The sequence below is a fragment of the Choloepus didactylus genome, chromosome 6 (assembly GCF_015220235.1).
Source record: "Choloepus didactylus isolate mChoDid1 chromosome 6, mChoDid1.pri, whole genome shotgun sequence".
Taxonomy (NCBI): Eukaryota; Metazoa; Chordata; class Mammalia; order Pilosa; family Megalonychidae; genus Choloepus; species Choloepus didactylus.
This window is the reverse complement of record NC_051312.1, coordinates 133,236,463-133,354,959: the sequence shown is the minus strand read 5'-3', so window position 1 is coordinate 133,354,959 and position 118,497 is coordinate 133,236,463. Positions and strand designations below refer to the sequence as shown.

The window sequence follows — 118,497 nt, the reverse complement described above, 5'->3', positions numbered from 1 at the left end:
GGTAGTGTTCCATTTTTTTCAATGTTTTGAAAGAGTTTGAGTAAGATTGGTGTCAGTTCTTTCTGGAAAGTTTGGTAGAATTCCCCTGTGAAGCCATCTGGCCCTGGGCATTTATTTGTGGGAAGATTTTTGATGACTGATTGGATCTCTTTGCTTGTGATGGGTTGGTTGAGGTCTTCTATTTCTTCTCTGGTCAGTCTAGGTTGTTCATATGTTTCCAGGAAATTGTCCATTTCTTCTACATTATCCAGTTTGTTGCCATACAGTTGTTCATAATATCCTCTTATAATTTTTTTAATTTCTTCAGGATCTGCAGTTATGTCACCTTTTTCATTCATTATTTTGTTGATATGGGTCTTCTCTCTTTTTGATTTTGTCAGTCTAGCTAGGGGCTTGTCAATCTTGTTGATCTTCTCAAAGAACCAACTTTTGGTGATATTTATCCTCTCTGTTGTTTTTTTGTTCTCTATGTCATTTATTTCTGCTTTAATCCTTGTTATTTCTTTTCTTGTACTTGGTTTAGGATTGGTTTGCTGTTCATTTTCTAGCTTCTTCAGTTGATCCATTAGTTCTTTGATTTTGGCTCTTTCTTCCTTTTTAATATATGCGTTTAGTGCTATAAATTTCCCCCTTAGCACTGCTTTTGCTGCATCCCATAGGTTTTGGTATGTTGTGTTCTCATTTTCATTCGTCTCTATATATTTAGCAATTTCTCTTGCTATTTCTTCTTTAACCCACTGATTGTTTAGGAGTGTGTTGTTTAACCTCCAGGTATTTGTGAATTTTCTAAGTCTCTGATGGTTATTGACTTCTAATTGTATTCCATTGTGGTCAGAGAATGTGCTTTGAATAATTTCAATCTTTTTAAATTTATTGAGGCTTGTTTTATGTCCCAGCATATGATCTATTCTGGAGAAAGTTCCGTGAGCACTAGAAAAGTATGTGTATCCTGTTGATTTGGGATGTAATGTCCTGTAGATGTCTGTTAAATCTAATTCATTTATCAGATTGTTTAGGTTTTCAATTTCCTTATTGGTCTTCTGTCTGGTTGATCTATCTATAGGAGAGAGTGATGTGTTGAAGTCTCCCACAATTATTGTGGAAACATCAATTGCTTCCTTTAGTTTTGCCAATGTTTCTCTCATGTATTTTGTGGCACCTTGATTGGGTGCATAGACATTTACGATTGTTATTTCTTCTTGCTGAATTGCCCCTTTTATTAGTATGTAGTGGCCTTCTTTGTCTCTCAAAACATCCCTGCATTTGAAGTCTATTTTATCTGAGATTAATATTGCTACACCTGCTTTCTTTTGGCTGTAGCTTGCATGAAATATTTTTTTCCATCCTTTCACTTTCAGTTTCTTTGTGTCCCTGTGTCTAAGATGAGTCTCTTGTATGCAACATATTGATGGTTCATTTTTTTTGATCCATTCTGCGAATCTATATCTTTTAATTGGGGAGTTTAATCCATTTACATTCAACGTTAAAACCGTGAAGGCATTTCTTGAATCGGCCATCATATCCTTTGGATTATGTTTGCCATATTTTTCCCTCTCTCTATTAATATCCTTTATTGTACCCATACCGAATCTCTTTAGTACTGAACCTTTCTCCAAGTCTCTCTGTCCTGTCTTTGTTTCTCTGTCTGTAGGGCTCCCTTTAGTATCTCCAGTAGGGCAGGTCTCTTGTTAGCAAATTCTCTCAGCATTTCTTTGTCTGTGAAAATTTAAGCTCTCCCTCAAATTTGAAGGAGAGCTTTGCTGGATAAAGTATTCTTGGCTGGAAATTCCTCTCACTCAGAATTTTAAATATATCGTGCCACTGCCTTCTCGCCTCCATGGTGGCTGCTGAGTAGTCACTACTTAGTCTTATGCTGTTTCCTTTGTATGTGGTGAATTGCTTTTCTCTTGCTGCTTTCAGAACTTGCTCCTTCTCTTCTATGTTTGACAGTGTGATCAGTATATGTCTCGGAGTGGGTTTTTTTGGATTTATTCTATTTGGAGTTCGCTGAGCATTTATGATTTGTGTATTTATGTTGTTTAGAAGATTTGGGAAGTTTTCCCCAACAATTTCTTTGAATACCCTTCCTAGACCTTTACCCTTTTCTTCCCCTTCTGGGACACCAATGAGTCTTATATTCGGACGTTTCATATTATCTATCATATCCCAGAGGTCCATTTCGAGTTTTTCAATTTTTTTCCCCATTCTTTCTTTTATGTTTTCATTTTCCATTCTGTCATCTTCCAGGTCACTGATTCGTTGTTCAACTTCCTCTAGTCTTGTACTATGAGTGTCCAGAATCTTTTTAATTTGGTCAACAGTTTCTTTAATTTCCATAAGATCATCCATTTTTTTATTTAGTCTTGCAATGTCTTCTTTATGCTCTTCTAGGGTCTTCTTGATTTCCTTCATATCCCGTACTAGGGTCTCATTGTTCATCTTTAGTTCTTTGAGTAGCTGCTCTAGGTGTGTCTCTTCTGGTCTTTTGATTTGGGTGCTTGGGCTTGGGTTATCCATATCGTCTGGTTTTTTCATATGCTTTATAATTTTCTGTTGTTTTTGGCCTCGTGGCATTTGCTGACCTTGATAGGGTTCTTTTAGGGTTTGTAGACCAGTTGAAGTCCTTATCTCTAATTTATCAGATCTACAGCTTCGTGGAGTACACTTTCTCTAACTAACCAGCAGGTGGCGTCCACGAGACACCTGTTCTCCACAAGCCAGATCTCCCCTGCTTAGCCTTTTTGGTGAGTGGGGGAGTGAGTCTTGTGGGGCCCAATTGGTGTCCCAAGCTTGCGTGTGTAGTTGGTGTTGCCTGCCCTGTATGTGGGGCGTGTTTCTGGGCAGTCGGGGAGGGGGGGTGGCCCTAACAATCAAATCTCCCTGATGATCCTAGAGTTTTAAAGCTACTGCAATAGTCTAATCCTTCAGTTCAGTCCTGCCACAGTTTGTCTCTGCCACTGACCCACAAGTCTTTGGTATTGGCGTATGGCTCCTGAGACTTGCAAGTGGGCCCCTCTTCCAGGCTGTGCACCCCGGGTCCTCTGTTGAGGGATGACTGTGCTATGTCGCAGGTGAGTGCCGTCCCCCCAGGGCAGTTCTGGGCTGCTGGGCTGTGTTGGGAGGCTCCCAGTCTGCTCAAATGATGGCTGAATGGGGCTCTGTTAATTCACACTGCTCCCCCTTCCCAGCTCTGGGACATTCAGCTGAGGTTGCAGGGAAGGCTCATGTCCACGCCCAGTTTTGTGGTGTGTGCCTGTTATTTGAAGCACTTCCGTCACACTGGGTTGTCTGGGGCAGCTCTGGGCTATGGGGCTGGCGATGGGCAGGAGTGTTTCCTGTCCACCAGGATGGTGGCTGTGAGCGGACACCCCCCTTTTCTTGGGAAGTTGTGTTGTTTAGTGAATTTTCTCAGCCACTGGATTATTGCCTTTTGTCTCAGAGCTCTCTTAGTTCTGCTCTTGACTTGACGTGCCCAAATTTCAATTCTTTGAAGCTTTCTGTATTGAGCTTCTTAGAGTAATTGTTTTAGAAAAAGCAAAAAGGATTTAAAAACAAAAAAAAAACAAAAAAAAAAACGGCCCTCCTCAGAGATCTAATGGGTTATTGAAATGCTAATAGACAAAGCAACCAGGGCCATTAAGGAAAAGTGCCCAGGGCAGAGAGATCAGCCTTGCTTCGGGATTTGCATATGCGCCTCAAGGCCTGATCTCCGCCCTTCCCCTTTCTGTGTTCACCAGAACTCCAAAAATCCTCTGCTTTTATTTTGGAGTTTTTCGTGTTGTTTTTTTTTCTATGCCTGTCTCCTCTCTGCTGGGCTGGCTGCTCTCAGAGTCTCTGGTGTCTGGCCTCAGTCTATCTATGGTTGGAGTTTGAATCAGTAGAATGAGTTTCCGGTAAGAGCAGCCACTGCAATTCTCCCTTCTCCTTCCTGGAGCTGACAGCCCCTCCTCCCCCGGGACTGAGCCTGGCAGGGAGGGGCGCGGGTCCCCTGGCCGCAAAAACTTACAGATTTCGCTGATCTCAGCAGTTCCACGTTTTCATGAGTGTTGTATGAAGTATGCCCAAAGACAGATTGCTCTGTGGTGTCCAGTCCACGCAGTTCCTGGCTTTTTACCTACTTTCCTGGAGGAGTAACTAAAACATACAGCTCACCAGTCTGCCATCTTGCCCCGCTTCCCCCCATTCTTTTTAACGGTTACATAGGATTCCATTGAAAGACGGTCTCATTCCCCTATTGATGGTTATTCATTTCGTTTCGAAAGTTTTGATATTATACATAAAGTGAGATCCTGTTGTTTTTGTTGGATAGGAATCTAGAAGTGATATTTCTCAAAGAACTTGCACTTTTTTACATTTAAATAGATATTGCTAAATTACTTTCCAAAAATGGAACAATTTACAGTTCAACCAATACCAGATATCACTAATCTTTTTAATTATTACTAGAGAGCAAAAACAAAACGATTATCTAAATATTGTTTTAATTTATATTCTCCACTACTAATGAAGTTGAACTTTTTTTTTGAATATTTATTTGCCATTTGAATATCTTCTATCAATTACCTGCTCATATTCTTTGTTTATTTTTCAATCAGGTTGTTTGGGGTTTTTATTGATCTGTAGAAGCTCTTTGTATATTATAGACATTAACCCTTTGTCTATTATGTGGCAAATGTCATCTCCTATTTAATGTGACTTATCTTTTAACTGTGTTTTAGTAGTAATAATACTAATAGTTAAACTTTATTGAGCAGCTATAATGTGCCAGGCACCATTCTAAGTGCTTTGCATGGATGATCTCATTTAATTCTTAGATTATGAGGTAAGTACTATCGTTATCCCAATTTTACCAATGAGAAGATTGAGACCAGAAAAGTTAAGTAACTAGCCTGGGATCTCCTAATTACTAAGTGGCAGAACCAGAAGCAGAATACTGGCAGTCTCATTCTGGAGAAGTTTTGAATATTTAATTAGTCAAATCTGTCCTTTTTAATATCTACATATCTTCTGGGTTTTGTTAGTGGGGCTTCTTCACCGTAAGATTATTCCAATATTTTTCTTTTTTCTGGAGTTTTATTTTTAACACTAAGCTTTTTATTAAATTTAAAAAATTTTTAAATAATGTTTAGATGAGATGGGGATTTAGTTTTCTACCTTTCCAGATAGATAGCCAATTGTCCCAATAACAGTTACTGAATAATGCATCTATTTCCCTCTGATATGAATGCCACCATTGTCATGTACGAAATTCTCATACATATATGTATCTACTGATTTTCTTATTTTTTACTTATATCTAATCACCTTGTTGGTTAGTATTTTGCCAATAATGATTCCTTTGCTTTCCAATATTTGTAGCACCTGTTCTATTTTCTTGTCTTGAGTTAGCACTACTCACTTGTCTTTTTGAGCTTAGCTATCATGTCTTATAAGAGTGGTGTTAATGACCCTTGCTTTCCTGAGCCTGACTTTAGTGGGGATAACGTTAGCCTGATACTCATGATTTCTATGATTTTCTATCTTGTTTAAGATGTTGCTCCTTAGATTTTATCAGAATTTCTACTGAATTTTACCCACAGTGCTCCCCATTTGATAAATATGTTGATATAATCACTTGGCTTTTCTCCCTTAAGTTATTGTTAAGCTTTTCATTTCATTTTAGGCTCTTACTAATTCATATACAGTTACTTCTTGGAGAGATGACACTTAAAACCTGCCAACAGCCATTTACCCTTCTGTCAGAAGGCACAGACATAAGGAGTGTTGAGAGGATTTGCAGCATCTTGGGTGGAGGTAAGATCAGTACAGCATCAAAGGCAGAAAAAGTTTCAGACTGAAGAAGATCCAACTGGCTCTTAACTGCCCCCAGTTTGCAGGCTCTATTGAAATGACTGCTCCTGCACTTTGCCCATTGGGGCTTTGCTTATGCTTCTGCTGCCTACAAAACTCTTTTATCCCCCTTATTCTTGCTCCTCCAATCTCTGCTCACAGAAATCCACCTCTCCCACTGAGTCTTCCAGGCACCCCAGATGCAACCCTCTCCCTAACCCCTACTTCTCAAAGCCACATCATTTTGTATGCAACCCCCCTATATTAGGAATCACTTAATTCTACTGCGTACAACCATTTACGATGTAAGTGTATTTTATCTATGTCTGTAGTCTTATGCCTGGCAAAGCGCTTTGCATACAGTGGGTGCTCAACAGTGCTGAATGAAAGACTGATAGAATGAAGGGTCTGCCACCCCTCTTTATCCCGATGGCACTTCCTGCCCTGCCAGGGCTGAGGAAACCTGTCCAGCCAGGGTCCTGCAGGGTGGACTCCATCTCGGCAGAGGGCATCCAAGACCCTCACCAACGCCGGAAGCTGGGCTGCCTGCAATGGGAAGACTACACTTCCCAGTGATCCTAGGGAAAAGCGAAAATCCTTTGGCTTTGACAGCCGCCGCCACAAGTCTTTCCGCCTCCCCAGGCTGCCTGGGAGCTGGGAGCTGGATTATGGTGGCCTGAGCAGCAAACGCAGCCGCAGGAGCCCGGAGCCCCCGGCCCCTTCCCCACACTGCCGACCCCGCCAGGAGGCCAAAGAAAGGAGCAGCTGCCGACCTGCCATGCCCACTTCTCCCAGCCTCCCGTGGGACCCAAGCCACCCTCTCCCAGGTGACTGCTGAGGCTGGACGCCGCCGACTAGATGTAGCCAAAGGCTCCCGCAACTTCTCTCTCCCTTCTCTCCTTCTCTGCGGATTTCTCCAGCCTGATCACCACAGCCCGGACCAGGGACTGGCTGAGGGGCCTGCAGGCTCCGGACTCCTGATGCCTCAAAGCTCACCTTCCTGAGGAGTCGCCACCACCACCACCCAGAGTTGGGAGGAGACAACAAGGACAGACGTGGGCCAGCGTGAGCCCAGAGGGCCTGCAGGCCAGGGCCCACCATGGCTCGGGTCCTGCCCTGGCTCCTGCTGTGGGTGGGCTCAGGGGTGCTGCCTGCCCACTGCACCCAGCACGGCATCCGTCTGCCCCTGCGAAGCGGGCTGGGGGTGGCACCCCTGGGGCTCCGGCTGCCCCGGGAGACCGACGAGGAGCCAGAGGAGCCCAGCCAGAGGGGCAGCTTCGTGGAGATGGTGGACAACCTGAGGGGCAAGTCGGGTCAGGGCTACTATGTGGAGATGACCGTGGGCAGCCCCCCGCAGACGGTAAGGATGCCAGCCCAGCCCTGCCCCTCCTTCCTGCATGGGCAGAGGGGAGACAGGCTGGGCATGCAGCATAGGGTCCCTGCTGAAATGGGCCCAACAGTGTCAGCAGGAATCTTCTCCAGGAGGGGCATCCAGACCCCCTCCCAAGCCATTCTCCTGGGGTCATGTTGGCAGGACTCATCCTCAAAACTCCCCTCTCCCACTTCTCTTCTCCCAGGCCTCCTAATCCCCCTTGTCTGGCTGCCCTTCCCCCACCCCCAGTCTTACACACATACCCCTTTCAGTAAGTATTTCGGGGAAGAAAAATACCTCAATGGTGGGAGGTTGACCTGGGGGAAGGGTCCAGGACAAAACGGTGCTATGAACAGATATCATCCCCTCTGGTGCTGGCCAAGTCTGAGCCTCCTAAACCCCACCACCCTGGATCTTGGCCACCCAACCTTCACCCCTCCTCAGGGCTTCCAGGGAATCTGGGGTTCCGATCATCATTCGAAGTACCTTAAGGACCAAGGAATTCCGAGCACAAGTTGGATCAGCCCCTTTCTCTCACTATCTGGGCTGCAGGCAGAGGCACAGCAAAGCGAGGTTGCCGAGCTCCCCGGACCTCCACTGAGCCCAGAAGTCCTGGGCAGATTCTTGCCTTCCCCTAGCCCCCACCAGCGACCCCGCACTCTGCATTCCAGCCCCTCCCCCACGGGTGTCCTCCAAGCACCAGCACAGGCCAGAGGGGACTGAACTGAGCCTGGGAAAGGAAGGTGTAGGGATGGAGCCAGAGCCCCTTTCTATGAACGGGACCCCTTCCAGGAGTGGCTAGGTGCTGTGCGTGAGGAAGAGGAAGGAGAGATAGAGACAGCACTGCCAGCTTTCCTGGCAATTCCCCATCCTTCCTGGCAATTCTCCAAGGTACCTCCAAGGTGGCTGGTGGAGGGTGTGCCCTCTTGGCCTCTGGGGGTTGTGGAAGTGAGGGCGTGAGCAGCCCTCCTGGAGGAGTGCTGTATCTGACCTCTGCATGCATTTGCCTCCTTGTGAGTGATCTGGGCACGGGTAGCAGCATGGTTCTGTATATGTTGGTGCATGTCACCTTGAATCTGAGCCTGCCACCCCTCCCCTCCCCCAGATCTGTGTCTGGGAAGCCTGTCCTTGGGAGGGTCTGTGAAGGTGGGAGTGTGTTTATGTGCTGGGGGAACAGCCACACTTCCCTGAACTTCTCAGCTAGATCCTTCACTGGATCTGGGAGAAACAGAAACCTCCACCTCCCAATGACCTGACAGAAGTGAGCCTTCCTAGGTCCATGCCACCCAGACAACCTTAGCTGATCCAAGGCCCTGGTCTCCCTGCCACTTACCCCTCCTCTTTCCTATGCACCATGACTTCCCCAGAAATAGTCTCTGATCAGTGTATGGAGCCCAGGACAGAGCCTGGAGCCAGCCCCTAGCCGCCTGAGCCAACTGAATGGCAGGTATTTTGGGGGAGCAAGGTGAGGCAGGGACCTGGGATCTACTCCCATGCCTACTGATGTGCCATGCAGAATAGGGCTGTGGAACCAACAAGGGCTTTGGGGTCAGGCAGACCAGGAATCCTAGCTCTTCCATCCACAGCTTTTCATTTTCCCAGCTGTGTGGCCTTGGGTAAATTATATAACCTCTCTGAGTCCCTTTTCTTGTCTTTAAGACAGGTGTCATTTGCAAGGTTCTGAGACTATGTAGTTGAAAGCACCTACAACAATGTATCTGGACACATTATTGACCTCCAGTAACTATGAAGTCACTTTCCCTGTAACTTATCTAGCCACATCTGCCTCTTTGGCATAAAACTTGGGTGTTCTGGATCTCCATGTCTTACACATGTGGAACTTGGGACCGATGATGGTACTTCCCTGACCACTAGGTCATGTGTACATCATCCAGCCCAGAACTTGGCTTAAAGTAATTGCTCAGTAAATGTCAGTTCCTTCCCTGCTCCTTCCTAAGAGAAGAGGAGCCCCCTGCTGGGGAGACTACAGAGCAACTCTGTGGATCGCCCTACAGCTCCTAACCCAAGCCAGCACCAGCCAGAGTCTCTGCTGTGTATAACTTTGATTCTCTCCTCAACAGCCTGAGAGAAGGATGCTCTTTCTCCCTCTGGTGGGGCTGCTATAAGCATCCAAACAAGTAAAAGTGAAATCTGGGGAGCGTTTTCTATGTGCCAGGTAATTGCTGGGCTATAGGGGCTGATCTACATAGATATTTATATATCTATAAAGATATATTTTCTGTCTATAAAGAGCTTAGAGTAGGGAGAGACTGGGAGTGGAAGCATAAGTACTAGGACAAGATAACCCATGGCAGGGGTACTCAAAGTGAGGCTTGCAGACCCTTGTCATTGAAGCCCGTTAGAAACGTCAATTCACTGGCCCCACTCCAGACCTACTGATCAGAATCTCTGGGAGTGGGGCCCAGCGGTTTGGGTCTCAAGTCTGATAGCATAAGTTTGAGGAATGCAAAGAATAAGTGTTCTTGGTGTTCGAAGGTTGGTAAAACCAGAGAAGGCCTTACAGAGGAGGTGTGACCAGAACATTGTATTGAAGGATGGAGAGGAGCAGGAAGGCCATCCTGGTGGGGAAATGGCACCTACCCCACCATACTGTAATTACATGTTACTTATATGTCCATTCCTTCCCACACTATACCCTATGGACCAGGAGAGGCCAGAGTGAGAAAATGAGTTATATCTGCTTGGGCTTATATATATCATTCAGCAGACAGTTAATGCTGCAGGTTTGCATGGAGACACGATAAGTTTGGATACATAAGATAGAGCCAAGTTGCCAAAAGTCTTAAATGTCAAACCATAGGTTTAGACTTTGTTCTGCAGATTCTGATCAGTAGGTCTGGAGTGGGGCCAGATATACAGGAAAATTGGAATTTATTTGTGTGATGGAATGACATTAGAAAAAAGACCTCTGAATTTTAGAAAGGATGTTGCTGAGTGATGCAGGCAGCAGGAGGCTCTGTCACAGCAGTCCAGGTGTCAGGTGCTATGACAAGGATGGCCCGAGGCTGTGATAAGATGGAAAAGGAAAGGAAGACCATGCAAAGGATGTTGCAAGGCAGCTGGATGGGTCTCAGTGACATTAGTGTGAAGGGTGAGGAGGAAGGCATCAAACATGATTTGAGGATTCTGATCCAAGGTGAACTGGAGGATAACGGAGCCACTGGTGGGAAAGGGAGAGTCAGCAGGAGGGGATGGTTTGGTAGTACTAATAAACAAATACATATGTATATTTATGATTGCAGGTTCTAAGGCTTTTTAAAATACTTTCTACATAAATTATTTTGTTCTTTACAGCAATTCCTGCAATACATATAAAAGGTCTTATCATTCACAGCTTCTCGCGGAAGAAACGGGGTCTGAAAGGTTACCCAGGTAAACAGGTGGCAGGCCAGTGAGCTGAGACCTTGTCTCAACCTGGTTCTTTCTATTATGCTGTGCTGCCAATTTGTCTGTTTGGGGGGAAGGGGGAGAAGAAAGAGTTCATCATCAGCATCCCTATTCCATTCTTCATAATACCTACTCATCTTTCTCTTACTATACTTATCATATTATAACTGTTTTTGTGTTTGTTTCCATCATAAAATTCCCAGCTCTTGAGGACAATGTCGTTTTTATTTATTTTTTCGGTGCCTTGCTTCTCTTTGTATTCTACTATCTATCACAGTACCAGGCTCAGAACATGCACCTAAAAATGTTAAGTGAATGAATAAATAAACTCTAAGATATCTAAACAGAAAGGCTTATGGGCAGTTATAAAGGCAGAACTGGAGCTGCTGGAGAATGTATTTTTATTCTCTTCCTTTCTATGAAAGACTATACTCTCAATGTAATAGTGTGAGCATCACTGATCAGACAGAATAATATTTTAATTGTTAGGACTGAAATCTGGTGATAGTCAATTCAGTTGAACAGATATTTCTTAAGCACCTATAGGGTGCAGAAGAGAAAAATAATGTCAGAGTCTTGGTGCTTGAAGAGCTCACAGTTTGGTGTGAGATACAGACATATAAACTAAATCTCATACAAGTAGGAGGATAATGGATCTTGGAAGCATAGAGAAAGAAGTGGCTAATTCTGACCGGGCATGAGGAAAGGTTTGGAAAAGTCATATGTAAATATGGCTTTGGAAGAGGAGAAAGCTTTGCTATGTGCAGACTGGTGGGCAGAACACTTCATGAAGAGAAACAAGAGTTATAGTAAGAAGCTGGAAGTTATGGCAGGGAAGTTGTACAGCACATGAGGTTTGGATTTTATTCTGGAGGCAGTAGGGAGCTCTTGTAGGTACAGGAGAAGAGGGATAGTCTAGTCCAATTTTGGTTCTAGGAAAACGACTTCAGTGTGGAGAATGACTTGCCACTCTACAGCCTGAGATGAGAATATCAGTTAGGATACTACACCAGCCCTACAAGGGCCGGAGGAGGGTGGTGGCAGTGAGGCTGGAAAGCAGGAGAGGTCCTCGGGGAGCCAGCATTCTCAGGTCACTTCTACCACTTGTTCTCTGCTCCTGCTCAGACATGAGGGGTGAGGGAGAGGGAAGAAGAGAAAGGCGGTTTCTCTCCTTTTGGCCTCTCTGACTTTATTCGTGACGGGGAATATGGCAAAAGGAACAAGTTTTTATGGCACAATATAGTTGACCAAAGTTCCACATTTATTATTCTGCTTTAATCATGAGGGATTAGCACGTCCATTTTGGGGATGAGGAAACTGAGGCTCAGTGAGATTAAGTGGTTTGTGCAAAGTTACTCAGCGAGGAAGAACAGAGCTGCGGTTCAAATCCAGGTCTCTGGAGTCCAAATCCAAATACTGTGTTCTGTTTGATATTTACAATCTCAAATATGTTGGTTGACTTTGAGATGCCAGTGGACCATCCTTGGGGACATATCCAGCAACCAGCTGAGAACTGGGATCTGGAAACTAGAAGGGAAGTCTGAACAGAACATGTTGACTTGGGAGTCACCTGCAGACCGGGCTTGTAAAAGCCAAGTTAGCAAGTGGGCTTGCTCTTTGAAAGAATAGAGAGAAAAGAGGAAAATGATTAGGGAAAGAATATTGGGTGTAGTCTAGGGATCAATGGGACAAGAGAAAATGATCAGGAAAGTAGAAAACTGTAAGGATTCAGGATCAGAATCCAAGAAGGACCAAGTGGTTGTGCCCTCCCACCCCCACCCCACCAAGTGGGTTTCAAACTGTGCCTTGCAGAGTTCTGTAAAGGAACCTCAAGGATGAGGGAGAAGGTCAGGAGAAAGGAAGGCAGGCAAGCCCCTGGACTTTCCACCCTCCTCATGACCAAGTCCTCCTCCCTCCCACCTGCCCCCAAATCTTCCAGTCCTCCCAGAATGGCTCTGCTTTTATTGCTTTTGTATAGCGGACTTCTGGGTTATATTTCTATTTAAAAAAGAATTCTGATTGATTGTACACTGTGGATGATTGCAGGGTATGTAAATATATCTCAGTGAAACTGAATTGGGAAAAAAAAAAGAATTATGATACTAAAAGTGTTGGAATCCATTCACCTCAAAGAACCAAGGAATTAGACAGAGAAGTCAAGGTCCCAGTTCCCTTATGCTGTTTACCCATTCCCTGAGATCACAAATGGCTTTATGGGGTTGGGCTTCAGGTTGCCTCTAGGCCTTTGCTAGAATCCTCATGCTGCCATTTCAAACGCTTCTCCTCCTCCATCTCCCCAGGTCAGAAAGAAATCACTGAGCTGAGGCAGGAGGAGGCACTGAGAACAACTGTCCCCTCTCACTAAGGTAGAAGGTCAGGAACTCTTCTTGGGCATCTCCAATAAAGAGAAACATTTCTCTGGTTGAAAATACAGGAAGAGAAACATCTTCCAGGGAAGCACCCATACTTGGTAGCTAACTTCCATCTCTGCTGGGAGCTTTCTCTCTTGGGGACCTGGGCAGTGGAGAGGTCTGGGAAGGAGCCAGACCATTTTCCTGGTCCTAGGGCTCCCCCAGATTCCCCTGGCAGGATGGCTCAGAGGGTTGGGAAGCATTCACTGATGGAGCTTGTCTGCCACATCCTCAGGTACTGTAGCCAAGTGGTTCTTGAGAGAGGGGAGGTGGGGTCTTCTGAAAATGATGGATCAATAGTCCTGGGGAGTTCCTAACATGAGGGAGCCAGGACTCCTACGTTCTCTTCCTTACAGTCTCTGACAAAGCCAGAGAGCAAACTGGCCGAGCTCCCTGCTTCTCCCACCCCAGCCTATCCTCTAGATTCAATAATCTTCTGAACTGTTGGTACTCTGTGGCCACCCTCTCTGCTGGCCACTGTACCCTCACCATGTCCAGGCTGAATGTCTCCTTGATTGGCCTTTTTGGGGCCAGTGATCTCACCAATTATTCTTTTCCAGTGCCTGTGGCGTTTTTGCCAACTAGGACAAGGAGTAAACCCTGGCATCTCCCCATGGCTCAAATAAACAAGCCTGTGCATTAAGAATGCCCCAGGTGCCATGGGGGAGATGGGTTTATGCCAGAGATCAGCTTCATTTTCAACTGAGGACAGAGCAATAGAAGATTAAAGCTATTGCAACTTGTGAATGGGACAGGGTTAGGCAACAGGAAGGACTTACTGTCTGACAATAAAAAGCAAGCAGCTGATAGCTGCTGTGGGTTCAAGGAAGCTGAAGATGCTAAAGAGATGCCTCAAGAGCCACCATGGGGAAGGATGGAGGGAGACAAGCCACATGGCTGAGCCCAGAGTCAATGTCAGAGGGGATCTCCCAAGGTCATGGATTTGGGGAGGTGTGGGTCATTAGTGGAACAATTTACTACATATTTCTTCAAAGGCAGGAGATAGGAAGGCCAAGGGAATGAAAGACTAGACTTGGGGACTGGTCAGCACCAATGGGTTCTTGTCCTAAACTTTGTGGCTTATTGTATATGATGGGTTAAGCTGCTTACTCTCTCTAGGTCTCAGTTTCCTCCTCTATAAAATGGAAGATAGGCCCCTATATCGTAGCTTTGGCTGAAAGGATTTATTATACAAGAGTGACTAGCTCTTCCCCAGTTACTTTGAAGCCCACACAAAAGGAAAATAGACCTCCTCTTTAGTAGGAAGAATTAGTTAGATGCCCACACCCGCTTGCAAAAGTGGTAAGACCTTGGGAGAGGCTACAAGAAAGGTTTTGGAGACTTAATAACTAGAGATCTTTCAGGATTGGAAAGATCTCTCTAGGCTACCTATGGTTAAGGATGGACAGGTGACTCCCAAAGGCTCCTTGCATCCAGAAAAATTTGACCTGTCCCTGTCTGTTGGTGAGATCTGTGGCTGACACAGTTGAGATATGGAGAACAAAGAGCTCATCCTAGACTCACCAGCTCCATACCCACCTCATCCTCCCAGAGGTACTGCCGAAGACTCCTCTAGGGCAGCCTTGCCTGTGGAATGAAATTGGGCAGGTGTGTCTCTCCCTGTGGTGCTTGTTAGCACTTCCCAAGAAGCTGTCTTCCCCCAGGGGCCCCCAAGGGTACATCTGTTTGTTAAGTGATTGGCGCTAACCTAGCCCTGACCCCGGTTTGCAGCCCCTGGGCATCCAAAGGCAATAGCTTAAGGAGACTCCTGGGTGTTCCTGGCCACTGATGGACCAAGGAAAAAGTAAGATGTCTCCTGGGCTGCAGGTTGCCTGAAGACTCGCATCACAGGGTCCTGGGTCAGGCCAGGAGGCCAGGTCTGAAGAAGGGTGCCGGGGGGCAGGTCTGAGCTAGGGCCAGGCCTAAAACCTAGAAACAGTTTGGGAGCCACTGAGGGAACCCTCCCCTCACCCACCACCCAAAAAAAGTTAAATTAGCTCTTTCCCCCTTTCTTTCCTTTAACCATTCATTCATTCATTCATTCATTCATTCATTCAAGAAATATTTATTGTCAGGCACTGGGATACCCACTAGGACACAACAGGGATTTTTAAAAAAATTAGATACAGACCCTTCTCTAACAGAATTTGTAGTCTAGAAAGGGAGACAAGATTCAAGGTGAAATTACAGAAGTTGCAAGTCCTATGGAAGCATTTTAGTAAAAGAATATGACATGGTCTTTCTCTCTAAGGAAGTCCCTTCTGAGCTCACACCTGAAGAATGAGCAGGAGGTAAGTAGATGAAACTGCACGTGGAAAGGAGGATGGTCTGAGCAAAACGAATGACATATGCAACAGTCTTTGGAGGGAGGCTGGTTTGAGGAATTGAAATGAGGCCAGTATGGCTGGTGGGCGGAGGGCTTGTTGGAGTCTGGGACAAGCTTAGGCTGGACATGTGGCAGGGCCAGGCCAGGAAGGACCTGCAGGAAATGTTAAAGCTTTAGATTTTTATTTTAAGAGTGAAGAGAAACATTGACATAGGACATTAACATGGCAAGTTTGCACTTTGAAAAACCTCTCTAGCCACAGTGCAGGAGACAGACTGGAGGGGTCCAGGGTGGATGAGGCAAGATCAGTGAAGGAGCTTTTGCGATATTCCAGGGTGAGATAACAGCATGGCCTTATAATAGCTTTGGCTGCAAAGGAGATGGTGAGAAATGAATCAATTCAAGAGACTTTTAAGGAGGCTAACTCCACAGTTAATGGATTGGAAAGGGAAGAAAAGCAAGGTCTTAAGGATGTCTCCTAGGTTGCTTGCTGACTTACGGAACAGATGGCGGGAGATGCCATTTGCTAATATAGGGAACACCAGAAGGAAACCAGATGCAGGGGACAGTGCAAGGTCAGCTTCAGACCTTCTGAATTTGAGAGCTCACTGAATAGTTTAATATGTGCATCTGGAGCTCAAGGGGAGAAACAGACTAAAGCTATAAGCTTAGGAGTCTTCAGGCCATACGTGACTTTTGCAGCCATGGGAATGGACAAGATTGCTCAGGGAGAGAGTATAGTCAGAGAGGAAGAGGGCCAAAGTCCCCAGAGAAGACAGGAACAGCTCTAGAGGTACAAGGAAAATCGCAAGACACAGTGACAGGGAAGAGTGCTTCAAGGAGGAAGAGGTGCACAGCGTAGAATGCTCCTGAGAAGTTGAGGACTGATTTTTAAAATGTCTTTTGTATTTGTGACATGAAAGAATTGGTAACTGTAGTAGGGCTGTTTTATAGTGGAGGGATAGAGGCAAAACCCAGTTTTAGAATGGGTTGAGGAGTGAGTGGGAGGTGAAGAAATGCAGACAGCTTGGCTGAGAGCTTTGGTTGTGAAGGGGGAGGAGAGAGGAAAGAGAAGGTAGCTGGAGGCGGATGTGAGATTGAGGAAGTTTTTCTGTTTTGTTTTGTTTTTTAATGAAAAGACTCAGGCATTTGTAAATGCCAATATGAAGAATACAGACTGTGGAGGCAGGGCATGGTGGATGGTGGAAAGCACTTGGGGGAAAAGGGTTAATTAATGAGAAAGGAGTTGGGAATGGGCTCCAAGTCCAGGTGGGAGCTTGTACCTGCGCCAGGAGAAGGGCCAGCGGATAATGAATTGGCCGGTGCAGTGGCTGGCAGGCTGGAGTGACTGGCTGCTGGGGGGTGAGGGCATTCCCACCTGCTGGCCTCCCTTTTCTTTGTGAGATCAGAGGTGACTTCTGGGAGGGTTTGGGCTTCACACAACACCTTCACCTCCTATTTTCCTCGTTCAGGCTGCCCTTAACTGCCCTGTTTCATAATGAGTGCATTGGCTTGGTTCGTTTTACCTCGCCTCTGCCCTGTAAAAGGCCTGGCAGGGAGCAGAAAGAGGGGAAAGGCGGGTGGTAGGCTGCCCAGTAAGGACACCCCATGTAGATGCATTGAAGGACGGGACCAGAAATTACTTATCTCAGAAGCAGGATCGCACTGCAAAGGGCAGTGGGACATTTGCTGAGAAGGAAATCTCAATGGTTTTTGTTGCTGTTGTTTTGTATGTGGACGGTGGGGAGGGGGAGACAGAGAAACCAATGGTGGCCTGAATTCCATACCAGGAATTCCATACCAAGTAGAAGGATGGGTGGGGTAAAGGGAAATGAGAGTGGACCTTCCCGGTATGGGAGGAGTGAGGGGGTAGGAAAAGGGGGATGAGAGTGGAGGGGTCCTCCCTGGGCTTGGCCCCCTTGGAGGTGGAAGGGGGAAGACTTCCTTCAGATGGAAGAGAAGGGCTGGGACTGGAAGAGCAACAAAATGGCCAGGATCTCCTGGCTAGGGAGGGAGTGGCCTGCAGAGAGAGCCCTCCTGTCCCCGCTGGAGAGGAGTGGGGAGGCAGGGGCCTAGGACAGCAGGACCACCAGGTGTAATCTCCATTCCAGAGTAGAGAAGTGTTCTGCTTTTCCTATAGCCGGCCAGGCACCTATAGCTGGCCAGGCACATACATTCTGGGTAGTCCTCCCTTGCACAGATTACAGGTGTGAAGGAGACTCTCTTTCTTTGGGGTCCAGTGATAGCAGGGATCCCCAGAAATACAAAGCCAGTCCCCAGAGCTGGTAGCTGATCCTAGAAAGGTGGGGGAGGGAGGTTCTGGGGAGTGGATGAGTGTAGAAGCCTTTTCAATCATTAACCTGGTTGATTGAAATCTGAACTGCTGAGCTTCTCAGCTCTATTGATTTTCTCTGAAAGCACATCATCCAGCATCTGGAGCTGGTGGCTGCTCAGAGACCAGGGAGAGGGATGAGGTAGAAGGGAAGAGGGAGGCAGGGCTGGAAATGGGAACCAGGCCAGGAGTAGGGGACTGAGAAGGAGGGAAGAGGCAGGATAGGATCAGGGGTTGGGGAGACAGTGGGGAGGAATCTTTGGGGACATGGGGGAGTTGGGAAGGGATACAGCCGTCACAGTGCCAGAGGTCACTGAGAGCAGAAGGGAGCCTTGGCGAGAAAGTGGCAGAGAAGAGGAAACTGAAGCCCAGAGAAGCATAGTGACCTGCTCAAGGTGAAATGAAGAGCCTGCACCAAAATCCAGGTCTGCTGACTCTCCTGGCACTGAGCAAGGATACAGAAATGAAGGACCTTGAGGTCAGGGGAGAGGCCAAGGTCATGGACATGGAAAACGGACAGGAGAGGGGATTCAATTTATAGAAGACCATTTTTCTCAGGCCAAGGACCTTTCCTCTTTTTGTCTATGATTATAGGAGGCATCCAAAAACTGGCTCTGGGCTGCCTTAGGGATGCGTCAGACCAACATAGGAGGCAGGAGGGACAAAGTAGAAGAGATGCTAGGAGAAGGAGCTGTGTGTGCAGCAAGGAAAGTAAAAAAGACACCTGTCTGTATTCACTCAGCCCAAAATCACGGCCCTGGCTAGATGAGTTTTCAGCAGATCATCATCCTGAGCTCCTGACTGCCCACTATTTCTGACGGTGAGGCTCAAAGGTCTGTGTCACCTGAAACCGTAGGGGAGCACATTCTGGCAGGCAGGGTTGGAGGCACACATGTGGGCCCCAACATGCCATCTTGGTCCCCACTGCTTCCCCTGTCAGTGCCAGCTCCCAGAATAGCTCTTGTCAGAGCTGGAGGGAGATGAGCCAGGCTGCCTGTTGAGTGATATGTTTCTTGGGAGAACCAGGAGAGGAGACAGAGAATCAGTGAGAGACACAAAGGGAGCAGAAGGCAATCTGATGGAAGAAACAGGAATGGGGACAAAACACACACACACACATGTACACCCACACATGCACACACACACACAGAGGCTCTGATGACATAGGAAATGTTACGATTGTATAGACAGGCAGAAGCAGACACACAGTCTCTGAGGTCTGCTGAGGACGCCGGATGCCTCCAGGTTCTGTCTGTGGTCGTGGTACCATGGGTGCTAACTTGTCCCATCCTGCATCAGGGAAGCTTCACCCTAGACATTCCAAAGGGAGACTGTGTGGCTGGTGGGGTGAGGCCCGATAAAGGTGGTGAGTCCAGAGCCTCCTGTCCTTAGGCAAGGTGGTGAGTCCAGAGCCTCCTGTCCTTAACGTCTTTTCCCTTCCCTTTCTCTGACAGCTCAACATCCTAGTGGACACTGGCAGCAGTAACTTTGCAGTGGGGGCTGCCCCCCACCCTTTCCTGCATCGCTACTACCAGAGGCAGCTGTGAGTCCTGGGGACAGCGAGGGGGAAGAGACCTTTGCAAGGATCCAAAGCCAAGAAGGGTCAAGGAAGGGATTCAAGGAGAAAGACTAGATCCTCAGAGCCTTTCTTCCTGCTGGGTAAAGGGAAGGGCAAGAAGGGGGCAGTGGCCAGAAGAGGATGAAGAAGGGGGGAATGTGAGGAGATATACTATGGGAAAGAGTAAGCTGAGGGCAGCCAGGGAATGCTTCAGAAGTGAGACAGGGCAGCTTCCTGTGGGAGGGAAAGGAGAGAGAGCAGCCCCAGAGCACCCAGCACCATCTCCGGGGTCTTTCCCAGCCCTCGTTGTTGGCCTCAACAGGGAGGGAGGGAAGAGTTCATCCCACATCCCCTCAGTGCCTCTCAGTTTTCATGGCCATACTAGCAGTCTAGGCTGACAGCTACAGTGATAGCCCCCTTTGCTATCTCAACCCTAGGGCCCAGGGGCTCCAGCTGGCTTTGCACTCTTCAAGGAAAGAACCTTCCATAAACTCCACTGCCTGGACCAATGTCAGGGGCTGAAAGCTAAAATACCTCCCCTCTGTACCACAGAGTTTCACCAGCTAGATTTAACTTACTGGTGGAGGAGAGAGTTGAGTGGGTTTTTAAGGTCAGAGAGAAAGTGAAGGATGACCCGGGAGCCCCCTTAGCATAGATGCAGGAAGAGGAAGTGATGAGAAGACACCTAATATCTGAGCCATCTCTGTGAAAACATTTAAGTAGAGGTGTAAATCCCCTTCGTGGACTTTTAGGCAGGTGCAAAACCCACCTTCCCCATTTCCTGCCTTTTTTTAGCCCCTTTTTTTCTCCTAATGAAAGCAGTCAGGGACCGGGCATGGTCAGGATCCATGAAATGGAATTCATTCCAATTCCTTGTTATCCTCATCACTGCCCCACCACACACACAAGCCTGGGTTAGTGGTGTGATTAAACATAGGTGGGGGTGGGGGCCACATGTTCAGGAGCATGTTTCACACAGGTGGTGCATAATACCTATCTGCCCTGCTGAGATGTTTGTGCAAATCTCCTTTGGAAGAACTAGCTGCAGAAGCTCCACGTTTACCCTGCCTGGCACTTTCTCTACCACTCAGATGGTACTACCAGGTCCCAAGGCAGCCAGAGAGTCAATGGCTCCTTTTCTCTGGGAGCCTGATGGAGCTGGGGGAAGGAAGAGATGCCTGCTAGCCATCCCTTCAGCAGCAGCAAACACAATACACAAAGCCTAGGCTTGTTCTTCCCAGGGCCTGAGTGCAAGATCTAGGAATATGAGCTAGGGAGGGAGGAGAGAGAGCCCCAGCAATAGCCCCCCTCATCTATTTGCAAGGTCCCTTTACCATTCAGTTCTGGGTGATTGTTCCAGGGAAGTTCTGCTGAGGAGCCTGAAAGGCAGACTCTAGGATGCCACTTAGCTCAAGTTAGGCATTTGGGAGTAGGTTTGATGCTGGATCCCTCTACCAGTTGTTGTGGCTATGCATCCACAGATCTCTGTTTCCTTTCCACAGGTCCAGCACGTATCGGGACCTCCGGAAGGGCGTGTATGTGCCCTACACACAGGGCAAGTGGGAGGGAGAGCTGGGCACTGACCTGGTGAGCATCCCCCATGGCCCCAACGTCACTGTGCGTGCCAACATTGCTGCCATCACTGAATCAGACAAGTTCTTCATCAATGGCTCCAACTGGGAGGGCATCCTGGGACTGGCCTATGCTGAGATTGCCAGGGTGAGAGGAACACTACCTCTACACACTGAGCACTGCATGCCACACAGGAAAGGAGTTGGGAGAGAGCAGAGGAGAGAACTGACCAAGGGAGGGAAACCAATCAGTTTAAAGAAAGATTATTTAACAGGGGATGGTGGCAGTCTGAATTTCATCCTTTTAGAGAGCGGAACTATAATGATAGGGACAGGAATAGGCTGTGGTTTCTACTTACTCCAAGATCTTTAAGAATAAGAGAGGCCCCCATCAATCTGAAACAATTAGGCATGTGGGGATCAAAAATCCTATAGAAGTGTGGTCCCACGAGTAGTTTCCTGTTTACATTGCCAGCATCTTTTGCTAACCCTCTTGATGTCAAATCTCAGTACCTCAATACTTTTCCCAAGGATGCTTCCCCCAAGTTTTTGCTTTTGCCTTCCAGTTTAGGCAGGAAGCACCCTCTTCCTGTTAGGGCCCCTGGGTGGGAGTTCACTCCTTGTCTCTCTCTCTCTGTCACAGCCTGACGACTCCCTGGAGCCCTTCTTTGACTCCCTGGTAAAGCAGACCCACGTTCCCAACCTCTTCTCTCTGCAGCTCTGTGGCACTGGCTTCCCCCTCAATCAGTCAGAAGTGCTGGCGTCGGTTGGAGGGAGCATGGTGAGTAGGTCCTGGGAGAAGGGAGGGACTGGCAGTGGTCAGGGAGATGGGGACCACCTGCTTCCTCTCTAAGGCTACATCACAGTCTTGGGCTCCACTATTTAGAATCAAGAGAAACCACTTTATCTTTCCCACCCCCACTTTTTCCGTTCTTTTCTTCTGTGCACTGTTTAAGAAAGGCTCTGAGGCACCTGTGGCAAATTTGGAAAGGATCAGAGATGATTATGAGGAAATGAAAAAAAAAAGCCTATCAAATTATTATTCAGTCCGATGATCAGAAGGCAAAGATGTAAGGAGTTTAAGTCTATTTATTAATTAATTAGAACAGTAGTGAATGATTCTATGTCACCAACAAGCAGAGAAAATAAAACTTATTAACAGAAGCAAATAATCACTCATTCAACATTTATTGGGCCAGTTTGGGTTTAAATAACTTTATACTGAAGGTTGTGTGATTCTGAAACAAGTAATTAAAAATCCTGGAAAGTCTCTTCCCATGAACAAGAAATGATAAAACACTTTTGGGCATGATTAGACCAGAATCAGCAAGATGAAAAAGGTGATCTGTAGAAGGCCTTGCCATCCCAAGAAATTGCTGATCCTTTTGTTTGGTCCCAGGGTGACTTGATCTCCTTCTGTGCCTCTTTTTCTCCTAGATCATTGGGGGTATTGACCACTCGCTATACACAGGCAGTCTCTGGTACACACCCATCCGGCGGGAATGGTATTATGAGGTGATCATTGTGCGGGTGGAGATCAATGGACAAGATCTGAAAATGGACTGCAAGGAGGTAACAAAACCAGGGGGCAGCCAGGGAGAGGTAAGGGGACAGGCAACACAGTGCGAGGTAAGACCCTGGGTTATGAGGCTAGGAGGACCAGGGAGAGGTGCAGGCCCTGAGGACAGGGCTGGGGACTGGGCCTGGGGCTCTCAGGAGCTTAATGGTCCTCTCACAGGCCCTAAAGCTTGGAGCTCAGGGCTGGCAGAGCACTCACATAGGGACCATGGGCTTAAGGTCTAGTAAAGAAAATGCATGGAACTAGCTACAAGGTCTGAATTCCAGTCACTGCCTTGCTCTATGACCTTGGGCGAGTTATTTGGGAGACAGTGTGATATGATGTAGTACAAGAGTCTGACTATGGAATCAGAAGAACCTAGGTTTGAATCCAGCTCTGCCATTTCCTAGCTATTTGCCCATACACAAATTACTAATCTTCTGTGTTTCAGTTTCCTCATCTGCAGAACAGAAGTAAAAACCAGCTTTCCCAAAGATTGTGGTGAAGATCAGAAATAATGTATAAAGTGTTTATCCCAGTGCCTGGCACAGAGCAGGTACCCAATAAATGGGAGCTAGAATATTTGTGTTTCCCTTACCTGATTAGACTCTCATGTATGTTAAGAATAGGCATAAAAGTACTATGGAAAGTTAAAAGCACCATACAAGGTGTCTTTATTTTTAAGATTTTGGAGAATGTTGCCCACCCAGAATAAGAGTTAACATTTACTGTGTGTTTCCTATGTGCCAGGCATCATTCTAAGTGCTTTAAAAGTAATAATTCACTTAATTCTTATCATAACCCTTTAAGAAAGGTAATGCTACTATCGCCAATTTAGAGACAAGGAAACTGAGGCACAGAGGTTAAGTTACTTGCCCAAGGATACACACCTCAAGAAGTGGCAAGGCCGGGATTCCAACCCAGGCAGGACCCCCAGTCAGTCAGACTCACCCCTCCAACTCTAGCCAGAGCTTGGCATCAAAAAGGCTTGTGATTATTCTAACCATTTCTTCTCCCTCCTAGTACAACTATGACAAGAGCATTGTGGATAGTGGCACCACTAACCTTCGTCTGCCCAAGAAAGTGTTTGAAGCTGCAGTGAAATCCATCAAGGCAGCCTCCTCGGTCAGTGGGGCTAAGGACAGGGGTACAAGAGATGGCACAGAAAGGGAACATGTCAGAGGAAGTTAGTGAAAGTCACATTCCTCAATAAGAGATCTACCCTTCAATCCTTCCACTTGGAGCTCTTAAAAACTGTTCTCCTGTCACTTCTTAACGGGCCTCAGTTTGCTTATTACACAATCCCCTGATATAAATTGTTGACTTCAGTCTCCCAGTCTCTTACTCTAATCCCTGGGTGGTAGTTTACCTTTCTCCAGTCTGGTTACTTCACTGGAAAAGCAAATAAAGTGCCCAATCAATGTTACCTGAAAATGGGAGAGGTGAGTTGGTGAAAAAGGGTCTTTCCTAACTGTTATCCCCTTCTGACCAGTACAGACGGAGAAGTTCCCAGATGGTTTTTGGCTAGGGGAGCAGCTGGTATGCTGGCAAGTGGGAACTACCCCTTGGAACATTTTCCCAGTCATCTCACTTTACCTGATGGGTGAAGTCACCAATCAATCCTTCCGCATCACCATCCTTCCACAGGTATGTCCCCAATTTGAGTTGGGGGATCGCAGAAAGGACAAACTATGCACTGGGGGATACTGAGCAGGCAGGCTTCCTGGAACTAGTAAGACAAGACAGATGAATGACGAGTGCTAAAGGGCCCTTGAAAGCCCAACCCCTCAGAACTGAGGGATGACAAAGGGAAGAGCTACCTAAAGGCGTAAATATCTGGCAGGCAGAGATGAAGTAAAAGATGGAGTGAGGAAGACATAATTTCACCCTGTGAATGTTTACCCCTAGCAATATCTGCGGCCTGTGGAAGATGTGGCCACGTCTCAAGATGACTGTTACAAGTTTGCCATCTCACAGTCATCCACCGGCACTGTTATGGGAGCTGTTATCATGGAGGGCTTCTATGTTGTCTTTGATCGGGCCCGAAAACGAATTGGCTTTGCTGTCAGCGCTTGCCATGGTAAGAGAGCCAGGGATGAGGGTGTGGGCCAGTCTATCCATATTTTCCCTGTCCGGCAGTTGGGATACCTGAGCCCCTGTTAGTTTGGGAGGTAGTAACAGTTGCCTGCAGCCAAAGTCAACAAATGGTGCAAAAGCTAGTATCAGTGCTTGTCATTTTTTTTTTTTTTTTTTTTTTTTTTGGTACAGCCTGGCATGGTGAGCCCTGCCTGGATGGGTGACTTCTGCTGGAAACTTGGAGGAATAAGAGCTGCCTCGGTACCTTGGGTGGGCTGAGCCTACCAAGTGACCCTGTCACTGGCTGTATGGCGAGTTGAATGCTACTTCAGAAAGGTGGCAGGGTCTTTTGGGTTTTAGCAGTGGCAGATGACTTTACTAGGTGGATAAAGGGCTGGCTTTTTGTGGTCAGTTCAGAACGACTGACTTTTAGGTATCATTCCCACTGGGTAAGTGGACAGGAGAGTTGTTGCTCCCAGTAACCTGGTAGGGGAGACATGCCTCCACCTGGCTCAGGCTTTCTGCCCTGCTCCTAAACATCTCCAAGGAAGGACATTCTACAGCCACATCAGGTGCTAATTTAAAGGTCTATCAGGAAGTTCTTTTTGTTGTGTAACCCAAACTGCTATATGACAATCAGAGCTGACCATTCACATTTGCCCTTTTCCTAGTGCATGACGAGTTCAGGACAGCAGCAGTGGAAGGCCCTTTTGTCACCCTGGACATGGAAGACTGTGGCTACAACATTCCACAGACAGATGAATCAACCCTCATGACCATAGCCTATGTCATGGCTGCCATCTGCGCCCTCTTCATGCTGCCACTCTGCCTCATGGTGTGTCAGTGGCGCTGCCTCCGCTGTCTGCGCCATCAGCACGATGACTTTGCTGATGACATCTCCTTGCTGAAGTGAGAGGACCCATGGAAGAAGACAGATTCCACTGGATGACATCTGGGTGGTTCAACTTTGAACACAAGTATGAGGCACAGATGGCTCCTGTGGCCAGAGTACCTCAGGACCCTACCCATCCACCAAAGGCCTCTGTTTTGACAGAAAAGGAAAAGCTGGCAAGGTGGGTTACAGGGATGGTACCCTGTGAAATAAGAGAGGGAAGAAAGAAGTGCTCTGCTGGTGGGAATACTCTTGCTCACCTCAAACTAGAGGTGGGAAATTCTGCTGCTTGAGACTGCACCCCTGAACCTTTGCCCACCGTTCCTTTAGATTCTCCAACCCAAAGTATCTTCCTTTTCTTAGTTCTGGAAGTACTGGTAACATACCAGTTTTTTCCAGCAGGTGTCTCTGTGGTACACTGGCAAAGGAAGGGCCAATCTTCTTTCACTGCTGGCCAAAGTCAGTAGGAGAGGATGTACAGTTTGCTGTTCGCTTTAGATAGGAACTGTATAAACAAGCCTAATACTGGTGCAAAGCCTGCCTCTTGAATTAAACAAAATTAATTAGATTGAATATTTTTAATATGGGGGAGGTCAGGAAGAGGAAAAGGAAAGGGGATGCAAAGACAGGGAAAAGTAAGGATCAAAGCTAGGAAAGGCAGAATTATAACCACTCGCCAGTCTCCATTTTAGATCTCGTTCCCTAGATAGAATCCATCCCATAAGATGGGTGTTGCTTCCTGATGGTTTCTTTTCTATGGTTGCAGCCTGACCAAAAGTGAGATGGGAAGGGCTTATCTAGCCAAAGAGCTCTTTTTAGCTCTCTTAAATGAAAAATGCCCACTAAAAAGTTTCATCTAACAAATGACTTTCTACCTTATTAATTCCACTTGTCTCTATCTGAACCCTTTATTCTACACATGCTATGCAGCACTGAAACATCCTAACCTGCTATAGCAGAGCTGGGCTTTGTTTCCTTGTCAAAGGTTCAGTCCCTCCCCCAACTCCCTCTTCCTCTGGAGCTCTGCAGCCAAGGTGCTAAGAGGAATAGGTAAGAGACCTCTCCTACCTAATCCTTGAGAGCAGAATCCTACATATTCATTCAATAGATAAAGGGTTGATGCCCTACACCTCTGCCTGGATTTCTTTTTGTTCAGCTGTAAGTGCTAAGTTTTTTATATACTACAGATTGGGTTCCTTGCCTCTCATCCTCTCTGGTGTCCCTTCCATGTACTTGGCTTAAGGCATCCCATAATGGCATTAGTATTATACCAGGAGTGCCAGAAACACAGGGCTTTCTGGCTCTAGCATCATCACTTCAGTATCAAGGCTGCTTGGAGAAGGGATGGCAGCCACAGGGCTTCCTTATTTCCTTCACCACAAAAGCCTCTCAATGGAGACCATCCTTTTTCCCTGTCCTGCTTTCTACACCCCACTCCAGACAGTACTTGAGTACCCAGGCTGGCACTTGGGCTAGGTAGTGGGGACCAAGTTCGATTCTAACACAGCAACTATAGTACCAGTGTTAGTGGAAGAGCTGAATTTTCCTGATAGGCACACTGCATCCTGTTCCTATTTGGTCAGCACACTGCTTCCAGGTATGGGACATGCCTAGTGTGAGATCACCTGATGAGGAAAAGGAACACAAGGAGGGCCTCTAAAGTTCCTGGCCTCAGCCAGCTGCCCACAAGCCATAAACCAATAAAACAAGAATACTGAAGTCACAGCTTTTTATCTGGGTTCTCTTCATTCCCATTACACTTGGTGCTGCTTTGGCTGACTGGGAACACCCCACACCACATAGCCTGACATACCACACCACAAAGACTGACAGGAAGATGAAACTGTCCATTCCCAGCTTGGAACTTCCTATGTAAATAAACTTCCAGAAAGGAAAATGTCATATTCGGCTTTATGATTTCTACCCATGTTGGGGGAAGCTGGCTTTTTTCCAGCTCGTTCCAGGACATACAATCAACCCCTTTATTAGTAAATTCCATTGTCATGTTATCTTTTTTTTTTTTTTTTTTTAGAGAAAACTGGTTGTACTTTTTCTTTTTACAGTTACTTCCTTTCTACCCTGAAACTATGAATTTTAAGTGTAAAAAAAACAAAACAAAGTTGACAACAGCTTCTTGCTTGTAAAAATATGTATTATATATCTCTATTTTTAAATTCTACTCCTGAAAAATGACTGTCTCATCTCCACTCACCTCATTTGGGGCCTTTCCCATTGGTCTGCATGGTTTTACCTTGCAGACCAGTGGACAGAGGGAAAAGGGAGAACAATGATGGCCAAAACTTAAGGGTTCCTTTCTAATTGTTCCTGAACAAGAAAGAGAAAAGAGCAACAATGAGGCCCCAGCTCCCAAACACAACTCTCCAAAACACTTGTCCTCCTGCTATAGTTGGCTTTCCGGGTGGGGTTGGTGTTTACTAAGAAGCAGTTAAACCTCCCTATTCACCTCTTCCTTTTTTTCTCTCTCTACTCCTGTGGCTTCAAGGACTTTTGGAAAAGAAACAGAATCTTTTTACACTCACCTCTAATTTCTACATGTTCAGGGAATACTGAAAAATAGTGCATGTGGCTCCTTTTTTTCTCTCTCTACTCCTGTGGCTTCAAGGACTTTTGGAAAAGAAACAGAATCTTTTTACACTCACCTCTAATTTCTACATGTTCAGGGAATACTGAAAAATAGTGCATGTGGCCTAAAGGCTGCTGAAAAGTTGAGGGGGGAGAGAATCTTTGATTACAAGATTAAAAAAATGAAAAGAATAAAGGAATGGCCTTCCATTTTGCCATAGTTCCTATCAATGACAACTACTAAACTGAAGACATTAATATTTCATTAACCATAGAAGTGGTCATCTGACTTCTACAGCAGTGGAGTACTAAGGCCATTTCCATTTCAATCACCCTTCTAGATGTCAAGGAGGACCCAGGAAGTCCAGCTGCTTAAACTGATGCTAGTCAATAAACCTGGGCAAGTAAGGCAAGAGAAGAGAAAGAGTACCTCCATGAGCTGAGAGGCAAGGATGAAAGATAATGAAGGGAAAGAGTAACGAAGACAGAGAGGCATTTCCAGGTCTCCGAATGGGAAAAATTCAACTGATGTCAATATAATGATGTCCTTCCCCTGGAGTCACTTTTTTCTTTTTGATTAACAGTTTTTACTTGGTTAAATACAAAGAGAAGGGAGCTGAAGCCATTTCCTATCAGAGTAAAGATAAAAGGATAGGAAAAGATTCAAAGCTCTAATAGAATCACAGCATTCCCAGGTATGAAACCTAAAAATCAGAAGCTCAATAAGCATAAGTGGATAAAATGATCCAGTTCCATACAGCTATCCACAGAACAAAGAATTTATAAACGTGAAATCCAACCTCCTTTCTTCATATCACTCTGGTCTCCGTTTTTCCCAGAACAGGAAACAAGTCTCCCATAGCTTTTTTTGTTTCAAAAAAGTTAAAACAGCATCCAAGATCATTCTGTAAGTAATTGTACACAGACATCTCCTCACCCCAGTGCCTGCCTGGAGCTCACCAAGGTCACCAAACAACTTGGTTGTGAACCAACTGCCTTAACCTTCAAGGGGGAGGGGAGTTAGCTAGACTAGGAGACCAGAAGTGAAAAAGGAGTGAGGATTTCACAAGGTTGATCTGTCAGAGCTTGGCTAGCCAAGTCAGTGGTGGCAAGGGATAGCTTGGCCCAGAAAAAACCTGTGGCTTGTGCCAGTTTCTAAATGGATGTCTGTAACCAGGAAGTAGGGTGGACAGAAGATTCTGGGGCGAAATGGGACCTGGTTATGTTGTTATTCTTGGATTGTGTACTTTGCTGATGTAAAACAGAATATTCTGTAAATCCAATGTCTTGTACAAACAATGAGCATTAACACAGTAAAATATTCAATGAAAAGTCAAACCATTAGGGTCACAATTTTTTTCCTCAATCAGTCTCATTTTATCCATTTGGAGAAGAGTGGCTTGAACACTGAGGCTTCCTGAGGCTTTCGGTAAACAAGGCATTTGGTTGGACAGTGGGCAAGCACCAGAGTTCAAATCTGCATACGTGAGCCTTAAGAAAAGAGACTAGAGACTGAGCCAAATCAAAGCAGGATAGCCTTAGAGCAATAGCAGCTTCCAGGATGGTTTTTATATTGTATTTGAAAACAACCCTAGGCAGGAATATCATAATTTCAAGGCCAAACTAAACATCATCTTCCCTACAATCTGCCTCCGCAAAAAGAACTGCAAGATGAGGGGAAACAGACGATTTCTGCATAATATACATACTTTCATTTATGAACATCTGAATACAGACTTTCTATACACACATTACCTATATAATAAAAATGTACATGGCATGAGTATATGTCACTGTATAAATATAGAGTTTTAGAAATCTTGAACCCGCTCCTTCCTGTTCACATCAGTTTCTCCTCTTCTTCCTCCCCAGACAGATCCGTCATTTAAGAGTTGGACAAAATGGACAAGTATCATTTGTGTTGGTCTGGGCCCAGAATTTGATACACTAGAAAGAAAGAAAGACACACCTCAGGTTTATCTGAGGAGAGAAAAATGGAGGGAAGGAAGGGGAAAGGAAGCCATCAAGGTTGATGGCCTAAGGAATATGTACAAGGTTGAAAAAGTTCTTAGCGTGGGGGGAACAGAAGGACTATTTCATTGACTTGCTAACCCCAACAGAATCTTCAGAGCAAGTGAACCTGTCCTTTTTACAGGAACATTAACAGTCTGCTAATAATACTGTGAAGCTGCTTTGGGTTGTGGCTTCTTCCCTCTTATCCATTTAGGCTGAGGTGAGCTTCCATCTCTTAATTCCCATTACCCTCAAATCTTATTCAGGACTTTCCCTTACCAAGAATCTAAAACTAAATTCGTTTCCACCTCTTGGAAAAACAAACTGAAGTAAAACCAAACAGTAAAGAAGGAATAATCCTTGATGCTAAGAGACTTAACTTGGCCTCGTAACATAACAAAAGATGGGAATAAGTTGTCAGTTTGTAAAGATAATCTCTAACAGGCAGGTCTTCAGGCTATTCTATTAATGCATTACTAATCTCATACTCAGCAAAGTCTCTTAACAATGCCAGTTTGAAACCAGAGTTAGATATGTGGGATTATCTCTAATTGTCAATTTTTCAAGAAAGTGACCTATCAGTACTCTAGTATGAATTGCTTATCTACTCCCCTGAAGGGAATGGGGCAAATGGAAGCTGGGAGATCCTAGTTGCAATATTCTGAATTCTGCTGATCTTCAAGCCATAATTTACTAAAACCCTTATGTTTAGATATTAATGATTAGCATCAACACAGTAAACAGTTCAAGGAAAATTAAATTATATAAGCTAACAGAAAAGAAAATGTGGAAAATGAGGGAAGTATGTAGCACCCACCTCCTTGTGTAACACATGTGTACATGCCATTGGATGCAGCTCACTGGGCTGGACAAGTTTCTGGCACATTAGACACAGCTTACAAGTGGCTGGAGCCTGTAGAGAGAGGACACATGGCCAGAAGGGTCAGTAACCTCTGGTCCCTTGCCTTCTATGCCCATGTTCCCATCTACTATCTCCATGCAGCAAAAAAATTTTACACCAAAAGAAATCGAAGTTCAGCTATAGATTCTTGCCTAAATTACTTCATTTTCCCAACTGGGGCTACAAACAACCCAGCTATGGAGACGATGGCTTCTTTCCGTATTCTACCAATAACCCCCTCCCCCTAACCCCCAGCTTCATATCCCAGTTTTCAAAGAAAGAGTCTTACATGTGAAGACCTTCCAGGATATGAAACTTGGGCAGAAGGCAAGAACATCGGGGTACTGATTTGGGCCAGTGGAGCGGGGAACAAGGCCCGGATCCGACCAAGTGGCTGTGGGCAGAAACATTGTCAGAGTAAGGGAAGAAAGTCTGAGTAACTGAGCATACAACAAAAAGGAATCATTTATTTCCTAGTCCAGCAAAGGAAGAAGACAGACTAGATGCCCCTGGCTGCAATGCTTCTTCCCATCACAAATCTTTCTGAAATCTGCCTCTTCCCCAGCATCTCAGTAAGCCTGAGTTCTCTCCATGTAGCTTTTCTGACCTGAGTACTTGCTGCCATCCGCTCATGTTCTGCCAGTCGTGCAGCTACCAACTGGATCAGTTCCTCCATGGTCAGGCCTGCCATGGTGCTACGTACTGTCTTGATTTGCTGAAGAATGTTGGTCATCTGGGCCCTAAGGAAGAAATATTGAGGGAGAGAGAGATTCTGTGCTATACCCATAGGGAACACCCATGAAACTGTCCCTACTTTAATCCATAAACATTTCTCTGACAAATATTTTTAAATTAATCTTTAAAGATACGTACTTAGTGCACTGTGGGAACCGTGTCAGCAGCTTGTCCAGGATCTTCTCCAGTTTGTCTACTGGTTGGGGCCGGGGAGTTTCAGTAGAAGCCTTAACACCGCCCAAGCCTGGGGGAGGCGGGATGGAGGCGGCAGGGGGCATGTGGGGACCATGGGGGCCAACAAGGGAACCCAAGCCAGGGCTATTTCTCCCATGGGAGCCAGGAAGGGGTGGGGAAGGCTGGTTGGGCTGGGAAAGGGCAGGGTTCAGTATTGGGAAAGATAAGGAACGGGGATCTGCACTGGGCATAACCATGGGCATTGTGACCTGCCCAAGGGAGAAGGGCATCCGAGGAACCAGGGAGGGACTGGGTTGAAACACCTGAAGCATGAAGTCTGTCTGCAGAGGGGAAGAGGTAGATGACAAGGGAGAAAGGAAGAAAAAGAAAGTTTAGGAAATTGGAGCAGAAATCAATGAGCAACTCTTGCATTGAATAGGGAATGATCCCAATATCTTCACAAGAAGAACAAGCAAGAAGATTCAGGCTCTGCCACCAACACAGAAAGACAGACGCCCCGAAGCCAGTCTTACCTCTGATGGGGGTGGAGGCAAAGTGGGAGTAGGGATTTGAGGAAGGCTGCTCAGCTTGGCTCCATTCCTCACTAGCTGGATATGACTATTAAATTGGTCCTACAAAAGAGAGAAAAGGAAGGATTATCCTTTACTGCTGAACAGAGTGAGCCTCTCCAGAAATAGAGCACCATCCATTATCAGGAAAACAAGGGGAGTGGTAGGAGAGTCCCTAAGTAGCAATGCAAAAAGCTGCCTCCCTATCACCAGACGTGTTCAAGCACAGGCTCATGCTGACTGAGTGATCGCCCATTATTACACTTACCCGAACATTCTTTTTCATTATCCGAACTCCATTGAGTCTTGTCTCCCACTCCTGTTTGGAACGAACTGTCTCCAGTGTTGGAGGAGTTGACCTTTCAAAAAAACAACAGGAATTTAAGGAATTAAATAATTCTCTGCCCTTGATTCTCTGAGATAGCAAAACAGTAGCTGGCTAATGGGCCTTGAGAGAATAGGCATGAGCAGGTGCAGAAGTTCAAGATTCTAAGTCCTTTGCCTCCCTTTAACGTCATCATCTTTTAAATCAAATATCTGACAAAGAGGACCAACCACAGAGAGAGGACTCATCTGTCTGAAAATGCCACAAGGGTCCTCCAAATTCCATGACAGAAAGAAGAGAAATTACTATGTAAGAATACCAAAGACCTTTGACATGCCTTGACAGTTTAACAGGGACTGTTTATTCAGGTGGAAATAATACAATAAAAAGTGCAAAGCTATAAGACCACAGAAGGGAATAATTAGAGAGTAAGGGAGTCTAGAATATGGGAAGAGGAATCACTGAGCAATTACTATGGAACAGACAAGAGATAATCTTTAAATTCCCATGAAAATAAAGTGCCAGAATTTCCGGCCTAGGGTTTCAAAAATCTAAGAAACCCTGCAGGACCATTAAAACCCTAGAATGGGAAGATAATTACTTGAGGTAAGTAAGATGTAGTTCTGCCTCTTTTTCTGCTTCTTCTAGTTTCAATACCAGCAACTCTTTCCGGCTCTCCAGTGATAAGATCTAAAGAAACCACAAACACATACACATATTTTACTAACTTCAGCATAGTCAAAGTTATCCCTAGATGGTTAAAATAAAGGCTTAGTAGTTCTTCTAATACTATAGCGAAAGTATATACCACCTGGGAGCCCAAAAATTAAGGCTTTCAAGATATCAGATCAGGATCTCACCTCTGCCTTCCAGGCCCTCTCTGTCTCTTCTATAATGTTCCTATTTATTTCACCATCCTGATTCTTGAGTCTGTCCAGTTCCATTTCCCATACTTCCCTATAGGATAAAAAACCAAGAGAGATAAGCTCAATGAAGATTACCAAAGCAAAAGTAAAACATAAAGCTGGTCTGACAGGCATCTTGCAGGAAGTCTTACTCTAAGTATTAACTATAGGTATAGACAAACAATGCTTAAAATTGTCTGCAATTTAATAAAAGCGCTATATTTTAAAGTAAAAATGTTTATGTCTCTACTTGCTAAAATAAGGTTACTCAAAGTAAGAAGAAGAGTTTACCCTAGAATCAAAGGCCTCCTCTAAAGGCAGAATGTTCTAGTATGCTCACAGGGGCTCCAAGTCATTATGGCATTCCTCCTATTTCTCAACTTGTCTTTTTTTCCCCCTTTTTATAGACTTTTTAAAGCAGTTTTAGGTATACAGAAAATTAAGCAGATAGTACAGAGTTCCAATATACCCCCAACTCACAGTCTCCCCTATTAACATCTTACAATGTATAATACAATACATATAATACAAACATATTGGTATATTTGTTATAATTGATGAACCAGTATCAATGCATTATTATTAACTAAAGTCCATGGTATACATTAGGATTCATTTTTTGTGTTATACAGTTATATGGGTTTTGACAAATGCATATGTCATGTTTCCAACATTGCAGTATCATAATGAATAGTTTCACTGGCCTAAAAATTCTCTGTGCTTCACCTATTCATCCCTCCACCCCACCCCATCTCCAATGAATGCCTAGCAACAACTGATCTTTTCCGTCTCTTTCTACACATACAGGTTAATTGTGGTAACATATATACATAACGTAAAAAGCCATTTTAACCATTTTTAAGTGTATAATTCAGTGGCATTAATTACATTTACAATCCAGCCATTCAACAATCCATTACTAAAACTTCTTCATCACCCCAAACAGAAACTTTACCCATTAAGCAGTAACTCCCCCTTCTCCCTTTCCCCTAGCCCCTGGTAACCTCTAATCTATTTTCTGGCCCTATGAATTTACTTATTTTAGGTATTTATATAAATGGAATCATATGATATGTGTTCTTTTGTGTCTGGTTTATTTCACTTAGCATAAGGCTTTCAAGGTCAATCTATGTTACAGCATGTATCAAAACTCCACTCCTTTCTATGGCTGAGTAATATTCCCAGTGTATGGATACATTTTATTTACCCATTCATCTACTGACGGACACTTGGGTGGTTTCCACCTTTTAGCTACCGTGAATAATGCTGCTATGAATATTGACTTACAAGTATTGTCTGAGTCCCTGTTTTCAATTCTTTTGTGTATATACATAGGAGTGGAATTGCTGGGTCTATGGTAATTCTGTGTTTAACTTTTTGAGGAAATGCCAAACTGTTTTCCATCCACTATTGTTTTTGCACTTATATATGTCAATACAGTTGTTCTAGGATAAACCTGAAATTTAAAAAGTTTTTCAACTTTGATTATGTGAGCATCATTTCTGTTTACAGTCACATAAAAGATCATCTTCAATGATTCACTGGTGACATTACCAGACAAATCCAAACAAAATACTAAGTCCAACCACATCTGTAGATTCATCCATTTATAAAGTAAAATTACATTTCCTCAGATGAGACTTAACTAAGTCTTCAAATTCGCAGCAAATTCTTTAACTCCATGAGTTACTGTATCATTAAAAGTGGCACTGTCATAAATTATTAGACAATAACAAGATTACAAAGATTACAGCAAGTGTAAGTGAAGATAGCTAGTGAGAGAACAGCAGAAGCTGTGAGAAAGAAAAAAAAATTAGCTAATCACTGGAAATTCAAATTATACTCTACACCTATTACCTTAGGAAATGTTAGAAAATGCAAGAATACAGAAGCATATATTCCATTAGTTATCAGTGATGCTATCATCACACATCATGTAGCCTCAGAAAAACCCCATTATGGACTCATGAAAGAATGAGAATGAAAAAGGAGATAACATTTTATATTATGAAATTAGTTCTGGCTTTGTGGACCAGGCCCTCAAAGGGTTTGGGGGACCCCCAGGGGTCCACGGGCTATGTTTTGAAAGCTGCTGTTCTAGATTATTTCTTCCACACCTAGGGATTCCACTACTATATACTAGTGACTCTAATCTGTATCTCCAGCCCAGTCTACACTACCAAGCTTTAGACTTGAACATCCAGTGTCTCCTGAACTCACTGAACCACTTCCTTAGCTATGTGCTCTCTTCTTTTAGGCCTTTGCACATATTGTTTGTTCTGCCCAGGGTTTCCTTGTTCCCGTCGTTCACCTGGCAAACTACTGGACTGTGAGCTGCTTGGGGGCAGGAATTGGGGCATCTTTATTTCTCCAGGTTTTAGCAGAATACCTAGAACACTATAGGCTGGCTGCTCAGTATATACTTTTGAGCGAACTTGAATCAAGGAAGAATTCCAACCTCATCAACAATAAATTTGCAATTCATCCCAGAGTAAATTTTTTCTTCTATGTCTGATCTCATTCTTTGTATATAGTTTGTATTAGTTTTAAACATACATTACGAAATTTCCCAATTCAGGGAATATAAACTGTGGATGCTATAGCCAGCCCCTATATAGTAACTCACCATATAGTTTTTGTTTTGGTTCCTTTTGCCTGCTTAGAATATAACATATTCTAAAAAGATCTTTGGGCTGAAGACTCAACAGAGGTTAATTCTTGGCTCTGTCTCTGAATGTTAAGGGTATTTCATAGGACACTTAGCATCTGCTTCTCTCCATTAAAATCACCTGATTTTCTCTACCACTCATGGAAATTTTTTAATGAAAGTTAGACATGTCTGGTGATCCTCCATAACCTTCAATAATAACATCAATCACAGAAGACAACTGTAGTGTTTTCTTACAATTATCCATTACGCCCTTGTCAAAGAGTAAATAGTACACTAGATGGATCACTTGTTGACCCAGAAACATATTTCACATATTCTTACGGTAAGATTCTAACTCTCAAATCTTTGAACTTGAGAAATATGTGTTATAGTAGGAAACACATAATGCATGTTGCCAGTAAACTGAAGGAATGGATGAGTATTCTGGGGAAAAAAGACCAGTAGAGAAAACAGGATTCTAAAGAATGGTCAATTAATTAATATCCAATTTAAATAGCAAAAGAGACCTAAATCCAACTATATCAATAATTACATTAAATGTAAATGAACCAAAAATTCTAATTAAAAGGCAGTTTGTCAGAATAGATCACAAAGAAAGAACTACAGCTTGTATATAAGAAACTTTTTAAAAACATAGATAGGTAGAAAGCAAACCAATGAAAAATATATACCATGAAAAGGGTAAGCATTAAAAGACTGCAGGCTTTTCATGAAGATGGCACCAAAAGCAAAGAAGGAAGCCCCTGCCCCTCCGAAAACCGAAGCCAAAGCAAAGGCTTTGAAAGCCAAGAAGGCAGTACTGAAAGGCGTCCACAGCCACAAAAAAAAGATCCACACTTCACCCACATTCCAGCAGCCCAAGATGCTGTGTCTCAGAAGACAGCCCAAATATCCTGGGAAGCATGCCCCAGGAGAAAGAAGCTTGACCACTATGCCATCATCAAGTTCCCCCTGACCACTGGGTCAGCCATGAAGAAGACTGAAGACAACAACACACTTGTGTTCACTGTGGATGTCAAGGCCAACAAGCACCAGATCAAACAGGCTGTGAAGAAGCTCTATGACACTGGCAAAGGTCAACAACCTGATCAGGCCTGATGGAGAGAAGAAGGTGTATGTTCGACTGGCTCCTGACTATGATGCTTTAGATACTGCCAACAAAACTGGGATCATTTAAACTGAGTCCAGCTGGTAAATTCTAAATATGTTTTTTCACCATTAAAAAAAAAAAGGACTGCAGAAGGCTGACGTCCCTATTAATTTCAGATAAAGTAAACTTTAATACAAAAAGAATGATCAGAGACAAAGAGGAACTTCATAATGATAAAATGGCCAATTCACCACCAATACATAACAATCATAAATGTATATTTATTTAACACAGCTTCAAAATATAAGAAACAGAGGTTGACAGAAATTAAAGGAAGAAAGAGAAAAATCTATATTCATAAAGACTTTAAACATCACCCCCCTTGGTAACTGTTGCCCCCACAAGAGACACGTTCAGATCCCAACCCCTGGCCGAGGGTATGGACACACTGTAAATAAGATCTCTTCAAGACGTTACTTCAGCTAAGGCACAGCCCAAATGAATCAGACTCGGCTCCGATCTGGATTATTGGAGTCTTATAAGCAGAGTGGAAGTCAGAGGGAAAAAGAAGCCAAGGGGAGAACAGAGCCAGAAGCTAGAAGTCAACAAAACCGGGAAGAGAAAGGAGAAGATGCCGCCATGTATACTGCCATGTGACAGAAAGGCAAGGAATCCCAAAGATTGCTGGCCAGCCAGAAGATACCAACCCCAGGAGGAAGCAAGACTTCTGCCTCTGAAACCATGGGCAAATAAACTCCTGGTGCTAAGCCAACCCAATGTTAGGTTTTTGTTTCAGCAGTTAGGAAACTAAAAAGCAACCGACAGAGGTAAATTTTTTTTAAGTAAAAGTAAAAAAAAAAAAAAAAAAAAAAAAGACCAATATCCCTCAATAAACATATACATAAAAAACCTTAATAAAATATTAGCAAACAAATCCAGCTATAAAAATTATAAAAATCATGACCAAGTTGGGTTTTCCCAAGAATGGAAGGTTGGTTTAACATTTTAAAATAAATCAGTATTTGTAAGCTCTTACAACAGTCACATCTATTCCTGAGTTGTAATGGTTATCTCTAAATTCTGAGATGCTGAGGTCTTTGTGTATAACCTGGTCGGTCTCTGGAACTTCGGGTACCTGTGTGACACCTGAGATTCAGAGCTAGAGTTCAGCAGCTATAAATGTCAGTATTACCCCATACAGCAACTGTTAAAAAGCTGAAAAAGAGTTCAGACTTCAATTAGAGATATGAACGAAGCAGATCTGGTTAAGATCAAAGAAAGAGATGTTCATTTGTTACAAAATCTATATTTTCTGTAGCATACTTTGTAATTTAACTTGAATCATCAGATTATTCAAACACCATAATTACACAGAACTTTGAATAGGAAGTGAGATCTGGTTGGTTTGTACAGGTTAGTATGAAGCCCCAATACATCCCAGAGTAATCTGGGCAGAGAATAAAAATGTATTTGCAAAGCCCCCTTGAGGGACTGGGGAAAAATGTGGAAATATAAAACTTCTCCACGTGGAGAATTACTGATATTCTCACAGGCTTTGGGGACTACCAATTTAGAAAGCTGAGTCCTCAATCTTGGTGCTTGCCCTTATGAAGCTTGTTACTGTAAAGAAGAGGCTAAACCTACTTATAATTGTGCCTAAGAGTCACCCCGAGAGAACTACTTTTTTTGCTCAGACATGGCCTCTCTAAGCCAACCCAGCAGGTGACCTCACACTGCCCTCCCCACTACATGGGACATGACTCCCAGGGGTGTAAATCTTCCTGGCCATGTGGGACATGACTCCCAGGGATGAGCCTGGACCCAGCACTGTTGGACTGAGAAAGCCTTCGTGGCCAAAAGGAAGAAGAGAAATGAAACAAAATAGAGTTTCAGTGGCTGAGAGATTTCAAATAAAGTCAAGAGGTCATTCTGGAGGTTATTTTTATGCATTACATAGATATCCTTTTTTAGCTTTTTAGTGTCTTGGAACAGCTAGAAGGAAATACCTGAAACTGTTGAATTGCAACCCAGTAGCCTTAATTCTTGAAGACGATTGTGTAACTATATAGCTTAAATGGTGTGACCATGTGATTGTGAAAATCTTGTGGCTCACACTCCCTTTATCCAGTGTATGGACAGATGAGCAGAAAAACAGAGACAAAAATTAAATGAATAACAGAGGGGATGGGATGTTCTGAGGTTTTTTTTACTTGTATTTTTATTCTTGTTTTTATTTATTTATTTATTTATTTTTCGGAATAATGAAAATGTTCAGAAATTGACTGTGGTGATGAATGCACAACTGTTATGATGGCACTATGAACAACTGATTGTACACTGTGGATGATTCTATGGTATGTGAACATATCTCAATAAAACTGCATTTAAAAAAATCAGCATAGGGAGAACCTAAGATGGAGGCTAGGTGAGACAGAGCAAAAAAACACCTCCATGAAAAATACTAGATAAAAACCAGAAAGTGACCCAGAACACCAGTTCCAGAGTAGCACAAGCCAGACAAAGTCTGCTAAATCTACAGGGACCGTGCATTTGGTGAAACCAGAAGACTGCATTTTGAAATGAGTGAGTGAGGTGGCTGAAAGTCCCTCAGCCACGCTGCGGTGTGGGGAAATGGTGAGTTGGAGCTTGGAGATGGACTAGTTCTTTAAAAAAAAAAAAAAAAAAAGCTCGGGAGCAGCTCCAGATATGACAGGGAGAGCCCTGCAGAGAAGCACGGCAGGAGCGGGCTGGGCTGACGCCTCGGTGTCTGGCATGGAGGATAACCCTTCCCACATCCACTGCTGACTGTCTCAGGCCCAGGAGAGCAAAGGGGAGCCAAAGGGGGAAAGGATCGCACAACTTGCAGACACCTCCCCGGCAGGCAGAGGACGCTCCTGACTGGGGCCAGACCAGCAGCCCAGAGCCGTGCCGGGAAGCCCAGTGTGACAGGTAGTCTTTCCCACAGCACCGCGCACACGCCACGGTGTCGGCCGTGGACAGTGGCCTTTAATACACCCACGGCTGATTGTCCCGGAGCTGGGAGGGCGGTGCTGTGCAGAAAGGGAGAAGTTAAAGCATCCCATTCAACCATCTTTGAAGCGGGCTGGGAACACCCCTGCATGGCCCAGCGTCCCAGGGCTTCCCTGGAGGCCGGCGCACACTTGTGACGTGGCACGGCCCTCCCTCAGCAGAGGTCCTGGAAGAGCACAGCTGGGAAGGGGGAACTGCTTGGAAATCCCAGGGAACCTACATCAATACCAAGGACTTGTGGGTCAGCGGCAGAGAACAGCCTTAAATCTCCAGCAACACCTGGGAAGTTTGATTATTAAAGCTGCCCTTCCTCCCTAACCGCTCAGACACACACCTCTTATTCAGGGCGGACAGCACCGACAACACACCCAAATTAAATGCACCAATTGGACCCCACAAGAGTCAGATCCCCACACACCACAAAGACAAAGTTGGGGAGAACTGACTTGAGGGGAATAGGTGACTCATGGACACCGTCTGCTGGCTAATTAGAGAAAGTGTACGCCACCAAGCTGCAGTTCTGACAGATTAGAGATCAAGTAAAGCAAATGCCAAGAGGCCAAAAACAACAGAAAATCTTAAAGCATATGATAAAACCAGACGATATGGAGAACCCAAACCCAAACACCCAAATCAAAAGATCAGAAGACACACAGTACTTGGCGCAATTAATCAAAGAACTACAGACAGGTAATGAGAGCATGGCACAGGATATAAAGGACATGAAGAAGAGCATGGCACAGGATATCAAAGAATAAAGAAGACCCCAGAAGAGTATAAAGAAGAAATCGCAAGAGTAAATAAAAAAATAGAAGATCTTATGGAAATTAAAGAAACTGTAGGCCAAATTAAAAAGACCCTGGATATTCATAATACAAGATTAGAGGAAGCTGAACAACAACTCAGCCTCCTCGAAGACCACAGAACAGAAAATGAAAGAACAAAAGAAAGAATGGAGAAAAAAATCGAAAAAATTGAAGTGGATCTCAGGCATATGACAGATAAAATAAAACGTCCAAATTTAAGACTCATTGGTGTCCCAGAAGGGGAAGAGAAGGGTAAAAGTCTAGAAAGAGTATTCAAAGAAATTGTTGGGGAAAACTTCCCAAATCTTCTACACAATATAAATACAGAAAGCATAAATGCCCAGCAAATTCCAAATAGAATAAATCCAAACAAACCCACTCCAAGACATATTCTGATCAGACTCTCAAATACTGAAGAGAAGGAGCAAGTTCTGAAAGCAGCAAGAGAAAAGCAATTCACCACATACAAAGGAAACAACATAAGACTAAGTTGTGACTATTCAGCGGCCACCATGGAGGCAAGAAGGCAGTGGCATGACATATTTAAAATTCTCAGAAAAATTTCCAACCAAGAATACTTTATCCAGGAAAACTCTCCTTCAAAGTTGAGGGAGAGCTTCAATTTTTCACAGACAAAGAAATGCTGAGTTTGCCAATAAAAGACCTGCCCTACTTCAGATACTAAAGGGAGCCCTACCAACAGAGAAACAAAGAAAGGAGAAAGAGATCTAGAGAATTTTAACAGACATATATAGAAACTTACATCCCAAATCACCAGGACACTCATTTTTCTCTAGTGATCACGGATCTTTCTCCAGAAGGGACCATAAGCTGGGACATAAAACAAGCCTCAAGAAATTAAAGAAAAAAAAAATCTGAATATACTCAAAGCACATTCTCCAACCACAATGGAATACAAATAGAAGTCAATAATTTTTTAATTGTAACTCCACTATTTACTTTCTGCATGATATAAAATACACAAACTCTAATGACAAATCAGTGGTTTTGAACTCAACGTAAAATATGTAATTTTAGACAACTATATAAAGGTGGGGGAATGGAGGAGTATAGGAACATAGTTTATATGTCCTATTGAAGTGAAGGTGGTATCAAAAAAAACAAGATTCTTATGGATTTAAGAGGTTAATTTTAAGCCCCACAGTAAACACAAAGAAATTATCAGAGAATATGACCATAGAGATGAAAAGTAGAGTATGGGTTAAGAGAAATGGGGGAAGGGGCAATAGGGAGTTAAGAAATGAGTGTAGGGTTGCTGTTTGAGGTGAAGGGAAATTTCTAGTAATGGATGGTGGGAAAGAGCATTACAACATTCTAAAGGTGATTAATCCCACTAATGGAAGGCTAGGGAGGGGGTGGAATGGGAAGATTTAGGCTGTATATATGTTTCCACAATTGGGGAAAAAAAAAAAAAAAAAGACAGTCTAAATAGATGACAATTGAATGCCAAGGATGAACCCGGATGGGATTGGAGGATGGAGGACAGGAGGCTCAAGGGGACACAGTTGAGACTTAAGGAAAAGGAAATATAGAATGTAAGCTTTGTATCATTGTTGAATCTCTTGTACTTCTTAGCTGTGCTTAATGGGATTGCATAAAAGAATGTTCTTGTTTATGGAAGCGTATATGTGAATTATAGTGTTTGTTCAAGGATGTGTGCAGCTAGCTCTCATATGTTCAGAAGACAGCAATAGATGATGGATGATAGGGAGGGAGGGAGGGAAAGAAATAGCGATGTGACAACATGTTAAAGTTGGTGGATTGGGCTATCGGGGGAGGGGGGTCAGGGTATGACGGAATTCTATGTATGGGGTTAGTATTGTTTTGTTTTGTTTTTTTTAATTAAATTCAGTTTTATTGAAATACATTCACACACCATACAATCATCCACGGTATACAATCCACTGTCCACAGTATGATAACATAGTTATGTGTTCATCACCACAATCTATCTCTGAACATTTTCCTTACATCAGAAAGAACCAGAACAAGAATAAAAAATAAAAGTGAAAAAAAGAACACCCAAATCATCCCCCCATCCCACCCCATTTGTCCTTTAGTTTTTTCCCCATTTTTCTACTCATCCATACACTAGATAAAGGGGGTGTGATCCACAAGGTCTTCACAATCACACTGTCACCCCCTGTAGTCTACATTATTATATAATTGTCTTCAGGAGTCCAGACTGCTGGGTTGGAGTTTGGTAGTTTCAGGTATTTACTTCTAGCTATTCCAATACATTAAAACCTAAGAGGTGTTATCTATATAGTGCATAAGAATGTCCACCAGAGTGACCTCTCGACTCCATCTGAAATCTCTCAGCCACTGAAACTATTTCGTCTCATTTTGCATCCCCCTTTTTGTCAAGAAGATACTCTCAGTCCCACGATGCCGGGTCCACATTCATCCCCGGGAGTCATATTCTGCATTGCCAGGGAGATTTACACCCCTGGGAGTAGGGTCCCACGTAGAGGGGAGGGCAGCATGTTCACCTGTCGAGATGGCTCAGTTAGAGAGAGAGAGGGCCACATCTGAGCAACAAAGAGGTACTCAGGGGGAGACTCTTATGCACCATTACATGCAAGTTTAGACTCTCCTTTGTGGTTATGAGCTTCATAAGGGCAAATCCCATGCTCAAGGGCTCAGCACATCAAACCGCCAGTCCCAGTGTTTGTGACATCAACACCAGTCCAGGTGAGAAGTCCAACACATCCGCACCTTCCCTCAGATCCTTGGAGCTGGGGAGGGGGAGGCTGTAAATATATTTTTTATTATCTGCCCAAATTACTCTGGGATGTGTCACTATTTCACTCCAGCCTATCCTAACCTACCGTATCTCACTTCCTATTCAAAGTTCCATGCAATTGTGATGTTTGAACAAATCGACTGTAGAGTTGTACCGTTTAGAAAATTTAGATCCTATACCAAATAGATATCTATTCCCTTGGTCTCATATGGAAGTTGAAGTTTTAAAACACAATCAGTTTCAACCTTTATCCTTTGGCCTGGCTTGCCCTGGTCTTAACCAGACCTGCTTCATTCATATCACTAACTGAAGTCTGGGCTCTTTTTCAGCTTTTTTTTTTTTTTTTTTTTTTTTTTTGACAGTGGCTGTATGCACTAATACTGACATTCATATCTGCTGAGCTCTAGCTCTGAGTTTCAGGTGTCTCAGAGATATGCATTGTTCCAGAGACGAATCAGGTTATATGCTAGGGGATCAGCATCTCAAAGTTTAGAGACAGGCCTTACAATTCAGGGAGAGAGTTAACTGCTGTAAGAGCTTACAATCTAAGAACTATTACAATTATTGTGTCCACGTTAGGCTATGTTCTAAGATTCAATTCTGAGTTTACACATTGTAGTTAGTCCATATTGGTGAGGCATCATCCCTCTCACCATGTTTTCTCCAACACTTTTACTCCTATATATATATTTTCCTACAATTTTATAGAGTTATATTGACATACCATACATTTATCCACAGTGTACAATCAGTTGTTCATGGTATCATCATAAAGTTGTACATTTATCACCACAATCAGCACTTGAACATACAGATTACTACAAGAAAAATTGTTCTGTTTTTTTTTCAGCAATAAGAAAAAAATGATAAAAAGAAAAATAACATGTTATACAATACAGTATACTAGTAAGGACAGTAAATAACACCACTACCAAGAATCCCATGTTCTTCCCCTATATCCCCCTCTCATATACATTTAGCATTGGCATATTACCTTTGTTACATTTAATGGAGGTATATTACAATGTTACTGTTGACCATAGACTCCAGTTTGCTTTGATTATGTTTTTTCCTGAATACCATCCCCTTTTCAAATTTCTACATGGTTGACATTCATTTGCTTTCCCACATGCAAAAACATTTTTATATTTGTATATTTAGTAACAGTCATTGGCCACTCCAGTTTTTGCCACGTTATACAGTCCCAGTCTTTATCATCTATCTTTACCTCTGGTGTCATACATTCTCCTACACCACCTCTTTCAGCTTTACTCACAGACATCTTTGTTCAGTGTACTTACAATACTGTGCTACCATCACACAGTATTATGCTATCTATTTCTGGATCTATGCAATCAATCCTAAACATTCTGTAGTCCTTCAGCATCAAACGGCTGATCTCTGCCCTCTTTCTATCTCCTGGTCGCCTGTGTTGTCAGCTTTTAACTCCCAAAGTTTGTTCATTAATGTCTGTTCATATTAGTGAGACCATACAGAATCCGTCCTTTTGTTTCTGGCTAACTTCACTCAACATAATGTCCTCAAGGTTCATCCACATTATTAAATGATCCATGTCTTTGTTCTGTTTTACAGCTGCATAATATTCCATCATGTGTATATACCACAGTTTGTTTATCCACTCGTCCTTTGATGGACATTTGGGCTGTTTCCATCTCTTGGCAATCATGAATAATGCTGCAATAAACATCGGTTTACAAATGTCTGTTTGTGTCTTAACTTTCAGTTCCTCTGAGTATATACCTAGCAATGGAATAGCTGGGTTATATGGCAAATCTATACTTAGCTTCCTGAGGAACCTCCATATTGTCTTCCAGAGTGGCTGCACCATTCTACATTCCCACCAACAATGAATAAGTGTGCCTCTTTCTCCACATCTTCTCCAGCACTTGTCATTTTCTGTTTTTTGGATAATGGCCATTCTGGTAGGTGTGAGATGATATCTCATTGTGGTTTTGATTTGCATTTCCTTAACAGCCAGTGAAGTTGAGCATTTTTTCATATGCTTTTGAGCCATTTGTATTTCCTCTTCAGAAAAATGTCTGTTCATGTCTTTTGCCCATTTTTTAATTGGATTGTTTGTCTTTCTGTTATTGAGAAGCAGGATTCCTTTATATATTCAGAATATTAAACCCTTATCTGATATGTGGTTTCCAAATATCATCTCCCATTGTGTAGGCTGCCTTTTGACTTTTCTGACAAAGTCCTTTGATGTACAAAAGTGTTTAATTTTGAGGAGATCCCATTTGTCTATTTGTTCTTTGGTTGCTCGTGCCTTGGGTGTGAGGTCTAAGAAACCACCTCCTATCACAAGATCTTTAAGATATTGCCCTACATTTTCTTCTAAGAGTTTTATAGTCTTGGTGCTAATGTTTAGGTCTTTGATCCACTTTGAGTTAATTTTGGTATAAGGTGTGAGACGGACATCCTCTTTCATTCTTTTGGAAATGGATATCCAGTTCTCCAAACACCATTTATTGAACAGGCTGCTCTTTCCCAGTTGCTTTGGCTTAACTGCCTTATCAAAGATCAGTTGTCTGTAGATGCGAGGGTCTACTTCTGAACACTCAATTAGATTCCATTGATCAGTATATCTGTCCTTATGCCAGTACCATGCTGTTTTGAGCACTGTAGCTCTGTAATATGCTTCAAAGTCAGGTAGTGTGAGACTTCCTGCTTCATTCCTCTTTCTCAAGATATTTTTGGCTATTCGGGGCACCTTACCCTTCCAAATAAATTTGGTTATTGGTTTTTCTATTTCTGTAAAGTAAGTTTTTGGGATTTGAATTGGTATTGCATTGAATCTGTAAATCAGTTTAGGTAAAACTGCCATCTTAACTGTATTTAGTCTTCCAATCCATGAACATGGTATGTTCTTCCATTTTTTCAGGTCTTGTTCAATTTCTTTTAGCAGTTTCTTATAGTTTTCTATGTAAAGGTCTTTTGTGTCCTTGGTTAAGTTTATTCCTAAATACTTGATTCTTTTGGTTGCTACTGTAAATGGGATTTTTTTCTTGATTTCCTCCTCTTGTTGCACATTACTTGTGTATAGGAACACTACAGATTTTTGCGTGTTGATCTTGTAGCCTGCTACTTTGCTGTATTCATTGACTAGTTCTAGTAGCTTTGCTGTAGATTTTTCTGGATTTCCTACATATAGAATCATGTCATCTGCAAATAGTGAAAGTTTCACTTCTTCCTCTCCAATTTGGATGCCTTTTACTTCTTTTTCTTGCCTAATTGCTCTAGCTAGAACTTCCAGCACAATGTTGAATAACAATGGTGATAGTGGGCATCCCTGTCTTGTTCCTGTTAGTATTGTTTTCGCAACTGTTCCTATAACTTTGAATTTATTTCAAAATAAAAAAAAAAATACTTAGTAATAAGTTTAACAAAGATGTGCAATATCTGTATACTGAAAACTATAAAATGTTTCTGAGAAAAATTAAAGAACTGAATAAAAAGAGAGGTATACCATATTTATGGAAAATGTTTAATATTTGACCATTAAGTTTGAATGATAACTATTAAGAAGAAAATTTTTATCAAGCTGATCTATAGATTCAAGGCAATTGTATCCCTACCAGATTTGTTTTGGTAGAAACTGAGAAGCTGATTTTAAAATGTATACAAAGGACCTAGAATATCCAAAGCAACACTGGGGAAAGAAAAAAGAAAACCTTGCATTATCTGACTTCAAGACCCACTACAAAGCTACGTTAACCAATACAGTGTAGCTTAGCATAAATATATCACTGCCATAGAATAGTACTCAGAAACAGACCCATTATTTATATCAATGACTCATATCATCACGTGGGTTTTGGCAAAGGTTCTAAGCAATCCAATGGGAAAAGAAAAGTCTTCTCAACACATGGAGCTAGAACTGGATATGAACATGGGGAAAAAAAAGAACCTCAACCCCTACTTCTCACAATTCACAAAAATTAATTTGAGATGGATCACAGAGAAACACAAAAGCTAAAACAATAAAGCTTCTAAAAAAACCATAGGAGGGCATCTTTGCTACTTCAGGTAGACAAAGGTTTCATATGGCACAGAAAGCAGTAACTGTAACAGAAAAAAATTAATAAAATTAAAAATCATTGAAATTAAAACTTCTGTTCATCAAGACAGTTTAAAAATGAATAGCCAAGTCACAGACTGGGAGAAAATATTCAAAAAACATAACTGACAAAGGAATTACACTTTAAATATATAGAGAATTTATTCTATACAATTAAATAAAAGCCAAACACCCAACAACAACAAAAAAAAGAGGACCAAAATTTTCATCACTTAAGAAAAACAGATTAATGAATGGCCAAAAAGCACATAGAAAAAGTGATCAGTATCATTAATTATTAGGGAAATGCAAATTAAAACCACAATGAAATACTACTACATAACCACTTGAATGGAAAGGATGTGAAGAAACCAGAATTCTCACACACTGTTGGAGTATATGTGGTAGTTTTTTATAAAACTAACATATAGTTACTCTATGACCCAGCAATTCCACCTCTAGGAATTTACCCAAGAGAAATAAAACTATATGTTCACACACAGACTTGTACCTGAATGTTCACGGCAGCTTTGTTTCTAATAGTCAAAGTGGAAACAGCCTATGTTCCCATCAACAGGAGAATGATATACAGACAACAGACTGTGATATATTAATAAATGGAATACTATTCAACTATAAAAAGTGTCCTTAATGAATCTCAAAAACATGTGGAATGAAAGAGATCTTACACAAGAGTGCATACTGTCCATTTATGTTCAGTTCTAAAACATGTAAAACTAATCTATAGTGAAAAAACCAGAATAATGCTACCTTTGCAAGAGTGGGTAGAGGGACTGACTGGGGAGGGGTATAAGGGAACCTTCTGGGGTTATGGTAGTATTTTTTATATTTTGATGGGGTCTGAATTACACAGGTATATACATTTGGCCAAACTCATCAAATGGTACACTTAAGATTTGTGCATTTAACTGTATGTTAATTTTATTACCTCAAAAAATGTGAACACAAATAATATTGAATGCTAATTAATAATATGCATGCTGAAGTATTTAGGTATGAGAGTACACATTGCTGCAACATAGTCTGTTAAGTATCTAAAAAAAAAAAAGATGGACTGATGAATGGATAGAGGGATGGACAGATAGAAAGGTATTGATAAAACAAATTTTGCAAAATGCTAATTGTAGAATTTAGATGGTGAGTGTTAAATGCACAATGCTTTCGACTTCTCTGAATGCTTGAAAATTTTCATAATAAAATACTGAAAGGAGAAATCTGATAATTTAATTCTGTTGCCAAAAAATCTGTTGGTTACTGAGTAGCATCATAATCTTCAATAATTAGCAATAGCATTTGTTCAGACCTGGTTACCATTTATTTCCCTGCAGTTTCTGATGCTGTTAACCATCCTCTTCCTTTTGAAACTCTTTACCACCATTCTAAACTGCTCCCCTTTCTTTCTCAGATTATTCTTTCTGCCTTTCCTTCGTCTTTCTACTACTGAACTGTAAGTATACCACAGGGTTCAAAACTGAGCCCTACTCTGGTACTTTTCCCCCATAGAAAATTCACTCCTATCATTTTAACTATCACCTCTACACAGTCAACTCCAAATCAAGTCTCCCATCTCCAATTGCCTACTGAGTATTTAAACCTGAATGTCCCATAACATCAAATTTATTATTTTACTCTCATAACTGAGAAGTAGAATTCCCAATTCATGCCCAACTAATGCCCATGGCAGCACACAATAACCCAGGATCAAAATAGTGACGTTATCTTTGACTTCTCCTTCTCTTTTAATCCTTATAATAACCAGACACTAATTCCTCCTGAATCCATTTCTTCCTTTACATTCCACCACCACTAGTCATATAATGATCCTTATAAACTCACTACATTGCAAGAGCTTACTGGTTGCTATCCCAGCCTCTGTCTCTCCTCACAATTCAGCCCGCATATTTCTAAAATGCCTTTATGCACACTCTCTTTATATAACGTCCATGATTTCCGATATTTAAATGATACTTCTTATGAACTTTATAGCTGGCCACTGTGCAACATGCTGAGCATAAAAAGTAAAATAACACGTGTTACCCGCTATGGTAGCAAATCTCCAAAGATGAACCCCTCCCAATAAACCAGGTCTCCCGATAGTCACATTCTGTGTACTCCCCTCCTACTCTAAATCTGGGTTGGCCCTGTGACTAATTTAACTAACAGAATGCTAAAGAAGTAGCACTGTGCCAGTTCCAAGTCTAAACCTTAAGAAAGTCTGGCAGCTTCTGCTTTTGCACTCTTGGGTGCTCTGAGCCACCATGTAAGAAATGTGGTTACTCTGCTGGAAAGACCGCCTGGAGAGGAAGTAGCCTTCAGTCTACATGGAGAGACAAAATAAGAAAGGTCTCAATTCCCAGCTGAGTCCAGCCTTCCACGTGCCCCATCAAGGCAACAGAAATGGGATTGAAGCCATCACAGACGTTCCAACTCCAGCTACCATCTGCCTGCAGCCAGATGAATGACTCCAAACAGGACCAGCAGAACTGTCCATCTAAGACTCATCTACCCAAAGAATTATGAGGAATAAATTATTATTTTATTAAGACACTTGAGTTTTACAATGATTTGTTTGTTTTGTTTGTTTGTTTTTACACAGCAACAGATAACCAAAAGACTTGCCTTCAAGAAGCTAACTCTATCATGGGGAGGAAGTAAACAACGAACCATGGAGAGTAAGTGCTATGATAGAGGGATATACACCATGCTATGTGAGCACAGAGGAGGCTCATCTAAATTAGATGGTAAGGGTGTGTAATGGGTGGGGAAGAGAAGTGCCTGGGGAAGTTTTCTAGAGCAGGTGATACAGGCTAAGTTTTAAGTGAGTTCAAGATACTGCATGTAGTAGCTAGGTATAAACAAACCAGCATTAAGGATACAAGTTGGGGAGTGGTAAGATATATAAGTAGGGACATAAATAAGGACTAGGTAACTGAGAACCTTTCATACTAAAGAGTTTAAAATTTATCCTAAAAACTACATAGAACTATGAAGAATTTTAAGTAGGGAAATGACTATATCAGATCTGTATGTTAGGCCTGTAGCATACAAAGATTTCTATGATCGCAGTGTAACAAAATTAGAAGGGAGGTAGACTGGAGAAAAAGAAAATTTGGTACCCTATATCAGTAATCCAGGAGAACTGACGAGAATCTGAAGTAAGACAGTGGCAGAGTGAATGAAGAAGGAATGATCAAATATAAAGAATATACAGGACTTGGGAAAAATAGATGTGGTGGTGAGGGCTAAGAGAGAGAATGGCTCTGGGTTATCTGACTGACGCACTGGAGTAGACAGTGGTGCCACCTATGGAGAAATGGTAGAAGCAAGGGGCATGGGATTCACATACAGGCAGAAAATTTAGACCCAGACAAAAATAACAGGAAGAAAGGATGGATACATCTGCTGATAGTTAGGAAACTGAGGGCAGTTTTATATGTATCAATGAAAAGGCAAGATCATGTGCATGGATTAAAGTGAGAAATGATGGCAACAAGAAGTTTATAAAGAGAGGTAAAAGTCTGTGGGAGACTCAAGCATGGGACTTGCCCTTATGAAGCTCATTACCACAAAGGAGAGTCTAAACTTGTATGTAATGGTGCCTAAGAGTCTCCCCCTGAGTACCTCTTTGTTGCTCACATGTGGCCCTCTCTCTCTCTAACTGAGCCATCTCAACAGGTGAACTCGCTGCCCTCCCCACTACGTGGGACCCGACTCCCAGGGGTGTAAATCTCCCTGGCAACGCAGAGTATGACTCCCGGGGATGAATGTGGACCCGGCATCGTGGGACTGAGAGTGTCTTCTTGACCAAAAGGGGGATGCAAAATGAGACGAAATAGTTTCAGTGGCTGAGAGATTCCAAATGGAGTCGAGAGGTCACTCTGGTGGACATTCTTATGCACTATATAGATAACACCTCTTAGGCTTTAATGTATTGGAATAGCTAGAAGTAAATACCTGAAACTACCAAACTCCAACCCAGCAGTCTGGACTCCTGAAGGCAATTATATAATAATGTAGGATTACAGGGGGTGACAGTGTGATTGTGAAGACCTTGTGGATCACACCCCCTTTAGCTAGTGTATGGATGAATGGAGGAATGGGGATAAAAACTAAAGGACAAATGGGGTGGGATGGGGGATGATTTGGGTGTTCTTTTTTCACTTTTATTTTTTATTCTTGTTCTGGTTCTTTCTGATGTAAGGAAAATGTTCAGAGATAGATTGGGGTGATGAACACATAACTATGTTATCATACTGTGGACAGTGGATTGTATATCATGGATGATTGCATGGTGTGTGAATGTATTTCAATAAAACTGAATTTAATAAAAAAAAAAAAAAAGTCTGTGGGAGAGGGAGCCCAGAGGATCCAGGTGACTTTTGAAGTCATAAATTTATTCTGGCCCCCAGGACACACATTTGTATGATTTTTCTCTAGCAGCACTCAGTAGCCCAGGTATAAGAATGGAGAGATCAGATGACTGAGTTGACTGAGGAATGAGGTAATGCTGAAAAATGAAAGGAACAAAACATCAAGAAAACTGATGATAATGGTAAGAGTAATTTGAGTAATGAACCATGGGTCTAGACTAGTTAAGCAAAGAAATTGTTCTGACAGACTGGCGGAAAGAAGAGTGAGTTCACCCAATAAGGTAGAGTAATTGGTAATGAGACAGATAGATGGAAGCATTGAAGGCTGTGGTCAGAATATGGGATATTACAATAGTCTGGTTCACTGCTTCACACCTAAGAAATACTAATTTTTGCTGATTGCTAGGCAATCAAAGCACACCAGTAAACACAATAGCAAATGTGTTTCTAAAATGAATAACGTACCCTGTCAATTTCAATATAGCCTAGACACGTATCACATCCAAAGTAGTGATTCCAACAATAACTCCTTTGATCAGCTACTTACCGATCACTCCATCCTGTGAGTTTATCAGGCAGTCTCAGAGCATTAAAAAAGTAAGAATCCTGCTTGATACTGCAGTTTTTCTACTTTTTAAAAAAAATTATTCATAACAGAAAACATACGTTATGTTTGTTTTTTTTAATTAGAGAAGTTGTAAGTTTATAGAAAAATCATATAGAAAATACACCCTATTATTAACACCTTGCATTAGTGTGGTACATTTGTTACAATTCATGAAAGAACATTTTTGTGATTGTACTATTAACTACAGTCATCATTTACATAGGGTTCACTGTGTGTGTACTGATCTAGTGTAGTTAAAACAGGAAATTTAATGTTGTATATATGTTACTAATAAAAATTAAAAAAAGAAAACACATGACTGTCCCAGGCTACTTTGATGATACTATAAATCAATTGATGATGACATGTAAAGCACAAGTTCACCTTCTTTTATTCAGGAAAAGCCCTACTTGCTGCTGTTCCCAATGAGTCACTGATAAAAGCAGGGCACTTAAAAAGAGACTTGGCCCTAGAAGGGTACTAACATGGAAACCTCACCTTTCTAGAGAGTGTAATAATCTTTCTAATGCCAGCAATAACCCTGAAGGATGCAAGCTGGGAACCAGAAAGTTCCCCCACAAATACAAGACAACTTCCATGCCAAAGTAGCCCAGTATCTAGGGGAAAAAAATAAAATACATGACTAAATTGGATATTTGATCTTTGTCAATTCAGTCTTCTTTAAAAACTGTAATTACATTGAAATACATAGTGACTACCTCCAAACAGTATATAGCACTAAGCAGATTTCAAGTAAATTTATATAATATAATATATAATGTCAATGTGAAACAAAAAAAGGGACAGCAGCATTACTATCTCCACTTAGGGGATCTAATGAAACTAAGGATTTAAATCCCTTAACAGATTAAGGGATTTAAGGTAAAAGAGAAATTCTCTTAATTTCCAGTTGAGTGAGTCAACAAATATTTACCAAGTCATTACCAGATATATAGCAGTGGGCTAAATGTTGTGAGAGAATACAAAAGAATAAAAAATTTAAAAAGTGTGTGTGTGTGTGTGTGTAGTCTAGTCTAGTCTATATCCTCAAGAGGCTTACTATATAAATGGCCAGTCAAAACATACAAAAGGTGGGAAAAAATGAAGAATATAGTACAATACTGAAATAAGTGCCAAATGGGTACAAGAGCCGTATAGGTGTTCTGGGAAGTGAGAAATCAGTTCAGGAAGAAATGGCTAAGGAAGATTTCATAAATGAGGTAAAATACAAGTTGAAACTTGTAAGATGACTAAGCTGGATAAGACATCTTATAAAAAAGCCGCATTGCAGCCGCTGTGGAAAACAGTTTGGTGGTTCCTCAGAAAGTTAAGTATAGAATTACCATATGACCTGGCAATCCTACTTGTAGGTATATACCCAAAAGATTTAAAGCAGGAACTCAATCAGATATTTGCACACCAATGTTCACAGCAGCCTTATTTACAACTGCCAAAAGATGGAAGCCCAAATGTCCATCAATCGATGAATGGATAAGTAAAATGTGGTATATACGTAAGATGGAATATTATTCAGCCATAAAAAGGAATGCAGTTCTGATACATGCTACAACATGGATGAGCCTTTAAGACATTATGTTGAGTGAAATAAGCTAGACACAAAAGGCTAAATATTGTATAATCTCACTGATATGAAATAATTAGAATATGCAAACTCATAGAGTTAGAATCTAAAATACAGGTTACCAGGGGCTAGGGAGGGGGTAGGGATGGGAGTTAACACTTAAATTGCAGTGTTTCTATTTGGGTTGATTGTAAAGTTTTGGTAATGGATCCTGATGATGGTAGCAAACACTGTGAATGTAATTAACAGCACTGAATTATATATTTGAATGTGTTTTAAAGGGGGAAATTTTAAGTTGTATATATATTACTAGAATAAAAATTTTAAACAAACATAGGACTGTACAACACAGTGAACCCTATATTAAGCTATGGACTATGCTCTTTCATGAATTGTAACAAATATATCACACTAATGCAAGGTGTTAAGAATAGGGTGGTATATGGGAAGTCTGTATTTTCTGCATGATTTTTCTATAAACCTACAACTTACCTACTAATAAAAATAATAAAAATTAAAAAGGGTTTAAAAAAAAAAAAAAAAAAGCCTCATTATTCCCCCAATTTTCCACACCAAAACTATGGGAGTTATCCCTAGCTCTTCCCTGTCCACCCACACCTACCAGTCCTATCTCTAACATCTTACAAATGTGTTCACTTCTCTCCATTCCCACTGACAGTACTTTAGTTCTGGCCACTATTATTCTAACTTAGGTTCCTAACTGGTGCTACACAAATCCATTCCCAAATGCCAGAATGACCAATTTAAAATGCAAATCTCATCCTGATCTCTCCTCCCTGAAAATCCTTCAGTATCTCTCACTATCAAGGAAAACAAAAAACAAACAAAAAAACACTCCTTAATGCACTGGATGAAGGCTTCTCTGATCTGGCTCTGACCACCTCACTAGCTTCAGCCCTCTCCATCTCATATCTCAGCTGCTATTCTCTCTCACCTGCCTGGAATACCTTTTCTTTCATTCTTTGCCTGGTTAATTCCTCCCTACCACCACTGCCTTCCTTAACCCACAACTTTCTTTTTTTTTAAGTTTCAAGTCAACAGAAAAGTTAAGAGAATATTACTATGAACATATGCCTTTCATCTAGGTTCATCAGTTAACACTTTTTGCCACAGTTACTTTAGCTCTCTCTGTGAGCAATCTGAAAGTTACAGACAACACGACACTCTACCCTTTGTACTTCAGTAGCTCTTAAGTACAAGAACATTCTTCTATACAGTCATACAATACCATAATAATGCCCAAAATATTTAACACTGATAAAACATTAACTAATATATAGTCCATTTTCAAATTTTCCCAATTATTCCAAAATGCCCTTTAAAGTTTATTTATTTTCTGTTGTTTGTTTTTTTAAAATCCAGAATCAAATCAAGGATCAGGCATTGCACTTGGTAGTCAGGTTTCCCCTTATCTGTTTTTTTTTCCCCCTTATCTTTTAAGATTCAATTCTGGAATCATATACTCTGGAGAACTTCCCTGACTCCCCCTCCCCAGGCTGGGTTACATGCTTCTTCTATGTGCTTTCATACCACCATTATTATGGTATTATGATGTTACTTTGTAATTTTCTGTTTATTTACCTTTATCCCCTATTAAACAGAAAGTTCTTTTAGAACTTTTTATTCTCCATAAAAAGCCATAGTGTTTGGCTTATACCAGATATTCAATAAATGCTGACTGAATGAATGAATGAAAGAGCTATGAACAGGAAATATGAAAATCTCTGGGCCCACAGTTCCTATGGATGATGGAATGCTAAGTAAACTCTAGCACTGCTAGAACAAAATATGCACAGAAGATGTTTTCCCTCACTTCTCGAAACATAAACCCCACATTTAACAGAAAGAATGAGAGAAAGCATCATTCTGGTACTCACGACATAAATAAGGAAACCCAACTGGATCTTCAAGACCACAAGTGGCAATTTTCTAGCAAATTTGCCAGTATCAATCACCACCTGTAGCTACTTAATCAGACAGAAAAGAAGACAGAGATATACAAAGAAAGTAAAGAGCGCATATCAAAAGGAAATCTCTGACAGGGCCCTGAACAAAGTTAGACTCATTCTCCCAACTTCCATTCCTTAAGACATCTGGTGCTAAGCTGCTACGAGTACACGTCTTATGTTTTATCTTCCCTGCATAGACCACGAAGACGATGGCAGAGGTCATGTTGTTGTGTGGTGGTACTGGCTTTAACCACTAACAATGCTTGGCACAGTGTTCTGTACCTAGTATGCTTTTCTTAATTGCTGGCATATGGATCATCACGGGTGAATGACCCCACATCTTTTAATTATTCAGTATCACTCAATTCTTAACAGAACAACGGCCTGGTCTTGAGGCACTCTCCCAAACAGTCTTTCTCTTCTTGCGCTTTCCCGGTTATTACCTTTCAGACTTGAAAAATGATTCAGCAAATCAGTTCGCTACTTTTCATTTAGCTCTCTCTCACATAGACAAAAGCTGAGATTTTCTTGATAAATATAGGTTTTAATAGAAGCTAAATAAAATCATTCACAGTTATTTTGATTTTCAAACAGCTCATTATAAGAAAACTGGAAAAATGGGAGAATTTTCCCAAATTCTATATCTGTCTTGCTCTGCTGCAATACTCAAAAGACAAAAATCCACTAAATAGTTCTTTCACAAATAGCTTACAATGTTACTGTTTGAAATTTGCTTTTGGTGCTAAATAACACAAATATAATCATTCAAAGTATTCTCACAGCCTGAACTTTAAAAAATTACTTTATACAGCAAGCATAATAGGTATTAGAAGCATACCAAAATCTTGATCATTCTTGGAATCCAACAATTAGCTGCTGTAACGTCAAGATACTAATGAATCTCTGAAACTTTTGTCTATTAAGTCTAAACTAGGGTGCTGAAAAAAGCTAGTCATTGGAAGATTTTTATTTGTGCATTTGATTTTCAAAAGAAAAGATCTGCTGCTAGAAACACAAATGGGACTGGGCCTTTAAAAACATATATACACACAAGGTTTGATTCTTAACAGCATCATTTACCTTCTGCCCTTCTCACAAAGTTTCTCAATTTCAGCTTTCAGATCCTGCTCCTTCTGCAAAAACTCTTTCTTTTCCTTCTCTATCTTCTTCTTTGTTTCTTCTCGCTTAATTGTCACATCCTGGATAGCCTTTAATATCTCCTGAGTCCCACACAATTAGAGCCACACACAAATAGAGAAGGAAATGAGTTAGTTCTTTTAATCTGAAGGTTACTTTCAACTATACAAATTCACATATTGATTGGAGTAAATTCAAATTGAATTGAAGGAATTTGGTTTATGAGTAACTCTAAAAGGCAGTGTTATTCAAACCTAAGAGAGAAAGTTGCAGCAAAGACAATTTCAACTCAACAGGGGAAAGAATTTCTAGCAATCTCAACTGTTCAAAATGAAATATACTGCCTCGTGAAGCAACAAGCTCTCTATTACTGGTGTTCAAACAAAGGCTGGATGAACACCTGTCAGGAAGGCTGAGGAAGGCATTCTTAGACTGGGTAGGAGTTTGTTAACACAACCAAATTTGGTCTTGTTTTGAAAGGTGTTCTACTATATTACGTGTGGGTTTTTTCCTTCTTTAATACTTAAAATATATATACTTGTAATATATACTAGTAACAAACATGTCAAACAATAAAAAGTTTTAACTTTAACAGTTACACCTTAATGCAAACCAATTCCACCTATAAGGTAATCAAGTGCTAACTGTTTTATATTATGCTTTCATTTCTTTCTCCATTTTCAACACAAACACATGTATACTTAAGTATGTATTTCTCTGCTTTTTTTTAATGAGGTCATTTTATATATATTGTTCTGCATCCTGTTTTTTTTTCACTTGACATGAATAATTTCCACATCAATAAATACAGATCTAATTCAAAATTAGCTGCCTAATATTAAATAACATGGATATATCCAATTTATTCAACCATTCTGTTAGTCTATTAGGTAGATTTCATTTTTTTTCTAACTACAAACAATACTGCAATAAACATCCTTATGTGCCTACGCTTTCATACAAGAGCTTTTATAAGTCTGTATAATGGACACCTAATAATGATATTGCTAGGCCGAAGTATATAAATGTATATTTAAGATTTTAACTGACAATTCCTAATAACTGTCTAAAAAGGTCATAAAATTCACATTTCTACCAATAATATCTGAAAGAGTTCATTTCTTTCATTTCTCCTCCTTCACAACTTTTTTCCTTTTTGCCAAGGGAGTGGGAGTGGGGTGGAATAATTTCTTTTTCTAACTCCCATTCTTTACTGTTTTTACTGTCTGTATCTCCCAACTAGAGTAAGTGTTTTGAAGGCACAGATTATGTTTTATCCACCACTAAATCTCCAGAGCCTAGAACAATGCTTATCATATACCAGGCCTCAAAAAATATTCGCTGAATGAATACCAGTGAACTTTTTTTCCATATATTATCTATTTGCTTTTCCTCTTCTGTGAATTACTCTTTATAACTATAGCAGGCAAAGTTATGACCCCCCCAAAGGTATCCACGCCTTAATAGCCAGAATCTGTGAATATGTTACCTTACATATCAAAAAGGAGTTTGCAGATAATCCTGGATTATCCAGGTGGGCCCAATGTAATCACATGGGTCCTTAAAGTGGAGAACACTTTCAGGCATGGTCAGAAGATTGTGACTAGAAAAGAAGAGTCAACAACGTTGCTGGCTTTCAAGACGAGGAAGGGAGCCACAAGTTAAGGAACACAGGTGGCCCCTATAAATTGGAAAAGGCAAGGAAACAGATTCTCCCCTAGAGCCTCCAGAAAGGAATGCAGCCCTGCTGACATCTTGATTTTTGCCCAGTGACCCCCATGTTGGACTTGAGACCTACAGAACTGTAAGCTGATACATTTGCATTATTTTGAGTCACTAAATTCATGGGGTAATTTGTCACAACAGCAATAGGAAACTAATGCAATAAGCTTCCCTGGGTTTTTCTTAGACTGTCTGCCTTTCCCATCAATTTACAGGAATCTCAGAATGTTATAGATATTAAGCCTTTTGTCAGATGTGCTACAAATATGTTCTCTTGGTTCAACATCAATCTTTCAACTTTTTAAATACCATTTGCCATACCAAAAAAATTTAATTATACATAATTAAAATGATTACTCTTTTTCTTAACAGTTTCTGGGTTTTCGCCTTGCTAACAGTGATCTCTTGAGACCTGAGGTTTTATAAATGTTCCCCTACATTTTCTTCTAATCAAAAAAAATTTTTTTCTAGCTTTTATATATAGCTTTCTAATCTATCTAGGATTCTATTTTTTAATATAATGTGATTTAGGAGTCTAATCAAATGTTTTTCCAGGTAAAGAGCCAATTATGTCCAAAAAATACATTAAATAAATAATCCTTTCCTCTCCAAACTAAAACAGGAATAAGAGTTTGGACAAGATGCCCTCAAAGGCTCTTTTTATCTTTGAAATCCTTTGATAACCATTAAAAAGAATAAATACTTCTTTTCTATTTCTACTAATTCAGAAACAAAATTAAAAGTTTGATTAGGGATCGCTGCTTTACTTATTGACAACTTTAATATGAGCAGAATACCTGGTGATTCTTCATTTCTTCTTCTCTCCTTTGTTGAAGCTGCTTTAATTGCACTTGAAGCTGATTCTCCACTTGCCTTTGCTTGTCCAGGACCTCCTGGTAGCGCTCCTTCAACAAGGTCCTTTCTGTCATCATTTTATCCTATTGGTAACAAGAGTAGAAAAGTTTATTTCCCAATTTAATCTCAAGAAACATTCATCAAGGGCCTGTACAAGGCACTGTACAAAGCTCTAGAGCTGCCCTGTCTAACACAGTAGCCACTAGCAACATGAGGCTATGTAAATTTAAATTAAAATAAAACTAAAAGCCCAGCTCCTTAGTAGCCCTAGTCACATTTCAAGTGCTCAAAACCACATGTGACTGGTGGCTGCCATATTGGAAAGTATAGATATAGAACATTTCCATCATTGCAGAAAGTTCAATGGTACGACACTGCTCTAAGGCAGGAGTCAACAACTCTGCCCTATAGGCCAAATCCAACCCAGTGCCTGTTTTTGCAAATAAAGTTGTATCGGAACACACTAAACATACCTATTGGTTTACAAGTTGCCTATTCACACAACAATGGCAGAGTGGAGTAGTTGCAAGAGAGCCACAGACCTGCAAAGCCTAAAATATTTATTCTCTGACTCATCACAGAAAGTTTGCCAACTCTTGCTCTACAAAGGAGGCATTTTATCATCCATTAGAGAGAGAAGGAAAGCATGGACAAAAACAAAGAGCAAGATCACCTACTCAAAATGCATCCAGGAACAGGATTCCTTACTGGTCATTAGCTCTAAAAACTGACGGATCTACTAAAGAGTTATGTGGAACCTGGTATTCAGATTAAGAAACTCAGCACCTCTCATAAAAAAGGGATTAGAAGTAATGCTTCCAAAGACCACAGTTCAGCTCTGCCTCCCCCATATGAGTAAATCAAGAAAAGCAATAGTTACTTTTCAAAGGGGACACTAAAACTTAACCAAAGATGAATTTAAAACACACTTGCTATAAAGTAGTCCATGAAAATTTAAAATGAGAGCATTAAACTGAGTTTATTCATTAAAAGATAACTGTTTTCAGAAACAAGAAAAGATAACAAAAAGAAAGGTAACAAGCTGAAGTCACAGTGGCTGCGAGATCCCAAATAGTCAAGAGGCTATCCTGGAGGTTTCTCTTATGCAAACTCCAGCTAGACATCACAAATGGTCACAGTATGCCATGCCCTTACCAAAAGTAGTCCCTAAACACCTAGGACCCTACATGAGATTCTATAAAAGATTCACTCACTAAGTTTTACCTTTCAGAAACTTAAATCCACCAGTGAGTGTTCCTATACCAGACAAGTCCTAAAACACAGAGACAACAGCCTCTTTAAGATCAACAATCAGATGTAGCCCCCTTCCCCATACTGTTGACACCCCCTTTCAATATAAGTAAGTTAGGTTGTTCACTGCCTAGACAACCCTGAAGATGGAGAAAGAGATTAAGTGAGAGGAAGGGACAGTAACAAACAGGATAAGCTTTAACAAAGGTCTATGAATACTAAAACTTTACAATATATTTTTTGGATGCTGGGGTGCTGGAATGGCTGGAAGGGAGGTAAATGACATAGTGAAACTGTCACCTATAGCATCCTTTGAAAGTTGCTCTACAGCTGCTCATTGAATTGTGCCTTGAAGGTCTTCACCTTTCTATATATATCTTGTATTGTATCATAGGGAAGGGACTGAGACTGTGGAACTGTAACCCATAACAATTTTTGAAATTACCTATGTAACTGCTTGTTGAGCTGTACATGGAGAGATGACACTTTTCTGTATGTATGCTATATTTTACAATAATGGAAATGGTTGAAGTTGTGGAACTGTGACCCATGAATTCTTTGAAATTTGCTTTCTAACTTCTTATGAAATCGTACTGATTTATATATACTGTTATGTATATATATATATATTAAAGTTCACAAAAAAATTAAAAATTAAAAAAAGATAACTGATTTCAAAGCAAAGATTTCAGAAATAAACTGTAAGAAATTCATCACATTATAATAAAAAATAGGCTCTGAGGATGGGACTTTAGCTTTGGGACAAGCTAGTCCTTAGTCCTTGAGCTGAAATGTGCCCAAGGCTCCCCCAAACAGATTCCTCAGCATTACATCTTTACAGGGATTCTGAGCCTCGGGTCTAAATATGGGCCTCAGGGGATCTTTGAACTCTTTGAAATTGTTATGTGTGTTTCTATATTTTTTTGAGGCAAGAAATCAACATATTCAAAAGATTCTGAAGGAAGGTCTTAACCCAAGAAAAGTTAAAGAGGTTAAGAGCCAATAGATGAAACCAGTAGATGAGAGAATTTTTTTAATGCAGCTTTTTCTCTTTACTTCCTTATGGTACCTTCTCTGACTATGATGCAGCTTCAGAACACAGGAAAAAACAGAATCACAGAAAGAAGTCTTTAGGTTCATACTGTTATTAACATACGAAAGGATAAATAAAGGCATACAGTAAATTACTTTATTTGCTTCATCTCAGATTAGTAAGCTAAAGAGCTGCTTTGTTTCATCAGTGGCTAGTTGGTTCCTCAGGACCAGGAGTCACAATTTCAAATACAGGTAGTAGGAAAACTAGCATAAAAGCACGAAAAGGGTGGAAAATAAAAAAGGAGTCTCTTGTACTAAAACCAAGCTTAACACCTACCTAATTTCACTGTCTTTATTAAAGTGTGTGGGCCTCACCACAATCCAAATGAATATAATCAAATAAAATGCAACCCTGGGCCCGCTTTTGGTCCACTGGTTTGCCAGATTTCTACCCCTGCTTCAGAATGATAGTATAGCTTATTTAGGCCCTCTTAATTGGCCCCTTCAATTTCTCTATAGTCAGAAGAACCACAGCTGACAACGAGAAGGACAAAATAAGTACTCTACGTAAAGTACTTAGAGTATGCACTCAAGCACTCAACAAAAAATGACTTCCTCCCCCTTTCCTTTGAGGTTCTCTTCTACCTTAGTTTTCACACAGCCATCTCCATCAGGTCTCTCCCTACTCCACGGCCTTTCTACTCACCTGTATAAATAACCCTGTGTTGCTTACTCCCTATTTAAAAAAACTTCTATGGGCCTCACCTGGTTAATGTACTCTAATAACTTCTTTCCATTTACCCCTTAATCTCTTCAACTGGCACCAAATAGCTGCTTTCTTATCTGGTTGCTATAAGCAGCTTTTTTTTCTTTTCTTTTTATTTTTTAATTCTGTTATGGTAATATACAGAGAACATAAAAGTTGTCATTTTGGCCACTTTTAAGTGCACAATTCAGTGGCATTAACTTTATTTGCAATGTTTTGCTACCACTGCCACCAACATTTCCATTTTTCAATACCCCAAACTCTATACCAATTAAACAGTAATTCCCCATTCACTTTCCCCATACCCTGGTGACTTCTAATCTACTCTGTGTCCCTATGAATTTGCCTATTCTAGATATTTCATAAAAGTGAATCATACAACATTTGTCCTTTTGTGTCTGGCTCATCTCACTTAGTATGTTTTCAAGTTTCATCCATGTTGTAGCATGTTATCAGAACTTCATACCTTTTTATAGTGAGTAATATTCCATTGTAGACATACAGCATTTCGTTTACCAAGTCATCTGGGTTGTTTCTACCTTTTGACTATTGTGAATAATGCTCCTATGAACAATGGCATACAAGTATTGGTTTGAATTCCTGTTTTCAATTCTTTGGGGTATATACCTAGGGAGTGGAATGGCCAGGTCATATGGTATTTTATAGACCTCTTCCTCTTTACACTGCTCTCCACTCAATTAGAGACCTCTTGCTGATCCCAGGGTGCTTTTCACAGCATTATCCTTTCTCTTAAAAAATATACAGTTCAATATCCATACACTTAAGGAATGGAAGTTTTTTCCACAAAAGTTTTTTAAACACCTAGGAATAAAATGGGAAAGACACAACTAAATAATACATGAGAAAAAGACTTGATGGAGTTTATTTGACAAGACTGCCAAAATAAGTCAATGTAAGTTTAAAAGGCCCTAATAGAAGTAGTGTCTAAAATGAGAAAAAGAATGAGTCCCACTGGGCTACTATATTTGTGTCTCAGGATCAGATTGCAAAAGATACACTGATAAAACAGAACACCTTCACACGAAAATAACCAGGATGATGGAAAGACTGAAAAACATATGAGGATAAGAAGAATGCCACCAAAAACATGTGGGGATGCTTCAACTGGAAAAGTTAACACTTGAGGGGTAAGAGGAAGAGGCATTAAAACATACACACACAACAACAACAACCTTCAAATAGCTGTAGAACTAATAGAAAAAGAGGATTTAGATTTATTTTATATAGCTCAAGAGAAAACTGTAACAAGAGTTTATAGAGGTTCTGTCCTCATCTCAGAATTAAGTTATAACAATAAAAGCTATTTTAAAAATGCAGTTGACTGATTTGTTGAGTAGTAATCTTCTCAAATCTGAAGTGATCAAGTCAGGGATTTTACAAATCCTGCTTATTCCTGCTTCTCTTCCCACTAAGACAGTACGTATGACTCTAGATCTTGTGCTTTAATGGTTTCACATCTCAACAACAATTTAAATACCTACCAGATTCTTTTCAATATCTTGATCTGTGTTTATCTCTGAATCAGCTGTCTTAAAGTCAGTCTACAAAGGAAGAAACAATTATATTCAAAATTGTTGAAAAACAGAGGCAGAAATACTCTAGTACTTCCACCTAGAAATCTGCAACAAGTAACTGAGAAGGTAACTTTTTGCTCTTCTTTTCCCTTATCAGCTTCACAGCACGGGAAGAAACTTAGCTCTGACAAATGGACACTGACAACAACATTGTATTAATCATTTATCTCAGAAAATAACCAACCACTGACTGAGAGAGCCTCAAGTCCAAGACAAGAATTTTGCCTCCTATAACCAATTGTGCCCATACTTCCTCCTATGACAAAGCACACCAGTCACTAGAAGGCAGGATTTACTATACTTCATAAGATGTATCAGAGAATTAACAAGGATTCTCCTGCAAGGACAAAGATTGGAAATATGAATGTAATGACCTGTGCTCACCAATTACTCAATGAAAGAGATTATGTGTGGAGTCATAAAGCTCTTAGTTTCCTTAAGACTAGATACTCGCCACTGGCCTTATTTATTGAATACTAGAATGAAGTCATTTGAATAACACTGTATAAAATAGTTTGACGGCTGCGAGTAAAAAGAGACAGTATGGTTCTCCACCAAATATGAAGAAATGTCTCCTATTCTCAACAACAACAAAAACAAAAAAACAAAAACAAAAAAAACAAAAACAAAAACAATTTTATTTTAGAAGTAGAAACTTGATACTTGACCTGTACAGCAATGTTTTGAGAGAGCTTCAGGGAAGAGCTATCCTGATCATCATCCTGATCCACTCTGACTCCTTCAACCCCATTTGCTGGAGGCACTACGGGTCGGAAATCCAAGCCTGGGTCCCTGATACCTTCCTTTAGGATGGAGGCTTGTGGGACTGTCTCTTCAGAACAACTCCCGGAGACAAGCTGCTTTGTAGGGCACCCTGCCTTAAGAGACCGAGTGACTGGATGGAGGCTCTCCTGCAGGTGCGTATCCCCCTCCTCTCCTGCTGTGCTGGCCAAGTCCTTCAAGTCAGACTGAGACCCACTGCCAGAAAGACAAAGGGCCGTATCTATCAAGTTTTCTCCTAAAACTGCCCGGTGCGCTGCTGAAGTGTCACCTGCTGATGACCCAGGATTCTGCTCTGGGTGTTCCAAATGGACATTTCTGTTATTCTCCTTGGTTAGCGTTTGGCTACTTACACTTGACTGAGGCAAGTTCTTGTGCTTCTCGACAGGGTCTTTGGGGCTATCAAAAACATAAGATCGAAAGTTTCTCTCTTCACTCAATCTTTGAAAAGAACTTAAAGAGGATTAAATGTAATCATACTTTTAACGTAACCACTAGAAAAACAAAAGCAGACAACATAAACAGTCCAAATTACCCAAATGAAAAAGAACTTATTTTCTATCCAGTGACTTGTTTGTTTATTTTTATCCTACATGCAGGTAGTATAGTTTCGTGGTTAAGAACCTGGATTCTGGACACAGACTACAGTAAATGACCCAATATAAAAACGTCTCAAGATAGAAAAAAATTTAAAGATGTAGATTAAATAACCTAATGCTAATTAAAATATTTAATTTAGTTATACATATTTAATAAAAAATATTAACTTTGAAATACTGTTTTTATTCCACTCTGTTTCACAAAAATAATTTTCATTCAGACTCATCTTTAACCAGAGCCACTTTTTAGATTCTTCAAGTTTTCCAGAGCATAGCAGCTTCACTTCAAGTTGTCTGAAATACAGACAATTTTGAATCCAAAACTGACTGTCACAGTCATTAACATGCTGCTTTTTAAAGAGCTCTTCAAAAGACATCCAAAATTCACAACTCTGTAGAAGTCATAAAGTTCCTAATCTCCATTAGATACTGGTCACTGGCTTTATTTATTGAAAACCAGACATCCAACATTCACAATTGTTAAGGTCTTGCACCCAGGAATAACCACTAAATCCATGTTACATGTCTTTGCCTTTTTTTTTTTTTAAATTGACTCTGTTGAGCAAACTCCTTAAATAACTCCAAAAAACTAGCACTATCTAAGGCTTTGGGTAATGTATCATTCCTCAATAGTACTTGTTCAAAATAAAACAATTGAGAGAGCATCTCTTGATATAAAAATCTTCATAAATAATGCAAGCTGATTTTTTTTCTGGAAGTTATATTTGGGAGGGAGAGGATTTAATTTTAAATTCAGATATATACAGTTCCTGGGTTGAATCTACCATCTACCAACTGACACTGGGCAAGTTACTTCACTTTACTTGTAAAAGAGAAATAGTATTACCTGCCTAGTAGGATTGTCACGACAATTACATGATATAATGCATATAAAGTCCTTAGTAAACAATGTATGGCACATAGTAAATTCTCAAAAAACCTTTGCTGCTATTATTATTACTAGTAGTATGTGGGGGTTTAAATAAAATGAATAAAGGCAGGAAGATGTTGTTTTTGCTTGTTTATGGTTAGGCTTGCTTAACATTTTTCCCCACTACCCATTCTCTAACAAACATCTCTTCATTTAAACAAATATTTACTAAGTTCTCTGGAGGTAGACAAGCCTGGGTTCAAACTCTGACTCCCTTAAAGCCAGGTAACCTTGGGCAAGTTATTAACCTCTCTGTGTGTCAGTTTTTTCATCTGTAAAATGAGGATAATACTTCTACCTCCTGGGATTAATTGTGGGAATTAAATGTGTTAGTACACATCAAGCTGTTAGTATAATACTATATATATTATACTAGGTCCTAGGTAATCTAGAAAAGAGTTGAGGTTGAATATATGGTCAATTTAGTTCAAAATGGTACAAAATAATTTGCTAGCCACTGTAAGATGCAAGACTGAATCAATCATAATTCCTGCCCTCAAGAGTTTAGATGAGAGGCAAAATAAATGCATGAAGCAGTAAGCCATGTTAATAATATTTATATAGATAGAGACATATAACGTAGAATGCCATACATACATACAGGTATGATATGTAAGCACATATGTATCATGTAGTCCATGTGGGATAGAGTGGGGAAATATTTACACTTTTGGATGAGTTTGGCCCCCCTGCATTCTAATATATTTATTCAACAAACATTTAGCATGCCTACTGACTGTCAGACGCTATGCTAGATACTAGAAATACAAAGATAGATGAGACACAGTCCCTACTACTGCAGGGCCACTGGAGTCAAAAGGAGGAAAGTCCAGCTAGTTTCCATAAGAAGCCCACCTTGAAAGCCCTTTGCCCAAATGAATCTTCCCAGTCAAGAATCGACACATTACCTTAGACCATCTGGGAGACCTTCATCTGATTTGGAAGCACATAAACTAGGAGAGGATTCTGGAGGACTGGGAGCACTGGCCACACCACCAGCTACCTCAGGCGCCGCCATCACACTCTGTACATTCAGAAATAAATTACAGCCTACAAGTTTCAAAATATTAAAACAAATGTATCTATCCCCCTCAGAATGTCCACACAACAGAATTGTTCTAGGAAAGAAGCACAAAGAAAATCTTAGGCTTCAGGACAAAATACTTGGGGAATATTCCATAATAGGGTATTAAAGAAGCCACTGCCATAAGTTCCAGCAAACATCAATCCTCAAGAGTTACCACATTTACATAAATAACTAGGGCTCTGTGCAAAGACTTTATTTTCAATTTTGAAATGCAGCCATTTAAAATAGTGGACCATGGTCTGAGAATCATCCAAATGATCCACATACCTGCCTTGTCTAGTATCATTCATAAAAAGAAAAGATATACTTTGAGCCTAGTATCAGTAATATCTCATGTTTTTAAATCACTTTATGGCTGTTCCATTAAAAGCAGTTTCCATTAACGTATGTGAGGGTTTTTGAAGGAGTTTTGTGGGCAAGAGAACAAGCAGTACTATTTTGGACAACCCAAGTATCTTCTCCCACCCTGTCAGCATGCTCCCCACGGATGGGAAAAGTTTGATAACCACTGACTGAGCAAAGTGACTCTTCTGAGTTACTAGAGAGGTACAAAAAAGTCTGAGAATCTTGGTTACTCTAGCAGGAAAATGAGAAGTTGAAAACCATAGTAACAAAAGCAAGGGAGCCCAGAAAAATGCATTTCTGAGATCAAAAGGACACCCATAAAGCTGCAGAACAAATTCATGGGTCTCTGTGGTGAGGAGAAAGGAAAAAAAAGAATATCCCTGGGAGTGGGGGCGTTAGTTTAAATTTTGGTTTTTATTTTAATGGCATCACCTTAAGTGCGCACAGGGCAGGTCTGGAGACTGGGCCGTATCAACACTGCAGTCACCAGGCAGAGGCCCTCTGTGCCTCCGTTTCCCTCATTATACAAAGCTCCTGAGAGAAAATGGGCCCCGAATCGTCAGTATGGCTCCCTCCGCCACAAATATCTTGCCTTCAAAAGGGCTCAGGGACGGAAGGTCCTCAGCCGCCCGTAAACAAAACAAGACATTGGTCATACATCCCACTCCGTGGCTGAAGAGCCCGGGGTGGGGGGGCAGGGGGGACGGGGAGAGACATCTGGCAGGACACTGCAGCGAGGGGTAGAGAGTAGAGTACGTCAAAGGGGTCCCCGCACCGCAATCCGGCGGCGACCACCAGCGACGCGGCGACGCCGGGAACGGCGGGTCTTCGGGAGAGGACGGAAAGAGGACAATGGGGGGCAGAGCGCTGGGTGGCCATGGCCACCCTCAACAGGGGACCGCTAGACGGGCCGCTTCCTCCGGCCCGCATCCCCTTCACACTTTCCGCTCGGTCCCTCAACCCCATTTCCAACCCACGTCCCACTGGCAGGCCAGGACCCCCGCCCCCATCCTCACAGCACCCTCCACGCCCCCCGCTGCAGACCCTGCCCCTCACAGCCCCCCTCCCCGCGAGCCCACCCCGCACACACCTCCCGCGCCGCGAGCCCCGGGGGAAAAAAGTGGGGGAGGGACGGGACGCACCTGAGCGGGCGGAGCGGGGGAGGGGGCGGCCGAGCCACGGGGGGAGGGGTCGAGCGCCGGCCCGCGCGCAACACCTCCCACTTCCGGCGGCACGAGCGGAGGGGGCGAGGCCCGGGCCAGGACAGGAGAGGCCGCAGCGGCGCCGCGCCGCCCCCGACGGCGCCCTCTGGCGGCGAGAGCTGGGACCGTCGATGGTACAGGGACGCCACTGAAGATCCCTAAGATGAAATGGGCTCTCCAGGGCGCAAGAAGAAAGGAGATCCGCCCGCGAGAAAGAAGGAATCCTGGTAGAGGGAGAAACCCCTCTAGGACGGTTCCAGGGAGGGTTGGGTCAGAGGGAGAAGAAGGACAAGAGGTTTTTAAAAATCGGAAGCGAGATGTTCTTTTCAGAGAACGCCATGAGGGAGAAGAACCCGCTGGAGCGAGACCCTCTGGAAAATGCTGGGAGAAGTCGGGCAGTGGAGCCGCGCGGGGAAAGGCCCCCAGAACCGCGCACTCCTCTCTAAGGAGAGGATGCCCAAGGAACCGGCCCCTCTGTCTCCGGTTACTCACGGCGGGTCAGGCTTGGCCAGCAGGGCCCGCCGCTGATTGGCTGGGTCGCGGGGCGGAAGTGACGTTCTTGTCACTGGCTCCTTTTGCTCCCGGAAAGCCAGGAGTTTCCGTGGGGAGGCGGCGGCCGTAGCAGCTGCGTCTGAGCAGGTGAGTTGGGAACTACGTTGGTGGTTGCACATTGGAAGTCGAGGAAGCCGGTGTCCGAGGATGAGGGAATTGCACAGAAGGCGCCTTCAAGCCTGGGGTAGGGGGGACCCCGGGAAACGGGGCACCGGGGTCTTGTATGCCAGGATAGTGTGAGTCCCTCTGAAAAGAGCGGCACATTGCAAGGAGCAGTTGAGACCATGGAAAGGGAAATCCGTGAAAGTGACTCCTGTACTTAACTAGGTTTCTAGGAGCGGGACGTAGAGACTGCAAGAAGGACGGTCTCTTGGGAGCAGAATGTTGGACTCCTGGCAGCTCATATTATTTCTCTTCTCCCTTGGCAATTGAGAGCTGTAAAGATAAGCCTAAGCGGTTGGGAGAGGTTGAATTCTGCTTTCAGAAGGTATTTGTTCCCTTTCCCAGAAGCCTGGGGCTAAAGTGCCAGAGAGCAACGAAGAAGAGGTCAGGTTTCTCTTCCCCAAATCTACTGTGAAATCTACTAAGACATAAGGAGCCTGCCAAGATGGTTCGCTATCTGACTATCTAACTAGATTTTGTTTTACTAAATAGGGTATGCAGACTGAGGAAGAAGCTTGAATGTCTTGGGACAACTGAGTTTACTGGAAGGTGCGTAGGAATTTGAGAGGGACCTACGCCTGGGAGCCTAAAAGGAAAAGGAGAAAGAGGTGTGGAATGAAGGTTTTCGGAGGAAAATGTTATGTGGCATAAGTTCCCCTTTCACTTTCCAGGGAGTTTTCAGTAAAATACCCAGAGGCTTCTAATGAGGGAGCCCAGTCACCAACAGGAACATGCATGTCCTGCCGCCCCAAAGACTTGGCACGGTCTTTGTCCCCAGGACTACCCAACAGTTCTAATTTGCACCTTTTCTTCTTTGAGGGCTCCCAAGTACGGATTCCCTGGTTCTATCCAGCCACGGGTGACAGTCCTAGCTTTGGAGTTAGAGCCCTCAAACCAACATGCTGACCTAGTGATTAGAGATAGCTCTTTAGTGCTGCTTTCCAGGCAACTCCTCTCTCCTGGTTGCCCATTTGCCCTAAACCATGAGCCTATTCCATTTCAATTGCATTGTCTGGCTTCCCCTTTTCACCCTGCTTCCTGCCTACTGTTACTTCATCTGGCATCCTTGCAGAGGTACACATATCAGGAAGTTAGCTGCCACCTGCACTTCTAGGAAGCAGTGCTACCTCCTTTTTCAGAAGGAGTTTGAGGGAAAATTTCAAGCCCTCCTCTAGGCCTCTAGGGGGAAGAAGAATGATAATATGATGGTTAGGACAAGAAGTGCGGTTTCTGGGATTTGTACTGATCTGTCCTCAATGTACCAATTCTGTCCTTGTCTATGATTGATTTTAGATCCCTGGAAATGATACCTATTTGTTGGCCAATTTCTTTGGTCACAGGTCCTGGCATTCATGGCTAGCCTCTGCTTATTCCACTGAGTTTGGTGGGACACTATTTCTTCTGTTCTTGGGGCCCACAGGTCTACAGTCTGTGCTCAAGAGACCACACTACTCACAGTGAAAGTGATGCCTTTTCTCGATTTGCTCAAAATGAGCATGAGGTGGTTAGCCGGACCAGGAGCTCAACCTCACACAGAGTCCAGGTGGGAACGGGGCCCTATTGGGGGTAATCAGCCCCAAGGACAACTGGACTGAAAAGTCTACTGAGAAAAGGGAGGTGGGTGGGTCTCTCTTAAATAGTGGTCAAAATTCTGCCAGTAATTTGGGGGAATAGTATGTACTTTGGGATCGTTTAGTGGCATAATGGGAATGAGCCTATTAGCAACTGAAAACTCAGCTTGATTATCTGGTATAGTGGAGATTGGCTCATCATGCCATGGGAGGTCATCATCCACCGGGGTTAGTACTGGCCTCCATTCTACCTAGGGACTTGTAAGAGAATCAAATATTTAATAATTTAAAAGGAAAAGATTGGAGTTTCCAGGTATAACATGTTGATCGCTCAAAGTCTCCCTCTCAGATTCCTGCAGCTCTCAGCTCTTTTATCTCTGATGTCCTTTCTCTTTGTCTGCAGCCTACTGCTCTGATGCCGAAGGGGAGGCAGAAAGTGCCACACTTGGATGCCCCCCTGGGCCTGCCCACCTGCCTCTGGCTGAAATTAGCCGGGCTCTTCTTATTGGTTCCCTGGGTCATGGGCCTGGCAGTGATACATGGGCCTGAAGCCAAGGGTCCAGGGGGACTAAGCTGGGCTGTGCATCTGGACAGCCCGGAAGGTGAGGGGGAGGAGGAGACTCTGGAGCAACGGGCAGATGCCTTGGCCCAGGCAGCAGGACTGATGAATGCTGGACGCATCGGGGAGCTGCAGGGGCACTACCTCTTTGTCCAGCCAGCTGGACCCAGTGAGGACCAGGAAGTAGAGGCTCTCCGACAGCAGGCAGAGACTGTATTGGCCAGGCACGAAGCTGTGCGCTGGCACTTGGAGCAGAGACTGCTGAAACGTGCCAAGCGCAGTGTCCACTTCAATGACCCCAAGTACCCACAGCAATGGCACCTGGTGAGTCCAGCGCTTTTGTGTTCAGCTCCAGATGAGTAGGTTCTGGATGTTCAGTCCTTTAGTGGGACTTTGCACTCTTCAATTGCCCCGTCCTTTGCCCAAGAATGCCCACATTTTTGTCATTGGGCTCTGTCTTCCCTGTACTCTCTTCTAGAGAGCCAGTGTACTGCAATGGTTAGCGTGTAGGTCAAAGGCTGCCCAGGCTCAGTTCCAGGTCTGCTACTTGCTATCATGTACCTTTGGGCAAGCTGTGTAACCCTCCATCTGTAAAATGGAGATTGTAATAGTACCTACCTTGTAGAGTTATGGGATAAAGGAATTAATGTATGTGAAACACTCAGAACAATGCCTGACACATGTAAACACGATACTCTGTAAGTGTTAACTGTTAATATTATCAGCATAATAATTATATTATCCAACCCTTAATCTAGTCGCCATTTCACCCTGTTTCACCCATGAGTGATGCCAAACTTCCCTAGAGACCTAGGGTCTGGTAAAGCTCTCACTTGCCCCTACTTGGCTATGTCACCACCTAGACCTACTAGGTCTGCAGTCTGTGCCTGGCTCTTTGGTGGAGGCCAAGGTTCGTGAGAAGGGGCTGCAACTTCATCTCTCTCTGGGCTGTGCTTTGTCACTAGACCCCCAAGGCTTGGGAACAGTTCTAACCCTGTCTCTCCTACAGAACAACCGGCGGAGCCCCGGCAGGGACATCAATGTGACAGGAGTATGGGAACGCAATGTAACTGGGCGAGGGGTGACAGTGGTGGTAGTGGATGATGGAGTGGAACACACCATCCAGGACATCGCACCCAACTATGTGAGGGGCCCTGGAACAACCACCCCACCCCACCCCACCCCATGTCTTAGCTCCTTGATATTGCCTCAGTCTTTTCCTCTTTGCTAGAGGGCCTGGGGGATGGAATACTGTTCTACCTTTACCCCTTTCCCCTGCCAACATTCCAGACCAGCAATTAAGGCACAGGGTGTTGCTCCAACCCCAGCAAAGGAGAGTAATCCCAGGTTGTACTTCCTGGTTCTTGTTGCTACTTCCTGTCCAGGGAGTGAGGCGTGGCCCCTATAGACAGCTTCCTTCTCCACAGAAGTTCTGAGGATTCTTTCTAAAGCCTGACCTTTAAGTAGCCCTTTATCTCCTATCTCAGCTTTCCCAAGCCATGAAGTAGTCCCCTGAGCACATTCCAGTGAGATACAAGAGAAGTTCCTGCTGAGAGCTGTGGCACTTCTCAATCTCACATCTTGTAGTCTGTGTGGTTTGGAGAGGGGGTTGGGCCTAATACCTTTCCTTGGAGCTCCAGACTCCCAGTTCCAGCTACCCCCTCCCTGAGCCTCAGGCCCTAACCCCTTTGAATCGTGAGTGACCACATGTTCCCTCTCCTCAGAGCCCTGAGGGCAGCTATGACCTGAATTCTAATGACCCTGACCCCATGCCACACCCAGATGTGGAGAATGGCAATCATCATGGTACACGATGTGCAGGCGAAATTGCAGCAGTGCCCAACAACAGCTTCTGTGCTGTGGGAGTGGCCTACGGAAGCCGCATAGCAGGTAGCTCATTCTTCCAATCTAGTCTTGGGAGACTACTATGGGATGTCAGTCTTCATTCCCTGCCCCCCCACCTCCCCACCCCCATTCTGCAACTTCTTTATCCTACCCTCAACATACATGGCATAGAGCAAAGGGTATGCTTATAATAGTTTTCTGTAGGACAAATCGTTTCATTGATTTTTTAAAATTTCTTATTTATTTCTTTTTCATTAGACAAATTATAGATTTATGGAAAGATCATACAGAAAATGCAGGGCTCCCATATACTCGCCCCCATTTTTAACATTTTGCATTAGTGTAGTACCTTTATTACACTTGATGAGAGAATATTATTATAATTGTACCATTAACTATAGTCTAAGTATTAATTATAGTACTAATTAGTTTACATTAGGTTCATGTTGAATAGTCCTATGATGGTTTGTTTGTTTTGTTTTGTTTTTTAATACCACCTGTAATTTCTCATATAACTATATTCAGGTAGATAAGTCAATGATGTTAATAACATTCACAACATTGTGTTACCGTCACCACACTACATTACCAAAACTTTTCCATCACCCCAAACAGATCATGGATTTTTCAGTCCAATGGTTTTTCAGAATTGTTTTTTTAGCAACAAAACCCACTGTATAAAAATGAATAAAAGTGGAAATGCTTTGGATGTGGGGTCAGAGGCCCCAATTCCTGCCTCCTCAGCCTCGTCCTCTGATAATGGTTACGCCCCATCAGTGACCCAAGTCGTGATACTAAGAACTCCTTTTTACTTGACTGTTCTCTACTTGTGTACCTGTATTTTCCTCATTTACAAAGTGCCTTCTCATCTGATCTTTCCCCACAACCCCTTGAGACTGGGGAGGCTTCTCTTGCATCTCCCACTTCACCAGCTCCAGTCCTGATGATCGCTGTCTGCTCTCCATCCTTTCAAGAAAGCTGACCAGTCCTGCCACCTACTGGAGGTTGGTCAATGGCTCCTTTGCCTTTCAGTCTTTGTCCACCAAGGCAGAAGGTGAAGGGAATAAATGGGGAACCCTTCCTCATGATTCCTAGTAAAGGCAGAACCTTCAGGCTGAGTAGATGGGCTGTATTCCTCTTGTGCTCCGGCAGAGGGCAGCAGCCTGCTGTGAATGAGGCTGCAGAGGGTGCCAGAAGCCCTCGGGCCCTGTGCCTTCTACCCAAAGCCCGTTTGTACCTTTGCAGTTTGAAAGTAGGCATCCAAGCAGGGCTTCGTTGGCAGTAGTCATGGAAACAAGAACCATTCATTGAATGCCTTCTCTGTGTTGAGCACTGTGCTGGGTGTTCTGTGTGATTAAGGATGAAGATAAGAAGAGAACCTTGGTAAACTGCATTCTAACCTTCCCATCAGACCCCATGATCCTTTAGGCCTAAAGTCCAACATTGCATTAAAAAATATATTTTTGGATAGGTAATACATGTACGTGGTACAAAAATTCAAAAGATACAAAAGAACAGACAGGGAAAAGTTATCCTCCCACATACGGCTCCCCACCACCCAGCTCCCCACCTCAGGACCAGCGCGGTTACCAGTTTCTTGTGGGACCAGCATTATTGAGGAGCTGGTGTGGCCTTCACTCGCTAGGTATCCGGGTACTGGATGGACCCCTCACGGACAGCATGGAGGCTGTGGCGTTCAACAAGCACTATCAGATCAATGACATCTACAGTTGCAGGTGAGGCATAGCCAGGAACCAGGTGAGAAGGCCAGAGGCTGGAGCACCTGAGACTAACCCTCCAGCAACAACAATAAAACAGGAAAACAGGCCGGTTCAGGCAGGTCCGAGCGAAAGTCCCCTCACTGGGTCCGGCTGATGTGGGAGGCTCTAAAATACATTGTCCTCATTTCTCCAGATTCCCAGCCACTAAATTCTCAATGGTGTGTCCCATGTTCAGGCCCAAGCATTACCCCAACAGTCAGGAGTGATCCAGCCTGCCCCACAGTCCTATGTATTTGTTCTCTAAGTTCATCAGGCCTCTGGGAGAAAGTGGGCTTTCTCCTCCAACCACAGATAAGCTGAAGACCCAGCACCAGTCCCCACTGCCCCATATACACCTTGGAACATGCAGCTTCAGGTGACAGTCACTGGGGGTGGGGGCGGGGGCATGGCATTGATGGCACCTACTCTTCCCCCTAACCAGTGCTTCCCTTAAATCTATGGCAACAGCCATCAACTATGTTTCCTCAGAAGGAAAAAATAAAGAACTCCTCATCCTAAGAACCAAGAACTTACACAGATTGAACACTTCCTTGTGGGTGCTCTGCTACCAAGGCTAGTGTTAGATTCCTAGATCAGGAGAGGAGTGATCCCCTATCCCTCTCTCTCGCTATGTCTCCTGCTCTCTGGGACCTGAGAAAGGATATGTAGAAGCAGGTTAAAATGGTCCTAAACTGGGAAAGTTTCCAAGGAAAAGAAGAAGCATAGCACATACTTCTGTTTTCCACTTTAGAGTGAGTGATGTACCTGGTTCTTATGTAGAAGAAAGGGCCTCTTTGAGCCCCATGACTTTTAATCATGGGAGTCCTAAACTTGAACCCTTGGCAGAAAAGTGAGAGCCACAGGCAAAGGGTGGCCAGGTGAGACTGGGAGGCCCTGGGTGGGTAGCCACAGCCTAGCTCCGGCTCTTCACTCTAAGTATTTCTTAACAGCTGGGGACCAGATGATGATGGAAAGACAGTGGATGGACCCCATCAGCTTGGAAAGGTAACTGGGAACTGCATGAGGACTCTCAAAGACCTAGAATACCCTCTTCATTCATTCCCTAGAAGAACTACAAATCAGTCCCTCTCCCTGCCCCACTCTCACTTGTAGTGCCAGACCTATGCCATCAGCCCTACAGCCCCCTTTCCCAGGAAGAGTACTTCTAAAACTTGGGTGTGGGGGAATGTGAGGAACACTAGTTCCTAGGTAGGGAGATTGTTTCCCTTTGATTTTGCTATTGGCTGTTCCCCATTCTTGGCCCCACACCATCATCTGATAAGCAGAACATCCATCAAATAGCTGCCCAACTAACAGCTTCCTCCCCATCTTGTGTCCATCTTTAAGCCTCTTTTCCCCATGCCCAATGCCCTTTGAACTTTTGTTCTTTTCTCTTCCTTCTAGCGGGGAAGGAGAAAGTGAGCAGAATGTTGAGTAGAGGTTTTTCTCTGAGCTCATCAACTGATACTGTGATGTTTTTGCTCCTCAGGCTGCCTTGCAACATGGGGTGGTTGCTGGCCGCCAGGGCTTTGGGAGCATCTTCGTGGTGGCCAGTGGCAACGGGGGCCAGCACAACGACAACTGCAATTATGACGGTTATGCCAATTCCATCTACACAGTCACCATAGGTAGAACCTAGCCACCTGATGGTTCCATCTATCTGTGTCTGTGGATCACTTGGGACAGGAGGGGGCTGTATATCTTGGTGTGCCCCTACTTCAGTGTATCTGTCTAAACATCTGAATACAATCTTACTTGCTCAAAGGAGCAACTAGACCTGCTGTCAGAAGGTCCCAGGATTTCCTTAGAGGTCACCCTCCCCTAGGAACACTGTCAGCCTGTCATATGCAGATACCCCACCCCACCTCCACCCCAACCACAACTGGGTAGGCTTCTATGCTTGCATCTCTTTCCATGGGCCTTCTCTGACTGTCCACTGTGCTCCCTGTCATAGCATTTGCCACCCCAAATTGAATTTATTTATTTGCCCGACTGCCTGCTAGATGGTAAGCTCTTTGAAATCTGGGCTGTGACCTTTTCCTCCCCTCAGCCACTTGAGGCTGCCCGACCGGGTGAGGATAGTGGGTATTCTGAGGAACCTGCACCATAGGACTCATGCCTCATCTCAGCTCCCATTTCTCCCGCTGTGTCCCTAGGTGCTGTGGATGAGGAGGGACGGATGCCTTTCTATGCAGAAGAGTGTGCCTCCATGCTAGCTGTCACCTTCAGCGGTGGGGACAAGATGCTCCGGAGCATTGTGAGTGCCTCCTGTCCCACAGGACTTCTCTCAGGCATCTCAACCTTACTTCTTTTTGTTGTCTGTGTCCCTGTGCTGTCCCTCAAGTTCCTCTTCCCTAGCAGATCTGTGTCTTCTAAGGTATGTCACTGTTGGAAGAACAGAGCTGAGGATTCTGACTTCATCTGTGTAAATGGTTCTTATCTGAAAATTTTTAACCTGGAAACATCCATATCTATTGACTAAGTGTCACACTCATTAAAAACTTCTTTGAAATGTCTCCATTTGCTAGAATTTGAGCTTTGGCTAATTTCTGTGGGTTTAAAACAGAACATCATCATTCCATTGCCGTTCAGCCCTCATGTAAATACTGTGAGTTCTGGTCATGTTTATCCTCAGGAGTAAACCTAGTATTTGTCTTCATGGGATGGGTGGGAAAAAGAGTCAGGGAAAGGTCAGTCCACAAGAGAGCTCTTTCCTTGAAGCTATTATTGGAGCCATCACAAATAAGACACCAGAGCAAGGGAGCAGAGCTTCTTTAGCCTGTGGAAACCCTTTTAAAGAATTCAGGGTCTGTTGTTTCCACCTGGCCATGCTTAGCTCCATCCCATGAGGTTGAAGCCAGGTCTCTAGACTATCATCCTGAGCTCCCTGCCTGTCCCTGTTGCCCCTAATAGAGTAATACGGGGACAGGAGGCCCTGGCAAGGGCTGGGCTGGAGCCAGTTGGTGTCAGATTTCTCCAGTGGCCAGGGTTGGGAGTTCTCTCTAGGACCATTGGGAATTAGGCTGCTTTGTCTTCCTGCTGGGTTAAATTCATTTTCCAAAACTGAAGTTTTGTTTTGCCAATACATGATTTCTGGTCAACACAGTGTTCCAAGGCTCTGTGCCAGTTGATCCCCACCACCAAGCCCCACCCCCTGCTCTGGGGAGAAGAGAAAACACAGTGGACTAAAGCAAAAGGGCAAGAGAGGCCTTGTTCAACAGACTGAGCTCTGTGTACAGAGGGCACCCCACCCCTGGCCAGGCGGTGTGGTGGAGGGGCCAGGGAAGAGCAAGAGTGTTCTGGGCCCTTCACCCCCTGGCAGAATGCTAGGGAATCCAGCTGGCCCCTGCCAGCCAGATCTAGGAAGGCTCCAAAGGATGACTCCTTACTCTTGATCTGCCTGTCTTTTCTCCTCCTAACTCAACTTCTTCCTCCCATTCCCACCTTCCATCTGAATTATAATTCATCCAGAAGCGAAAAGAGTTTGCTTAGTCAAGTTCCCATCTTTGGAATATCCTTGCCTTGGACACCTCCTGTTGCTAGTTTCTGTTTAGTGACCACGACAGCTGGGCAGAGCTGTCTTTCTGAGGGCAGGGGATGGAGCATACATTTCCCACAATTTGTCCGTGGGAGCATTGCTGGACTTTCCTATGGCTGCCAGGGGCTCCTGCCACCTTAGGCAAATTCACAGACTTCACAGCTGCACACTAGACTGTCACCGTGAGGCTGATTCCTTAACAGGAAGAAATCAATCTGCCCCCTGACACAGACCAGGCTTCTCACTCTTGTTGAGACTGCAACTTGGAGAGTTTTTTCACGTTTCTTCTGAGAGTATATGATGTCTCAGTGAAAATTACATCTCTTGGCAGCTGCTGTGACAGCCGGAAGGGAAGCAATGAGTACAATGGAGAATGGGCAGCTCTTGGCCAAAGTCAATATCGTGGTATCTGACCCAAAAGAAAAGTTTGGAAGAAAGAAATTTTGTGGTCTTAACACTGGCACTAAGTGCTTAGGATCCAGAATCTCACACAGTGGAGGGCAAATTTAGGCAGGGCCCTCCTTGGCTAAATAATTAAAGCATGAAAAAAACTTGATGCCATCTCTCCCCACATGGAACTCTCCTCCCCCACCAAACTTTGGCTTCCCACCTCCAAACCATAGGTAGAGAAGGGAGGTGCATGGAAACCAACCAAGGCACCCTGGCCCTAAGCATTGAGCCAGCTTGTGGAGATTGCTGTAACCCAGGGCAGGCAGTGTAGACATTAAGCCCAGTCGAGCACGCGAGGTGGGCAAGCAGTTTCCTCTCCCAAAGAACAAACTCCCTTTGTTTCCACTGATGTCACTTTAGCCCCTATCACTGAGCTGCCAAGTTGGATTTCCTTGAATGGTGCCGTCACTGTTGTCCCAGCTCCAAGCTGGGGCCCAGGATCTCCGCTGGCCACTTCCTCTGTCTAGCATGGTTATGGGGGTTGGAGGGTTGGGGCTGGGGTTTGGGGTGGAGAATCAGGGTATGGTTTTATTAGAGGAGCAAGAATAAGGAAACTCTTCTCTGCACTGAAGGCCTTTCCCATGTCTCCATGTCTTTTTCCAGAACAACATGTCTTTATAAGAAACTCTTGAATTTTTAGTATCTTTTTAGTTATCCAGGGGTTCTCTTACTCCAAGGATTAAGGATCTCCTTTTCCTGGCTCACTAGTTGACCTTCCTCTGGTCAGATTCAGCTCTTAACAAAGGAAGAGCCTCTGCATGCCCTGTTCTGAGGACTAGTCCCTGCTCTTCTCTCCTTAATACCTCTGAAATCAGACTCTAACCCACTCCCTGCCATTTCACTCCCCAGGTGACCACCGACTGGGACCTTCAGAAGGGCACAGGCTGCACTGAGGGCCACACAGGGACCTCAGCTGCAGCCCCTCTAGCGGCTGGCATGATCGCCCTGATGCTGCAGGCACGGCCCTGCCTCACCTGGCGGGACGTGCAGCACATCATTGTCTTCACAGCAACCCAGGTGAGGTCCTCACAGGGAGACAAATGGCTTGGCCCAACCCACCCTAGAGTTCTAAGTTCCAAGGGTGTGGGGATACCAGGAGGCTTCAGATTCTAAGTGTTAGGTACAAGTCCCTTTCTGAATCGCATATATATAGAACAGGTGTGGGGACCCCATCAGGACCACAGACCTGAACTCATTTGTTCCAGTTCTGCCTGTCATCTTCACCTACAAAGGAGAGTGCTGTCTGAGCACCCTTACTCTGGAGCTTGTGTCTCCTGCCTTGCCCTCTGGAAGCAAGCCATCAGGGTGGTGACATCATGGGGCTTTGACCTTTTGTCCCAGCTTTCCTTGGGGAATCCGTTCCTAGAAGCCTTAGTGGGAGAGTCTAGAATGGATCAGCAAGCAGGGTAAGCCTGGGAACTATGGGAAACTAGAGTTACGTTAAGATTTCATTGGAAGTGCAAAAGACTAAACAGGACCTCTGTCCTTTTCAGTATGAGGATCGCCGTGCCGATTGGATCACCAATGAGGCCGGCTTCAGCCATAGCCACCAGCATGGTTTCGGCCTCCTGAATGCTTGGAGACTCGTTAATGCAGCCAAGGTGAACCGGTGTGGGCGAGGCAGGGGGCCTGTGGGGAGGCGCTGAGGGAGGGGGACTAAATGCCCAAAGCGTTGCCTGGTACCTCATAGGTGCTTAATAATGTTCATTTGTTTCATTTATTTGACCTAGCTGATACCTGTTTTATGAGAAAACAGGCTTAACACTATGACTAATGCTACCAAACTACTAACAGAGAGGAGATGGGACCGGAATCGAGCTTGGGGCTCTCAGGGTGCTCTGGTTCTCATCTCCCATCCTGGTCACAGCCATTTCCTCTGGTTCCTTGACTTGGTGCCGTAGAGAGCATTCCAGGGTATCAGCAGGAGCCTCAGGAATCATTTGTCCTCGGAGCAAAATAAGATGATAAGGAGAGGAAAAGTGGAAAGAGCTGGGCCTTAAATATCATATTGATGAGTGTGAGTGTGATCAATCTCGTTTGCTCAATTCCCATTCTTCCCCCCCCACACCCACCCCCACCCCTCTTCCTTTACTAGATCTGGACCTCTGTCCCTTACTTAGCTTCATACGCCAGTCCTGTGTTAAGAGAAAACAAGGCTATTCCACTGTCCCCCCTTTCACTGGAGGTCCTGTGGAATGGTAAGTAGTCAGCAAAAAAGGGGTTAATCGTGGGCCTGAGGTTTGGGGCGGGGTGATGAGGAAGTTAAACTCATCCTCCCTGCCGGATTCTACCCCCCTTCGTTTAGGAGCTGAGCTCCAGCCAAACCTGTGGAGTTTTCTTTGACCATTTTAGGACATGCTGCTTCTGAGTTGGCTGGTCCCCTGACTGTTTAAACAAGACCTTTCTCCTGAGTTACTACTCGTGGAAAGGAGCTGCTGAGGAACAGATTAGAAAGACTGGTGGGAAAGAGTGGGATTGGGACTTGGGGAGGCTAGGCAAGAGTTGGAAAAAGCTCCTTTGACTTCTATGTTAAGAACTTGCTGAACAACTCTCCTCAGCCCAGTGGCCTTTAGACAAAGGAGTTGGGAATTTCTTGTTTTGATTCAAGGCTTGTCTGATACAGAGAGTCAGATCTGCTGGTGGCAGTACAGAGGAGTCTGTAGAGGACTTCCTAGACTTCAGTTGCCCATCCTCTGCCCCTGCCTCTGTGGAGCCCAGGGTCACCTGGATTGTCCTGAAGCAGTGAGGGGCAGACATCTTCTCAGTCAGAAGTGTGGTTTTATGTTTGAGCCTCTTCCCAGAGAAGAAAGAGCAGGAGTGTGATACTTGTGCTAGACAATTATCCATCTGCAGATTTCCAGAATTCCCACTTCAGAGTCTTCCCCAACCCCTGGCTATAGGAGGGATTTTGACAAGCAGAATTATTCACTACTTTCTGTGAAGGTTGAAGCATGTCATGCTTGGGGCTCAAACCAGAACTCCCTATCCTCACTCTTCCTGTCCTCCTGAGAATAACCAAACAAGAGCAGTGGTAGGGGAAGGAAAGGCCAAAGAAAGGAACTCAGGAGGGAGAATCAGGGGCTGCTTCCATCAGGTGGAAGTTTAACTGAGAAGAGTTCAGTTGTTTCTCTCCCTAACAATGTCCAGCAGTTGCCCAATTTCCCTCTACATGGAAGGAAATCCGTGGGCCCAGTTCATTGCATTTTCCGTAAAAGGAATGCTATCTGGGAAAGGGCATAAAGCATCAGCCAAGGCAGAGAAGTACAGGAACATTCCCAGGAATGCAGTTTAGTTGGATTCTCCCCTGGCTTTGCACTTGTGTGTCTTGGAGATAGAATGCTTTTTAACTTTTGCCTCCCATCTTCCAGGGCCTCTTCCCATCATTTAAGTAACACAGTAAACCACCGTCACCTCTGTCGTATGAGGGCATTGAATTAGAAGAGTGTTTGAGTTCTTTCCAGCTCTGTCATCCTCTGCTTCCCACTAACAGGAGATGTTGCCCCAGAATGCCTAACAAACTCCCCTAGGTATTGTAGCAGGCAACTGCTTATGATTTTTGCTAGGAAGCAAGAAAACAGACACATTGCTCCAGGTGGTAGGGAGAACATGAGGCTGTATAGTGGGAAGAGAAAGATGAAGAGAAGAGAGGTAAAGATTCAGGGAGATTTGCTAGTGGAGCCCTTCTGTTTGAAGGGCAGCAAGCAAGAGATCAGCAAGCAGGAGGTCAGTGAAAGTGTCTTCCCCTCTGATGTAACTACATTTACCCCTGAGCAGACAGAACAGAAGGTACAAGCTTATGGGCCTGCTTAGAGGTTGAAGGAAGTAGGTCCAGTTAATAAGAGGGTCGAACATATCAGTCCCAGACAGTCAAGAAACCCCTTTCCCTACAACCAAGCTATGGTCTCTTCCCACCAGGACTTGGGAGGCTCAATGTCAGAGGGCTGGAAAGTGAACTTCTTGGAGGACAGAGAGAGCTAGACATCCCTAAGATAGGAAAGGAGGTGAAATACCACTAAGACAAGAGCAGCACTGTCCAATAGAACTTTCTGCAACGATGGAACTGCTCCATTCAGTGGCCCCTAGCCGTATGAGGCTATTGAGCACTCAAAATGTAGCTAATATGACTGAAGAAATTAATTTTTAAAATTTTATTTAATTTTAATTCATTTAAATTTAAATAGCCACATGTGGCTACTGGCTACCATTTTTGGCAGTGTAGCTGTAGAGCAAGCAGGTTTTTATTTCTCCCCACTGACAGGGAGAGATGGGGAAAAGGCATTGGGGCTCCTCAGTTCCTTTAATCTGACTCTGGGTCCAAAATCCCTACCAGAGGGTAGGAGAAAGAGTGGGGTTTGAGGAGTGTGTAATGCACATGAGAGACTGTGTGTACAGGAAGATTGCTACCACCCCCTGTACCTCTCCTTTTATCCTTATCTGGGGCTTCTGAGTAGCCTGGCTGACCTTCTGCCTACACGAGCAATTATGTTCCATCACCTCTCCACATCTTCCCTTTTCAACCCAGTCTTTCCCTCGCCATTGTTTGGCAACAAATTAAAGTCCCTGTCACCCTTCAGCCTGTATCCTTTTCAGTGAACCAACTAAAGCACTTGTTCATTTGTGTTACACACTCCCTCTGCCACTAGGGACTATTCCATTCCTCACAGTGTCCCTGTCCTGATCAGATGCAGGGGCTATTTCAGAATTTGTCATTCTTAACCTTCTTGCTCTCTGACCCTATTAATAAGGCCTTTGTTGAAACCTCTCTCCTCCTCTAGCCTCTGTGACCTCCTCTGCTCCAAATCTATCTTCTGGCTTCCCTGTCCGAGATAGTTTCCTTTGTTTGCTCTTCTTACTGTTCCTAAACCATGAGTGTCCTCTAAGACTCAGTCCATGACTCTTTATCCTCCCTTTACCTTATCTTCCTCAGACAGTGCATCTGTGGTTATGACTTCAGCTGCTACCCTTCCATGAGTGATTCCTAGATCCAAATCTATTCTGATCCTTTACCAGTGAGAGGGACAAAGATTTGCATAGCTTACACAAGATTATGAGCAAATACAGCCCTGGGATCTTCTGGGACAGAGGATGAAAGTTGAAAAAGACACCAACTTACCCATGGCCAGATGATGATGATGATGATATGATGATGATGATGATGATATGATGATGATGATATGATGATGATGATGATGATATGATGATGATGTTGTTGTTGTTGTTGTTGTGATGGTCATAAGCTAAGACTTGAGTGCTTATTATGCACCAGGCACTGTTCTAGGTACTAACTCATTTAATGTATTAATACATTTGATTCTAGTGGAAATATTTCTAGTGTACTCACATGTATTGCCACCCAAGGCTATATGCACTGTATTGATAAGTGTGAGTGTGATCAATCCTCGCATAAAGGACTCCAGCAAGGGGGATTAAGACCCACTTTGAATGGGTGGGGTCACATCTCCATGGAAACAATATAATCAGAAGGTCCCACCCGCAATAGGTCTGCTCCCACAAGATTGGATTACAAGAACATAGGCTTTTCTGGGGTACATAACAGATTCAAACCAGCACAGTGGAGTTTGAGGAGGAAGAGGAAGATTTCAAACTGGAGGTGGCAGGGCCCAGGTAGAACCATGTATAAACTGGTAAGGAGCTGGGATTTTATTTTGAGGGCTGTGGAGAGCCTTTAAGATAAATTGTTACTAATGGATGTTAGTGAGGAGAGAGGGAGAGGAGTCAAAGAGAGTCCCAAGGCCTTATGTTTTAGAGATAGGTACTGAAATCTTTACTGATGAAATGATATGAAGCCTGGGGATTCCATCAAAAGAATCTTGGAGAAAGAAGTGGGAATCACAGTGAAACAAGATTGGCCATATATTGATAATTTAGTGAAGTTACATGTTACAAATCTGTTTTCTTTTATATGTGTTAGAAATTTTCTAGAATAAAAATTTTTATTATATATAAAGTTTTCCAAGTTCTTAGCTTGGGCAACTGAGTAGGTGGTGATTGAAAACCCAGGGGAAAACTAGATTTGGACAAGGGCTACAGAGTGGGGAGAATTGAGGAAGAGAGTGAGTTTGATCTTGGCTATGCTGTGTTTGAGGTTTCTGTACAACATCTAAAGGTTATGTCTATAAGGCAATTGAATCAGTGTGACAGTCCAGACTGGAGATTATGATTTGGTAGTCATCAGGGTAAAGGTGGAAGAAAAACGTCTTGGAGAGAATGAGATCACCAGGACAAAAAAGGGAGGGCCTAGGACAAAGCCTAATATTGACGGAGTGGATAGAGGAAAGGCGCCTCTAAAGAAAACTGAAAAGATGGCCTGAGAGGTAGGAGAAAATTCAGGAGTATGGCATCACAGGAATAAAGGACAGTTTCAGTGAGAGCAAGTAAGACAAGGACTGAAGAGCCTCACTGAGTTTAACAGGCCATCGGTGACTGTGGGAAGAGGGCTTTTAGTGTATTCATAGGGAAAAAAGTTAGACCACAATTGGTTGACTGATTAATGGGGGACAGAAGAAAATTTTTGGTTAAACATGGCAAATTGAATGCATGCTTTTATCTCTCCCAAAACCTCACCAAAATAAGAAGGAATAAAAAAGGTATACGCACAAGAACAAAGAGAATGAGAGAAGAGATCACAGCAAATGAGAGATTTCATCAAATTTTTGGAAGATGGAAAATGAATGGAGATGTGAGCAGGGCTGAGAAAATCGAATACCAGTACCTGCAAGGGGAAAACTTAAGAGACAAGCCCATTCATGTCACAGAATCCCAAAAGGTTCAGGACTTGGAGATCCCATGTACTACAAAAGACAGATGAGGTATGAGACTAAAAATAGGGGTCAGTTGAAAGTTAGACTCACAGGTACTTTCTCCTATCCCTCAGCAGCCAGACAATGGCCCCTTTCTTATCCAGCCAGGAGTTGCGAAGTTCATTCTCCAGAGTCGGGGACCGCAGATACAGCAGAAAGTGGGAGATAGGCACTATCCTAAGAAAAGGAGACCCTCCCCACCAAGCCAGCCCCTCAGATCCCAAAGCATGGGCAGCCAGGCTTATTTCCTTAAGGCAGGAGATTGGAAAATGCCACTCTGGAGAAATGTAATGGCCCCTCATCAAAAGTCTTAGAGATATGATATGTGGGGTTCTCCAATGAAACAGCCAGTCCCCATCCAGTCAACTTTAGGGAAGCCCACCCATAATTAGAGCTTTGAAGATAATAGAGATCCCCAGTCATTTGAAAAGATCCTCCAAATACCTTCAGAATTCTGAGGAAAGTTACTGTTACCCAGCCGAACTAATAATCAAAGGTGAAAGAAAAAGGATGTTTTCAGAGAGCCAAGGTCTTTCTCATGCTGCCTTTAGCTGGAAACTACTGGATGATAAACACCTTTACACTGAAAGATAATTCAAGGAAAGGAAAAAGGAAAGGGAGCAGGAAGGAAGGGGGAGGGAGAGGCAAGGAGGAAGGAAAGAGAGAGGGGGCAGTTGGGAGAAAATAGGAAGAGAGCAAGCGAGAGGAGGAAGCCCAGCTGAGAGGTGAAGAAAGGTCCCAGCTCGACAGCAGTGCAGCTGGTGGAGATGGGACAGAAGGCTCCAGAGCTGGAAACTCCAGAGGGGAAAATGGCATTGAGGGAGCCCTTGACTTGTTTGTTTATTTGAAATCTAGTATTCAGGGAGGTTGTGTGGTTCTTTTGCACAGTTTGGAAAAAATTAGTAATAGGGACATGAAAATTAAATAAGCCAAACAACAGGCAGCTATTAACTCCAGGGGAGAAAACAGCAGGAAAGGAAATATAATCACTGTACACTACTTGGCTAAATTCCATATAATATTTATGAGATCATTATAAGGTAAACACAAAATACTGATTTAACCAAAAATTATGATACAATTATTTTGAGAAGATGGAGGGGAGGGCACATTGGGGAGAAGGAGCAGAGTGGTATGAGTATAAATCCTCAAATCACATCTGAAGTTGATGAACCATGAAATAGCAGAACATACTCATTCTTTAGAAACATGGAGGTAGATCCCAGAAGTAAACAGCTAAGAATAATAAAAAGTGGTTGCCTCTGGGGAGTAGGTCTCAAGGGAGGTGAAGAGTTGGGCAGGAATTGCTCTTTTCCATTGTAAGCATTCTAGAAGTGGTTTATTTTTTAAACCTTGCTTACTATCTTATTATGATAGGGAAAAAATGTTAAGAATGAATGGTAGGATAAGAATTAGAGATAGTGAATATAGACAGCTCGTTCTAGAAGTTTACCAGGAAAGGGGAAAAAAATATTGAGTAGCCTTAATATTTGCTAGGTACTCTTCTAAGGACTTTATATTGATTAGCTAATTTAATCCTATCAACTCTAAGAAGTAGATGTTGTTATTATCCCCATTTTCAGATAAGGCAACTATGGCACTGAGAGGTTGAGTGATGTATCCAAGTTCTCACAGCTGGTAAGAACTTGGATGACTGGATGGCTCCAGAGCGCATGCTCTTATCACTGGGAGTTAGAAGGAGGTAAAGAGAAGAGTTGAAAAAGGATTTTTTTTGCTTTTGTTTTTGTTTTTGTTTCATTTGTAATAGGAGAGATGTAAGCAAGAAGTTCCAGCCCAGAAGATGGATAATTGGATAATTGGGCTGAGCCAGTGTTGGGCTTTTGCCAGACAGGTTCTGTGAAAAGGCAAGGAAGCAAAGGGCACTTGAGGGTGTAAGCAGGAGAGTGGTTGGAGAGGGAAGCTTCGGGGTTGAAGCCACTTAGATAAGAGGAGCTTTAGGGATTCTATAGAAATGACAGGCTTGGGGAGAGAGTGGGGAAAGTGGAGGGACAGGAGGTTGTTATCAGAGAAGGTGGAACACTGGCTTTCAGAGCTGACAGATGGAATTAAAAGATTATACACACATGTACTCATACATGCAGAGAGAGTCCGGAATGGTATTTACTAAAAGGTTATCAGGAATTGTGGGTGTTTATTTTGTTTTCATTCTTGCTCATCTTCTTTCCTAATTTGTCTTCAATTAATTTGTATTACTTATGAAGTAGGAAAAACCACAGTGAAGGTTACTAAAACAATTAGAGGTGAAGCAGCCCCGAGTCATGACAGGGTTCCGGGAGGGGTCGTGGATGTGGGTGGCTGACATGGGATGAGAAAAGGCCTTTAGAGTCAGGAGGTAAAGCAGTGAGATGCTGTGATTTCTGCCAGGCAGTCCCCGTGAATACTGGTGTCGTGGATGCTGGGCCCTGGCACTTCAGTGAGTGCAGCGAGAGTAGGGACAGGGACTTGGGGGCGGCAGAAAGCACTACAGTGAAAGCCCTGACTCTCCTTTCCGCTTTCTCCTTCACCGAGTTTTCCATGCTCACGTCACCCGCCCTAGAATGAGGCATTCTTCCTCACTCCAGTTCAGTCTACCCACAGCTGTGGAGAGGAGCTTCCTTTTGCACTTTTTTTAAAAAGCTTCATCCTTGCTCAATAATCTATAATAACTCTCAGTTGCTTGTTTAAATAAATTTTATTAAAGCCCCTCCTGTCCTCGGTCCCCTGCCCCCTACCTCCTGTACCTTTCTATCTTGCTGGTTGGAATGAGTTAGTGGAAGAAAAGGTACTTTAGAAAGGATTATTTAGCATTACGACCTCATTTCTTAATATTCCCCAGTTGAGTCTTCCATGTCAGCTGGTTTTTCTTTTTAAGCTTTTTATTTTCAAATAATTACAGATTCACAGGAGATTGTAAAGAAATGTACAGGGAAGTCCATGCACATTTCCCCCAGCTTCTCCCGAGGTTAATGTCTTATACAATTATAGTACAATGTCAAAGCCAAGAAACTGACCATGAGACATTGGAGCTCATTCAAATTTCACCAATTACAATTGCTCTCATTTATGTGTGTGTGCATATGTGCATGCATGTGTTTGTGTAGCCCTGTAGTTCTATGACGTGTAGCCATGCGTGATCACCACCACAGTTGAGATTCTCCACAGGACTCCTTCACACCACCACCCTCCTCATCCCTAACCCCTGACAAGTTGTTCATTCTATCCCTATAGTTTTCTTATTTCATGAATTTTATGTGAATGGAATCATGAAATAGGTATCTTTTTGAGATTGGCTTTTTTTACTCGCATAATTTCCTTGCGTTTATCCACTTCAGTAGTTTTTTTTTTTTTAATTTAACTCTGTATTGTCTTCAATATGAGACTTGTTCATCCCCACCTCTACCTTCATACATGCCATTTTCACCGTCTGCCTGCCCTCTCTGCCAATCTGTGTTCGTTTCCTTCTTCAGACTGTGCCTGCTATATGCCTGAACCCATTTGTCTCATCTCCATTCCCTTATCAGTCATGTATACCTCATACCATGTCATTTTCCACTTTCAGGTAGAAGGCAGGGACCATGCCCAACTTACCTTTTATCCCCAGCATCTAATACAGGGCCTGAACTATAGTGGATACCCCATAAAATATTTTTTTGATGAATGAGAAGTTGCTCTGTTTGATTCTTATTCTGTCTTGAGAATGTATTGTCTCCCCACTAGATTGTAAAAGCTGTGAAAGCGGCACCTGTATTCCATTTACTCGTGTGCCCTAGGTCCCAGTTCCCTTGTGGAATACCTGGGGTTGCCAGAAATATTTGTATGCGGCTTCAGTGATGTCTTTGAGTGTGTGCCTTTGTGGATGCTGGGGTGAAGTGAGGGCGTAAGTGTTTATGGGGCTGGTTTCCCAGCTGCCCAGCCTGAATCCCCACAGTCAGCAGGATGGACCTGGACATGTCGGGGCTGAAGACCTTGGAGCATGTGGCAGTGACAGTCTCCATCACTCACCCACGTCGCGGCAGCTTGGAGCTGAGACTGTTTTGCCCCAGTGGCATGATGTCCCTTATTGGCGCCCCCCGCAGCATGGACTCGTACGTACAATTGCCTGTGGTCCTTTGCAACAAGGGCCTTGTGAAGGAAAAGAAATGGGAGCATTGGATGCTGGCACTGTCCTAAGCTGCTGTGGCACTGGCCACCGTTAGCAACTGGAAGCTGTTCAGCACGTGCTTCAGTGCTTACAATGTGCTAGGCCCCGCATGTTACATATATTTTCTCAGATGCTTAGAAGAACCCTGCAGAGTAAATTTTGTAACCTCTTTTTACAAACAAGAAATGTGAGAACACAAGTCACAGAACTAGTATGTACCCAAGGAAGTAAGAATGAAGCAAGAATGAAGCTAGATCTGTTGGATTCCAGAGCCCGTGCTCTCTCCATATTTGCCCTTTCCACTGTGCCACATTGCCGTAGCCCCTCATTCCATGCGATCCCAAGGCAAGGTACCAGCACTTGAGGCCCCTTCACGGCACCCTCCCCACTGGCTGTAGCTCAGGCAACTACTGCTCCATTTCCTTGGCTACTACAGTAAGAAAATAGTAGGCAAAGGGGTTAGTTCCCTGTGTCATGTCTTCCAAGTTTTCTACTTTGTTCTTTCCTCCACCAGAGATCCCAACGGCTTCAACGATTGGACCTTCTCCACTGTGCGATGCTGGGGAGAAAGGGCGAAAGGGATCTACAGACTCGTTGTCAGGGATGTAGGTAAGCCTCCCTGCCTTCCACCAGGGCCCTGCCTCTCATGATTGTCATCTGGACCTCAGAGTCCCCAGAGAAGTTGTCCTAGTTCCCATGCAGGGTTGCCTATGGACCAAGAGGGTAGATGGCAAGAAGTACGCCCCATCCAAAGTCTGGGCATTGCTGTCTAAAACTGTTCATTTATATGACCTCTCATATTCCTTGGAGAAGTGACTGATACATTTTTCTTTAGGGTAGCAACAAAAATTCCTTGTTGAAACCACATTTCAAGTCCTTTCACATATAATCATCCTTCGACCAGCCCTGGTAGGCAGGTAAGGGCAGGACTCATTTTCAACATTTTTTGGAGAAACTGAGGCCCAGAGGTTTGAAGTTGCAGAAGGTCACAGAGTAAATCTGTGAAGAAACTGGGAATTGAGCCCCACTCTCCTAACTTCCAGTCAAATTAGTTGTTCACTAGACCAGTAGTTTTCAAAACCTTTGTTTAATTTAGTAGAAGCTCATTTTTTTCCCAAGCAAAATCCCAAAATTATGAGTTAAAAGCATAACATCTCTGCTTGGGGACTCGGAGTACCACCTGTCAACCTCTCCCTTACATCCCCCAAGGGCACCCCCTGAGGCACATCTGCAGGACCCCGGGGTCAGGAGGACACAGTTAGACAACTGCTGAGCAGACCATGGGGTCTGAGTCCCTTTGGACAGGAGGATGGGCAGGCTCTGCTGTTTGGCATGACCAAGCGAGGAGCCTGGTTCATGGACCACCATTCACTGCCCTAGGAGATGAGCCACTCCGGGTCGGCATCCTCCGGCAGTGGCAGCTGACCCTGTATGGCTCTGTGTGGAGCCCGGTAGACATCAGGGACAGACAAAGGTAGGTGCAGCCACGTGTGGCACAGGGAGAACACCTCATGCCTGTGGGAAAGGGGGTGGGAGGAAGAGGCCACCTAGGGAGCCCCACCTCCCTCTGAACCCCAGCAGTGCTTCCCAGCTCCTGACTCAAGCCTGTAGATAAAGCCATCTGCTGGGCACCCGGACGGTGCCCCTCCCCTCTGTGCTGCGGGGCTTCCCTCTCTTCGTCTGTTAGGTGGGAAGATGGTGAGGGCAGATGGCAGAGGAAGCACATTCAGGAGTCCTCCTCCCCTTCCTTCTCCACAGGCTGCTAGAAAATGCCATGAGTGGAGAGTACCTGCATGATGGCTTCTCTCTGCCCTGCCCACCTGGGATGAAGATTGCTGAAGAGGATGGTTACACCATCTCCCCTAACACCCTCAAGGTACCAGGGCCAGTACTCAAGCCACAGGCAGGCAGGAATATCCTTCGTGTGACACTTGAGGTGCCCCACATTTGGGGATCAGAAAGACGGGGTTCCTGGCTTTCCTCCTACTCTACTAGCTAATTCTTAGCAAACATCCCAGGGGTGGGGAGGTCCCCAGAGACTTTCTGAGTTCACTGTCTGGACTTTGGGCAACCGTCCCTAACATAGGTGTTTGAATTTTCCCCAGACGCTGGTGCTGGTAGGTTGTTTCACCATCTTCTGGAGCATTTACTACATGCTGGAAGTGTACTTGAGCCAGAGGAATGTGGCCTCTGACCCATTTTGTAGGAGTGGACTCTGCCACTGGCCCCAGCGGAGCCAAAAAGCCAGGGAGGAGGGGACAGAGCTGGAATCAGTGCCACTTTGTAACAGCAAGGATCCAGACGAGGTGGAGACAGAGCAGGAAGGCCCTCCCACCACCTCTGGTCCCCTTGCCCTGGACCTGCTGGATCAAGGGAATTGGAGGCTATCTCAGAACAAGAGTATCCTGAGCTCCCCTCATGAACACCTACCCCCAGACCTGTGGCAGGGGAAGGAGGAGCAGCAGATTTGCTGACTCAGGACCTGACAGACTCAATGTGGGACAGACGCTTCCTTCCCCAAATTGGGAGAGCTTGGAAAGCTGCTCCCAGCTCCCAAACTGGGAGCTCCAGGAACAAAGCAGTCATGATTCTCGCTGCTGGAATCCTGACGCCTCAAGAGCATCCTCCAGCTGTACTCAGGGATGGGGAGAGCCAGTAGCAGAGGAATGGTGCCAGAGAACAAGCTGGAAAGAGCCATAGGATTTTCCTCCAATCGAACAGAAGCATTTGGTGAGGTCCTGGCAAAGGGGTTGCCCCCCAGTTGGGCAGGCCTGCATCCTCATTTCTCAAGGGCCAGTCAGTGCTGGGGGGTCACAGGAACCCCTCCCAGGCGAGAAGGGGCCTGCCATGGCCAGAGGGCATCTCAACAGAAACATCACTGGAGTCACCTGGAAGGAGGACTGAGGGACAGAAGCTGGGAGGAGCCCCTGGACATGCCAGTCCTTTTAATGACCTGGGGCCCAGAAACTGGACTTTCTTATCTCTTCCTCACCTACCTGTCTAAAACTTGGAACTTGGATATCCTGATGAGGCAATTAGCCTGCAGCCCAGCCTACTTGCCCTGAAAGCAGCTGCTTCCATTATCCACCCCCCAGACTCCTGATGAGAAGCCCACTTTGAAAGTACCCCTGACTCTTTCACCATAACTCCCCTCCCTCATCTGAAGGATTGGTACGATGCTCCTGGCAAAGCTGGGGATGGACACAGCTTCCCAGAGCCTGTGCCGCTTCATTAGGGAAGTCCGCAGCAGGGCTGTGGAACAGGCACCAGACACGTGTGCTTTAGGAGACAGCATGGGAGCCACGCCACTCCAGCCCTGTGGCCGCCCTGTCTGTCTTCCTCTGCAAAGTGCTCAGGGAAATGGCCTTACCCCGTGGAGGCCAGCTGTCTGCCGGACAGGCCATGGCTATCCCTCCCGTTCTCGGCCTCTTCCTCTCTTCCAAGCTAGTTGGTTGATTAGAATTTTTTTTAATGCTTTAGATTTGATTTTCTCTTTTCACAGCAACATTTTGTTGAATTCTTTTCTGCACAGCTTTTCCAAAATAAAAACCTTCCATACAATTCTGCCTGCTCCCCATCTCTCCTTTCCTGTCTCCCTAAAACTAATGCAGGTTGCCAAGTTGCTTCCCTGTTCCTTCAGTCCCCAAGATTCACTCTCCTCTTCCACTGCCTGGTTCCTCTGAAAGAATTTGACCCTCTTGGAATCCTGGAATGCAAAGGTCCTTCCTTAAGAACACACATAAACCCAAGATGCTTGCGTGTTCCCTGCTCATATTTTCCTAGAACAGGAGCAGAAGTGACTAGTGCAAATCAAAGGCTGCCAGCCATGCCTGAGAAAAGATTGATGTATATTTTTTTTCCTTTTTGAATTTCGACCCCAAAATTTTTCCAGCAAAAAGTGGGGGGAGGTCAGGCTGGGTCTCCTTCAATGGACATCTGCTGCCACGGACAGTGGACTTGCCCCAGACCCATGCTACCCCAAGCCCGCTTCCCCCCAGCTTAGCCCAGGGTGGGGAGAGATGGTAAAGGTGGGGGGTGGGGTTCAAGGGGGTGGTGCTTTGGGGGAAGAAGTTGGGCTGAGGCTGAGAGGTGGGGGAGAGCTGCCCATGTGCAGTCACCTTTGCTCAGTGACAGAGCCTCAAAGCTTGGCCAAGGCTGAGGGAACTCCACGGGTGTCGGTGAGGCAGGCTAGGCGGGATGGCTATAGCCGATGAGCTGGGGAAGGGGCTCAGGCCTGGCCCTCCACCTCCTAACTGATGATCTGCCGAGGTCGTCCATAGCCTGTCATGCCGGCCTGGGAGGCCCCTCTGTTGGTGCCCATCTGTAGGCCAATGACATGCTTTCCCTCTTGCAGCTGGCTATCCGTGAATTCCCTCTTATGCTCCTGGGCTTTCCTAGGAAAGAAGGAACCAGGATAAAGACTTGCCAGGACTTGATGTTTTCTACCTGTTTTCTGATTCCTCTGTTACTTCCTATCCCAATTCCATTCCCCTTCCTGTTTCACTTTTTTTTCCCCAATCTAGTATGCCCACAGGCCAGGGAGACGGGCTGAACACAGGAGGACAGAATGGGAGGAGCCAAGAAATAGTAAGGACCCACTTCCCACCTATCCCAGACCCTCTCTTCTTACATTCTGGTTATCTGCTTCTCCAAATCATCCCTGCAAACTGGTTAGCCCAAGGCACCTTCCATCCCCATGCAGAGACCCAAGCTTAGAGGGAGGGAGTCCCTGGGGGCCACATACTTCATAAACCAGTTGGGATCTCCACGGTAGTGCCCATCGTTCTTGGTCACTGCCAGGCTGCCCAAAGCCATCAGGGTCCTCTGCACTGCTGCCAGGTCTTTGCCTATAAGAAGCAAGAAGGAAGGAGGCCAAACTTCAGGACAGTGGAAACAAGACCAAACCAGGGCCTGCCCCCATCTGTCAAAGGAGATGGCCAGAGTAGGGGCAAAAGTTCTAGAATCGGGGGAGTCTTCAGTAGATCCTACGGTACGCCCTCGTGAGTGTGTTGTATTCTCTTTGCATCATCCTTAAACAGGCCCCTCATGACTGATTTTGGTCATCCCCTTTCCTTGCCTCAGCCTCCTGTCCTCTGCCTGCCCCCAACCCAGCCCCTCTCCTCTCTGTACCTTCAAAGAGGTCAACAGTCTGGAACATGTCAGTCTTGGTGACCCCGTAGCCCTCAGCTGCCTTCAGGAACTGAGCCACCTGCTCCATCTGCTTGAAGACCATGGATGGTGGGTTCTCAGGCACCTTCACTGGCTTGGAGCCGTCAGGATATAGGCTGTTCACCAGCTTGCTCAGGATCTGTCAGACAGAGGATGCGGCTTGGCCCTCAGCTCAGGGTGCCTGTCCCCAGGGCTGGCACAGCCCCATCCTCCTTCCCAGAGTGTCACTCACCACACCATTCTTCAGCCAGACCTGGAAGCCCAGGCGCCCGCGGTCTGGACGACCCACATCAGAGCCACACTGCACTATGATCCACTCCACCAACCGTTCCTCCAGCTCCTCATCGTACTTCTTCTCAATTTTGGATTGCACTTCGCGGCTCATGCCATAGGCAGGACCTTTGTTGGCCATGATGGGCAAGAGCTAAAGTAGGATAGAGCAGAGAAGGGAGAGGGTGAGGGGGCCAGGGAACAGCTCTGCTTTCATTTGTGGGGCCAGGCAAGCCCTCCAACTCTGCCCAACTCTCCTAGGCTTTGACCTTCCCTTAGTTCCTGATTTTGTTTACACAGCACTGCCTAACACGGCCAGGCACATCCCCTCAGACCAGAGGTTCTGTGTACCTGGAGAAACAGGATACCGGATCTTTGGAAGTCTAGAGCAGGGGGTCAGTAAACTTTTTCTGTAAAGGACCAGAAAGTCAATATTTTAGGCTTTGTAGGCCATACTGTCTCTGCCACTGTAGCACGAAAGCAGCCGTAGACAATAAGTAGGCAAATGAATGAACATGGCTTTGTTACAATAGAACTTTATTTACAAAATGGGTGGCAGGCAGGTTTTGGCCTATGGGCCATAGTTTGCCTAACCTCTGGTTTAGAGCATCCTTTCTTTGCCAAGATTGGCCACAGAGGCCCTGGAGAGGCCTTCCCATGGAGGCCACATTGTCCCCTCAAATAAAGTCAGGGTGGTTTTTACTGCCTCTGACTTAAGGAACAAAGTTACTTCCAACTTGTATTTCTCTCCTCACTTTATCTTCTAGCCCTGAAGCTTTATCTTCTAACCTCCAAAGCTGGCAGCCGAAGAGGTTCAAACTTACCCAGCCCGGGAAAGTTCTAGGGAGCTACCAAAACCCAAGAGCTCTTGGCAAAGAAGCTGCACTTCCTCAGGGGAGCCAAATTGAGAAAGGCAACCAGTACACCGCCCCCCACCCCCACCCCCGACTTTCCCGCATGCCCTCAGGCTCAAGCCAGTGCAGTAGCTTGAGTAACCAAGCAGTCACAGTCCTCCAGGGGTCTCCAAGAGCCAAGAATCTGCCAGCCAGAGCCTGGGAAGCCTCTGTCCAGACCAGCAGCAGCTACCGCCCTGAGGGCTTCAGGCTGGCTCTGCCCAGGCTGCCTGTGCCCGGGCTGGCCCCATGATTGGAGAGGAATGGCTGCAGGGGCAGCGTGGGCAGGCAGGCCCCTGGGCAGACAGGGTTGTGGCCACAGGGACCCCTGGGAATGGTGTAGCTTTGCCAGGGATTCTGTGACGAGCATCATAAGAGGTACCAAATGAGGCCAAACCCACCCCCTGGGCTCAGAGGGGTCCAAGGTTGGAAATGGGGGTGAGGTGGAGGGAGGGGCAGGAGATAAGGACCTGAAGATGGAGGCAGTCAGCACACCGTCCTAACTCCTCCTCTGTCCAGAGCAAGCCCCTCTCCCCACCCCAGCACTGCGGAAAGTGGAGCTAACAGCACATTCCACATCCCAGGCCAGCTGCCAAACTCCAATTGCCCTGCCCTTTTCCCCATGGGCGACAGCCTTTCAGGCTCAAGTTCCCCGTTAGTGAACTGGGGATAATAATAGATACCTCAGAGGGTTGTGAAAATTCAGTGAAAAAATGTCTGTGGAGTACATAACATACTGCTTGGCACTTAGCAGAGCCCTCAAAATGTCAATACTTTGCCCCCAGAGCCGGTCCCCAGGTAGTGACCTGGGAGGGAGCCCAGCCCTTGATCAAGGGGTAAGAGACAGTAAAGGCCTTTTCCCTCTAGCCTGTCCACCCCCTTTTCAAAATCATTCCCAGATGGGATAATGCAGTGTGGGAGAACACTAGCCTGGGATATCCAGGAGAACTACCGGGCCAGTTGCTTCTCTCTGAGTCTCTCTGTAGCAGAAGAGTTGGCCCACCTGAGGCCCTGGTTCTCCGAGCACTGGAGGGCGCGGGGGACTCACCAGACCCACCAGCCTTCTCCCAGCCAATGATGCCAGAAAACCCAAAAGGCAGGGTGTTCTGCACTCACTGCTCACCTCTCTGGGGCAGCTACAAACTGCCAAGTTCCCCCTTCCCCAGCCTCACTTTAGGTCCCTTCCCCACCCACACCCCACTTTCCAACTACCCAAGGATCCCTGGGCAAAGAGCTGTGGTCAAAGATCAGAAGTCAGCCAAGATCAAGTGATCTCAGCCAAGTCCTTCATCCTGGCTTCTGACTGGCCTCTGTCTCAGCCTTGGACCCAACCAGGACAGGCGCTGCCACTCTCTGTCCCCTGCCCTGCTTGTATTTCACCCTCCCACACACACCTGCTCCCACACCTGCTTTTCCCCCCCTCCCTGGATCATGTTCCAGGCATGTGAGGAACCGGATGGAAGGAGAATGTGTCCCCACCCGCAGCTCTCAAAGGAGATTCAGGACAGATAGGACAATCCAAGGAGTCAAGGATCATGGTGACAAGTAGCCAGCATTGCCACCCCTAGATTTAAAGGCAATGTTTGGATTTAGGTCAGTGTAAGGGAAGGGGATGAAGAGCATACCATGCCCTTTCCCCACCCCCAGCACCACGGTTCTCCCCATCTTCCTCCTGGTGAACAGTCTGAAAGTGGAGAGTCCCAAAAAAGCCCTCAAGTCCCACCTTCCATCTGCTGGGGAGAGGAGAGGGAGATACTGTCTCCTCAAGGGCATTTCTAGACAAAGTTTCCTCAGACAGGATGGATGGACAACCTGAGGCTCTTCTCTGACTCTCCAATCCTGTGGCTCCTGGCAGGCCTCCCCACCCCAAGCATCCAGGGAGGGAGGGTGGGCAGTGGATTAAAAACAAAGTCCAGCTGCAAAGGGCCAGGGGTACTTCCTACCAGAAGAAGCCCAGGAAAACTAGCAGGACCAGCAGTCTAGCCAGGACAGCCACCCCCCTCTCCCCTTCAATATAAAACACAGACAATAGGAGCCAGCACATCTATATCTATGAAATGGCTTGCAGGATGGGTTTATTGAAACCCCAGGGACAAAGAACAGTCCCACCAATAAGTCTGTACCCATCCTCCCTGCTGCCCTTCAAAGAGCAACCACAGAAAGGAATCAACGAGACCCTCAGGAAAGGGTCTAGGCCTGGTCCCAGCCTGCCCAGCCCTGTCTGAGCCACCCAGGCCATTGCCTCAGAGCTCCTTCTTGGCAGTACCCACCCCACTACCCCTCTGCCTATCGTGGGGGTAACCTCAGCTCTCTCACCTGCCCCTGCACCCTGCCTCCCTAGCCTGTTCCAAGACATGAGGTCGTTGTGGTCCTTCATGTTGCCTCAATAGCTCTCCCAGGCCCTGGAGGCCACTGGTGTGAACCTGCTCTCCAACGTTAGTGGACTCAACACCTCCTTGCACAGCCTTCTAGACATCAGACAACAACGCCTTAAGTCTAATATACACCTAATGGGGTGACTGTGGCTGAAAATGGGGAGCCTCCCACTCACTCCAGTTCCCAGGGGTTTGCCATCAATTCTGCTGCACCAGCCAAATCATCCTGGGCATTCCAATGAGTCTGAGAGGATGCGGGGCTTTAGCTATCCCATCCCTCCCATGCAGCTGGGACCATCTCCCTATCTGGAGATGAGTCGTCAGACAACTCCATCCATGCTGAGTGAGGCTTCCCTGCTGGGGACCTGGGTGGAACGGCGGCGGGAGAGCCCAGCCTGCAATGCCCCCACTGCTACTGTCAAGCCCCAGCCCAGCTTCCTCCTAACCCGTGGACGAATGCACTTACAGGGAGTCTTCAGGACACTCAGGAAGGAGTGAGGTCTCTGTGTCCGGGGTTGGACAGACAGGACGGGGCGCTGGCTGGGTGAGGGGTTTAAAGGGCTGGTGCCATGGTGATGTCAGCCTCCCCCGCTGGCTCATCCCTCGGCCCCCTCCTGGCCGGAGGAAATCGGCTCCCTTCCCCACCCCCACGGCTCCCAGTGACTCCACGGAGGCTCCATATTTGGGGAAAGACACCAAGTTGGAGCAGTCTGCCCGGGGGCTGCCGGAGACATTCCCTGCGTGCTTTGGAGATGGAGCGGGCGGGGGCGGGGCTACATCAGGGCGGGAACAGCCGGGAAAAGCCTTTTATGGACAGGACCGTGAAGGCTTTTCCGAAGGCTGTCTGGACTTAAGGCTTCTTCACCGTTCCCTGCCCCTGCATTTGAGGGGAGGGGGAATTCAGGAGGGTCTGGCCAGGGAGAGAGGAAAGGAACTAGGATCCTTAAGGTTTGTGGAGGACAAACAAGCCGTCTCCTCCCAGGGCTTTTAGCTCTACTTGGAGATGGGAACTAACCTTTACTGAGGACTGAGGACATGGCAGACGCTCTGCAAATACAACTACATTGAGAGAGCATAGTCGCTGACCCCATTCTACAGGGGGACAGCTCAGTCTTACCCAAATCCACCCCGGTGAGTCACAAATGGCATAACCTGGACACCCCTGCGATCCCTTGGTGGGAGCGGAGGGGGCAGACCCACTCTTTCTGTTGCCCCACCCTGCTCAGGTGGAGGAGAGCGTTCTGCTGGGGCAGGTCTTGAGTTACAGGGTTTAGTTGGGGATAGGATTTGAGGTTTGGCGGCAGTCGAGTCAATAGAATGTCAGCCCTGGCCCCGCCAGGGAGCGGTCAGAGGGTCTCTCTGCCCGGCAGGAGACTGTGGTAGGAGGCTCAGGGGTTGCATCATCCATCCATCCCTCCCCCCCCAGGACCAACACTTCGAACCCATCCTGGAAAACAGACTGGACCTCGTTACTCCAGACTTCGGGAGTCCAGGGAGGGACAGAAAGAGGTTAAGGATGGGAGACTGTCAGTAGGGTCTCTGGGCTGCTTGCTCTGGTATTCCCCATCTTGGGGCAGTCGGGTAGGAAGGACCCAACCCTGCCTCTACGGTGCCTCCGCCCCGCGCCACCGGAGCTCCGCCCCCCGGCCTGCCTCCGCCTCGCTCCGGGGCTCAGCGAGCTCTAGTGCCTCCCGGTGGCGCCTGGGAGGAAGCACAGAGATAGGAGCCAGGGGCAGCGAAAAGGCCGCCCACACCCTCCACCCCAGCCCCACTCCTGGACCCCACAGACCTCTGGCTGGGTCCCGAACTTACTACGGATTCCTTGACCTCCAAATCTAAATCTCAATCAACTTCCAGGGTCATTTCAAAACGCCCTCCTCTTGGTGCCTGCAGCCATCCATCCACTCACCCATATTCCACCCAATCATCTTCCCTAACCATGCACCTACCCCCTGCCCCCTCGGGCTCGGCCTGCACTCTTTGGGCCTGCAGCCTGCTTAGCTGGAGGGGCTCAGACCTGGGTCCAGGTGAGCAACTGGGATGGGAAGAGGCCCTTGTCATTTGGCAGGTAAGGGAGGGATTTCAGAGGTGAGTGGGGTGGATCCAGGCTTTCCCAGCACAATGTGTAGCCGTCCCCTGGTAGATGTTTACTGAATTAATATGTTTGTTTAAAGGAGACAAAAACAGTGGAAATCAAAGAAGTGCAGTTCCCATAGTGAGCCTGGCTTGAAAAAGAGACAGGGCAGGAGGAATTGGAAATGGAGGGACACTCATCCTGCCCCTCGCTCTCCCCATCTCCCGCTACGCCCAGAAAGTGGATGCCAGCAAGGGGCCCAAGAACTGTGTCTGGCTGTTTCTTTAATTAAGTGCAGACTCATTCATAGAAAACAGAAATGCAACCGTAGCACGGAAACACGTAAGAGTTCTGAAAAAAAGATTCAGTCCCACCTCCTCTCCCCAGCCCAAGGGAGAGCTATAAAAACACATTTGGGTGAATAAAACACATTCTCATCCCAAAGGCAGAAGTCCAACTTGCACCTCCCCCATTCTTGGCATCAGGAATGGACCTGTTGGGGTGAAGGGGAACCAAGGACCAAGCAGCCGGGGGACCCCAGAGCTTGGGGCAACTTGGTGTAAACTCCAAGGTTTCATATGGATGGATGGATGCGTGTGACTAACACAGAACCTGGCTGAAGACTGGACAGAAACTCAGAAGCCAGTGCTGGGTCTGAGAGTAGGCTAGGACTGGGGACAGAGGGGAATAATCACATCCCTTCCTTTTCCCCCTTTCTAAGGTAGGCACTGGGGCACACATGGCTGGGGACAGGGCAAGATGGGCTGGGCTCTTTGTATCCTCCCTCCTGTGCCCCCGGACATTCATGGGCAGTGTCGATGGCACAGAGAGGCCCCCTGCTGGGGCTTGGCAGGACTAAGGGCTTGGAAAGAAGGGAAAGGACGAGTTGCTTTTCCCTCTAATCCTGGTGCCAGCATCAGTCTGGGGGCCTGACGGGATGGGGAGGTGACCTCTCAGCCCCTCCGATCAGAAAGCAGTTCCCCTCACTCCTAAAGAGCCAAATCTTGAGTGCAGATCAGAGAGCAGAGGCGGCACTGCCTGGGGCTCCTTGAAGGCCTTAGCACCAAAAGCCTGGCACCAGCTGGCCAGCCCTCCAAATCTCACACTACCTTCCATCGTGGCTGACCTGAGTGGGCAGTGATGGCAGCCAGGTACAGCCCCAAAGGGAACCGGGGCCCCAAACTAGGGCTTAAGGTCCCAGGCTGAAGGTGAGGGGAAGGACGGGCAGCAGCAAAGGCATGAAATGGGGAGGGCAACACCTTCCCTCCTTCCTCCTGCAGAGGGACAAATGGAGAGCCAACAACAGACAGGGACCTGTGGAAGGCTCCAACACTGAGAGGAAAGCAGCAGTTTGGCCAATGTCTGCGGTTTCAGGGGAGCAGGCCTCCTCTCCGGCAGAGGGCAGCTGCAAGGCTCAAGGCCACCCCATGACTGTCCAGGCCAGGCCTGGGTAGACCTCGCTGTCCTGCCCCTTCTGGCACTGGGCAGCAGGGCTGTGACGCACGCCCCCAGCTCTGCAGAGGCACTGGAGCAGGTGAGGCAGAGGGGCTCAGGGGCCCGTGATGTGAAGCAAGGGGCCCAGCTCTCGCTAGAAGACGTAGATCTTGTCTCGCTGCACAGTGTCCAGGTCGTCGTCCAGTGTCAGCAACACCTGGGGGGAGATGCACGCTGGGACAGGCACAGGGAAAGAGGCGACCCCATCTTCTGCTCCAACCCCCCTCCCCCAATGTGGGCTGGCAGAGTCCCTCATACCAGAAAGGACCCAAACATGGCAATGGAAGAGAGGAAGTGCCAGATGTCATGGTCGTCGAAGAAGTCGAGGAGGATGCAGTCCCGATTGTGCTCCCGTGACTCTGCAGGGGTTTTCTAGGGGATGGGGGTAGAGCTGCCTGCTGACAACATGACGGCCAAAACCCATCGCCCGTCACACCCAAGGTCCTCTGTTCCCGACCCCAGGTGGGAAGGCACCCCCATCTGACCCACCCCTCACCCCTGTCTCACATCTGAGAAAAAGCCTTTTGATACAAAACCTTGAGGATGCTAGCTTCTGCCCTTTCCTTTCCTTTCCCACTGACCCTCCTCCCCTCAGATTCTTATTCCCTTGATCTACAATCTAAGGATGGTGATCACCTTTAGATGCCTTCAACCCAGAGATGCTCGGTCACCAAAGCTCTGAACTCCTTTCCCTACCTTAGACCCTGCCCCTGCTCTAAACAGTCCTGCACAGCTCCTCCAGCTTCATTTTGTTCTCCAAAGTACGATGGTCAGGTCACACCCACCCCTGCCCAGGGTCCACAGCGGCCGTGACCCTGACCTGCCCACAACCTCTATCCAACAAACGCTTACTGAACAGTGGTCCTGTGTCCGGGGCTGAGCTTGCTACATGCTGAGGCAACAGGGACGACCTGCCCTGACCCCGAGGAACTCAGTCGTCACTCGGTTCCCAAGGCAGTGCTCTCAGTGACCCCAAATCTACCCCATGTATTCTTGCCTCTGTATTGTGTTGTAAGTCACAGTACCTTTTGTTCACAGGGCTCTTCCCCATCACCCAGCGCCTATCTGGCCCAGAAAAAGGCCCACCTCCTACGGGAAGCCTTCCTGGACTTTTTAACTCAGAGAGACAGCTCTGTCCTATGCCCTCCTGAACATTCTCCCTGCCCCATCTTACCTGTACCCTTCATTTCATGTATGACACTAAATAGCCAGGCGTGAACAAACAGTCCCTCCTCCTTGAACTAGACTGTAAGTGCCTCAGAGGCAGAGACTATGCTGGACTGAATTCAGATCACAGAACGGAAGCCTGACACATGGGAGGTGCCCGGTGCCACTCACTGGCTTAGTGACCTTGGGCAGATCACTCAGCCCCCAGAGCCTCAGTTGTCTCATCCAGGCCGGGATGTCAGGAGGATTAAATAAGAAAGCAGCTGTGCAAGTGCTGGCCCATGGAGGTGCTCACAAAGACTTTAAAAAGAGAATCTGCCATTTGTGGGGACTCCCCCACCCCCGCCCCTCGCCATAGGGCGGCCACTCACCTGCCAGGTGCTGAGCCCCTGGAAGAAGAAGAAGAGTGCAAAGCCCCAGACCACGGAGGTGCAGACGATGCAGAGCAGGGGGATCAGCTTGATCCTCTCCCCGCTGCGGAGCTGGGCCGGGTGAGGGAGCAAGCAGCACATGAGGGCCAGGCCTTGCCCACTCCGCTGCCCAGCCTCTCCCAGAGACTGCCCTCCAGGGGCCCTGCCAGGCTCTCAGGGCTGGTCCTTCAGGACATCTTCTTGGAGCCATAGCATCCCCTCATGTAGCCACATGGTGCCACCTGTACCAAGGCTAGCAGCCTGGTCCTGGTGTCGTCAGCCCCGAAGTCCCCTCTAGCTGAGCCCCCACGTACACAGGCCACATGTACTGGCTGGGGGCTCCTCTCACACTGGGTGGCAGGAGGGTTCCTTGGGAAACCACCACTCCACCCGGTCTTCACAGAGTCCATGAGTAACTTCCACCTCTTCTTAACTTCCTCTGCACTTAACAATGCCCTTACCATCTGCTGCCTAAAATGCTACTTGTTTCATGGGCCATTCTCAGTATATGGAAGGGGCTCAGTCAATGGCTTTCAAAGGTAGGTGGCTTCCAGGAGTACAGGCAAGAGGTTTTAGCCTCTTCTCTCCTCTCCTGAAACCCCACTGGGAAGACAGAAGGGCAGAAGACAATACACCAAAAAATCCCCCCTCCCTCTCAGCATTGCCCCAGACAGGCTGTGCCCATCTCCCCTCCCAAAAGGCAGGGCAGCTGGCAGAGGCGGCGCAGCCATTCCCCACTTACCTTCATGATAATGTAGAAGGCAAAGTAGAGAAGCAGGTTGCAGATGCCAATGGCCAACAAGTAGGAGGCGAAATCATTGGGGCGCATGATGAGCCCATAGGCAGCCCTGCCAAGAGAGGAGAAGAGAAGGGCTGGTGAAGCGGGGGCAGGGGTGGGTGTCTGAGAGCAAGGAGGGGGCTCCCCCTCACCCCTGCCCCTACCATGTTTTATTATCATGTGGCGCTGGGTTCAGAGACCCATGGAAAATTCTAGAAGCCCCAGTGCCAACACTTTTCCCCTCAGCTCCTATTTGCCTCCCAGACCCAAAGCTTAAAAGCTGGGCACAGCTCCCAAGGCCCCAGCTGTCCCCCTGGACCACCGCAGACAACGGCCAGACTCACAGCGACCAGTTGATAATGTTGCCCATAACCAGCAGCACCATGCGGTCCTGGAGGGAAGCAGAGACATGGGGACTGAGAGGGGGAGGGAGACAGGGGGAGAAGTGGAAGAAGGCCCAAGGCAGCTGGTCCCCACCCTGCCTCCCCGGCCCCGCCCCACCACTGGAGGGCCGATGGAGGTGGGGGACTAGGGGCTGAGCGGGTACCACGTAGAGGGGCCCGCTGCACTGCCGGATGCAATCTGTGTAGAGCACGTGGAGGATGCGGCGGAAGATGCCCGAGTCTGCAAGAAGAAGGGACAGGTGGTGCTGCGAGGCAGGGGTGATTGCTCTGCAACCCCAGGCCCCCGGCCCGTGCCCGCTGTGAGGAGCCAGGGCCCGCAGAGGGCCCAGCAGTGCCGAGGCCTTGTCTGATTCCTCCCCTAGTGGCTCCTCCAGGGCCCACAGTGGGGGGCAGAACCCGGAGATCTCCTTTGTGCCCAGGTCCCCGCAACCACCGCCCCCTCATTCCCTGGGGCCTGCCGGGTGCCCTCCCTCATGTCTGGCCCAGGTTCCCTCACCCAGCTTCCAGCGGCCCATATAGTAGAGCTGCGTGCTGAGGAGCAGAGTGGCAATGATGTGAATGATGGAGAAGACGATCCAGAACACTGTGTTCCCTTTGCCAAAGACCTGTCAGGAGGTGCCGAGGGTGAGGGTCAGGAGGCCCTGCGGGAAGCTGCTCCTAGGGCCTGGCTCCTCATCCGGGAGAGCTGGGCAGCTGTTCAGCCAGCCTGGGGATCCCCACGAGGGCCCAGGGCAGTCCTCTGGGGAGAGGTGTGGGAGGGGTGATGTGTACCCACAGGCTGCGAACGTGGGAGGACCTGTCCCCTGGGGTGAGCACTGGGGCCAGGCCCTCACCACGCCTAGCACCGAGAAGAAGATGACGATGGCCAAGCAGGCGTAGGCGCTATAGGCGCTGGCGTTGATATCCGGGTGCCGCTTCTGGTAGAGCTTCAGCATGCAGAGCCCAGCAATCATATACATGAACGAGGTGTCTAGGGATGGGGGCCCGGAGTGAGCCTCAGAGACCTGCCCCTGCCCAGTCCGAGCAGGGAGGGAGGGCCCCGACCCCTCCCCAAGGTCGCAGAGCATGCTGGTGGTGTGTTGGCACCTCAACTCCAGTCCCTATCTCCCAATCCAGTGCTGTCCCTGCTGGGCCACACGGCCACCCCACTGGCTGGCACCCAGTCTGACATGCCCCCTGACCACAAGGGCAAGCCGGGAGAACTTCCTCTGACAGTCTTAGACCGTGAGCATCCAGAGGTCTGGATACACGTCATTTTCCCTGTGCTTGCACACGCCTGGTACACAGCAAATGCTCAAGGGAGGAAGGAAACTGCACCCAGATGCCTATTTTCTATATGCTACAAAGTGCACACAGCACCCTGCCATGGAGCTTCCCATGGGGCTGGATCTTGGGGACTCTGGCCAGGTGACGGGGTGGTGGAGGACTTGGGCAGGTCCCTGCTCCAGGTTCAGACAGAGAGGAGGGAGGCCTCACTCACCAAACTGGAAATTGGTATAGTTGGGGCAGACATGATAGCAGGCGCTGAGCAGCCCTTCCATCATCAGGGCCGTGCCCATGGCATAGAACAGGCCAAAGTGTTTTGGGATGCCACATTCCTGTTGCAGACAGAAAAGGAAGGTAGGGAGGAGGTGAGGCACAGAGAGAGAAAGGAAGGAAGGGACCCAAAAGAGGGTACCACCAAGAGGGGAGGAGAAGGAAAAAAAAGTAGGATAAGAGTGGAATAGGTGAGTGGGCAGGGAGGACAGGGCAGGGGAAGGGAGGGCAGGACAAGGGGCAGGAGGGCAGGGGAGGGAGGGCAGGACAAACGCCTGCCAGAGAGGTGTTGTGGAGCTGAGGCGGCAGCCTGGGTGGGAGGTGGGGCCTGAGCAGTCAGGCTCGCGAGCAGGCAGGCAGGGGGCTGCTCCCTCACCAGGGCGTAGAGATCATTGCGCAGCAGGGCCCGGTTGTGGTTGATCTCCCGCTGCAGGATGATGAGCAGAAAGAGCAGCCCCAGCAGGATGTAGCCCAGGTTGCTGAGGATGTTGTTGAAGGCGCTAAAAGGGGCAAGACCCGAGGCACATGACTTTTTTAGCCTCATGCCCCCGCCTCCTCCCTGCTCGGGCTGAGCCCTTATCCCCTGCCCTGGCTTGCTGGGGGGAAGAGGCCTCCCAGCAGCCTCTGCACCTGAGGTTGCCCAGCGGATGAGCGCAGAGGAAGTTGTAGTAGCAGATGTCCTGATTTCCGGTAACATTCACCACCTGCAGCAGGGAGGGCAAGCAGGGGTGGGGGTGTGAAAGAGCCTGGCTCTGCCCTCAGCCTGGGCAGGGGAGAGACAGGCCCCAGATCCCACCAGGGCACCAGGCCCCTCTTGGCAAAGGACAAGCAGTGCCATCACGGACATAGTCACCAGCCCCATCTCACTGGGTAGGACTGGAAACCCTGAGGCAGGGCCGTGACTGAGGTTCTTGCCCCATAGCACAGAGAAAAGGGAAGGGAAACCAACACTTACCAAGACCCAGAACTTTCATTTCACAAATCCTCACAACAAGCTGCTTTTGTGTCTGAAGACACTGATGCCGGGGAGGTGAAGTGATTTGCCCCAAGTCTCCCAGCTACTCTATGACCCATGCTTCCCCCAGGCCCCGGGGCTGGAAGACTTGCTCTTTGGAGGGGTGTCCCAGCCTGTGCCAAGGGGAGCCTGCAGCGGCACCGGGACAGCAGGTGTGGGGCTGGGCAGCCCGGCCCTCCTGCTCACCGTCTGGTAGGTGATGACCAGCTGCACCACAGGCAGGGCATAGAAGACAGCGATGGTGGCGATGTTCCTGAGAGCGGGAGGCCAGTGGGGAGGCAGGTCGGGCCTGGGACCCTGCCACGCCACCCCGCCAGCCCCAGGAAGCCCGGCCTGCACGGCCCACTCACCAAAAGTAGATCTGGTACTTCTTTCGCAGAACCCGTTTGTCCTTCCGGGCCAGGTCAGCCACGTACAGGTATTGCTGAGGAGGCAGGAGTAAGCCCTCTCATCCACTCTCTGGGAGAGCCACTCTCATCAGGTCAGGGATGGACCAAAGGGACCTCCGCCCCCCCCACCAAGCCATCATTCAGGCGGGCCGGGGTCTAGAACATTCCATGGCTGCGGCTGGTTAGACCAAGAGCACATGGCCAATCGGTAGGTGGGGCTGGGAGTCAAGTTAGTTTCCCCCAGAATCTATCCCACCTCAGCTGCTTCCCTAGGCCCCAGTGGGAGAACAGCTGGGGCCTGCTCACAGGATCTCCAGGACCGGGCCCACAGGCTGTCAGACCTTGGTGCGAATGACATTCTTGTCTGAATCGATGTCGGCCAACGTGTCATAGTCGTCTTCTTCCACCGAGCTCATGGAGTCCAGTCGTGGCCGAGAATTCACTGGGTCAAATGTGCGATCTGGGCAGGGCAGGAGGGAGGGGTTGTACCACTGCCACAGTAACTCAGTCTGTCCCCACCCATTTGAGGCAATTGTCAAAATTACTAGGCAGAAGGGAAGAGGCAGACTGTGGGCTGGGGCTCAGAGCACGGCCGGAGGTGGGCTCAGCCCTTGTAAGAAACCATGTCCTGAGGTGGAGAGCAAGGGTGGGCTCTGCCAAGAGGCCACGATCAGACCTCTCCAGCTTTGCTCCAGTCCTCACTCCCCTCACTGAGTTAGGGCTTTCCAGGCCAGGACACTGAGCAGGCCCCAGGCCCCAGACCCAAGCAGCAGGACTGGATTCAGAAGTCATGCTGATTAGAAGATGTCCAGGCCTGTGGATTCTGAGAAGACACTGCCTTGGCCCGTACTGGGTTAAAGACCCACTGGGTCCTGGGGCTCAGGCAAGGATGAGAGCCTCCAGGGAGAACACCCTCTCCTTTATCCTGTTCTTCTCTATCACCTTCAGCAGCTTCTTCCTGTGACCTTGCCTAGCCAAAGCCCCCAGGAGGCCACATCGTGACACCTTGCCCACAAGCCCTACTCCAGCAGGCCAGGGAGTGAGGGCACAAGCAAACGAGGAAGCACTGTCAAGAGCATCTTAGACTACGTAGCAGGCCCAGGCAATAGCTGAGGGTGGGGGCCAGTGCCTGCCTATCTCAGAAGACACCAGGGCCAGCAACTATTGGCATTAGATGGGGAAGCCATGCACACAGCATCTTTCCAGCCCCAGAGGCGACCGGCTCTAGTCAACCGCCCTGGCAGGAGCTGATTGGCAGAGCAGCCCCACCCCCTCCCCACATCTACCCATGGCAATGCACAGCTGCCGCATCTGGCCAGAGGGGAGGCGCCGCTTGAACTGGTCGTGCCCTTCAAAGGAAAGGGAGAGTTACCAGGGATCTGGGGCCAGGGAGGAAAGGACAAGGGAGGAGAGGGGTAGGGAGAAGAGCAGGCTGTTCCCTGGTTCCAGCATCTGGCAGAAGAGGCACCACCCACCATCACTTTTCACCCAGCCAGCACCAGCCCTGCACCAGCACAGTCCCTGCCCTGCCGGGTCCGCTCACCCTGGTAATTGTAGGAGAGCTCCCCAGTGCCTGTGCTGTCAACCAAACCGTCAGTGGATCCGGAACAATTCTCTGAGGGGAAGGGTAAGTGGTGAGGCAGTCAGGAGAGGCCTCAGGGAACGGGACTCCCTTCCCATCCCCCAGGGGCTCTGAGTAGCAGCAGAGGGCATGGCCACCAGAAGGGGGCCAGCTGCCACGTTGCCACCCCGGAGGCAGCAGCCCAAAGAGCCCAGGCTGTGAGTGGGCAAGCACAACCGCTAGCTTTAACACATACCGAAGGAGCCATAGCTGTAACCCTCATAAGGGGAGTTGTCAGGGAAGGAGTCAGCCAGCACCCGAGGGTGACCTGCAACGAGAAGTGAAAGCTCCCCTCAGCCCTGAAAGCCGAGAGAGAACTAGAGCCAGGGAGGAAGGAGAAGGAAGAACCCAAAGAAGACAGACAAGAGGGGCCATGCCAGCAGCAAAGAATAAGCACCTACCCAAGCAAAGCAACCTTGCTCCCACCACCACCTGCTCCAGCCTCCCACAGGCATCCCCAGTAGAAATACTTGCCACCCCTTGGCCTCCCGAAGGAGAGACGAAGGTCAACGGACTGCTGCATCTAAGTTGCCAGCAGCAAGAACAGACAACATCCAGCCTGCCCAGGTCCCGGCCAAGCACCCCTTGCCCTTCACCTCCCTCCCCCACTCTGGACTCCAGCTCCTCTGTCCACAGCATCTGGAGCTTACCAAGGAGAGAAGCTGAGAGAGAAGGTCCCAAGCAGGAGGGAGGATAGAAAGAGAGAGAGGGATGGATGAAAGGGAGAGAGAGAATGAAAGGTCAATCATCACATACTGCAAATGGCTCTGCCCTGAGGTGGACGGACAGTGTCGCCAGGCCGGGGATGGATAGACACAAGATCCCAGCCCCATTTCTATCTGTGCGTTTTACTGCCAATCTGAATATCCCAGAAGCCCCCAGCCCTTCCTTTTCCAACCCCTGAGGGGACCATCCACCACTATCCTCCCCAAAATACAAAAAAGCAAACCCTGCCGCCCACCTCCCAGCCCCCTGGAGATACCGCTTTCTGGGCAGGCTCGGTCCATGGCCACCAGTAGGTTCTTCTTCTTCTGCCTGCAGGGACAGAGTGCAGAGGGCAGGACGGGGCTCCCTCCCATGCTGAGCTTGCCTGCCCCCACCCATGACATCCTGGGCTGGGAGCATGGTGGGGGGTAAGGGGAGGGGCTGGTTCCCAGAGGAGAGGGCCAAGGACCATGAACTCCAAACCCGGCCCCGTGGTGTGGAAGGTCACCCTGGGCTGCCTCGGCTCCTGCCAGGCCCTCCCCACCACAGACACTGCCGAACCCCCTCCCCAAAGAGGGGAGGCCCAATCCTCTACCTCCAGTTCTCCCAACAGGCCAGGAGGATGGTCAGCAGGTAGAAGGAGAGAAATATGCCCAGGCAAAAGAGCATACCACCAACGTAGGCCTCAGCTGTGGGGAGGGAAGCCGAAGGGGAAGAGGTCAGAACCTTCCAAGGCTGCCCATCCTGGCACACAAGGCCCTGTGTGCTCTGGATTCTACCCCCAAACTGCTCTCTTGCCACTTCTCCCCTCAAATGGCATGGCCCAGCCAGTCTGAACAACTCATGAACTCTCCAAACACTCCAAACTCTGATACGATTCCTGTCTCTACTCAGGTTGAAGCTTCTGCTAGAACTTTCTCTTTTACTTCTCAAAAACTCCACCTTGACTTAACGTTCCAAACACAGTTCAGGGACTGTGGCTTCCAGGAAGCCTCCTCTGCTCTCCCGTATTGCCAGAGTGCCCTGTCCCTCACTCCACAGCTCCCAGCCTCCTTCCTTATCTGTCTGCCTCTAAACTGGGAGCTCCCTGAGGCCCGTGGCCCTTGCAAAGCTCCTGCCCTTAGAAGTAAAGATTTGCTGAATAAGTAGGCCGTAGAGAAGAGGCGGCTTCTTTCCCTCACCTCACCTCCCTTAATCTTATGCTTTCCAGTTTACGAAAGGCCCCATTCAGATCATTCAAAAACTTTTTATTATTAAGCAGTAACTAGGGGCCTGGTACTTTCCCATGAATTTTGTGCTTAACCTCACAATTTAGTGAGACCAATGGGATAGATTTTATTTATCCCCATTACGTAGATGGAGAAACTGAAGCTCAGTGGGATTACACTGCTAAGTGGCAGACAGAGAACTAGAACTCAGAGCTTCAATCCTTAGTCATGGGCTCCTTGCAACACAGGACACTGGAACTCACCGTCTGGCCCTCCTCCTCCTGAAGCCTGTCAAGACCTCAGCCTTTCCTACACCCTCAGCCTGCTTGAGCAAGTCCCCATCACGGTGCCCATTCAGAGAACACCCTATACCCCAGATCTGAAGAGGCCTGTCCCTCCCCACTAAGCCACCCACACTCACACGTGACTGCCTGCGAAACCAGCACTGACAGGGTTTTCTGGCGGTGTCCTTGATCAACCGGTTCATCTGGAAGTAAAATGTCAAACTGGCAGAGAAGTGGTTGCCTGGAGCTTGGCTAGGAGCTGATGGGACCAGGCCTGGGAGAGCCTAGGGCCAAGAACCATTAACTCGTATCCCATCAGTTCTGCCAACCAGCTACACAGGCCCCTTCTCCCTCCCAGGTAGTGACCAAGCCCTCCCCATCCCTAGCCAGGCCCAGGGCACAAAATATACCTTCTACAAAAGGGTAGAAAGGCAAGGAACCCCCACAGGCCTGGTCTTCAGTCTTCACTACCACCACCACGTAGAAGCTGTTACTGGGGAAGTCTTTTCGCTGCAGGATAAGATGATAAAGACGGTCACCATCAACCATCACCAGCAGAATCATAACCATCCTTTTTGGATACTTACTTTGGGCTGCACAATACGTGAAACTCTTTAACATCTTGTTTTACTAATTCCTAAAAAGGATCATCATGAAATAAGGACTGTTAACACCCCTGTTGGACAGGATCAGAGATGTTAGGGTCCTACTACTAGTGGCAGTAGAGTCAGGATCAAAACCTAGTTCATCTGGCTCGAGAGCCCAAACCCTGAACCTACACAATGGCCAGGTGAGCAAATGTGTGTGTGCCCCATGGCTTCTTATTACAAGCTGGGCATTAGCCAGGAGAAAGAGTGGAGGTACCACATTACTCCATCACTGCACAACTGGATGTGTGAGGTGAGTGCAGTGCCTTCTGCCTCTCTGCCCCCAGGGGCAAGCTTTGCTGAGGAGCCCTGGGGCTGCCTTTCATCTCCTTGTTACCAGTACAATGAGAGAAATAGATAGGACAGCCAGAAAGGGCACTCTTCTCTTTCCTGGACCCAAAGATGATTGGGATTACGGTTCAACCCTCAAAGATTCCAGGGAACTGAGGGCCAAGACCCAGTCTTGTGGGTAGGGTAGGAATGGGACAGAGGAAAAGGAGCAAGGGTATGGCAAGTTACCCAGCTAATCACCCGGCCACATCTCCTAAAGGGCCATGGGTATTTCCTACCTGTACAGTGATGGCTGCCTTCTTGGTCATAGTCTGGTACATGCCGATGAAGGCGACGTTGTTGTCCAGATCATAGACAGGGCACTAGGGGAGGAGGAGGGAAGAGGCAGACGCATAGGGACCTGGGGCTGTCTCCCCTCTTTAGCAGCCCTGCTACCAGCTGGTGGTGAGTAAAAGGGCCAGGCTTACCAGGACATCCTGGATGGAGATGACTGAGCAGGGGAAAGCCTTCTTGGAGGTCACCTTGACAATCACCGAGTCCACTCCCTCGGGGAACTCATACTTGAAGTACTGAGGGCACATGAAAGGCAGGAGGAGAGCCCCATCTCATGAAGATGCTCTCTTCGCCCCTCTAGAAGGAACAGTCTCCCATTAAGCGAGGACCCAGAGGCCTCTAAGGTTGGACAGTGGAGGGTCTCTGGGAAGGAGGGCCTTGACTATCAGTAGCCCCATTGTGTCTGAAAGGCAGAGCAGGAAAGATGGCAGCCAGACCCTGTGTCTCTACACTGTCCCATACCGCCTGTCCATCACTACCTTAGGACCAGAGCTCCTGTTTCCAGAGAGACCCTCCATGGAAGGACAGTATGCTGGTTTGGATCTATTATGTCCCCCAAAATGCCATGCTCTTTGATGCAATCTTGTGGGGGCAGACGTATTAGTGTTGATTAGGTTGGAATCCTTTGAGTGTTTTCATGGAGATGTGACTCAATCAGCTGTGAGTAAAATGTCTGACTGGATAATTTCCATGGAAGTGTAGACCCTGCCCATTCAGGGCGGGTGTTGATTTAATTACTGGAGTCCTATAAAATAACTCACAAACAGAAGGACCTCGCAACAGCTGTAGCAGAGAGACATTCTGAAGACGGCCACTGAAAGTAGACTTTTGCTACTCCCCAGTTTGCCTGGGAGAAACTAAGAGAATACCCCCAGACACCTAGAGAGAAACATCCTAGGAGAAAGCCATTCTGCAACCAGAACCCTGGAGCAGACGCTGGCCACATACCTGTGCCTTCCCAGGTGACAGAGGTTTTCCAGACACCAGTGGCCTCCCTTTGGTAAAGGTACCCTATTGTTGATACCTTATCTTGGACACTTTATGGCCTTAAGACTGTAACTTTGTAACCAAATAACCCCCCTTTATAAAAGCCAATCCATTTCTGGTATTTTGCATCCCGGCAGCATTAGCAAACCGGAACAGACAGCCAAATCGAAACTCCCTGCAAAGACCACTGACTACTTCTCCACTCCCGCTCTCATATCCAAGCATCCACATTTCTTCTCGTAAAGGCAGACAGGGAGATTTATACCTGGGGTTGAGCTGCTGTGGTATTGAAGCTAAACTGCTCCCCAGTCCTGCAAGGCAGAGAAGAGCACCCCACGGTCACTCCCACAGCTGGGGAAGGAGGGCAGTCCCCATGGTCTCCTTGCTCTCTCCTGCAGACCTGAGCACAAAGTCGTCCATTCGGCTGACCCGGAGCTGGTAGGTGGTGTTGACTGGCGACAGGGTGGACACATCCACGTAGAAGAACTGGACCTCAGACTCATTCTTGGTGGGGGGCTGACACAGTGTGCGTTCCACCTTTTGGTAGAGGTACTTGCGCTGATACCTGTAGTCCGAAGCAGGGAGTTGGGACATGGCTACTGTCCCACCAGCTTGCCACTCCAGGGGAGCAAAACCCCAGTTCCTCTAATCCAGTCTCCACCACCCTCTTAACCCCCGACAAGCTCCAGGCTGGCTGACTTGGCCCTCATGCCAATGACCAGCCTCCCATTTCAGGGAAAGGGGAGGAGACCAAAGAGGGGCTCCTGGGTGGTCTAAGGCCCAGGGTGAGGCGCTAGTCAAGGCCTGGCCCAAGCAACCCCCCTTCTGTGATCCCCAGGTCCTACTCACAGCCCTCGCAGGATTAAGGGCACCTGGAAGGACACCACAGCCTCCTTCTGGCGGACCACAAACAGCAAAGGAGCCCCCTTCTGCTTGTTCAGGACATTCACAGATACCCGCACACCCTCCGTCTGCAGAACGACACAGAAACGCCCCTCAGTCCAGCCTATGGTGACTGTACCTCTGCCATCCTAGATGCATGGCTCTCAAGACTGTGAGCCTGTCCTCCCTCCTCATGCCAACTACTCTGTTCTTTCCCCATCCTGGTCAGGCTGGGAAGCCCTCTATGACCCTTCTTCTGTCAGAGCAACCCCCAGTCTTGAGGAGTTAGAAGAGGCTCACAGAAGAGGCCAGCTCCTGGATGGCAGGTATGTGCAGGACAGCGGGACCCAGGACCTGCAGGGTCTAACTCCTCAATGGGAAACACAATGGAGACTTTAGGGGTCTCCAGGATACCCCCATGTGCGTGCATGCACACACACACATGTGCATGGACACACGAGGGGGCAAGAAGTGCTCCTCAACTTTCCTTGTGAGCCAGGAAACCAGCAGGAAGTTCCAATTCAACTACTCTTCTGGGGCTAGAGACTGGAAGGGGGTGGAAGGTGGGGTAGAAAGCCAAGTTGTATCTCTAGCTCTGACCAATGGACAGAGCTGTGGAGAAGTCACTTCATATCGCTGAGCCTCAATATCCTCCTCCATAAAAAATAAATCCTGGGAATGCTTGTTATTGGGCTGCTGGAACCCAAGCCCTGGAGGGGTAGGGGCCACAGCTCTCAGGGTGACCCTGGATATTGGTAAAAAGGAAGAAAAGACTCCAAGCAGATGACTGAAAAGGAGCAGAAGGAGGTCAAATTTCAGAGAACCAGACACTGAAGGCAGACCCAGGCCTACCATGGAAACCAAAGCCCTCCCCATCCTGAAAACAAAAATCAGATCCTCCGATCACTAAAACCAGACACAGAGAGATGCAGAGACAGCAGGGCAGGAGACCACACGGCCAGGCAGCAAGAATTCCCCAAATCTCAGCTTTGCCTGGGGTCTAGACTTCCCTGACCTGGTTATACCCATAGCCAACTCAGAGACACTGCTGCAGGAAGAAATGAAGGGTGAGCTGAATTCTCCACAGTGGACAAACTTCCTTTCCCTTCCGGCCCAACTTGCAGTTGGCCTTATCTCTGCCACCCTCAACTTACAAGGCCAGCTGGCTTTCTGAGCTGGGAAGGTACTAGAAGTTACAGCCGCCTGGGTGGGAAGTCCTGCATCCTGGGCAGAGCAGGCTGCAGCCTGTCAGTTCTGGGCCTATCTTTAACCCCCCTGGGGTTTTCTGGGCCAAGCCCAGTAGCAAGCCTGCTTCTTCTCTTGCACCCAGACCCCACAGAGCTCTGTCAGATTCTGGATGTCGGGGGAGGGAGGAGGCTGGTCTGCTCTGATCACAGCTGGGAATGGGGAGTAGGGAGGTGCAGATAGGAGCCCAAGAGTAGATGGGGTTGAGGCAACTTTAGAAACTGTCCAGTTGGAGCTTCAAGAAGCAACGGTGGCCCATGAAGAAGGAAGACTGGTCAAGAGGTTCCAGGGTGGTTTTGAGGAACCAGAACCCAACAAGGAGGCTTATTCCTGGGGCCTCCTAAAAGAAGGTGACAAACAGCCCATCCCTGCCAGCTCCCCAACTCACCACCAGCCCCCCGCACCCAGCCCCAGCCCTCACCCGGTTGCGGGTCACGGTGTGGTTGAAGGTGTAGATGTTGACCAGCTCGCTGTTGACCTCGTCCACGTAGGTGTGCTCAAATTCGGCGTCTTTCTGCGAGACGTTCTTGGGCCCCAGAACCCCCAGATGGCTCTCGGCCGAGGCCACCAAGAGCACCAAGAAGGGCAAGCCCAGAGCGAACATGGCCCCGGCAGGGCGGCGGTGGCGGCGGCGGCGGCGGCGGCGACAGGCGGCGGGACACCTCCGGGACGGGCTGCGGCTCCGGCCGCAGCTTCCAGCATCTCACCAGGACCAGAACTTTAACCCCGGCCTGAGATTAGGAGCCGTCCCCTCCCCGGGAGCCTCGGAGACACTCCCAGGGGCCCCGGAGGGGAGGGGGCGGCGGGACAAGGGGAGGGGCGGGCTACAGACACGAGAGGGTCCCCAGCTCGCGAGGGGGTGAACCGGACGGTGAGACCCTTCTGCCCCCGCCCAGGGCCGCGAGAGCGAGGGGCAGCTGGTTGCCAGGAGCCCGGAGACGCCGGGAGAAAGGGAGGGAAGGAGGGAGGGAGGGAGGGAGGGGAAGCTGGCGGCGGAGACCGCCGGAAAGGGACGAAGAGTCTGACAGTGAAGGGCGTGAGAGGTAGTAGCGACCGGACGCCGTGCGGGACGACGAGTTT

At 46.0% G+C, this 118,497-nt stretch overlaps 5 protein-coding genes across 39 annotated transcripts; 2 read left to right on the top strand and 3 right to left on the bottom strand.

Moving 5' to 3' along the window:
• The first annotated feature begins 6,442 nt into the window (after positions 1-6,442).
• BACE1 (beta-secretase 1) lies at positions 6,443-29,254 on the top strand. 3 transcript variants are annotated; one of them, XM_037841579.1, is made up of 9 exons: positions 6,443-7,189; positions 19,133-19,221; positions 20,739-20,955; positions 21,451-21,588; positions 22,245-22,379; positions 23,389-23,490; positions 23,863-24,012; positions 24,274-24,445; positions 25,113-29,254. In XM_037841579.1, exons 1-9 carry the CDS (start codon positions 6,929-6,931, stop codon positions 25,352-25,354), a joined length of 1,506 nt encoding a protein of 501 aa, XP_037697507.1. In that variant the 5' UTR covers positions 6,443-6,928; the 3' UTR covers positions 25,355-29,254. The 3 variants fall into 3 exon arrangements, with proteins under 3 accessions (XP_037697507.1, XP_037697509.1, XP_037697508.1); XM_037841581.1 differs by having other exon boundaries at positions 6,929-7,189; positions 20,739-20,823; positions 21,526-21,588; XM_037841580.1 differs by having other exon boundaries at positions 6,929-7,189; positions 20,739-20,823.
• Positions 11,850-70,338, bottom strand: RNF214 (ring finger protein 214). Of its 19 annotated transcripts, XR_005217581.1 has the most exons (19): positions 69,782-70,335; positions 68,116-68,231; positions 65,566-66,076; positions 64,805-64,864; positions 60,193-60,333; positions 57,617-57,756; positions 33,494-33,590; positions 33,235-33,323; positions 32,577-32,667; positions 32,273-32,371; positions 31,704-32,080; positions 31,438-31,570; positions 31,120-31,224; positions 30,747-30,842; positions 23,962-24,094; positions 23,735-23,792; positions 23,431-23,500; positions 14,560-14,607; positions 11,850-12,136 (listed from the first exon to the last, which is right to left on the bottom strand). XR_005217581.1 is itself a non-coding variant. In XM_037841569.1 (16 exons), the coding sequence occupies exons 2-15, from the start codon at positions 68,223-68,225 to the stop codon at positions 23,996-23,998; spliced, it is 2,148 nt and encodes a 715-aa protein (XP_037697497.1). In that variant the 5' UTR covers positions 68,226-68,231; positions 69,782-70,335; the 3' UTR covers positions 21,977-23,792; positions 23,962-23,995. The 19 variants fall into 19 exon arrangements, 10 of the variants coding, with proteins under 10 accessions (XP_037697497.1, XP_037697498.1, XP_037697496.1 ...); XR_005217577.1 differs by lacking the exons at positions 11,850-12,136; positions 14,560-14,607 and adding an exon at positions 21,977-22,358; XR_005217582.1 differs by lacking the exons at positions 11,850-12,136; positions 14,560-14,607 and adding an exon at positions 21,977-22,240.
• Positions 70,339-70,406: 68 nt separating this feature from the next.
• PCSK7 (proprotein convertase subtilisin/kexin type 7) lies at positions 70,407-94,801 on the top strand. 7 transcript variants are annotated; one of them, XR_005217574.1, is made up of 18 exons: positions 70,407-70,480; positions 71,048-71,104; positions 71,976-72,098; positions 72,530-73,009; positions 73,695-73,829; positions 74,410-74,575; positions 76,176-76,266; positions 77,241-77,295; positions 77,780-77,918; positions 78,447-78,547; positions 81,128-81,295; positions 81,772-81,879; positions 82,374-82,476; positions 91,028-91,184; positions 91,755-91,849; positions 92,076-92,157; positions 92,621-92,714; positions 92,999-93,046. XR_005217574.1 is itself a non-coding variant. In XM_037841561.1 (18 exons), the coding sequence occupies exons 4-18, from the start codon at positions 72,542-72,544 to the stop codon at positions 93,712-93,714; spliced, it is 2,367 nt and encodes a 788-aa protein (XP_037697489.1). In that variant the 5' UTR covers positions 70,408-70,480; positions 71,048-71,104; positions 71,976-72,098; positions 72,530-72,541; the 3' UTR covers positions 93,715-94,801. The 7 variants fall into 7 exon arrangements, 5 of the variants coding, with proteins under 5 accessions (XP_037697494.1, XP_037697493.1, XP_037697489.1 ...); XM_037841561.1 differs by lacking the exon at positions 92,076-92,157 and adding an exon at positions 93,346-94,801 and having other exon boundaries at positions 70,408-70,480; positions 92,999-93,116; XM_037841563.1 differs by lacking the exon at positions 92,076-92,157 and adding an exon at positions 93,346-94,801 and having other exon boundaries at positions 70,423-70,480; positions 71,048-71,163; positions 92,999-93,116.
• Positions 94,802-95,069: 268 nt separating this feature from the next.
• TAGLN (transgelin) lies at positions 95,070-100,571 on the bottom strand. Of its 2 annotated transcripts, none has more exons than XM_037841582.1 (5): positions 100,414-100,571; positions 96,642-96,833; positions 96,371-96,548; positions 95,985-96,087; positions 95,070-95,634 (listed from the first exon to the last, which is right to left on the bottom strand). In XM_037841582.1, the coding sequence occupies exons 2-5, from the start codon at positions 96,819-96,821 to the stop codon at positions 95,490-95,492; spliced, it is 606 nt and encodes a 201-aa protein (XP_037697510.1). In that variant the 5' UTR covers positions 96,822-96,833; positions 100,414-100,571; the 3' UTR covers positions 95,070-95,489. The 2 variants fall into 2 exon arrangements, with proteins under 2 accessions (XP_037697510.1, XP_037697511.1); XM_037841583.1 differs by lacking the exon at positions 100,414-100,571 and adding an exon at positions 97,031-97,074.
• Positions 100,572-102,285: 1,714 nt separating this feature from the next.
• On the bottom strand, positions 102,286-118,294 carry SIDT2 (SID1 transmembrane family member 2). Of its 8 annotated transcripts, none has more exons than XM_037841557.1 (28): positions 117,839-118,294; positions 116,140-116,261; positions 115,691-115,855; positions 115,556-115,601; positions 114,438-114,539; positions 114,249-114,332; positions 113,443-113,542; positions 113,170-113,235; positions 112,136-112,229; positions 111,818-111,870; positions 111,486-111,497; positions 111,032-111,103; positions 110,758-110,829; positions 110,501-110,563; positions 109,556-109,674; positions 109,176-109,249; positions 109,012-109,078; positions 108,441-108,514; positions 108,187-108,310; positions 107,755-107,872; positions 107,108-107,244; positions 106,771-106,879; positions 106,418-106,494; positions 106,215-106,261; positions 105,835-105,940; positions 105,054-105,164; positions 103,774-103,913; positions 102,286-103,672 (listed from the first exon to the last, which is right to left on the bottom strand). In XM_037841557.1, the coding sequence occupies exons 1-28, from the start codon at positions 118,019-118,021 to the stop codon at positions 103,663-103,665; spliced, it is 2,547 nt and encodes an 848-aa protein (XP_037697485.1). In that variant the 5' UTR covers positions 118,022-118,294; the 3' UTR covers positions 102,286-103,662. The 8 variants fall into 8 exon arrangements, 6 of the variants coding, with proteins under 6 accessions (XP_037697485.1, XP_037697486.1, XP_037697483.1 ...); XM_037841558.1 differs by having other exon boundaries at positions 103,774-103,910; XM_037841555.1 differs by having other exon boundaries at positions 103,774-103,887.
• Between the last annotated feature and the right edge of the window lie 203 nt (positions 118,295-118,497).

Bases quoted from the DNA above. Each gene is read 5' to 3' on its own strand.
- SIDT2 (XM_037841555.1), bottom strand. From the start codon at position 118,021: ATGTTCGCTCTGGGCTTGCCCTTCTTGGTGCTCTTGGTGGCCTCGGCC. The intron at 106,495-106,770 runs GTGAGGGAACCT...TTCTTCTTGCAG, and splicing joins TATGGGCCGCTGGAAGCTGG to ACTCGGGCATCTTCCGCCGC. The intron at 106,262-106,417 runs GTACCCGCTCAG...GCTTCCCTCCAG, and splicing joins GCAGCGGGCCCCTCTACGTG to GACCGCATGGTGCTGCTGGT.
- BACE1 (XM_037841579.1), top strand. From the start codon at position 6,929: ATGGCTCGGGTCCTGCCCTGGCTCCTGCTGTGGGTGGGCTCAGGGGTG. The intron at 20,956-21,450 runs GTGAGAGGAACA...TCTCTGTCACAG, and splicing joins CCTATGCTGAGATTGCCAGG to CCTGACGACTCCCTGGAGCC. The intron at 24,013-24,273 runs GTATGTCCCCAA...GTTTACCCCTAG, and splicing joins GCATCACCATCCTTCCACAG to CAATATCTGCGGCCTGTGGA.
- TAGLN (XM_037841582.1), bottom strand. From the start codon at position 96,821: ATGGCCAACAAAGGTCCTGCCTATGGCATGAGCCGCGAAGTGCAATCC. The intron at 96,088-96,370 runs GTACAGAGAGGA...TGCTTCTTATAG, and splicing joins GACTGTTGACCTCTTTGAAG to GCAAAGACCTGGCAGCAGTG. The intron at 95,635-95,984 runs GTATGTGGCCCC...CTTCTTTCCTAG, and splicing joins GATCCCAACTGGTTTATGAA to GAAAGCCCAGGAGCATAAGA.
- PCSK7 (XM_037841561.1), top strand. From the start codon at position 72,542: ATGCCGAAGGGGAGGCAGAAAGTGCCACACTTGGATGCCCCCCTGGGC. The intron at 74,576-76,175 runs GTAGCTCATTCT...TTCACTCGCTAG, and splicing joins CTACGGAAGCCGCATAGCAG to GTATCCGGGTACTGGATGGA. The intron at 76,267-77,240 runs GTGAGGCATAGC...ATTTCTTAACAG, and splicing joins AATGACATCTACAGTTGCAG to CTGGGGACCAGATGATGATG.
- RNF214 (XM_037841568.1), bottom strand. From the start codon at position 68,225: ATGGCGGCGCCTGAGGTAGCTGGTGGTGTGGCCAGTGCTCCCAGTCCT. The intron at 64,865-65,565 runs GTCAAGTATCAA...CTTCCTTTGTAG, and splicing joins CTCAAAACATTGCTGTACAG to ACTGACTTTAAGACAGCTGA. The intron at 32,668-33,234 runs GTAATTATCTTC...TTTTTTTGAAAG, and splicing joins CTACATCTTACTTACCTCAA to GTCAACTCCTCCAACACTGG.